General features: G+C 46.1%; 2 protein-coding genes across 2 annotated transcripts; both read left to right on the top strand.

Moving 5' to 3' along the window:
* Window positions 1-68,293: 68,293 nt before the first annotated feature.
* Window positions 68,294-86,084, top strand: LOC146353295 (vomeronasal type-2 receptor 26-like). Its single transcript, XM_084829712.1, has 11 exons — window positions 68,294-68,307; window positions 68,647-68,758; window positions 70,519-70,608; window positions 73,152-73,217; window positions 74,594-74,769; window positions 75,716-75,890; window positions 75,979-75,981; window positions 80,611-81,495; window positions 82,160-82,369; window positions 84,113-84,239; window positions 85,174-86,084. The coding sequence occupies exons 1-11, from the start codon at window positions 68,294-68,296 to the stop codon at window positions 86,082-86,084; spliced, it is 2,769 nt and encodes a 922-aa protein (XP_084685838.1).
* A 1,232-nt stretch (window positions 86,085-87,316) lies between these two features.
* LOC146353294 (extracellular calcium-sensing receptor-like) lies at window positions 87,317-130,245 on the top strand. The gene is made up of 8 exons (XM_084829711.1): window positions 87,317-87,501; window positions 102,208-102,450; window positions 104,724-105,015; window positions 106,076-106,165; window positions 106,256-106,918; window positions 125,383-125,583; window positions 128,156-128,281; window positions 130,195-130,245. The coding sequence occupies exons 1-8, from the start codon at window positions 87,317-87,319 to the stop codon at window positions 130,243-130,245; spliced, it is 1,851 nt and encodes a 616-aa protein (XP_084685837.1).
* The last annotated feature ends 13,934 nt before the right edge of the window (window positions 130,246-144,179 follow it).

The following is a 144,179-nucleotide window of genomic DNA, read 5'->3' as shown; positions in this document are numbered from 1 at the left end:
TGCGCAGTAATCTGAATAAGAAGCTTAATAATTCAATAATCTTCTTTTGATATATGAAGATTGAAGATAGAAATGCTGTCTTTGGAATTCTTAGATAAGAAACATAAATTGTAATAAAAGTAGTTTGAAGATATTTTGTAGCATCCAAAAAGTATGTAGAAGACAACAGTGGGAGCTATCCTTTCGGATCAGCGTCCCCGGACATGTTGCCTGTAGAATCAGCTAAATACGCTTCAGTCTGATCGTCACTGGGAACTGGCAAATAGACTTGGCTCTGCTTAGAAGCCCTGTTTAGAATGATGTTGCATGTTTCATGCGTTTGAGTTTATGCATGCATAAGCTCTTGGGTTTAGTACTCTTATGCTGATGTTTTTGTAGTAACAAATACAAAAACATGTATCTTGTCTGAGGGAGTGTTTCTTAAGAAATAGAATTCTGTATCACCCATATCGAGAGTGAAGTAATGAGCTTGCTCTGGGTGAGATCTGGTTTCAAGAGAAATCTGACTATCGGCACAGTGGACAGGCAATCTGTGGTTACCAACGTGCTGACAATATAGTTTGAGAGAAGCTCTGAACCACGGCACATGCCACAGCCTTGAACATGGGACCTTCTGCATGCAAAGCAGGAGCTCCGATACTGAGCTGCAGCCCAGCACCCCAATAGTTCAGAATAAGGGAGGCAGACTCCTTCTTCAGTGTCATGTTGCAGGTGTGGTGATGGCCACTGGGTCAGGTTTGCTTGAAAAAGGATCAGATTCCTGGAGGACAGGTCCACTGACAGTTATTCAGCATGACAGATAAATAGGGATTCCACATTCTGAGGCAGTCTACCAGTGAACAGGAGTTGCTGGGGGGGGGAGTGGAAAAGAAAGGAGGGCAGCTGCCCTCACTCCTTTGTTGTGGGGCTCCAAGGAAACATCTTGGATAACCACAGTTAGAAACAGGACACTGAGATGAATGGAGACGCCTTGGTCTGTTCCTGCAGGGCTCTTCTGATGTACCCTTTCTTATGTTCTTCATAGACAAATTCAAGGGGGAGGCTGGATGAATCGAAAGTGATTTGCCATTGTTAAGCCTGGTAAAGCCGAATTGTGGGAAGTTTCCTGGTGAATTGTTGTTTATTTATTTTATAATATTCTTACTGTGATTATATCATCTGAATTTCTCTGTGTATTCTTGGTTTATGGACCAAAGCTGGCATTGGTCTGGAAGCTTTTGTATTTTTCCAAAGAGAGCTGAACCAGATGGTCTTTATTATCCCCCACGTCTCAGCTGGGATCCTCACTCTCCCTCCCAATGTCACTCTCGTTGCAGGTGGATATTGAAGTACTACCAGCAAATCCCGGCCTTGGCGTTTGCCATCAATGAGCTCAACAAGGACCCGACTCTCCTACCCAACACGACGCTCGGCTTCCGCATCTATGATAACAAGGAGATGGTCAGAAGGATCTACGTGAGCACCCTCTCTCTGCTCTCCTCACAGTGGCGAATGTTTCCCAATTATAAATGTGACAGGAAGAATAAACTGCTCTCTGTTATTGGGGGTCTCGACTCTGAATCCTCAAGGCAGATGGCCTCCATCTTAGGCATTTTCAAGATGCCACAGGTAAGGAACTTCATGTGGGGATAAACATGGGGGTTCTGCAGAACTCAGGATCGTGGCGATGGGAAGGCCAATCTCTGGAAACAGTGCATTGGCTTGTGGTGCAGCTGTGTTGCTGTGATTTTGGAGGGCAGGGATAGATGTCCTTCCAAGTTCAGCGATAACTTTGGTTATAATTCGGAATGAGGAATCTCAGGAAACCAATGTGTGACCAATCCGAGGAATGGCTATGTGAGGAACGATTTTCCATTCAGGGAAATAGCAAAGCTTCTAGCAACATCTTAAAAAGTCACAAACTAACAAAAGACTCCTTGTTGTTCTTGTGCAAATGACTAAAACGGTTACTTCTTTGGGCATTGGGTGAAGTCCCTCCACACCGCTACAGTATGAGATCTGTCAGTGTTTTATGTCCAGTGCTGTGGACATAATATATTGTTTTTTACTTCAGCAAGGCATATGACAAAGTGACCCACGGTATTCTGATTAGGAAGCTAGAGAGGTGTGGCCTGGATGGCACTCCTGCCCGGTGGCTCCACAGCTGGCTGGAGAACTGCACTCAAAGGGCGTTGGTCAGCGGTTCCTCATCAAACTGGAGGGAGGTATGGAGTGGGGCGCCACAGGGCTTACTCTTGGGCCCTTTACTCTGCAACATTTTTATTAATGGCTTGGAGGAAGAAGTGCGTGTGTTTGTGTGCGTGTGGGATGCACTCCATTACAAGTAGAATATGAGTCAGCAGCGTGATGTTTCTGCAAAACAGGCAAACGTGTTAGTCTTTCAAGTGCCACAAAAGGTGATCTTGTTTTTGCTGCAACAGACTAATGGGGCTACCCCTCTGGAAATTCCTTCCTTCAGCTTGGCTATGGCTTGATCGACCCTATTCAGAGAGGGAAAAGCGTATTTCCATCTTTCTACCGTATTGATCCCAATGAAGTTCCTCAGTATGTGGGCTTAGTCCGGCTGCTCCTGCATTTCCACTGGAACTGGATTGGGCTGGTTTCCTACAATGATGAAAGTGGTGTTAATTTCATCCAGACACTGACACCAATGCTCAAAGAGAATGACATCTGCATGGCCTTCACCAAAACGCTGGAGCCCACTGACAAGATCGCAGTAACGGAAATGCAGCTTCTTGATATGTATGCTCCTAGTTCTTGGCTTACGTCCTTAGTTATTGCTCTCTTTGCGAATGGAGACGTTATAACATTGTTTATTTCTCTCCAAAAGACCAAGCCCTCGTTAAGGAAGGTTTGGATCTTGTCGTTTCATTTTGACATTGCTGTGACGGGATCCCAGTTCGGCTGGCAAGGACTAAAACCTTTCCATGGTGCTTTGCACTTCAGAGTCCACAGAAGGGATGTGCCAGAATTCAAGCCTTTTCTCCGGACTTTAGATCCATTACAACCACAAGGGGACTTCTTTCTCCGTGACTGGTGGGAAGGTGTATTTCTCTGTCAGTTTTTGAAAGCAGGCGAGACTTCTCAAAGGGGACTGAGAAACTGTACTAGAAAGGAGAAGCTAGAGGACCTGCCTGGCCAAACGTTCGAAATGAGCATGACCAGTCGCAGCTACAGCATCTACAATGCCGTCTATTCTGTGGCACACGCGTTACATGCCGTGTACGTATTGGGGTCCAAACATGAAGGGACGGGGAAAGGCAAGAGGCTTCTGAATGTCCAGCCTTGGCAGGTAATTTCCCATTAATTTTTGGCACTGTTGTAAAAAGTACCATGGAGATTTTTTAAAGTTCAGATCCTGGAAATAAAGGCTAAGTCTAACAGAAGGGCTATTTCTAAAGATCCCGAGAAAGACATTCCCCATGGAAATTCTTCCATGGCCATGATTTCCCATAAAGAGTAATAGAAAGTCAGTAAAGAGTATCAGAGATGTATTATGCTTCTGAATTAGGGCTGTGTGCTGTTTCTGTCTGAATCCTGAATTCTGAAATTAATCGAAGTCATTTGGGCCAATTTGGGCCAAATCCATAGCGGGTCTGGAGCAGTCTGAAGCAGGTCGGAGAGATCTGAAGTGCTCCGGATCAGTTCAGGTAATTCTGAAGCCCAGACAGCCTGTCTGAGCAAATGTAACAACCTGCTAGAGAAGGGAAAGGGACAGGAGGAGTTGGGAGCGGGGTACAGAGCCTTGGAAAGTGACTTCTGTAGGTGCTAATAGGGCTGAACTTTCAGCCTAGCATTTTGTTTCCTATTGCTTCGTGCTGCTTGCTCTTTGGCTCCCCCCTTTTCAATTGCTATTCTTTCCCTTGCAATTTTCTATTCTCTCTATTCTTAGAAAAAAATGCAAAGAATACCAAAAAAACCCTCCTTTTCTCATCTGTTAAGCTTTAGTGTTATTTCCCCCTCACCCCTTAGCCTGTAGATAGTCTGTCTGTCTGTCTTTCTTTCTTTCTTTCTTTCTTTCTTTCTTTCTTTCTTTCTTTCTTTCTTTCCATATCTGCTTTTCTTTTGGTCTTGTGTGTGTGACTGCACCATATGCATTATTGTGCACAAGCAAACAGTATATGGCCAAAGCAGCACACTAATACACGGTCCAGCATATACCGTGGGGCAAAGCACTACACGGTACACATAACATGAAGCATCATCACTTTTGCTGATTTTCCAAGAGACTTTGCTCATCGCTTGTTTTCCCTTGTGTACATCCAATGACCATAAGAAGAATATGATCAGGCGAGGCTATATGTATTTTTTAATGCTTGCTTCATCTTACCCTGCCTGGGGAAAGGGCCTGCCAAAATGATCAGGGGACTGGAACAACTCCTCTACAAAAGGCTTCAATGTCTGGGTTATTTAATGTAGAAGAAAGGCAAATAAGGAGGGGGGTTTATAAAATTATATGCAGTAGAGAAAGTGCAGCAGTGCAGTTAATAAATAAGCCCCACTGAGTTTGGTCAGCCTGACTCATGTATTGCAATTTGCAGCCACAGAGATGTTTCACTTTTTTTTCTTCCCTTAATGAGAGCCTCAGGTCAGTGGCAGATTCAGGATAGACAAAAGGAAAGTACTTTTGCACTTCAAAAAAAGAAAGCTACACCAGAGATTAGGGATAGTGTCCTCCTAATTGTCACTATAAACACCTTCTGATTAAGAACTATAATCCCCTCTGTGGCTGACAGTTTTTTACCTTTTGTTTTAGTTTCTGGGAAAACGAAATGTTCTGCATGGCTAGCACAAAAACTACTGGGCCAAACTCTCTGAGGTTTGGCAGGTTCAGTCACCTCCATTGCGGCTGCCAGGTGCTCAGACTTCATTCACTTCTGTGGAAGCACTGATGAACTATAGCTCTTTGCTTTGAGAGATTTGCTTGAAAAAAGCAAATTGTACCTGCACCTAGCACAAAAACTACTAGGTGAAACTGTCTGAAATTTGGCAGGTTCAGTCAACTCTACTCGAGATGCCAGGTCCCCAAATTTCTTGTATTTATTATAAAAACTGAGAAAATGGTAGTCATTTCTGTTTTCCAATTCAAGTCAATCGAGAAACGTAAAATCCAAATAATTTGGATATCCAAATCGAGATTTGGACCCAAATCCAAGGTGAGTTGGATTGGGTCTGGATCAGTCTGAAGCAAATAATGGCCGATTCAGAAGATCCGAACTGGCCTGGGAAGTGAATCTAGAGGTCTGTGCACAGCCCTGTTCTGTATTACGTATGTATTTACAACTATGACTGATAAGAAGAGAGGAATCAAGGAAGTCCCACAACACACAGTCCTAGTCTGTGAAACATTATGTGTCCCCCCCGCAACCCACAGAATCAAAGCTCCCTGCACCCCACACCATGCTTCTTCGTGCCAGCCAGCTGAAAACAGCAGATGTTGGTCTCTCTGCTAGTATGAGCCAGCCTCCTCCAGACACTACCCACTGATGTGAGAATGTCTTGTAGGAAGTACACGCCAGTTAACACTGCCCCCGCCCCCTAAAACCAGTGGGGAAGCATCTTCAAGTGGTTACTGCTGAAAGAAGAAGCACCCTTTCAACTAAACCAGGGGTGGGCACCAGACCCGCAGCAGGCTGCATGCCTCTCCACTCCGTGGGTACTGAAAAATAAAGATAAAATAAATGCATACATACAAGATGACCCCTTTAGAGTAGAAAAGGCAAACAAGTTAATTTTGACCCCTTTGGCACACCCTAGACACTGCAGACACCATTCCCCCCCAAAAAAAAGAATATCTAGTTTTACTGAATTTAGTGGGAGGGGGGGCTGCATGTCACCCATTGGCCATATTGCCCACCCCTGAACAACGGAGTCCAGATGAATACCATCTCTTTCTGTGATGGCCATCAGAGTACGTTAGAAGACCCCAGACCCCACTCAGAGTCACAACCATTCACCGTGTTGTCTCATTGTCTCTCTCATTTCAGATTCTTGCCTCTTTGGCGAACGTCCAGTTCAACAACAGTGCTGGAGATGAAGTCTCTTTCACTGAACGTGGCAAGAGATATGATATCCTGAACTGGGTCTTCTTTCCAAATGGAACTTTTGCTCCTGTGGAAGTTGGAGGGATAGACCCAGGGGCTCCCCCAGGCAAAGACTTCAGCATGAACTCAGAAGCAATCGTGTGGGCTACAGAGGTGGGGTTGAAGTGAATGTTCAGGGGTCATGAGAGAAGTGCAGAATGTTGCAGTTCTGTCCCTTGAGAACGGAAAATGTCTTTCTAGATAAGACCAAAGGCCTGCTGAGTCCAGGGAGGGACTGCTGCCTTGTGGGAAAGAACACACTTTGCATGCAAAAGGTCCCAGGTTCAATCTTTGCAACTTCCAGGTAGGGCTTGGAATTGACCTGGCTCTAGTTTCCTTTGTCCTGTGGAAAAAAGCCTTAAACTCACCCCTAATCTGTTATGTGTACCCTGCCCCCCGAGTGGCAACGCAGTTATGAGTGCCGTTGGAATATGCTGAAAGGTGTCCAACAGATGCTTTGCTAAACATGAACCAAAGTTACGCCATGTTTGTATGCTAGGCCATCCTGCCTTAGCTCCACAGTCTGTGAGAAGCAGATTACATAGGGATGTCAGAGAATTCCGCCATGGATCTCGGTGAGGCCGAATGCCAGTGCATTTGGCCCCCCGAAATCCATGGTGGAACGAAGCCCCCCGCGCCCCCCCCCGCGAAAGGCGCATGAAACGGGACACTTACCTGATGCCGTTCGCGCTGCTTTGCGAGTGGCGGCCACGTCTGTGGCTGCCATTCACTTCTCTATTTTTGCCGTGATAGGCTACGTAAATACGTACGTAGCCTATCACGGCTAACGCAGGGACGCCATTTGCATAGGCTATCACGCCATTTGCCGTAATAGGCTACGTAAATATTTACGTAGCCTATCACGGCCAAAAAACAGGAACGCAAATGGCGGCCGCCGTAGCCGCTGCCATTTGCATCTGCAGGCTCCACACGGCGCCTGCGAATGCACCTGGCCAGCGGCTCTGTGGAGTTGCCGCGGAGCGGAGCCGGCTGGGTTAGGATTTCGGGGGGAGGTGTGGAGCGCCTCCCCCCCACTGCGAATCACCCCGTCGAAGAGGTAAGTGACTTTCGTACATCCCTAAGATTGCAGCCTGTCAGCAAAATGTCCTGGGAATTACTAGGGAGTCGCAGCTCGCAGCCTATGCTGCAAGCTGATAACATTGTACTCCGTGTTCCAACACAGTCTCAGCTGTTGGCAGACTACCATCCCTGTCTAAAGAGAACATCCAGCTCCTCTCCAGATAACAGTGTGTGTGTGTGTGTGTGTGCCTTCATGTAATGTGTCTGATAGAGCATGGCTAGAGTTCTTCCCTATATGTGACGTATTTCGCTGTATAAAAGCCCGCCCCACTGAACACTCAGGGCTCTCTTCCCCTTTGCTGACAGAGTGCCTTGCTGGCCATGCAATAAAGCGCTTTTAGATCCGGAAGTCTTACCTGTGTCTAGTGTGATCCATTGTCCAGCTAGACAACGAACACATGAGTATGTACTGCTCATACAATAATTTGGCAACCCAGGACCCGTCTGGCTTGTGTTCCTCTTCTCCTCCACCCGGAATCAATGCTCAGGCACCACTAAGTGAGTTCACCTGAGGGATCTTGATTTCGGTGGAGGGTTGGGGAGACTTCGATAAGGGACGGGTCCAAGATAAAGGGTAAGACAGATTACAAGTAAACCAGGTAAATAAAAATATATGTTGTGTCTTTTCCCGGCCTGTTTTTGAAAGACTGTCAGAATCCCAGAAAGAGAGATCCCTATAAAGGGAAAAATCAAAACTGGGAGTTAGACCCCCAAAAAATCAAAACTGGGGGTTAGTCCCCCAGAAAAAAAAATCAAAACTGGGAGTTAGACTCCCAGAACAGATTCTGGCCAGAATCAGATTTCCAGGTTAGACTATGGAAATCAGAACTGGGGGTTGGAGTCCCAGAAAGAAAAATAAAACGGGGGTTGGACTCCCTGAGCTCTAAGAAGTAAAATTATGAGTTGGACTCTCTAAACCAAAATGAGGAACACGTGTTCTGCCCTGTTGGGCGGTCCTCCAGCTATGATGATGAAGACTTTCAGGAATATGTCTGGTACTGCTGGTTAGTCATAGAAACGTATGTGTATTTTGTGTTCTGAAGAAAGGCCAGTCACAGGTCATTCGTGGCCAAACATAGGATCCTTTAAGCACCAGACTTTGAGAGATTTAAGACTAGTCTTAGAGATAAAATTTCCTGGCCAGATGGATTATTGGTATCTTTGGGCAAATGAGGCTTGTCTAAGTGTGTTGCCTGCCATGACGCGGCACACTTTTTGTCTGCTTCGAGTCCCCCTGTTTCCCGGCAGGGGAAGTGCAGCTTGATCTTGTGATGTCAGCTTCTTCTGCCCTGACTCAGCCGGGCTGTCTCTGTCACAGCTTCCTTGGCAATGGTGCAGTGGGAGTAATGGATCCAGGAATCTCGACCTGCTACTTTGAGAGCGGTGTGTGAAACAAGAAGAACTTGGTCCAGGCCCTTCCATCATTCTTTGATACCACCTGCTGTTCAGGCCCTCACATCTTGTCCTAGTCCAGGGAAGGTGGGGTTTTTGGCTACCCCGTTGTTGTCTGCTTCTCGTCCTGGTACCAAAATATGATAGCTAATATACTGACTGCAACTGGGCATTATAAATGTATTACACCAGAATTGTACGATCTTCACTGGCTTCTAGTTTGTTTCTGGGCCCAATTCAAGGTGTTGATGTTAATTTATAAAGCCCTTCACAGCTTGGGACCAAAGTATCTAAAGGAACACCTTTTCACATACGCTCCTGCTCTCAACTGAGGCCCTGTTCTGAGTGCTCGCACACAGTGAGATTGGGTAGGTGGCTACTCGTGAGTGGGGCCTTTTCTGTAGTGGCCCCCAAATTGTGGAATGTCCCCTGTAGAGAGGTTCACTTGGCCCCTACTGTTAGATAAAAAGGAGAGGTCATAAGTAGCTAGTGTAGCTAGTGATTCGGTCATGTAGGCATGACACGTGACAGATGAGTCAGCTTAAACAGAGCAGGCAAAGAGACAAAGAACAATGGGTCAGTTTAAACTGAGAGCATGCGCAGAGACAAGAACTGATGGGGAAGTATTGAGCTGTTAGGGGTGGGTATAAAAAGATTGGGCGTGCCATGTTCTGGGTCCAGACTGCTCTGCACCCGTTTTGCAAAACGATCAATAAAACTTTGTTGACTCCACTGTCGCCTGCCTGGCCTCTCATTTGACCAGAAGCAAGAACTTTTTCTAATACTACCTTGTTGACTTTTCAGCATCAGGCAACCCCCTTTTTATTCTCCCAGGCTTTAAAAGATAATTTTTAAGAGCTGCTTGTTATGGTTTTATTGATAAATTTTATTCTGTGCTTCAGAATCACCCTTTCCAATGTATTAGCTGCTTGATTATCACTTAAAAATAAACTATTGTCTCTGCTTTTAAAATTTTTAAAAATTCTTTCAGTATGTTGCATCATCGGTTTAATTGCATTTGGTTTTATTATGATCCTTCAGGTTATCTGAAGGATTGCCTCCTCCCATATGTGCCTGCCCGGACCCTAAGATCATCTCAGTGGTCCTTCTCTGGGAGCCCCTGCCAAAGGAAGTGAGGCGGGTGGCTGCCAGGAAGAGGACTTTTTCTGCTGTGGCCCCTCAGCTGTGGAATGAGCTCCCTAGGGAGTTTTGCCCGGCACCTACGTTGTTCTCCTTCTGGTGCCAGGTCAAGACCCTTTTATTCTCCCAGTATTTTAGCATTTTAGCTTCCTAACCTTTTAGTTCTGCTGTTTTAAATCTGCATTTTAAATCTCTGCATTGCTGTTAGGTTTTATTCTGGTTGTACTGCTAGATTGTGGTTTTAAGCTTTTATATTTTATATTGTTTTTATGCTGCACTCTGTAGTTTTAACTTTTGTGAACTGCCCAGAGATCGTCAGCTATTGAGTAGTATAGCAAAGAAACGAAGAAACAAATAAATAATGTATGTTGCCCTGAGAGTTTTGGCTATAAGACTAAATGCCATAAACAAATAAACAAGTAAGTAAGTAAGTAAGTAAATAAACAAGAGGTCTGGAATCTTTTTCTTTTTTCCTTTTGCGGGCTATTGCTCAGTGACAGAGCACCTGGTTTCCATTCAGAAAGACTCAGGTTCAGTTCTCAGCATCTCGAGCTACAGGTTGGAAATACCCTTGTCTAATATGCCGGAAAGCAGCTGCCGGTCAAAGGACACAATCCTGAGCTAGAGGGAATTGCTATAAGGCAGCTTCCAGTGTTGCTGTATCTGCTTCAGTATTTTGTATGAGGCTGTTTTAATATATTTCTAGAATTTGAGAAGAGATTTGGCCCTCCAAATTGGTGATTCTGTTGACGGTGCAACGGGAAACACCGCTGAGTATCTCCCAGACCTGTTTAGGGCAATTTCTGTCATGCGGAAAACCTCAACTATTTCTCCCTTCCCTTTCAGAAGCCACCCCCTGCGAGGTGCGTGGAGAGTTGCTCTCCAGGGCACTGGAGAAACGTTCCAGAGGGGAAACCAGTTTGCTGCCATGAATGCGTCCGTTGTCCAGAAGGGACCTTTTCTAACCAGACAGGTAGCTGAAACTTTGAGAGCCATATTCAGGTGCAGAATGTACTGGGACATGATGAATGGGACAGGAGGGGTGCAGAAAATGGAAGAGGGCCAGAGGAGGCCATTTTCTCTATGGATAACATTCAGTTTTGGGTTTTCCCCCAGTGTTGGTGTTTTAATTGGTTGCACAGCATTAATAAATTTGTTTAGACATGTTATATTAGGTTATGATTATGATCAACAACAACAGTAACAGCAGCAATTCAGTAAATTATTAAGACTTACAGGCAAGAATTCTCTGTGTATGCTTTTCTTCCATATGCATCTTGCTCAACTTTCCTGACATTTTTTAAGGCCATGGGTTGAATCCAGATTAGTCATACCTAGAGAAGATGCACTGAAATCATTGGGACTTAAGTTAGTCATGATTTCCAAGCCCCCTTGAGGTTAATCTGATTGATTTCAATGGGTCTTTTCTAAGATGTGTTACTCAGTCTGGATCCAACACCACGATGACAAACTCAGTTGTTCTGGCATCAGGCCCAAAGGTTTTGTGGGCAGTTTTGATTAAAGGCTAAGAACAGTGGGGCTATGTGAACCACCAAGCCTTAAACTAACCCAGGTCCTCTGAATTCCACGTTGAAGCTCATTCTGACTTGAGCCCACATCAGAATGCAAGCTTTGTTTTTTTTCTCACATGAAATCTGTGCATATTTTCATGCATATTTGCCAATATATGCATCAGTTGTGTGCATCTTTGAAATGTACACATTCTTCTCCCATTGATTAAAGCATATTTGTGTGCCTTTTTAAAAAGTATGCATTTCTTCATGCACATTTTTCAAATATATGGATGCAGTCAAACATATTTTTCAGGTCTGTGATTCACACTGCAAGCTTGGAAACGTGAAGACTTTGACTGCACATTGTGTTCGTGACCATATTCAGTTTGAGAGATGAGAGCTGAGTAAATCATGATAAAAAGTGAACTGAAATGAGTTTCCCATACATCCCTAAAGAACGCTGTTCAGGCCAGTATTCAGGGTAACAACCAAGGCATGATACCCACCAGGTTGCCTTGGTTCCTATAACCTGTCCCTCAGCCTCTGCACTGACATGTCCGGGGGTGGGGTGGGTGGGAAGAGATGTGTTCATCATCTGAATAGAATTATTTATTTAATTATTTAATTATTTATTTCCTCGCTGAGAGGGAACTGGAGATCTTGGAGCAATTTCTAGTTAGCAAACTTTTAAAGTCGTTTTCACCCTTTCAGACTCTCCTCTTTCAAAATAAGTTGCTGAAGCTGAAAGAGAAAGTGATCAAAGGACAAAAGAACATGTTTGAAATACTTCCCTAGGTGGTCAGCCTTCTGTGTCACAATTGGACCATCATACCCCGCTCCAGTCCAAAACACATTGCCTTTTTTGCTATAGTGACTTTTGCAAACAGTTCCCCAGACTCTGTACCAACAAATGTTGTGGGTTCATATTCTGAAGCAACTTTTGTTTGTTCATTTGTTCATTCATTGTGGGCTGAACTGGCCACCACATAGTGAACATCTGTGTCATGTCTGAGATACTTCAATAGTTGTTGGTCATTCCAGATGCAGATTTCTGTGTCCCATGCCCAGAAGAACAACACCCAAACAAGAACCAAGACCACTGTATCTCCAAGAAGATCCACTTCCTTTCCTATCAAGAGACATTGGGGTTCATTTTAGCTTCTCTCGCCCTTTTCCTCTCTCTGATCACATCTCTAGTCCTGGCAACCTTCATTAAACTCCGTGACACACCAATTGTCAAAGCCAACAACCGAAATATCACCTATGTCCTTCTCCTCTCCCTCCTGCTCTGCTTTCTCTGCTCCTTCCTGTTCATTGGTCGACCCACGAAGGTCACCTGTCTTCTCAGACAAGCTGCATTTGGCATAATCTTCTCTGTTGCAGTTTCTTCCATTTTGGCAAAAACCATCATGGTGGTTCTGGCTTTCTTGGCCACCAAGCCAGGGAACATAGCAAGAAAACTCTTGGGGAGGCAACTGACAAACTCCATTGCCCTAGCCTGTCCACTCATCCAAGCTGTTATCTGTGCTGTCTGGCTGTTAACTTCTCCCCCGTTCCCAAATTTGGATTTTCATTCCCTGACTGAAGAGATCATAGTGGAATGTAATGAAGGTTTGGTCACCATGTTTTACACTGTCCTGGCTTACATGGGTTTCCTGGCTCTCATCAGCTTCACAGTGGCTTTCCAAGCGAGGAAATTGCCTGACAGCTTCAATGAAGCCAAGTTTATCACCTTCAGCATGCTGGTGTTTTGCAGTGTTTGGGTTTCCTTTGTGCCCACCTACCTGAGCACCAAGGGGAAATCCATGGTGGCTGTGGAGGTCTTCTCCATCTTGGCCTCTGGGGCTGGTCTCCTGGGTTGCATCTTTCTCCCCAAATGCTACATTATTATACTGAGGCCCAATCTCAATACCAGGGATCATCTCATCAGGAAAAACAATTAAGGCATCAAAAACTCTGGAGCATGGCCTGCTAGTCTAGTTTCCTTGTCTCAAAATGCAATGTGATGAGTTATTTTGTAAATAGTATGGTACCTTCCACACTGGAGCCTTTGCCCACTGCAGAGTCATTTGCTCTTTCCCAGGGAACTCAAATTGGATTTAAAATGTTTGTCTGTATGGCAGTAAATTCCACATCAAAATCCTGGAATGGCTGAAGCGTTTCAAAATGGTGACCATGCACTACCAATAATTAGTGTTAGATGTGACACATGGCACTGCAAGACAATGTTGCAGTTTATCTTTAACTCCTAAGGATTCAGGTATCCTGCCTATCAGTCATGCCTTCTATGGTGATAGTGTATTCTGTATGGTGATTGGTTCCCCTGAAAGGAGAGCATTCTTCTCTCTCCCATGACATACCAGCTTTCGTTTTTTTCTCTGCCGTCTGACACAATATTCTCTGTCTATTGAGCATTCTCTGTCCTTCCCATTGGGTCTTTTTGGATGGTAGGTTTTATTTTTAATTTTGAGGGTACTACTGCAGACCTGAAGTTTCCCCCAAGATTGTTGATACCTCCGTCTTTTATCTCAGGTGCCCCATTGTTGCTCGGTTTCTGTTGGCACTCCCCACCTGAGCTCACTATTAGAAGGAATAATACTAGCAGCAATAATATTTTATGCTAAATTATGGAAAAGGTTGGCTAAGCCCATATTTGCAAAGTGGGAATGTAAAATGTATGAGCCTGCTATGATAGAAAAATGGAACATGAGGTTGAAAAAAGGGACAACACTATAACAGTTTCCTTCAACATCAGGGACCTTTTCCTGAACATTAGGAATATAGCAATGCAATCCTAACTGTGTCTACTCAGAGGTAAATCCCTTTGAGCTCCATGTGTCTCACTGCCAGGGCAATAGGTATAGGATTGCAGCTGAAGCCTCACTCTTGAGCTGTATACTGAATAGGTTGCAATTACTGTGACTTGTATACAATAAAGTAGCTGGATAATTCTAATATTCCTTTTTTCATTATATTGTCCCTTCATTTGAATTGCCAGAAACAAAAACCAGGCACCAGTTCTTAGGTTCTAATATGGGCAAAAGAATCAGTGAGGCTCAACCTCATTCACATTTTCTGATTTCCACCTCAGAGCTCAGTTCATCTCATTCCCATTCCCAAAATGGGAATGCTTCCCCTCTCCTTTTCCCCAAGAAAAGTGTGAATTTCACTGTACATTTGTACAGTGTACACACAAAATGCACAGTTACCTCCTGTAAACTAAAATGTGAAAATTAGCATATTTGAGGCTTTGTGTGGGAGCTCCGCCCAATTATATTTTGGGTGTTTTTGGTTTACAGACACTGTCATTAACATTTTTATTCCTTGGCAGAATGGGATGAAATATTCAGGGATAGTTTCCTCCTCTGTGGGGACCTAGTCTGCCAGGGTTCAGATGAATAGGTGCCGGGATTGTTGTACAAAAGCAGACTTTAGATTTTGTCATTTTGAAGATATTCAAATATAGGACCTGGATTTCCCCCTCCGGTTCTTGTGGACCATCCTTCTGAAAATGACAGACAGCATGGACATGGTCCTGCTTAAGAAAACAGAAGAGGTGCAGTATTTAATGTGGAAGGGGAGTCCACATCTTTCTTTCAATTTTTAGGAGGGGGAAAATTCCTTCATTATCCCTTTTCTTTTTACACCATGTCTTTTCGATTGTAAGCCTGAGGCTGGGGCAGCCTGGCTATTCATCTTTGTAAGATAGTTTGGCAGTCCTTTTTGGATGAAGAACAGGGGAGGAGGGAATCTGTAAATAAATAAATGAATGAACCATCTCCACCCCCCACTGGCAGTAGGCAAGCAGGGCCTATCCCTGGGCATCTGGAAGCCCCCAGTTCACACTGGGGCAGGACCAACCTGAACAAGCTCAGAGCCTTGCACTACTCTAATCAGGTGCCGACTCCTCCCTTTCCCAGCCATCAATCTGGGATAACAAACTTTGGCACAAGCCCAGTCTCCATCCTGGAATTGTGCTCAGATTTACAAAGGGCAGAACTTGACAACTAAGACCATTAAGTCAAATTGAAGTGGCCAACAGAGAAGCAAAGGTTAACGCAATCCTGCTTTTCTCCCTCCAAAGTGCAAGGGGATATTCTGGGGCTGTGGTTATTTCTCTAACCTGGAATTATCAAAATTACAGCAACTGGATTCCAAAGGACTTTGGAAGTAGGCCAACCTAACAGGCCTTCTCCTCATGCAGGGTATTCTAACTGCAGACAGACTGGTCATTTCATCCAGCATTGCCTCATTGCCCAGCCTTCCACTCCTATAATCAACTGCCAACTCTTCCCATTCCCAGCCATTAATCTCGGCTAATTAACTTTGCATAAGCCTGGACTAGGGATGTACGAAAGTGACTTACCTTTCACGGATTATGTTGATGGGAGGGGGGAGGCGTTCCATCCCTCCCCCCAGAATCCTCGAACGGCCGGCTGTGTTCTGCGACAGCTCTGCGGAGCAGCCGGCCAGGCCCGGCCCGGCCAGGCCAGAGCCATCTGCAGCTGGACTTCCAGCCATGGAGGGCTCTGGATAAAACAAACAAACAAACAAACAAAAAAACACAACCAACCGCGTACGCAAATGGCGGCGGCTATGGCTGCCGCCATTTGCTTTCCTTCTTTTTGACCATCTTAATCTACGTAAATATTTACATAGACTATGACGGCAAAAATAAAGGGGAACGCAAATAGCATAGCGGGCGCTATTTGCATCCCTTTTTCATTCACCGTTTTAGCCTACGTAAATATTTACGTAGGCTAAAACGGCGAATCAAAAGGGGACGCAAATAGCGCCCGCTACGCTATTTGTGTTCCCCTTTCTTTTTGCTGTCATAGTCTATGTAAATATTTACGTAGATTAAGATGGTAAAAACAAGGAACGCAAATGGCGGCGGCCGTAGCCACCGCCATTTGCGTACACGGTTGTTGTTTTTTAAACCCACCCAACCATGATAGGCTACGTAAAGATTTACGTAGCCTATCATGTCTTTTTTTCTTTTTTTTTAAACCTAGCCATGATAGGTTACGTAAATCTTTACATAGCGTATCACGTCTTTTTTTTTTTTTTTACACACAAGCCTGGAAATGGTGGTGGTGGCAGCCGGTCGGAAGACCGGCCACTGCTGCCGGAGCCACCGCCGCCCAGAAGATCCGCCCCAGGTGAGTCTTGTCCCAGGGGGGAACCGCGGGGGGGGGGCAGGCCGTTCCGCCATGGAGTTCGGGGAGCGGAATGCACTGGCATTCGGCCTCACTGAGATCCGTGGCGGAATTCTCTGACATCCCTAGCCTGGACTCCATCTTCGAATTAGGTGTTCAGATTTACACCAGTCGAAGGGCAAAGTCTGACAACTAAAGTCAAGTCCATCTGTCTTATGCAGAAGCAAAGAGCAATGCAAACCTGTTTTGCTCCCTCCAAAGTGCAAAGGGAGCCCAGCGTTCTGGGGCTGTGGTTATTTCTCTAACCTGGAATTATTACAATGACAGTAATTAGTGATGAATCTCCAGTGGATTTCCATCCAGTATGTCAATAACAAACACATCCTGGAGAAAATGCTTAACATAAATATGGCCTGAGCCCTCCCATGTGGGACTGGGGTGGTGTCTGATGACTTGGGTGTCTGCTCATTTCTGGCTAGGGATGTTGGAAAAATTTGCAGCAGAGCCAAATGAGTTCATATTTTCATGAATCTGACCCACAGATTCTGCAGCAAAACCAGCTTTTCCCATGTCGGGTGGATTCTGTGGACTTGTGGACCGTTTTTCTAGGGATATCAGAGAATTCCGCTACGGATCTCGGTGAGGCCGAATACCAGTGCATTCAGCCCCCCGAAATCCATGGCGGAATGGCCTGTCACCCCCCCGCCCCTCGCGGATCCCCCCCCTGGGACAAGACTTACCTGGGGAGTATGTTCCTGAAGGTGGCAGCTCCAGTGGCGGCTTTGGTGGTGGCAGCGGAAGCTGGTCTTCCAACCGGCTGCCACCGCCGCCATTTGCAGTCTGGTTGCTTCTGGTTTTTTTTCTTTTTTTTAACATAGATGTGATAGGCTACGTAAAGACTTAACGTAGCCTATCACGTCTGGGTTTTAAAAAAAAACAAACGTGTATGCAAATGGCGGCGGCTACGGCTGCCGCCATTTGCGTTCCTTATTTTTGGCCGTCTTAGTCTATGTAAATATTTACATAGACTAAGACGGTGAAAATAAAGGGGAACGCAAATTGCACCCGCTACGCTATTTGTGTTCCCCCTTATTTTCACCATCTTAGTCTACGTAAATATTTACGTAGACTAAGACGGCCAAAAATAAGGAATGCAAATGGCGGCGGCCATAGCCGCCGCCATTTGTGTACGGGTTCTTTTTTTAAAAAAACCCAGACGTGATAGGCTACGTAAGTCTTTACAGGGATGCAAATACAGGGACGCAAATGGCGGTGGCTACAGTAGCCACCATTTGCGTCCCTGCTAGCCAGCAGCCGGATGTCCAGCTGCTGGCAGAGCCGGCCGGCGGCTCTGCGGAATCCCCGCGGAGCGTAGCCAGCCGTCGAGGATTCCTGGGGGGAGGGATGGAGTGCCTCCCCCCCATCAAGGATTCCAGGGGGAGGGACGGAGCGCCTCTCTCCCCTTCATGAAAGATTCCGCAAAACAGTAAGTGACTTTCGTACATCCCTACGTTTTTCTAACCTTCACGAATTTTGCAGAAATTTCGTCATAGAAAATTATGCAAAATTTTTTAAAAATGGCCCAATATATGCATTTCCCCCCTAGGCTAAAGCATGCAAATGTGCATTTTGGGGGAATATGGCACCTTGGGGGAATTTGTGCATTTGGGGGGAATTTGTGCATTTTTGCATGTGTGAATACATCCCTATTTCTGGCTTAGATCCAAATCCCCTTTCTGGGCCTGTAAAACCCACTCTCTTTCAGGTTTTGTTCGTCCTTGACCTAGAAGGGGAGGTCTCTGTGACACTGATGATTTGGTGGCTGCTGCTGCTGCTGTTTTGGCTCCTGCCATGGGAGATTCAGAAGATGCTGAGGATCAAGTGCCAATGTGACCAGGCTTTTTAAATCACCCCCCCCACACACACACACACACCTTATTATGGGCTGGGAGACCTCATTGTTGGTGGGAATTAACCACTTGGCAATTATTTTTATGAAAATACACAAGATTTCCATAGTTTATCCATATTAGAGCTCTCCAGTATTCCAGCATAAGGGATTTGGGTTAGATACTTCCCTGCTTTGCTTTCAGGCTAGAGGGCTCTTTCCAGGGATATGCATCAGTGATGCTGCTGATGTTCAAAATTTCATGGTTTGATCTATGAGTCTCAGAGGCTTGTCATGACTGGCTTCGACACATAACGAGAGTCACAGACTTGAGGGACCTTCTCTGGCTTAGATCTCAGGGATCTTCCACAAGGAGCAGAGGCAGAGCTGACTGAGAATTTGGTTTCTTGTTGACAGTATGGTAACAACTAAGAAATATCCCCCTGCCTCTTCCCCAAGCAGACGTCTTCTAAGACATGGGTGGGGAAGGTAGGTCTGGATCTACTGGTAAATGTCTGGGTGATCTGCGCTGGATCCGCAAGTGTTACTGATTCCCAATTGTGTAATAATAGCAGCAACAAAGGATTCCCTCGCACCCTAAATTATACAGCTGAAATAAAGTACCAGCATCTGTGGTGCTTCCTCCTTTCCTAGGTCTTTTCACCTTCCACAGGATCATATTTGGGGTGCAGTTCCAGTACTCAGCTGCCAGGAGTCACTGCCAGGAGTCGTTGAATGGCTGCCATGAGTTGCTGTTGGAGGAGGTCCCCCTGATATCTAGTGGCATCATCTACCATCATTGCACTGTAGAATCTCTAGTTCTGGAACGTAAGAGGGTTGGGCCCTGCTATAAGTCCACATCTAGTTGCCCAAAAGGTTCATCTCCCCACCCTCCAGCACAGGGGTAATCAGGGCCTTTCCCTGGACCTCTGGAAGCTTTCAGTTCACATCGGGGACAGGACTGACCTGGACAAGCTGAGTCTAGGAAGACTTCCAAATAATACACTTACCTGCCATCTCCCTCCCAAAGTGCCCGGCCTAGGACTGGCATCACTAAGATGGTTGCTTGGTATATCTTAGGTTTAGGGGTCCCTTCCTGGGACTGAGCCATGACTCCTCATGCCTACATGGGGGGCCACCACCAAAAGCCAAGCAGACTGAGGTGGAGGGTTAATTGCTGTAGGCATCTGAGAGAACGATACATGCAATGAGAATTGTCATTTGGCCCTGAAACATTCAAGATGGCAGTAATAGAAGCAGTTGCTTTAGAGTGTCTAGAGTGCAGTTTGGGCCTGTTTAGCTGTGCCTTACACTGTCGGTTCCCAGGCTGTTGACAGCTTAAGGCTTGTAGATAAACCTTTGCCAAGATGTCAAAAGGAGAAGGGGACGACAGAGGATGAGATGGCTAGATAGCATCACCGATGCAATGAATATGAACTTGAGCACGCTCCGGGAGAGAGCGCAGGACAGGAAGGCCTGGCGTGCTATGGTCCATGGGGTCACGAAGAGTCAGACACGACTGAACGACTGAACAACAACAACAACAACAACAACAACAACAACAAGGTGGGCTAAGAGCAGAGATGAGAGCTATTTGTGTTCGGCTGGCTGGCCAATTGATGAGGCTGGTTGTTTTCCAGTCTGCAAGAATCTTTGAAACTGTCCGAAGGGCTGGGCCATGGCCAGAATGGGAGGGATCAAGGGGACAGTATATAATTCCTTTGAACCCTCCCAAGGCCCTGCCCATAGGCTGAGCTGCACAGGTAGGCCAGGACACTGGAGTTTTTTCGTCACTGTTCCTATCTGACTTGCTAATCTGATAAGAATACGGGGTTCCTGGTGACTGAAGGAATGCATTCTTCATACTTTTAATGTCTTGTCTTGTCTTCCTTCTTCTTGCTTTATTACCCTATTTCAGCTAAATAAAATTCATTCCTTCACCCATTGGTGCTTTCATTGCCTCTGAATATCTAAAAAGAACCATTGCCTATTGACAAAACAATTGGCAAAACATCCCCCACTGAGCAATGGCCTTTCCCTGCTCACCTGTCCTACTAGCTCAGCTCCTTCATCCTCCACTCCTAAGTGATTTGAGATTTATAGCAGAGAAAATGTGGGGAAAGAATGGAGACACATTGGGGGTATGTGTTCAGGCAGACAATGGTTGCTTTTACATTAAAGAACCCCCCCCCCCCGCCCAGTCCTCCCGTTGTGGAGCCTTTCAGCATTTACAGTGGGCTCCCAGACAATGGCCACATGGTTGCTGAGAGGGGCAGTTTTTAATTTTCAAGGTTCCATAGAAATCAATGAAACAATGCTATCTAGTGGCTGTTTTAATAGCATAACAATCTCACTTAAATAGATAGTTCATTATTTCCGGATCTTTTTGAGATGGAATAACCAGGAAATACCTCTGGATGTGCCCTGAAGGTTGACGAGATCATGAAAATGACCCACAAACATCCGTGAGTGAGCAATCTCAATAGCAGAATAAAAACTCTGTGTGAAGAAGCCCAATGTGGGCAACTTAGAATCTCCCAGACTGTCAGGATTGATTCTGAGCGCAGGGAGATAGTTAGCAGCTCAGATTCAGAAGAGGATCAGCCAGAACTGGGGGAGGCATTTTCACAAGCCAGTTCAGATATGGGTAGGCGTGCTTCTCAGGTTACCAACTCCCAGATGGCCGGACATGAAGCTTCCTCCTTGCCCCACTCTGTGAGAAGCAGCAAGCAGGAGGAGGAGGGGATTGGGGACTGTGACCTAAGAGACGCAAGGCGGCAGCGCAGAGCTAAGAGGGAAACGTCGGGGCGGAGCTCAGATGGTCGAATTTGCGGCCGCAGCAGCCTGGCAGCAGCCTGCCGGGAGACCAGCTGGAGCCACTGCCACCGGAGCCGCTGCATCTGCTGCCAGGTAAGATCCATCCCAGGGCGATTCCGTGGGGTGGCGGGGGGGGGGAGAGGCCATTCCGCCACGGATTCCGGGGGATTCTTTAGAATCCAGCCTCACTGGAGTCCGTGGTGGAATTCCCTGACATCCCTACTTGGAAGAACAACTCCATTTGCGAAGTGGCAGAAGGGCTGGATTTTAAGGTTAGTTTTCCAGAGTGTCACCTCAAAGCTGTTTTGAAACTCCTATGTAGTGAGGAGAATTCAGGGCTGACAAGTGCCAATTTTAGTTAGAAATTTTGAATTGAAAATAACAACAACATCTGAGGACCTGCAAAATCTGTTTAAGTGTAGGGATGTACAAAAGTCACTTACCTTTCCGTGGATTATGTTGATGGGGGGGGAGGCGTTCCGTCCTTCCCACCAAAATCCTCGATGGGGGGGAGGCAATCCGTTCCTCCCCCCCGGAATCCTCCACGGCTGGCTGTGCTCCGCGGCAGCTCCGCGGAGCAGCCGGCCAGGCCCTTCCAGGCCAGAGCCGTCTGCAGCTGGATTTCCGGCTGCGGAAGGCTCTGGGGAAAAACAACAACAACAAAACCGCGTACGCAAATGGCGGCGGCTACGGCCGCCGCCATTTGCGTTCCTTAGTTTTGGCCGACTTAATCTATGTAAATATTTACGTAGACTATGACGGCGAAAATAAAGGGGAACGTAAATAGCGTAGCAGGTGCTATTTGCGTCCCTTTTTGATTCACCGTTTTAGCCTACATAAATATTTACGTAGGCTAAAACAGCAAATCAAAAAGGGACGCAAATAGTGCCTGCTACGCTATTTGCGTTCCCCTTTATTTTCACCATCATAGTCTATGTAAATATTTACGTAGACTAAGACAGCCAAAAATAAGGAACGCAAATGGCGGCAGCCGTAGCCGCCGCCATTTGCGTACACGGTTTTTGTTTGTTTTTTTAAACCCAGCCATGATAGGCTATGTAAATCTTTATGTAGCCTATCACGTCGTGTGTTTTTTTTTTAAACCCAGCCATGATAGGCTACGTAAATCTTTACGTAGCCTATCACATCGTTGTTGTTGTTGTTTTTTTACAAGACTGCAAATGGTGGTGGCGGCGGCAGCTGGTCGGAAGACCAGCCGCCGCCACTGCCAGAGCCGCCGCCGGAGCCGCCGCTGCCTGGAAGATCCGCCCGAGGTAAGTCTCATCCCGGGGGAGATCCGCGGGGGGGGCGGGGGGGGCAGGCCGTTCTGCCACGGAGTTCGGGGGGCCGAATGCACTGGCATTCGGCCTCACCAAGATCTGTGGTGGAATTCTCTGACATCCCTATTTAAGTGACTGTTTGTAACTATATCTACTTGTTTTGTCTTTGGAAGAGGGGGATGGCAGCATCAAAGGAAAGGAAGAAAGCTGTGGGACCACCACCGACCTCAACTCCCCCCTTGCCAGAAGTTGCTAAAAATGCTGCAGATCTAGGGGAGTTGCTGGCTTTGATAAAAACTTTGTCTTTTCAACTAGCAGAACAGGCTAAGAGGCTGGATACAATCCACTGCTATCCTTCAAGGGGCTGTGGATTTAATTAATAGCTCTCGGCAAAAGACGGAACTGAAGGTTAATGGCCTCCAAGAACAGATTTCTGTGCAAGGGACTACTATGCAAGCCTCTCATAATATCCTGTCTGCTAGAATTTCCCAACTGGAGGCATATTTTCGTAGAGTAAATCTGGGTATCCTTGGCATTAAAGATTTGCCTGATGGGATAAGCCTGCCTAAATTCCTGGATAAATTTCTGCGTGAGCTACTTCTTCTGCCAGCTGATTATTTACTTGATATTGAGCATGCATACTGTGTTCCGGGTGCAGTTCCTGGCACTAATGGGACTGCAACTGTCATAGTTCAATTTGCAAGAGTCTCTACAAAAAATCATATTCTGTGCTTGTCAGGAGAAATGAAAGGACTTTTTTGGGGGCCAACTCAAGATAAAGTTATGCTATTTCTGGATTACACTAAAGAAATTGCTGACAAAAGAAGGCAATTTACCAAGGCGAGAAATCAGGCAAGACAAATGAATTTACAATATCATATCAAATACCCTGCTACATTTTGTATTCTTTTTGAAGGCCAGATGAAAAAAATAAATAAATCATGAATTCGCAGAGGCTTGGTTAGCTGGTGTACAAAGTAAAACACAGGAGACATCTTTTCCAGCTTCATGAGCTGAGAATTCTTCAATCAAGATTCTCTTTGGATTTGTTTAGGCTACAAGGGCCAGGCAGTATGCCAGTGCAGAGGACTGTTTATATACATCCCTGTTTTCTTCTTACTTCTTTTTTTTTTATATTAGACATGATATACTGTATATAAAATTCCTATTTGTGTGTGTATAGATATGTACACATTCCTATCTATCTATCTATCTATCTATCTATCTATCTATCTAGAAATGATATTATCTAAAATATAGATAGTATAAAATATATTAGTGATTTGTTATTATTTTTATCCTTTTTAATTTCTTTTTTTAACTATTATTATTACTTTCATTCTTATGAGACTGTGATTAGTAATATCTTTGGCTGACTAAATTATTAAGCTCTATTATTATATATTAACTGAAGGCCAATATATGGTTAGTGGAAATGAATTGTATGCTCGCTTCCTTGCTAGAAGGTTGATGATATGATACTGAAATTTAAGGTTGATTACCTATGCTGCACTGAAGTGTAATATTGGCAATGATATAGATATAATTTTTAAATAGAATGATACTTGAGGCTTGTGTGTAATGCAATTTAAATTTAATCCTTTGAAGTAACTTTTGTATATTTTTTCTTTTACCCTTCTGCTTTCCTCTTCCTTTTCTTTCTTCTGATTTTTTTCCCTTTCTCTCTCTTCCCCCCCCCCCTCATTATTGCTGTGTCCTCTTAAGAATACTGTATTGTTGGAAACTGTAGATAATGACTGGGTTGTTGGTATTGTTTATTTCATTTATAAAGATAAAAAATAGAAAAAAAAGTATTTCCAAAAAAAAAAGTCTTCCCCAAGAGGATGACCCACAGTATGTTGGACTACATGTCCCAACATCCTCAGATAACACATCTGGAGGGCACCATGAACCAGTCAGCTATGTAACCTTACCTTCCACAACTTCATTTTCAAGGTGCAGATTTTGCAGCCTGTGTGACTATCAGTGTAAGAGAGAGTTTGTCTTGGTTTGAATCCTAATGGCTGCAGGAAGGTGCAGCACAGCGGACATATGGATTGAAATGGCCCTTGCCCCGTGAATAGTTCATGGGGGAATGTCCCCAATGCAAAACCCTGACTGAGCTCACAACTGAAGGAAGAAGGTTCAGGATGTCTAGTGGCATTATCTGTCATCATTAGTGTAAATTTATAGCTTTGGTATGTGAGAGGGACGGACCCCACTATATAGCCATAGCTGCATGTTCAACAGGTTCTGCCACCATTGGGGTTTTGGAAGGCACCAGTTCATACTGGGGGCAGAACTGACCAGAACAAGCTGAGGCTAGTCAAGTATCCTCCTCCTTGGCTTTAGTGTCTTCTGCCTTCAAAGGTGCCTGGCCTAGGAGTGGCAGCTTCTAAGATGGTTGCTTGGTATCTCTTGGGTCCAGAGGTTCTGCTCTGGCTGTTGGGCCATGATCCACACTAGCACCCTTCCTGTTCCTCAAACCAGAGTTCTCATAGCTCCAGGGGAACCAACATTAGGACACCAAACCCCAATTAGTCAGAGGTGGAGGGTGAATTGCTGTAGGCACCTGAAAAAAAAGATACACAGAAGCCACCATGTTAGAGAAAGATATTGGAAGATTCTGGAATGTGATGGCATACAGGACTAATACGATATCTGAAGGAATACAGGGCTACATTATGAGGGAAAGCTGGTAAGCACATTTCACACAAGTCTTGAACTGTACATAAGAACTGCAGCCCATAATATTTCCACATATAAATGTACCTCAACTAGATGAAACAAACTTAGGCAGTTGCTCCCTGTATAATAAAATTGTTTCAAAGATAGCTGCCTTGTGTAGAGCTCCGTACTGTTTACACCAAGAGTAGATGACATTTTCTGGCCCATGGGTACCTTTGGCCAATTGAGAAACTGTCTTGGGCACCACCACAAAATGGCCATGCTGCAGATGAAAGCATTGGCCTGAAGCCACCTGCCATTTTCTTTTCCTAATAATCAGTGGAGGCTGGTGGCCAATCTGACTAGTGGTGATATCCACACTGGCAGTGGCGGCAGGGCGGCGGGTGTATTAAAGACTATTCATTTTTAAAATGGACATCTTCCTTCTGGATAGCACTTCATGCATCTGAATTCGGCTGGTCCATGGAATGTGCTAGTCTTTAAAATGCCACAAAATTCTGCCACAACAAATTAACAGGAAATTTCCATCCTTTTACTGAATTGATCCCAAAGACATTCCTGAGTACGTGTGCTTAGTCCGGCTGCTCCTACATTTCCACTGGAACTGGATTGGGCTGGGCTGGTATCTCCTGAGGAGGACAGTGGTGAAAAGTTCATCCAGACACTGACACCAATACTGAAGCAGAATGACATCCATGTGGCCATCACAGAATTGTTGATATTACAGGACCTGCTCCATCAGCAAACTGGATCTATTCTGAGTGCTTGGTTTGAGTCACAAGTAATGATTGTCTTTGGGGTAGGAGTGTATGAAAGTCACTTACCTGGTCTCGCAGCTTGCTTCGCGGTGGGGGGGAGGCGCTTCACTGCTCCCCCCGAAGTTCAGGCCAGGGGGGGGAGGCTTCCCGCCTCGCCCGGCCGAAATTCAGGCCAGGGGGGAGGCTTCCCGCCTTGCCCGGCTGAAATTCAGGCCGGGGAGAAGCGCCCCGTCTCCCCGGCCGTGAACTTCAAAAGAAAAGGAAAAAAAAAACGCCCCTGTGATAGGCTACGTAACGATTAACGTAGCCTATCACGGCTAGATCTGCAAAGTCAGCCGTGATAGGCTACGTTAATCGTCATGTAGCCTATCACGGGTGACATTGAAAAAAAAAGAAAAAAGCGCGTACACACAGTGGCTTTCTGATACTGATAATGTATCAGGACATTATTATTAGCTTAGGGACTCAACACAAAATTAGGGATGTACGAAAGTCACCTGTTCGCGGATTATGTTGATGGTGTGGGGGAGGCGTTCCGTCCCTCCCCCCGGAATCCTGGCTGGCCGGCTCCACTCCGCAGGGATTCTGCGGAGCCGCCGGCCGGCTCCGCCAGCAGCCGGACATCCAGTCGCTGGCTAGCAGGGACGCAAATGGCGGCGGCCGTAGCCGCCGCCGTTTGCGTCCCTGCAGTCAGCCATGATAGGCTATGTAAATGTTTACATAGCCTATCACGTCTGACTTAAAAAACAACAACAACAACAACAACGTGTGTACGCAAATGGCGGCGGCCACAGCCGCCGCCATTTGCGTTCCTTATTTTGGCACGTCTTAGTCTACGTCAAGATTTACGTAGACTAAGACGGCGAAAATAAGGGGAATGCAAATAGCGTAGCAGATGCTACGCTATTTGCGTGCCCCTTCTTTTCGCCGTCTTAGTCTACGTAAATCTTGACGTAGACTAAGACGTGCCAAAATAAGGAACGCAAATGGCGGCAGCCGTAGCCGCCGCCATTTGCGTTGTTGTTCTTGTTGTTCAGTCGTTCAGTTGTGTCCGACTCTTCGTGACCCCATGGACCATAGCACGCCAGGCCTTCCTGTCCTGCGCTCTCTCCCAGAGCGTGCTCAAGTTCATATTCATTGCATCAGTGATGCTATCTAGCCATCTCATCCTCTGCCGTCCCCTTCTCCTTTTGCCTTCAGTCTTTCCCAGCATCAGGGTCTTTTCCAGGGAGTTTTCTCTTCGCATTAGGTGGCCAAAATATTGGAGCTTCAGCTTCAGTATCTGTCCTTCCAATGAGCACTCAGGGTTGATTTCCTTTAGGATGGACTGATTTGACCTCCTTGCAGTCCAGGGGACTCGTAAGAGTCTTCTCCAGCACCACAGTTCGAAAGCATCAATTCTTCGGCGCTCAGCCTTCCTTATAGTCCAGCTCTCACAGCCATACATTACTACTGGGAAAACCATAGCTTTGATTAGACGGACCTTTGTCGGCAAGGTGATGTCTCTGCTTCTTACTATGCTGTCTAGGTTTGCCATAGCTTTCCTCCCAAGGAGCAAGCGTCTTTTAATTTCATGGCTACAGTCACTGTCTGCGGTGATCTTGGAGCCCAAGAAAGTAAAATCTGTCACTGCTTCCATTTCTTCCCCTTCTATATGCCAGGAAGTGATAGGGCCAGATGCCATGATCTTCCTTTTTTTAATGTTGAGTTTCAAACCAGCTTTTGCACTCTCCTCTTTCACCCTCAACAAGAGGCTCTTGAGATCCTCTTCGCTTTCTGCCATTAGGGTGGTATCGTCTGCATATCGGAGGTTGTTGATAATTCTCCCAGCAGTCTTAATTCCGACCTCTGATTCATCCAACCCGGCGTTTCTCATGATGTACTCTGCATATAAGTTAAATAAGCAGGGTGACAATATGCAGCCTTGTCATACTCCTTTCCCAATTTGGAACCACTCGGTTGTTCCATGTCTGGTTCTTACTGTTGCTTCTTGACCCTCGTACAGGTTTCTCAGGAGACAGGTAAGGTGGTCTGGTACTCCCATCACTTTCAGAATTTGCCACAGTTTGTTGTGATCCACACAATCAAAGGCTTTAGCATAGTCAATGAAGCAGAAATAGACGTTTTTCTGGAATTCTCTTGCTTTCTCCATGATGCAGCTAATGTTGGCGATTTGATCTCTAGTTCCTCTGCCTCTTCGAAACCCAGCTTGTACTTCCGGTAGTTCTCGGTTCGCATACTGCTGAAGCCTAGCTTGTAGGATTTTGAGCATCACCTTGCTGGCATGTGAAATGAGCGCAATTGTGCGGTAGTTTGAACACTCTTTGGCGTTGCCCTTCTTTGGAATTGGAATGTAAACTGACCTTTTCCAGTCTTGTGGCCACTGTTGAGTGTTCCAGATTTGTTGGCATATTGAATGCAGCACTTTAACAGCATCATCTTTTAGGATTTTAAATAGCTCAGCTGGAATACTGTCATCTCCGCTAGCTTTGTTGTTACTAATGCTTCCTAAAGCCCACTTGACTTCACTCTCTAGGATGTCCGGCTCAAGTTCAGTGACCGCACTATCATGGCTATCAGGGACATTCAGATCTTTCCTGTATAGTTCTTCTGTGTATTCTTTCCACCTCTTCTTAATCTCATCTGCTTCTGTTAGGTCCCTGCCTTCTTGGTCCTTTATCATGCCAGTCTTTGCACAAAACGTTCCCTTGAGATCTCCAATTTTCTTGAAGAGATCTCTAGTCTTTCCCATTCTGTTGTTTTCCTCGATTTCTTTGCATTGTTCATTTAAGAAGGCCTTCTTGTCTCTCCTTGCTATTCTCTGGAACTCTGCATTCAGTTGGGTATATCTTCCCCTTTCTCCCTTGCTTTTCGCTGCCCTTCTTTCGTGAGCTACTTGTAAAGCCTCATCAGACAGCCCCTTTGCTTTCTTGCATTTCTTTTTCTTTGGGATGGATTTCGTTGCTGCCTCCTGAACAATGTTACAGACCTCCGCCCATAGTTCCTCAGGCACTCTGTCTATCAGGTCTAATCCCTGAAATCTATTCCTCACCTCCACTGTATATTCATAAGGGATATGATTTAGGTCATACCTGAACGGTTTAGTGGTTTTCCCGACGTTCTTCAATTTAAGCTGAAATTTTGCAAGAAGCAGCTCATGATCTGAGCCACAGTCAGCTCCAGGTCTTGTTTTTACTGACTGTATGGAGCTTCTCCATCTTTGGCTGCAAAGGACATAATCAATCTGATTTCGATATTGACCATCTGGTGATGTCCATGTGTAGAGTCGCCTCTTGTGCTGTTGGAAAAGAGTGTTTGCTATGATCAGCATGTACACGTGGTTTTTTTTTTTTTTTAAGTCAGACGTGATAGGCTACATAAACATTTACGTAGCCTATCACGTTTTTTTTAAAAAAAACCTAGCCGTGATAGGCTATGTAAATCTTTACGTAGCCTATCATGTCTTTTTTTTTTTTTTTAACTGGAAATGGCGGCGGTGGCAGCTGGTCAGAAGACCGGCCGCCACCTCCCCGCTGCCAGAGCCACCGCTGGAGCTGCTGCTGCCCGGAAGATCTGCCCCAGGTAAGTCTCGTCCCAGGGGGAGCGGGGGGCAGGCTGTTCCGCCACCGATTTCAGGGGGCCGAATGCACTGGCATTTGGCCTCCCCGAGATCCATGGCAGAATTCTCTGACATCCCTACACAAAATAGAACGGGTTGTCAATCATTTTGGGCCGGTGAGTATCAATGGGATATTGAGAAAGTGCTTTGGGCCAGGGCTCCTCCATGTGTTTTTTCCTCCCGCAGATGCTACCTCCCCCTCTTTTTCTTTCTCCCCCATGCCTTGGCCTCCCTTTCCCCCCTCCCTTCCTCATGCAGGTGCCTCTATGTTTGCTCCCTGCCACAGTCCCTAGTCCCCCCATATCTCCTTCTTCCTCCCCCCACCATCTAGTTCTCCTTTTTCTTTCATTCTCCTCGGTCGCTAACAGTAGAGAGAGGAGAGAAAATAATTCTAATATGTCTCTCTCCTCTTCATTCACAGTATGGTGTAGTGGGTAGAATGTTGGACTTGGGCTTGGGGGACCCGGGTTCAAGTCCCCACTTGGCCATAAAGCTCACTGGGTGACTTTTGTCCCTCCACTGATTTTCTGTTTCACCTGCCTCATAGGGTTGTTTTGAAGATTAAATGGAAAAGAGGAGGACCATTTCAGCCACCTTGTGCTCCTTGCAAGAGGAAAAAAGTCAGGCTATAAATGTATAACGAATAAATAAATAAATATACAAATAGTTAGAACTATTCTCTGTATGTGTGTGTGTTTTCCTGAGTCTGCAGGCCAGTCAGAATGGTAGGAGCCCTAGGCACAAAGGAAGAGAAATTGGGGCTCAGCACTGTTGTAGGGGTGCACGAAAGCCACTTAACTGGTCTCGCAGCTTGCTTCGCGGTGGGGGGGAGGCGCTTCGCTGCTCCCCCCGAAGTTCAGGCCGGGGGGGGGAGGCTTCCCTCCTCGCCCGGCCGAAATTCAGGCCAGGGAGGCGACTCGCCTCGCCCGGCCGCGAAATAAAAAGTAAAAAAAAAAAAACGCCCCCGTGATAGGCTACGTGACTATTTACGTAGCCTATCACGGCTAGATCTGCAAAGTCAGCCATGATAGGCTACGTTAATCGTCACGTAGCCTATCACGGGTGACTTTAAAAAAAAAACAAGCGCGTACACAAATGGCGGCCCCCATAGGGAGCTGCCATTCGCGTTCCTTATTTGGTCGCTGTAGTCTACGTAAATCTTTATGTAGACTACGGCGAAAATAAGGGCAACGTAAATAGCGTTGCCCTTATTTTCGCCGTAGTCTACATAATCTTTACGTAGACTACAGCGACCAAATAAGGAACGCGAATGGCGGCTCCCTATGGGGGCCACCATTAGCCGTACGCGCTTTTTTTTTTTTTTTAAGTCACCCGTGATAGGCTATGTGACGATTTACGTAGCCTATCACGGCTGACTTTGCAAATCTAGCCGTGATAGGCTACGTTAATTCTCACGTAGCCTATCACGGGGGCGTTGTGTTTTTTTTACTTTTATTGGAATGGTGGCGACGGCAGCCTCTGCCCCTGTCGAAGACCTGCCGAACCGCCGCCGGGACCCGCCGCCGGGAGGGACATTCGGGAAAGGTAAGTCCCATCCCAGGGGGGGTGCGGGGTGCGGTGCGGTGCGGAGAATTTCTCCCCGAAACTACTTTGGGGGGCCGAATACGTTGGCACTCGGCCCCCCAAAGTTTCGGGGAGAAATTCTCCCCCATCCCTACATTTTATCCTTTGCCTCAGGAAGCAAAATGCTTTGGGCCAGCCCTGTAGGTGCTGAGTCTCACACATTGGTATAATAGAGCTGATGCAAAGGAGTGGACCTTGCAAGGGAGCCAGATATCTCCTCCCCCATGCTTTTCAGACTTTTACCAGTGAGGACACGTTTAGATAACTCTCGTGGAGTTTTGAAGTCTGTACAGTACATTTTTTTTGCACCTTGTGTCATGTGTTTTCTCAGTGCTAGCTAGTGCAGTAGTAGCTTACATCTGCACCTTGTGTCATGTTGATTGATCACAATTCCAAGCTATGTTTCATAGATTTCTACAGCTACACAGTTTTATTCTCTTGGCTATTACTCATGTGTAAAAGGTGCATTTCTCATGAAATTCCGCTTCTATCTATTTTGAATCTTTACAGAGATGCCCACAACCGTCCTCCCTGCATCAGAGAGCGGAAGTGGGACAGGTGAACCAGGTCCACAGCTGCCTGCTGATAATCACCTCGTGGGCAGCGGCTCACAAGATTTGGGAAAAAAGGCCGGAGGACTTAGTGTCATCAGTGATCCGGACAGCGAAGATGATGAGGAGCCCTTCTATATCAATGATGTCCCTGCTGAGACTGGGTCTGACTCTGTTCTCCACTTCCAGCCTGCTGGGTTCTGTGGGAGCAATCCCAAACCTCAGGAACAAACATCCCCTGCTAAGCGCTGGTCAGTGCCATCAACAACACCACCAACAACACCATCCACAGGTGAGTGGGAACGTGCAGCTCCCGATGCCACCTCATCTGAAACCGATACCCCCATTCCCCAAAGAAGAAATGGTGGTGGCAGGGTGAGCTCCTATGTGTGGCGCTTCTTCAAATATGCAGAGAATGACTGCTATGTCATGCTTTGTGATATTTGTAGAAGCTGTATGTGGCTAGGAAAAGAAGGGGGCTGTGGACAAGTGAGCACGTCTGCCATGAGGTGACACGTGGAGTTGCATCATGCGCTTCTTGTGCCCAAAGATAGCAACGGGAAGCCACAACCATCCAAAAAGAACAGTACCGCCTTCTTTGCCTCATCTTCCAAAGACCTCATGCAAAGTGGTCCGGGTGAGAAGGGCACAGAAGGCAACTTAGCTAAGAGGCAGGCGTCAATTGAGAAATGCCTCATGCTGACACAGAAATTCCCCTCTGACAGCGTCCAGGCACGAAGGTTGAATCAGGACCTGACAGAGCTCATTGCAAAATGTATGCTTCTCTTCTCCCTGGTGGAAGACGAGGTCTTCGTGCGCTTCATGAAGAGATTGTGCCCTCGGTGGGATGTCCCCTCTCGTCACTACATTAGTGGCGTTGCCATTCTAGCCCTGGCTTCTGAAATCAGAAGGGTACTCCAACAGGATTTGAAATGTGCAGTTGGAGGAAGTGTACATTTAACGAGTGACACATGGACAAGTAATCAAACAAAGTCTTATCTGTGTGTCACCGTGCAATGGGTATCCGTCAGTGCAAGCAGCCGACTGAGTCATAGAACAGCGACATTGTCCCTCACAATGCTCTCAGGGACACACACAGCAGAAAACATCAGCAGTAGCATCAGTGGTGTTGTTCAGTCCTGGTTGGCCCCCTTAAATCTAACAGTGGGCTGTGTAGCAACAGACAATGCCTCCAACTACCTAAAAGCAGCCCGCATTGCACGGCTAAACCAAGTTCAGTGCGTTGTGCACTGTTTGAACCTTGTGGTGCATTCTGGATTGAGCAAGGCATCTCCTAAAATAGGCAAGCTACTTAAGGTGGCCCAATCCATTTGCACCCACTTCAGGCAGTCCAGCTCAGCAATGGAGGCAATCAGCGCCATCCAACGTAGCTGTGGCCTTCCAGAACACAAATACATTTTGGATGTGTGCACATGCTAGAACAGCACACTGCATATGCTTCAGAGACTCTGTGAGCAGAGATCAGCTATAAATGACTACATTACTGAGAAACAACACCACTCCAAAATTTTTGTCACACCACATCAGTGGCTCTGGATGCAAGACCTGGTGGACATTTTAAGCATATTCGATGAATGCACAATGCTACTGAGTGCAGACAATGCCACTCTGGGCCAAGTTCTACCTGTGCTGAAGATTATAGAGGGGGTGCTGAGAAAACGCCATGCTGAGCTTTGTGAGCACACCAGTGCTGTAGGCAGTCAAGTCCCCAATCCTGCAGTTAGGCTTGCTGAATTCCTTCTGCAGGAGCTGAGCACCAACAAACACATCACTTCGATGAGGGGGGACATGAAATACGTTGCTGCCGCATTCCTTGAACCACGGTTCCAGGATAGCACAACAAGGGCAGTGCTGCCAAACCAGAACCCTGACTTCCGAAGTCTAAAAACCTATTTGACAGAGAAAGTCATGGAGTGCTGCCAGAGAGATGTGCTGGATGAGAAGGAGCTGGGGAAGAGTGAGGCTAGTAGTACTACTACCTCCCCTGAAGATAATATCTGCAGCAGGAGCACCATCACCAGCAGGAGGGGCGATGATGATGACGCCATAGCAGCTGCACCACCAACACGACATATAGACACAGGGGCATCTTGTTGAAAGTTCTACCTGTACTCCTCAATGGCAGTGGAGCTCGGTGTAAGCGGGAGCGGGCAGGGGAAATGTGCCAAAGCAGCCAGGAAAGGATCAGCTTATGATGTGGCCATCCAGGAACTGGAAGCTTATGCCAGAGAGAGTTTCTTGGGAACGGAGAGCAGCCCAGAGAGTGATCCTCTCCTATACTGGGAGACAAAATGTGGCGTTTGGCCAAATCTGACCAAAGTCGCCATTTGGCATGTATCTTGCCCTCCCTCGAGTGTGTCCTCTGAAAGGCTTTTCTCCACCACTGGTAACATTGTCACCCGCGCTGAAGCAGGCTCACACCGGAACATGTCTCCACCCTCGCCTTCATACGCTCCAACAGGGGATGGATTCCCGAGCAGCACCTCCCTCCACCACCACCAGCTGTCAGCAGAGTAGAGCAGTCATCAAGTGACGAGGAGGACCCCTGGGATGGTGATACTGCTGCTAATGTGAGCCAAAGTTCTGAGGGACAATGAGGTAGAATGATATAATTGTGAGTGTGGTCACACTGAGGTGTCCCTTAGAACTTTGTCCAAACAAGCAGTCCCTGTCTGGCCTGGGCAGAGCCCAAAGCACTGGCGATATGTGGCGGAGCTTTATAATAACTCACATGCGGAGTCCAGTTGCGCTGCCCGACTGTGTGTGGCAGACTATGCAACAGCGTACATCCCTACTACACACACACAGAGTTTTCTATGCATCCCAGTGTACTTCGCTATTGACTGTATATGTATATCTTTACCCCTCTGAATGTTAGTATGATTCTGATTCCCCAAATGTATGTATAGTTCTAATTCTCTTGATGTGTGCTTTTAATTCATTTTAAATTTTTCTTTCATAAATCAAGGAATTGCTTTCAAAGACCTTGTTGTGGTCTCTCTCTGGACTCCCTCAGGTTTTGGGTGTTCCTAAGCACCGAGAGTTCTATGTGAAAAGATCCCTCTGGTATGCGTTTAGTTTACATGTATGTGATATGCACCTCCACGTAAAATAAAGCATACTTCATAACATCAGGGATACTGACTGACCATCTCCGTATGAGGGAAGCTTACAGCAGCTGGGCTTGTTTGGCTGGGAAAGCATTCTTGTTGTGGTTAACAGTAAGCAAACACAGAGATCATTGTGTAAAATGATCTAGATTTAAAAAATTATATCTGTGCACTTGAACCAAGGAATTGTTAACTTTTTTTAAGAAAGAACTTTATATACAAACCAGATCAAAACAAAACACAGAAACAATTGTAACGTTGGGCTGGGCACTGGCTGGCTGCAGGCCTCAGTTCGTAGGAGGATGCAGTTCCCGCTCTATGGCCTCCACCCTTCTTTGAAGGTCATCACCTGTGTGTAGAAAGAGGAGAATAAAGCACAATGGTAATATGCATCTTGGGACTGTGGTGGCTTAGTGGTTAAGACGCTGAACTGCAGACTGGAAGGTCGGCAGGTCAGCAGTTTGAGACCTGAGTGCTGTGTGACGGAGTGAGCTCCCGTCTTCAGTCCCAGCTACTGCCAACCTAGCAGTTCGAAAGCAAGAAATTGCAAGTAGATAAATAGGTACTGCCTCGGCGGGAAAGGTAACAGCGTTCCGTGCACCTCGGTGTTCAGTCATGCCGGCCACATGGCCACAGAAGCGTCTTCGGACAGTGCTGGCTCTTTGGCTTAGAAACGGGGATGAGCACCGCACCCTAGAGTCGGACACGACTGGTTGGGGACACCTTTACCTTTTTTTTTACTTTAATATGCATCTTGCAGGCAGAGTTGTTAGCTCAGGTGCCATTCTGTAGTACTACTTACAGGTCTTGCTGAGCCTCTGGACATCTGTCAAGAGACGCCTCAGGAGCACAAGAGGAGGGGCTTCATCTGTGGAAGAAGGGTGGCCTTCCTCCACAGATGCTGCTCCTCTTGCTGCTGGCTCTTCGATCTCCTCCTCCTCCACCTCCTCCTCCTCTTCCTCCTCCTCTTCTTCCTCTTCCTCCTCCTCCTCCTCCCTCCTTTCCCTCTCTGTGGCCCTCAGTGCCTCCTCCGCCAGCAAGGCACAATGTGCAGCTGTGGGATGTCACAGTAACAGAATGAATGCATTTATATATGCAGTGAGTGAACAAAACCACAGTCACTGATTGATCTGTCTATCACCATCCCCACTACCATAAGAACCACTGATTCTGTCCTCCCTCAACAAGGTCTAATGATGAGGGGATAATTAGGGAGGCAGATTATACAGTACTGACAGTTTTGGTGTGATGGGGACTGTTAGACTTCTGTAAACATGCACAGGATTGCACTTCTAGTCACCCCATTTCTACATTTGCAATGCCATGGTATTTATTTATTCTATTGATGCATTTCATAAATGCCACCTTTTTTCCTAGTGCAAGGAACCCAAGGCAGCTCACATTAGCCTCTTCCTCTCCATTTAATGCTCACAACAACGAGGTAGGCTGCGGCTTTCTGACTGGGCCAAAGTCACCCAGCAAGCTTCCATGGCTGAGTGGACTATACCCAGATCTCCAAGCTCTCAGATGAACACTTGCTCATGAGTTGACTTGAGTGCCAATGTCTTGGTAGAAAGGTGGGATGGGTGGGGTGCAAAAATTCAGCAATCACTACATGAAGAAAGATGACGTGCACACACCGAGAGGCTGGTCCTGTTGCTGCTGGGCTGGTGCCAGTCCCCCTGTGTGCACTGTGCAGAGACCGGCAGCAGTATTTCCCTGGAAATGGACAGCGTGTCAGTGTGTAATATGTGTTGTAGCCAGGCCCGCATAATCCTATGCATGTGGTTGTACAGGAAAAAGCAATGCAGTTCCCAGCATCCCTTCAACCAGCCAAAGTGGCCAGAAGATGATGGGAACTTTTTCTGTCCAAGTTCAACAAGCATAGGATTGCAGGCTAAATGTCAGGATTTGTTTGTTTCCACATGAGACCACAAAAAGATAGCTTCATTTTCGGTACACATCCTTGTTTTCATATTTAGTTTAGCTTGATGATGGGATGGGATAACTATAACTTACCAGGCATATGCCTCTGCGAAAATGGGGGCTGGCCTGCCTTGACCCACGCTCTGTGGATGCGCCAGTAGTAGGCGGGGGGGGGGGTTGGACAGCGGTGCCCTCCTCTCGGCAGCAGCAATCCCCTCTCTGATGAAGGACTGCTTTAGCGCCTTCCATTTGGACCGCAATTGTCCCGTTGTGTGATGGTGGCCCGCTCGCTCCATCCTCCTCTTTATCTGGGCCCAATAAATTTCATTGCGGTAGGAGCAGCTGCCAAACAGTGCTGCCACCGCCTCACTGCTCTTAATGTTGATGAGGAGGGCCTTGGTCTTCTCATGGTCCCACCTCCTGCCAAGCACTGGTGCAGCCATTTTAGAGCAGCCACACTACTACACACACAAACACACACACACCAGACAGCCACGCACAGCCACCACTTAACTACACACACACAGACCAAACCAGACAAAAACACCACAATGCACAACTACACACACAAACACACACACACCAGACAGCCACGCACAACCACCACTTAACTACACACACACAGACCAAACCAGATAAAAACACCACAATGCACAACTACACATGCACACACACACACACACACAGACCAGACAAAACCACCACAATGCACAAACAACACTGATACAAGGAAATCCACTAAGCACCACCACTAACACACAACCACCACCACACAACAGAACTCCACCCACAAATCACCACGCAGACGCAAACGCAGATGCAGACGAAATTCAGGAAGTTAGTAGGAAGTTGACAACAGATTTTGTGGAAGCGCAGCTGCAGCCCCGTTTTTTTTTTTAATTTGGGATGTGGTTAGGTTAACAAGACCAGTAAATGCGAGGAACATCAAGCACAAATACGCAGAAATTAATAAAATCACAGTCCCTGTCCCTGTCCGAGAAAACAAGACAGCAGGGGAGCACACAGAGGGTGGGAAACATTCTGGGCAGCAACGAAAAAAAAAACGTAAATAATTACGAAAATAGTGGGAAAGTTCCGGCCAAGGCAATCCCAACAATGGCGAGTGCGGCGGAAGTTACGGGGGGATTCCCCCCAAGGGAGAAAATACAAATACGTCAGCAATCACAACAAACAACGGCGAGTGCAGCGGAAGTTACGGGGGGATTCCCCCCTAGGGAGGAAATACGTAAGCAATCATAACAATGGCGAGTGCAGCAGAAGTTACATAGGGTCAATTCCGGCTGCCGGAAACTACGTAAATATTTGCGACGAATAGTCTTTCGCGGAATGGCGGAACGGGACGGGCGGTTGGTGGATGCGGAGGATTTTTCGACGTTTGCTGCGGATTTATTTACGTAACTTCCGAGGCAGAAAAAAAAACAGAGTATTTCGGGGGTTTGCGGACAGCAGAACGGAACAGAGGATGCAAACTGCGGAAGTCAAGCAGGACGGTATGAGCACAATTCGTACATCCCTAGTTCCTGCCCATGCCCTGATATATCTGAGGTCCTGCTCCAAGGACCTCCACATACTGAGACAGAGTGGGTGGCTACTCATGAGCAGGGACTTTTCTGTAGTGGCCCACCCCTAAATGCTGGAATGCCATGCCTAGAAAAGCCCACCTGGTGCCTACCTTGCTGACTTTTTGACACCAGGCAAAGTCCTTTTTATTCTCCCAGGCCTTTTCAAAGAATTTTTAACTGCTGGTTCTTCTATTTTTATTTATAGCTGTGTTTTAAAATCATCCTTTTAAAATCCTCCTGTGTTTTAAAATCAAACTTTTAGCTTGGAGATTTATCTCTTCTTTAAAAATTATTTTAAATTATTGTTCTTGCTTTTTTGTGTTTTAACGTTGGTTTCCTTTATTAGCTATGTCACCCTGAGAGCTTTGCCTGTAGGGCGACAGATAAACTCAATGAATGAATGAGAAGACTGGAATCTTATTTTGTATTTAGGGGGCTGTAGCTCAGTGACAGAGGACCTGCTCTGCATGTGAAAGCTCCTAGGTTCAGTCCCCAGCATCTCCAGCTGAGGTTGGGAAAGACCCCTGCGCACTTTTAAATCTCTGAAATGCGCACTTTCAGCTACATCTGCGCAACATTTGTATATAGTATTGCTCAATCATCCATTCTCCATTGCAGTGATTTTGGGGAGGAGGGGACATGAAGAGTGTTGAGTTGTTGCTGCAAGGTGCTAATTCCCCCCCCCCCAATCAGACGGATGACGTGAGACAGGTCCCCGTGTTTCCCAATTGAACAATGATCTTTCCGTGTAGTGAATGAATCCGTCCATTTTTCTTTCTGTAAGCATGATGAGTCATCTCTATGACTCACTCATTGATTCTGCCACCTCTCCTCTCCTTTGTTTTGCTAATTCATTGACATTCGACAAGGAGCCTGGGCACTTCAGTCTTTTGTTGTCTGAGAATATGCACAATTATATGCTGGGGGGGCAGTCAGGGGTCAGTTCAGTTCAGTACTATCACAGATTAGCAGACATGGGCATTTTTGGAATGAAGCTGACTGGGTGAGTCACAGGCTCTCAGCCCAACCGACCTCACAGGGTGGTTGTTGTGAGGACAAAATGGGGAGGAGGAGGTTCATTAGGTAGAACATGGGAAGACCCACTCGCTCAGAAATCATCAATACTGTTCATCTGCTAACTGAGGGCAATAAGCAAAATCACCTCTCCCTTGTTTTAAGAATGCATTTCCATGATAAAGGATGGGCTGGGGCAGGTGACTGAATACCTCATTCATTCTCTTTAGCTGACTACCTGGGGATATAACTGAATGTCTATCGACTATGGTTAGTCAGATATTTCTTCACATGCCTGGTTGTGGAAAGGGCAGGGGGGAGGGGGACTGATTTAGGTGCATGCTGCTGTGTCTGAATGGAAGAGGTGCCTTTCCTTCTCTATACCTAGCAAGCACTATCTCTGCTTGAGAATGTTAAACTGTACACCTTCTGACACAGGTTTCATGGGACTGGTGTACGGCGTAAGTCACACTGCAGTCATCCCAGTGCAATAAGAGCCAGGTTGGAAATGGTATTAGTACAACTGTGCTCCTTGGTTTGTCCTGGGCTCTCTTCCCATGCCTGCAATCTTTCCTGTCTACACTGGGATGTCATCACAGAGCCAGCCATACAAGGGAAACTGGTGTTCAAGTAGCACGTTCCCCCCCCCCCCATGCATACTCTCCATGGTGTAGTGTATTCTTCATGCAAATGTGGAAGAATTGCCCCTTGTAAAAATACAGGTAATTGGAAGCGCTGCCTCTCAGAGCATATTGAGAGAGAAAATGCCATAGGTCCCCTGTACTCTTCCTTCTTTCAGGAATGCACTGTATGTTTGTGAGATCCCATGGCACCCAAATACCCATTCCAGCAGCAATCTGGCTATTTGTTATTGGCGAGGAGAATACTTTTCAGAACATATAGGTAGGAGGGTTGGAGTAATTCTTGCTGTGGAGAAAAGGCACATTTCTGTCTTCTCTTATCAATATTGGGATGTGTTGTTGGTTAAATGCCTCACACAATGGTACTCCAATATGTACAGCTCCAGTTAAATCATAACGAGAAATGAGAAAAAAAGGAGAGCTTTTTAAAAATGCACTGCACATTCAGTGGGCCACAAGAAACTCCAGCCCTGCCTGGCAATTCTTCCTACTCATGAAGGTCTTCCAGCTGTTCCTATGAGACATCAGGACCCTTGGTTTTGGGGGGGGGGGTTCTGATGGCTTCCACACTGCGACAGACACACAGAAATGCGAGAAGCTTAATTGTGGAAAATGAGGTTTGTGCGCATTTCCAGTCTGCATGACTGGGAAGGAGGCACTGGCTTCTGCTGCAAAGCCTAGCCTAGCACCATGCCTGCTGCAGCTGGAAAGGGAACTTCCCATTTCTCCAGATATATATAGTATATAATTCCCACTAGTGTGACAGTGGGAATATGGTGTCATAATGGTATGACACCATTATGGGCATATTTCTTGGGCTGTCCTTTTAGTTCTCTCACAGCCCAGTGGCCAAGCCAAAACACAAACACACAAAATGCCACCACAACCAAGAGACTAAGACCACACCGCCCTATTTATTTATTTATTTATTTATTTATGTATTTATGTATTTCTGTATTTATTAGGGTATTTCATTTCTATTCCGCCCAATAGCTGAAGCTCTCTGGGCCACCCGTTCACAAACATTACAACCAAAAAGCACACAGTAAAACAATAATTTATTTCCCTATTGAAAAGCACTGCCCAAAGATATGCGCACATATATTGATTTATGAATGAAGGAACTATCTTTTTCTTTCTGTATTTTCTGCTTGTGAACATATTCTCTCAAATGTTGGAGTAAAATTCTAAATTCTAGGAGAGATTTGCCCCATAATAGCACACATCTTCTTGCTCGGTGGCTATCAACTTGCAAGTGTTAAGGAATAGTACTTTCTAATTTATGCATGAAGGAACTATCTTTTTCTTTCTGTGTTTTCTGCTTGTGAACATATTCTCTCAAATATTGGAGTAAAATTCTAAGTTCTAGGAGAGATTTGCCCCATAACAGCACAGCTTCTTGCGCGGTGGCTAGGGATGTACGAAAGTCACTTACCTTTTCGAAGGGTGACATTTGCGGTGCGGGGGAGGCACTCTGTCCCTCCCCCCGAAATTCTCTCCGGCCGGTTCCGCTCCACGGAAATTCGGCAGAGCCGCCAGCCGGGGCTGGCTGCAGCTGGACATCCGGCCACTGGGCAGCCTGCAGGGACGCAAATGGCGACTGCCGTAGCCGCCGCTATTTGCATCCCTGTATTTTGCCATGATAGGCTACGTAAATATTTACGTAGCCTATTACGGCAAAAAACCAACAACACAGTGAATGCAAATGGCAGTGGCTACAGCGGCCGCCATTTGCGTTCCCCATTTTTTTTTTTTGCCATGATAGGTTACATAAAGATTTACGTAGGCTATCACGGCAAAAAAAAAAAAAGCAACGCAAATGGTGGCTGCCGTAGCCGCCGCCATTTGCGTTCCCTTAGTTTTGCTGTGATAGGCTTCGTAAATACTTACGTAGCCTATCACAGCTTCTGCAGGGATGCAAATGGTGTCCCTGCGTTAGCCATGTTAGGCTATATGGAAGAAGCTATATGAATATTCATATATTCATATGAATATATGAATAGAAGCTATATATAACGGCTATATGGAAGAAGCAAATGGCGGCCGCAGACGCGGCTGCCATTCGCAAGTCAGCATGGACAGCAGCAGGTAGGTGCTCTGTTCTGGGCCCATTTCACGGGGTGGGGTGGGGGCTTCATTCCACCATGGATATTGGGGGGCTGAATGCACTGGCATTCGGCCTCACCGAGATCCGTGGCAGAATTCTCTGACATCCCTAGCGGTGGCTATCTCAGCTTGCAAGTGTCAAGGAATAGTACTTTGTAATTGCTATGCAGAAATTGAGGACAATGGCCCATCTCAATCTGAATGAAACAACCGTCATTCAGGTAGGAAGGGGCTTGCTTGCTCTCAGCATTTTCTTTGCCCCTCCTCAATGTCTCCCCACCCCCCACAACACCTGGATCTCTCTGTGGCTCTGGCATGTCTAGGGATGTACGAAAGTCACTTACCTGGTCTCGCAGCTTGCTTCGCGGTGGGGGGGGGAGGCGCTTCGCTTCTCTCCCCGAAGTTCAGGCCGGGGGGGGGAGGCCGTCTCCCCGGCCACGAACTTCAAAAGAAAAGTTAAAAAAAAAGCTCCGTGATAGGCTACGTAACGATTTACGTAGCCTATCACGGCTAGATCTGCAAAGTCAGCCATGATAGGCTACGTTAATCGTCACATAGCCTATCACAGGTGACTTTAAAAAAAAAAAAAGCGCGTACGCAAATGGCGGCCCCCATAGGGAGCCGCCATTCGCGTTCCTTATTTGGTCCCTGTAGTCTACGTAAAGATTTACGTAGACTACGGCGAAAATAAGGGCAACGCTATTTGCTATTTGGCGAGGGCCAGGGAAAGCATACAAACAGGATTGCTATAGCGCTCGAGACTTCAGGGGATTGCTCAGCTGCAGCTGAACAGTGCCGGGTGAGAGGGAGGGTTCACGAACTCCAGTTTGAGAGGCCGAACTGCAAGACTATTGTCAAACACGAAGTAGGAAACAAACATACGCGACATCCCTAGTTCATTCAGAGGACACTACGGATCCTGGCTCAGTTTCAAGTTATAGAATTTGGTCTTTTCTCCCCTTGCAGAATATTGAACTTGGGGCTGTCATGTTTCTTTGTTTTAAAAGTGGTATATACCTTTTCAGGCTCTGTACTTAAGAAATAAGTTGCTGAAGCTGAAAAAGAGAGCAATCAAATGACAATTGTACTCTTTGGTGTACATTAAGTTGCAGAACAGATAATTCCATCTCTTTCTTTGTGAGCTGAACTAGGCCCCACAAAAAGAACACCTGTGTCATATTTGAGTTACTTCATTCCAGATGCAGATAGCTGTGCCCCATGTCCAGAAGACCAACACCCAAACAAGAACCAAGACCAGTGTATCTCCAATACTATCCATTTCCTTTCCTATCAAGAGTCACCAGGGTTGGTTTTAGCTTCTGTGGCCATTTTCCTCTCTCTGATCACATCTCTAGTGTTGACAACCTTCATTAAACACTGTGATACACCAATTGTCAAGGCAAACAACCGGGACCTCACCTACATCCTCCTCATCTCCCTTCTGTTCTGCTTCCTCTGCTCCTTCCTGTTCACTGGAAAACCAATGAAAACCACCTGTCTTCTCCAACAAGCTGCCTTCAGCATCAATTTATCTGTTGCCATTTCTTCCTTTTTGGCAAAAACTGTCATGGTGGTTCTGGCCTTCATGGCCACCAAGCCAGGAAACAAGGCCAGATAACTCTTGGGAAGACAGCTGACAAACTCCATTGTTCTGTCCCCTCATCCAAGCTGTGATTTGTATTATCTGGCTAATGGCCTCTCCCCCATTCTCAAACTTGGACTTCCATTCCCTGGCAGGAGAGATCATAGTGGAATGTAATGAAGGCTCAGTCACCATGTTTTACACTATCTTGGGTTACATGGGTTCCCTGGCTCTCATTAGCTTCTTGGTGGCTATCCTAGCAAGGAGGTTGCCTGACAGCTTCAATGAAGCCAAGTTTATCACCTTCAGTATTCTGGTGTTTTGCAGCGTTTGGGTTTCCTTTGTGCCAACCTACCTGAGCACCTCCAACAGCACAAGAGGTGACTCTACACATGGACATCACCAGATGGTCAATATCGAAATCAGATTGATTATGTCCTTTGCAGCCAAAGATGGAGAAGCTCTATACAGTCAGTAAAAACAAGACCTGGAGCTGACTGTGGCTCAGATCATGAGCTGCTTCTTGCAAAATTCCGGCTTAAATTGAAGAACATAGGGAAAAGCACTAAACCATTCAGGTACGACCTAAATCATATCACTTATGAATATACAGTGGAGGTGAAGAATAGATTTAAGGGATTAGACCTGATAGACAGAGTGCCTGAGGAACTATGGACGGAGGTCCGTAACATTGTTCAGGAGGCAGCAACTCAATCCATCCCAAAGAAAAAGAAATGCAAGAAAGCAAAGGGGCTGTCTGATGAGGCTTTACAAGTCGCTGAGGAAAGAAGGGAAGCGAAAAGCAAGGGAGAAAGGGGAAGATATATCCAACGGAATGCAGAGTTCCAGAGAATAGCAAGGAGAGACAAGAAGGCCTTCTTAAATGAACAATGCAAAGAAATCGAGGAAAACAACAGAATGGGGAAGACTAGAGATCTCTTCAAGAAAATCGGAGGTCTCAAGGGAACGTTTTGTGCAAAGACGGGCATGATAAAGGACAAAGAAGGCAGGGACCTAACAGAAGCAGATGAGATTAAGAAGAGGTGGAAAGAATACACAGAAGAACTATACAGGAAAGATCTGAATGTCCCTGATAGCCATGATAGTGTGCTCACTGAACTTGAGCCGGACATCCTAGAGAGTGAAGTCAAGTGGGCCTTAGGAAGCATTACTAACAACAAAGCTAGCGGAGATGACAGTATTCCAGCTGAGCTATTTAAAATCCTAAAAGATGATGCTGTTAAAGTGCTGCACTCAATATGCCAACAAATTTGGAACACTCAACAGTGGCCACAAGACTGGAAAAGGTCAGTTTACATTCCAATTCCAAAGAAGGGCAACGCCAAAGAGTGTTCAAACTACTGCACAATTGCGCTCATTTCATGCCAGCAAGGTTATGCTCAAAATCCTACAAGCTAGGCTTCAGCAGTATGCAAACCAAGAACTACCAGAAGTACAAGCTGGGTTTCGAAGAGGCAGAGGAACTAAAGATCAAATGGCCAACATTCGCTGCATCATGGAGAAAGCAAGAGAATTCCAGAAAAACGTCTATTTCTGCTTCATTGACTACACTAAAGCCTTTGATTGTGTGGATCACAACAAACTCTGGCAAATTCTGAAAGAGATGGGGGTACCAGACCACCTTACCTGTCTCCTGAGAAACCTGTACGAGAAGCAACAGTAAGAACCGGACATGGAACAACCGATTGGTTCAAAATTGGGAAAGGAGTATGACAAGGCTGCATATTGTCACCCTGCTTATTTAACTTATATGCAGAGTACATCATGAGAAACGCCAGGTTGGATGAATCACAGGTCAGAATTAAGATTGCCGGGAGAATTATCAACAACCTCCGATATGCAGACGATACCACCCTACTGGCAGAAAGCGAAGAGGATCTAAAGAGCCTCTTGTTGAGGGTGAAAGAGGAGAGTGCAAAAGCTGGTTTGAAACTCAACATTAAAAAAAACTAAGATCATGGCATCTGGCCCCATCACTTCCTGGCATATGGAAGGGGAAGAAATGGAAGCAGTGACAAATTTTATTTTCTTGGGCTTCAAGATCACCACAGACGGTGACTGTAGCCATGAAATTAAAAGACGCTTGCTCCTTGGGAGGAAAGCTATGGCAAACCTAGACAGCATAGTAAGAAGCAGAGACATCACCTTGCCGACAAAGGTTCGTATAATCAAAGCTATGGTTTTCCCAGTAGCAACGTATGGCTGTGAGAGCTGGACTATAAGGAAGGCTGAGTGCCGAAGAATCGATGCTTTCGAACTGTGGTGCTGGAGAAGACTCTTACGAGTCCCCTGGACTGCAAGGAGGTCAAATCAGTCCATCCTCAAGGAAATCAACCCTGACTGCTCATTGGAAGGACAGATACTGAAGCTGAAGCTCAAATATTTTGGCCACCTAATGTGAAGAGAAAACTCTCTGGAAAAGACCCTGATGCTGGGAAAGACTGAAGGCAAAAGGAGAAGGGGATGGCAGAGGATGAGATGGCTAGATAGAATCACTGATGCAATGAATATGGACTTGAGCATGCTCCGGGAGAGAGAGCAGGACAGGAAGGCCTGGCGTGCTATGGTCCATGGGGTCACGAAGAGTCAGACGCAACTGAACAATGAACAACAACAACCTGAGCACCAAGGAGAAGTCCATGGTGGCCGTAGAGGTCTTCCCCATCTTGGCCTCTGGTCCTGGTCTTCTTGGTTGCATTTTCCTCTCCAAATGCTACATTATTGTGTTGAGGCCCAATCTCAATTGCAGAGATCATCTAATAAGAAAAAAGAATCAGGGAATATAATGCTGTGTAGAATTCTCTGCTAATTCAGTTCCCAGTCAATCACCATTTCCCATCATATTTAACTATACATGAGTTAATGTGATCCAACATTAAATAAAACTAGCCAATCAATTCTCTTATTATTATACATTTATTTATTTTTTAGATGCATTTTATTTTGGCTAAGCAGTTCTAAACATCCATCTTCTTAACTGTTTTCACGTCTGTAAGGTCATTAGGAGATAATATTTTTTTTTTTTTAAAGACTCACAAATTTTAGATGAATGCAGGAGCACAGATTTTTGATAAATTACGGTATTTGACAATATTGATCGTAAGCCTGTGGGTGATTCCATTCTTCTGTTTTATCATCTGTGAAGCATCTAAAGAAAGATTCAATAAACAAAAAACCTTTCAGTTTAGCATATGGTATTGTTCACTCAAGCTCCAAAATGCTGGGAAATTACAGCTGTTAAGTTCCATGCCCTTAACAGCCTCATTATTTAGGCAGCATGCATATGGTATGGTATCCTATGCTGTGGTTAGTTCCAGCTTAAACTTGGAGCTGGATGGCTGTCGGTGGCAGAAGGGTGGACCTAGGACCCAGAGGTGCTTCCAAATGTAACTCCACTTTCTGCACCAGCAACCCTGTGGGGTGGTGGAAACCATGGGACCTGGGTTCATAGCTACAGTAGTGAGGGAGGGAGAAAGATCCTGACCCCAGACTAGTATGTTGTGCCTCCAGCCCACCAGGACCCCCTGTTGCTTGAAAGCCAGTGATGAAAAGCCAGTGCGCAAAACAAGAAATAAGATTTATTTAACAGGGAAGGCGTGTGTGTGTGTGTGGGAGGGGAACAAAATGAATATCCAAATGAATAAATAATTTAAAGTAAGTCTCTAAGCAATAAAATAAAATGAAGGGACAGGCGTTCAGTGGTGATGTGTATCCTAAAGGGAGGTTATTTCTTAAAATAAAACCTGTCTCTAGCTGTGTAGTCTGGGACTCAGAAGTAATTGTAAGCCTCACTTACTGGCAGTTGGTTGTCAAGCATCTGCTGACTAGTAACTAGGGGAAAGGCAGAACCTTCCTTTACAGTCTCCATGTTCTTCTCTCTAGGAAGGCAGAACTTCAATATCGCTGGGTTGAATCCAACTAAAGTCCTACTTAGAGTAGACCCATTCATTTCAATGGGTCTACTCTAAGGACTTTAGTTGGATTCAACCCTCTGTGTCCTCCTCTCTTCTCACAATCCCCTCAGAAAGAATCTTCCTACAGTGGTTCATCAGGATCAAAATGGGTTGAAATGGTACCACCCCACCAGAGGTCTGCACTTATATTGCATTATATTCCCCCTCCCATCCTGCGAATAAGGGCTTATGAAATTCCATAGGATAAAATAGAGTGAAGAAACATACTTAAAAAACAACAACAACCCTACAAATACCTTATACTTCTTCTGCGGCACAGCACATACTACACGTTCTCCCTAACCTAAGATGACAAACTGTTTTCCAAGAGATGCTGTACCAAAAAAATGGAGAAAAGTTACTACAGAGTGAACCCTATGTAAATCAGTGTGGCCGGGGGGGTGGGGATTTCTGTCAAACTGCTGATGCGCACTCATCACAATTTAAACACCTATAAATAAGACATTTCTTGCCCTTTCTACCTCAAAACAGGCAGGGACCATCCTCAAAGCCACCTCTCCTAGAGCCAAGTTTCAGATCAGTCTGTTGAGCTTTTCCCTCAGTACAAGACACAGAACTTACTGCCCCCTGGTTTCCAATTATGCTGGTGAAATGCGATTCAGCCAACTCGTCCTTAACATAGCTTTGTAGATAGTGCTGGGGTGGAGTCAGTGGTCGTGGTCCATGTTGGTACCAATGACATGGGGAAATGTAGTCATTAGGTCCTGGAAGCCAAATTTAGGTTGCTAGGCAGGAGGTTGAAATCTACAACCACCACGGTGGCTTTCTCTTGAAATGTTACCTGTTCCACATGAAAGTCCAGCTAGATAGATAAAGCAGAGGAGTCTTAATACATTGATGACTCAGTGGTATGGAGAGGAGAGGATCAGATTTGTTAGGCACTAGGAAGCATTCACAAGCTGGGCCTGTACAAGAAGGATAGGCTCCACTTGAACCAGAATGGAACAAGGCTGCTGGCACTTTACATCAAAAGGTGGCATAAAAGCTTTTAAACTGAACCCTGGGGGACAGCTGACAGGAGCTGGGAAGCATCCAGTTTGGGTTGAATTATCCCTAGGGGATAAAGATAAAAAGGTTCCCAATTAACCAAATGGAGACGTGGAGGAAATAGGCCATGAGCATATATGGTGAAACATTATAGATAAAGAGGCCTAAGTACCATAGCAGAAGATACATATGCCAGAGACATCTGGGGAGGGACACCATGAATAGGTGTTTCTATGAAAATTCTATAAGCCTCCAAGCTAAGACAGGAGAATTCGAATGCCTGGTTTTTAAACTAGAATTTAGATATTGTGGGCATAACGGAAACCTGGTGGAATAGACAGAACCACTGGATGAGGTTAAATCAACATGTTGTCCTAAGTCTGAGGGTTCTCACATGTAACCTTCCACAGGAGCACATTCAGGGTGCAGTTCTAGACCTCAACCAGAACATCTGTCTGAGGCTGGGAGAGGAAGGCCCATCCTGCCTTGACTCCTGAGATGTGAACCTTGGATTTAGGAACTCTGCTTCACACAGGTCCAAAAGAAAACCTTGATGCAGGAGCGTCTGCCATGCAACTGGGAAACTCCCCACAAACATTCGGGAATCCCTCAGCTTCCATAGCTCTTTAGGGTGGACCATCATAATAGATCCTCAGCCCCCTACAGGATGTCCTGACTGCAGACAGATTGGTCTATTCATCCAGCAATACCTGTTTGCCCAGCCCTGCACTACTATAACAAGGCACCAGCTCCTCCCTTTCTGAACCATCAATCTTATTGAACGTTGGCCCAATCCTGGACTCCATCTTGGATTATGGGGCTCAGATTTATACAGGCCAAAGGGAAGAACCTGACATCTAAAGTAAAGTCCAACTGGCCCACAGATAATCAAACAGTGATGCAAACTTGTTTTTCTCCCTCCGAAGTGCAAAGGAGCCCAGCCTTCTGGGTGTGTTGTTATTTCGCTACCCTGGAATTATCAAAATTACATTATTTCTTGAGGAATCCCCCATGGATTTCCATGAGGGAAGTCAATAACAAAGAAATCCTGGAGAAGACATGCTTAATATAAATACACTCCGGGCCCTTCTGTGTGCAGCCAAGGTAATGTCTGCATATCTGGCATCTAGTCATTTCTTGCTAAGATGTAATTCCCCTGCTGGGTCCTGTAAAATCTGCTCTCTTTCAGGTTCTCTTTGCCTCTGACCTTAAAGGGAAGGTCTCTTTGAGCCGCTGATGATTTGGGTGCTGCTCTTTGTGCTCCTGCCTCAGGCCACCCAAAGGATGCTGAGGACCATGTGCGTCTTGACCAGGCCTAATGAACAGCAAGACTATTACAGGCCGGGAGATCTAATTGTTGGTGGGAATTTACCACTTGGCAGTTATTCTTATACAAAGACACGAGACTTTCGTAGTTTAGCCACAGCAGAGGTCTCTTTTCTTATGTCGTAAGTTTCCGCAAGTGGAATCTGGGATAGATGCTTGCCAGCTTTGCTTTCAGATTAGAGGGCTCCTCCCAGGGATATGCGTCAGTGATGCTGCTGAAGTCCAACATTTCCTGATTTGATATATGAAGCATGTCATGATTGGCTTCGGCCTGTATTGACAGCCAGAGAATTGAGGGTTCTTCTCTGTTTCCATTCTGTGGGCTTTTGTGCAAGGAGCAGAGGCAGAATTACCCGATAATTTGGTTTCATGTTGACACTCTGGTAATGACTAAGAAACATCCCCCACCCATGCCCCCAGCAGACTCCAACTAAGTCATGAGCGGGGAGTGTAGGTCCAGATGGTAGACCGCTGGGTGATCAGCAGTGGATCAGCAAGCATTTCTGACTCCCGAGCCACAACAAATGACTCCCTTCCACCTTAAATTATACAGCTGAAATGAAGAAAATGTGGGTAATCAAGTTGCTGCTATTTGCATCCATTGGCTAAATCTAAAGCAAGATGCCAGTCCTCATGGCTCTGAATAAAGGCTTGCTTTAAAAAGGAACACCAGGAGATGCCTCATACTGAGTCAGAACATCAATCCTCTCTAGCTCAGTATCTACGAAAGACTCTCCAGGGTGTTTAGACAGGCTCTCTCTCTCTCTCTCTCTCTCTCTCTCTCCCCCCTCTGTCTTTCTCTCTCTCTCTCCCCCCTCTCTCTTTCTCTCTCTCCCTCTCTCTCTCTCCCCCCCTCTCTCTTTCTCTCTCTCCCTCTCTCTCCCCCCCTCTCTCTTTCTCTCTCTCTCTCTCCCCCCTCTCTCTCCCCCTCTCTCTCCCTCTCCCTCTCCCTCTCCCTCTCTCTCTCTCTCTCTCTCTCTCAGGATTGTCTGTATATGCCAAAGATTGATTCTGGGACCAGTTGCATTTGAAGGAATGCTCTATCATTGAACTATGGTCCTTCCTCTAAAAATAAAACAAAAACAAAATAAGTTCCCAGTCCTGATGGTTCTGAATATAGGGCTGACTTAAGTAGGACATTCTGCAGGGGATTGAACCTGGGAGCTACAGTGTGCAAAGCCAGTGCTCTTTTGTTAATACCAAAGCAAGATGCCAGTCCTCATGGCTATGAAAAAAGGGCTGCTTTAAACAGGAACATTGAAATCTGTCTAATACATACCCAGACCATCAATTTTCTCTAGCTCAGTATCTAGCAGAGGCTGTCCAGGGTGTTAGACAGGGTCTCTCCCCCGCAGGGTTGCCTGCACATGCCAGGGATTGATCTTTGGACTAGTTTGCATTCAAAGGAAATCTCTGTTATTGAACTAAGGTTCTTCTTTTAAAAATAAAACAAGTTTCTGGTCCTGGTTTTTCTGAATGAAGTGCTCATTTGTTGGAAGTGGCTTCATGTCATGTCAGAGCTTTGATGCAATTAGATCAATATTGCTTGCACTGATTGGCAAAAGCTCTCTGCGGTTTCAAAAAGGGGTCTTTCCAAGCACTACCTGGGGAGTGAACCAGTGATTGAACCTGGGACCTCATGCATGGAAAGCAGATACTCCCCCACTGAGCTACAGCCCTTCCTCTCAATAATTCTGTATCACATGTGCAAAATCTTCCCTTATTACAGAGAGATTTTGGAGATGTGTGTAATGGCTCCTGTTTTAAGTTTGCTTCAAAAAGGATCAGACTAATTCCAGGAGGATGCTTTTATTGGCAGCTCTTAACCATGATATCTAAATAGAGATTCCATTATGAGAGGCAGTCTACCACTGAATGAGAGCTGTTATGTGGGGGAGAGGAAGAAAGGAGGGCTGTTGTCTTCATCTCCTTCTTGTGAGTCTCTCAGGAAGCATCTTGGCTGACCACAAGTGGAAACAGGATGCTGAGCTATGTGGAACCACCTTGATCTGATCCAGTAGGGCTCATCTGATGTTCTTCTTACTATGTTCTTCTTTGGCAAACTAATGGAGGAGGCTGGTTCAATCAAGATTAATTAGCCATTGTTCATCCTGATACAGCTGCCCTTTGGGAAGTATCCTAGCAAACATTTATTTTTTTAGAAATATAATGTCTTATTTTGATTTTATTACTGTATTTTGGTTTTATGTGTAAGCCAAGGTGGAAGCATTTGTATCCTGAAAGTTGGAACATAAATAATGAAAATAGTTAATGAAGAAATAAATGATAAATGTCCTGAATTAGATCTCTAATCCAGCAAGGCTCTTCAGAACTTCTTATGAAATTCACCTAGCAAACTTTGTGTTTCTGTACGTCAATAGAACAATTTGAATTTGTCTGCAAATCCTTCATGTAGATGTCTTCGGCCTAGAAAGTTTTGACTTTGTTCAAAGGCGGTTGAACCAGATGGACTTTTTACTCATCACTCCTGTTAGGATCCTCAGCCACCTACCAATGTCACTCTCATCATTGCAGGACAATAGTTAAGAACTATCAGCACTTTCTGGCCTTGGCGTTTGCCATCACTGAGATCAACAAGGATCCGACTCTCCTTCCCAACACAACACTCGGCTTCCGCATCTATGAACACAAGGACCTCGCCAGATGGATGACTATTAACAGCCTCTCTCTGCTTTCCACTCGGCGGCAAATGTTTCCCAATTATAAATGTGACAGGCGGGATAAACTGATCTCTGTTATTGGAGGTCTCGACTCCCAATCCTCAAGGGAGATTGTATCCTTAATGGGCATCTTCAAGATCCCACAGGTAAGGGGATTTATCTTTGGATAGATGTTGGCGTTGGCGATCTGCAGAGCTCATGAACACTAATTGCTATTGCATGACTAATCCCAGCCAGCAATGCATTTGTTATGTATGAAAAGGATTTGGATTGGGAGAAATAACAAGGAGTCTTGTGACACCTTAAAGACTCACAAACCGAAAAGGTGCTACAGGACTCCTTGTTGTTCTTTCTGCAACCGATTAACACAGCTATCCCTCTGGGAATTCGGGACCACCACCACCCAGACAACAATGTAACATCTGCCCATCTTTCACGTATTGGGCTTTCTGTGGCTACTAGTGCTGATGGCCATATGCCACAGGCAGTATAACTATGTACAGCAGTTGCAGGACACAACCAGAAGATTGGTATTGTACTCATGTCCTCCTTGTGGGTTTCCCATAGGCAGCTGGTTGTTCACTGTGTGAACAAAATGCCGGACTAGATGGACCTTTGGTCTGATCCAGCAGGGCTCTTCTTATGTTCTTGTCTCCTTATGTCTGTGTAAAATAACCTATGTTTCAGCTGCATGCCTTGGGCTGTAAAGAGAAAAGTGTCTGGAGTGGGGGAATTTCAGGGGAGTCGATTAAGACCCTCTAACATTGTGTCATGTTTTCTATTTTGTGTGGCCTTATGCATTTCCACACAGAATGGAACCAATGTGGCCAAACTATTGTCTTTCGGGAGGGGCCCTAAAGCCAGAAAGCCCCATACTTGCTTACAAAGACTTATATTTGAAGAATATAGAGCCAAGTACTCATTCATTATGATGGTTCGAAACGGTGTCAAGGTTACCTGCACGGCAGTCCTGTCTTCTGTGTTGATATCCACACTGTGGGTGGGAGTATTAAAGAGATCATAGAGCTTCACTTTATATTTAGATATCATTTTTTAAAATTGACATCTTCCTCCTGGATAGCGCTTCATGAATCTGAAGTCAGCTGTGGGAATCCATGGAAGCTGATGCCATAAAACACGTGCCATTTTTAAAAATGCCACAAAATTCTTGTGCAACAGACTAACAGGAAATTCCTTCCTTCAGCTCGGTTACAGCTTTTTCAACCATATTGAGGGAGAGAAAAGGGAATTTCCTTCTTTCTACAGGATCAATCCTAATGAAATTCCTCAGTATGTGGGCTTAGTCCAGCTGCTCCTGCATTTCCACTGGAATTGGGTTGGGCTGATTGTTCACAGTGATGACAGTGGTGAATATTTCATTCAGATGCTGATACCAATGCTCAAGAAGAATGATATCTGTGTGGCCTTCACTGATCTGTTCAAATCTACAGACCCGCTCCATAAGCTTCGAATAAACACTGGATCTATTCCTAGTTCTTGGTTTGAGTCCCAAGTCATGATAGTGTTTGGGGACTCCAGTATTATAATGCAATTCACATTATTGTTGGGTAACCATGAAGAAAAGACCAAGACCCCATTTAGGAAGGTTTGGATTATGACATCCCACTGGGAAATTGCTCTGACGGCATCCCCTTTGGGTGGGAAAGAAGAAAAAACCATCCATGGCGCTTTGCACTTCAGAGTCCACAGAAAGGATGTGCCAGAATTCAAGCATTTACTCCTGGCTTTAGATCCACTCCAACCAGAAGGAGATGTCTTTCTTCGTGGCTGGTGGGAAACAGTATTTCTCTGTCAGTTTCTGAAATCAGGCCAAACCTCTCCAAGGGGATGGAGAAAGTGCACTGGGGAGGAGACGCTAGAGGACCTCCTGGGTATGCCATTTCTATTCGAAATGCGCATGTCCAGGCACAGCTACAGCATCTACAATGCCATTTATTCCATGGCACATGCGTTGCATGCCATGTTCTTATCCGGATTCAAACCTGGAATGACAAGAAAAGGGAAGAGGCTTCTGAATATTCAGCCATGGCAGGTACCGTCCTCCTGCAGATTTGGCAGTCTTATAAATGGTGCCTTGGTGGTTTCTCAGTGGTCTGATCCTGGAAGCAAAGAGTGATCCTGGGAGAATATATATTAGCCCACTCTAAATGTCCAAAGGAAGAAATTACCCATGGCTATTCCTTCATAGCTTTGATTTCCCTTAAGGAATAATAAGAAGTGATTAAAGAGTAGCAGAGACTTATAGAGATGCTGTAATAATTCTGCGTTTACTACTATGGATATTGAGGAGGGAGGAAACATGGAAACCTCCACCCCAAATACATAGTTCTGGTCTATAAAGTGGTATTGGTCCTCCATCCAACCCTCAGAAGGAAAGAGCAGGAAGCTCCCCCCACCCCATGTTCCTTCTTGTCAGCCAGCTGAAGACCCTCAAGATGTTGTTGTCTTGGCTGCTATGAGCAAACTCCCTCCAGCTCCCACTCAAGAGATGAGGGTATGTTGTAGCAAAAAGACACCAGCCCCAAAAGACCACACCCTGGGAAATCATATTTGAGCAATGAAGACGAATCTTATGCATTAAACTAAACAACAGACTACAAGAAAAAAGAGTCTCCTAACTCGATGGTAGTCACAGTCTGTTAGAAGATGTTAGAATTCACTCAAAATTATTCTGTTTTATAAGTTCTTTTCCATTTCAGATTCTTGCCTCTTTGAGAAATGTCCAGTTTAACAACGGTGCTGGAGATGAAGTCTTTTTCACTGAAAACAGTGGGAGATATGATATCCTGAACTGGATCTTCTTCCCAAATGAATCTTTTGTTTCCGTGAAAATTGGAGGAGTGGATTCACGGGCTACCCCAGGCCAAGAGTTTTCAATTCACTCTGATGCAATTGTGTGGGCTACAGAGGTGGGGGTGAAGTGAAAGTTTTAGGGCAGGGCTCCGCAGTGGGGCACCTGCCAAGATCCCTGATGGGACCTGCAAGAATCCATCCTCACCCCCCAACCCCTTCCTCATCCCCCACCCCATGGAAGTGGCAGTGGCGGTGGAGGGAAAAATGAAAGAGAGAGAGGAAGGACTCCCAGCCGGGGGGTGGGGGGAGAAAAGTGGGGATCCAGACTAAGGATCAGGGGGCAAGAAAATACATAAATACCCAGGGGCTTAAATGGCTGTGGGGCAAATGCACCCTTGGTCCTGAAAAGAAAGAGAAAGAAAGAAAGAAAGAAAGAAAGAAAGAAAGAAAGAAAGAAAGAAAGAAAGTTGTGCAACTGGACCCAATAAGGTTGCCAACCCTGTTCTGGGGCAACAGGAGAACTAACAAATGTTGCAGTTCTGTCCCTTGTGAGTAAAATTTGTCTGTCTAGATGAGACCAAAGGCATATTGAGTCCAGGGAGAGGTTGTTATCCAGTAGTTAAAAAAACAAACAGACTTTGCATGCAGATGCCCCAGATTCATTCTCTGGAAAGATGGGTGAGGTCGACTCCCTGATATCATGGGAGTGGAAAGGGTTTTCTGGGGGGTGGGGCTCTTCCCTCTGACATCTTCAGGATACAGCCACTTCCAGGGTTACAGTTTTCATCTCCCCTTTGAGCCTCTTTTTTGATGATTCTAAATAACCTGCAGAAATCCAGAAGATCTTTGGCCCTCTTAATCCGGAGAGTCAATCATCTAATGGGAAACTCTGAGTCCAGCGTAGTCCAATTTCTCTCTCCTGGATATCTTCAACTATTTATCTTTTCTCTTTTAGAAGATGCCCTTTGCGAGGTGTGTGGAGAGATGCTTTCCAGGGTACCAGAGAAAAGCTCTAGAGGGGAAGCCGGTTTGCTGCTACAGATGTGATCGTTGTCCGGAAGGGATGATTTCCAAATCAACAGGTACCTCAAACTCTGAGAGCCAAATAAAAGTGCAGAACAAATTGGGGGGATAGTGGTGTGGGGCCAAGGGGAACATCATAGAAAAGGAGAAGAGTCCACCATGTCCCATAGGAAAATATTTTTTCCTGTAAATTCCATTTTGAATTACATAATTCTGTTGTTCATTTGCATGCAAGTATATACAATTTCCTGAAGACATCTTCTATTTAAAAAAAATCTCATCATCATTTTCTAAAATAGCTGATTTGGCATTAGATCTGAAGCCGTTCGGGCAGAATGCTGATAAAGGCAGGTGGTTTGCCATCCTTGTAACCATTTTTTTCTATAGTTATTTTTGTAACCTCCTCTCCTGCTTCTGCACCAACACATCTGCTCAGAGGACAGTTCATTAATTTGCTCATTCAGAAGGAGCTAGCCAGTTACAGATCATGGTTCAGTTCTTAAGCTTACCCAGTTTTCATTCCTGGATACAGAATTTGGATTTTTCCTCCTTGCAGAATATCAAATGTAAGTGTAGTACAGTGGGCAGTCATGAAAAAGAAAGAAAGGAAGTGCTTTGAATCTTTTCAGACTATGGCCCTATTAAATAAGTTACCAAAGCTTTAAACAGAGACCAATCAAACAGACGTCATATGCTTAGGTTTACCATAAGCTACAGAACTGGTATTTCCTTCTTTGCAGAGGGTTAAACTGGCACCAACAGAAAGAATGTCTATATACTTCAATATTATTTTATTATTATTTATTTCATTTCTATACTGCCCCATAGCCAAAGCTCTCTGGATGGTATACAACAACAGTAGTTGTTTCTCATTCCAGATGCAGATAGCTGTGACCCATGCACAGAATATCAACACCCAAACAAGAATCAAAACCAGTGTATCTCCAAGAAGATCCACTTCCTTTCCTGTCAAGAGACATTGGGGTTCATTCTAGCTTCTTTCACCCTTTTCCTCTCTCTGATCACATCTCTAGTCCTGGCCACCTTCATTAAACACTGTGACACACCCATCGTCAAAGCCAACAACCGAGACCTCACCTACATCCTCCTCATCTCCCTCCTGCTCTGCTTCCTCTGCTCCTTCCTGTTCATTGGTCGACCCCTGAAGGTCACCTGTCTTCTCCAACAAGCTGCTTTTGGAATCATCTTCTCTGTTGCCATTTCTTCCATTTTGGCAAAAACTGTCATGGTAGTTCTCGCCTTCATGGCCACCAAGCCAGGAAATACAGCAAGAAAACTCTTGGGGAGGCAACTGATAAACTCCATTGTCCTGGCCTGTCCCCTCATCCAAGCTGTGATCTGTGCTGTCTGGCTGGTGACCTCTCCCCCATTCCCAAACTTGGACTTCCATTCCCTGGCAGGAGAGATCATAGTGGAATGTAATGAAGGCTCAGTCACCATGTTTTACACTGTCCTGGGCTACATGGGTTCCCTGGCTCTCATTAGCTTCTTGGTGGCTTTCCTAGCAAGGAAGTTGCCTGACAGCTTCAATGAAGCCAAGTTTATCACCTTCAGCATGCTGGTGTTTTGCAGCGTTTGGGTTTCCTTTGTGCCAACCTACCTGAGCACCAAGGGGAAGTCCATGGTGGCTGTAGAGGTCTTCTCCATCTTGGCCTCTGGGGCTGGTCTCCTGGGTTGCATCTTCCTCCCCAAATGCTACATTATTGTGTTGAGGCCCAATCTCAATTGCAGAGATCATCTAATAAGAAAAAAGAATCAGGGAATATAATGCTGTGTAGAATTCTCTGCTAATTCAGTTCCCAGTCAATCACCATTTCCCATCATATTTAACTATACATGAGTTAATGTGATCCAACATTAAATAAAACTAGCAAATCAAGCCTCTTATTATTATACGTTTGTTTGTTTGTTTGTTTGTTTTCTTGATGCTTTTTATTTTGTAGTTAAAAAAGACTCACAAATTTAGAGAAATGCAGGAGCATAGATATTTGATAAATTATGCTGTTTGACAATATAGATCGTGGAGATTCCATTCTTCTGTTTTATCAACTGTGAAGCATCTAAAAAGATTCAATAAACAAAAAAACCTTCCATTTTAACATATAGTGTTGTGGGATTTCCATGTTCACTCAAGCTCCAAAATGCTAGGAAATTACAGCTGTTAATTTTATATGGAAAAAAATTAAGGAATCTATCACTTTGTAACATTTCCTACAAGTCTAGTTCCCTGTCAAGTTTATCTATTTAGAAAAGCCAATAAAATTACTCAAAAAGAAATCTCCCTATTCATTAAACAAGTTTCCAGACTGGGGCCTTTCCCTACTGCTGAGACATTTGCTCTTTCTCAGTCAACTTGAAGTGGACTTAAAACAGTTGTGTATATGGCAGTCTATTCCCTATAAAAATCTTTCAGTTATAGAATTATTTTATAATCATGCCAATTCACTGTCATTCCTATCTATCTTTCTATCTACCTACCTACCTACCTACCTACCTATCTATCTCCATCCATCCATCCATCCATCCATCCCATGGCACTTCCAATGGAATGTTATAGTATATCCTCCATCCCTAAGGGTTAGGGATTCCTGCCAGCCTGTCATGTCTCTTCTGCTATATTATAAAATCTGTGGAGTTCAATTCCAAAGCAAGGACAGCATTCCACTTTCCTCACAACAGAACAGATTTCTCATTTTCTCTTCCAACTGACATAACGTTTTGTGGCTATTGAGTATTCTCAATCCTTCTCATTGGGTTGTTTTTGGGGGGCTAGGTTTCTTTTTTTATTTTGGGGGGTTCTTTTACAAATGCCAGTGTTCCCCAGTGCATTCAGATACCTCATTTGTGTTTCTCAATAGTCCCATTTTGGGTTGATTTCTATCTGCACCCACCAGCTCAGTTCAGTATTAGAGGAAATGACAGTAGCAGCAAGAATATATTATGCTAAATTATGGAAAATTTTGGCTACCCACATATTTTCAGGGAGAGAACATTAAATGTATGAACATGCTATCACGACAAAACTGAAAATTAGGTTGTGAGAAGGGACAACAGTAGAACAGTTTCCTTCAAATTTGGGCTTCCTTTTATTGAATATTAGGGGAAGGGGAAAATGCAATCCTATATATGTCTAGGGATGGACGGATTCCCTCACACACACCCCAGTCTGGGTCCTTTGGGCACCCGCTGAGCTGCTGCCCCACTCGCACACCCCCGGATCAGCTCATGAGGCCCCATGCACTCGCTGAGCTGCCCACACCTACCCAGAGCCATCTGTGAGCACCCATCATTCCCATGGTTTCCATTTTGCAGAAAAAAATGGTGACTAGGGAACTTCCATAAATTTAATATTGCACAAATAGCAGATGTAAAGGCCCCATCTATGTAAAATTACAGGCACAAATGCCCTTTGGTCTGACAATGCTATTCACCAATGGTACGATGGTGATAACTGGGAAAGAGGGAGAGCCAAAATGAATTATTCAATGCACCTCACTTTTACATGCAGTGAGATATTACACAGGCACAGCGCTTACTAGGGCTGTGCACGGACCTCCTGATCCACTTCAGATATCGCTTTAGATCATCCAAAGTGACCCCGATCCACCTCGGACCAATTCGGATCCCCTCCGAAATTACTCAGATCCGAATCCAAAGCGAGATTCAGATATCCGGATCGCCTGGTTTTGGTGTTTTCCCATTGACTTGCATGGGAAAACACAAATGGTCATAACATTTTCAGTTTTTAGGATACAGGCATGAAATCTGGGGATCTTTTCACTCCCCTGGAGAGGAGGCCACCTGCACAATTTCAGACACTTTGGCCCAGTGGTTTTTGTGCTAGGTGGAGTTAAAATCTGAGGTCCATGGGCGCCACCATTTGCGTATGTGCTTTTCCTCCCCCCCAAAGTCAGCCATGATAGGCTACATAAAGATGTACGTAGCCTATCACGATGTTTTTTGAAAATCTAGCCATGATAGGCTACGTAAATCTTTACGTAGCCTATCACGTTTGTTGTTGTTGTTGTTTTTTTACACTTGGAAATGGCAGCGGCGGCAGCCGGTCAGGAGACTGGCCGCCACCGCCACCGCACCGCCACCGCCAGGGACATTTGACCAAGGTAAGTCCCATCCCGGGGGGCGGGGCGGGGGGGCAGACCGTTTCTCCACCAATTTTAGGGGGCCGAATGCATTGGCATTCGGCCTCCCAGAGATTCGTGGAGAAATTCTCCAACATCCCGAGATAGGCTACGTAAAGACTTACATCGCTTATCACGTCTGGGTTAAAAACAACAACAACACGTACGCAAATGGCAGTGGCTACGGCCGCCGCCATTTGCGTACGCGGTTTTTTTTTTAACCCAGACGTGATAGGCTACGTAAGTCTTTACGTAGCCTATCATGGCTGAATACAGGGACGCAAACGGCAGTGGCTACGGCCGCCGCCATTTGCGTCCCTGCTAGCCAGCGGCCAGATGTCCGGCTTCTGGCGGAGCCAGCTGGCAGCTCTGCAGAATCCCCGCGGAGCAGAGCCAGCCGGCCAGGATTCTTGGGGGAGGGACGGATCACCTCCCCCCCCCCAGCGGAACCCGGCGGAGCCAGGTAAGGGGGGTTTCGTACATCCCTAGCTGTAACTTCTCCCTGATTCCACACATGCATGTGAAACCCTGGCCTATCCCAGCCCCCCTTGAGGATGTTGCACCACCCAAAGCCCAGGCAGTTTGTCCCATTGGCTTGTGTGCAGGTGAAATTTGAGTTTTTCCAAGAAAACTCCCAAAAGCCAAGAGCCGTAACTTCTCCCTGTTTCCATGGATGTGCATGACACCTGGTCCCCTCCCAGCCCCCCTTGAGGGCATCCCACTTACCAAATTCCAGGCACTTTAGCCCACTGGCTTGTGTGCAAGGTGCAGGTGAAATTTGATTTTTTCCAGGAAAACACCCAAAGCAAAGAGCTGTAACCTCCCCACCTCTGGCCTGCCAGCACCCCGAAGATACCTCATATTGTGCGGAATTGCTTTGCCACACAGTGAGCTGTTATTGGAATAAGAAGGTAATGAATATAAATACTATGTGTCTTGTGCTTTTTCAACACTGCCTTGAAATTTGGACTTATAGTGTTGGTGGAACTACACCTTAGCACGCACCCATACATGGACACAGACACACAAGAGCTAAAGAAAAGCAGAACTACCTAAGCAAATGATGGGTGTCTTCAATTTATTGTTTTATATTCCATGTTCTTTTATAAAAGGCAGGATAACTTCAAGAAATACAGGGCGATAGCACAGGCGATTAGATAACAACCAAATCAAACCCTAATTTTAAAAAAGCCCTTCTTTAATTTCTCTTTGGGGAGGATCAATACAGAGAAGACACAGACAGTTAACTTCAACACAGGGGCCGTGGGGGCAAACACTACACAAATAGGCTGCTATAATATGCCTTTCTTTAACGATTTAGAAAGAAAGAAAAAACTAAATGCATGAATATGACTTAAAGGGGGGGAAGTCCAGAAGTCAATGTTTGTTTTTAAAATTCTAAATAAGACTGGGTTTGTAAAAATCTAACAGAGACACAGTTGACTGACAAAAATGACAAGAAAATAGAACAGAGAAAGCAGAAGTAAGGGTGGACATTACACAACAAATATAGCCTTTTCCAGAGTCCAAAATTGAGATAAACAAACAAACACAGGAATGGTGGGGGAAGGGGAGCATGGCAGCAACTTGCAAGGAAAAGCTATGTTAATTTGTAAAAATATGGAAAGGAGAGATGAATCTAATCAAATAAAAATAACAAATGAGTTATAGGTACAAAGATATAGGAGAAAGAGGCTAGAAGAGGTGCTGCAAAAGACACTGTCACAATGGGGACAGATGATCAAGGAGCAAGGGAAGGGAATGCTCCCAGTACAACCAAGCTGTTTCCTTTTAATTTAAATTCTGAGGAAAGCCTAATGGCGATCAAAATTGAATAAATTGAAGGAACAACTCCTAGGAATGCACGCACGCACACATGCACAAACGATCATCTACCCACACCAGCCCTGTCTCCCAAGAACACAGCTAGCGCAATGACCGAACACAGCCTTTTGCCAAAGTATATACCCCCTTCCTCCAACGCTCTCTCTGATTGGAGACTGCTAGCATCAGTTCTGGCTGAGGGTTCCGATTAGGGCTGTACATGGACCCCCCGATCTGCTTCGGATGCCGCTTTGGATAATCTGAAGTGACCGTGATCCTCCTGGGACCGATTCGGACCCCATCCCATCCTACTCGGATCTGGATCCGAAGCGAGATTCGGATATCCAGATCGCATGGTTTGGGCATTTTCCCATTGACTTGCATGGGAAAACACAAATGGTCATAACTTTTTCAGTTTTGGGGATACAGGCATAGAATTGGGGGACCTCTTCACACCCCTGGAGAGGAGGCCACCTGCAAAAATTCAGACACTTTGGCCCAGAGGTTTTTGTGCTAGGCGGAGTTAAAATCTGAGGTTTTCCAAAGAAACTCTCCAAGCAAGGAGCTGTAATCTGCACCTAGCAGACAAGCCAGTGGGCCAAATTGCCTGGACTTTGGCAAGTGGGATGCCCTCAAGGGGGGCTGGGAGGGGACCAGATGTCACACACATCCATGGAAACAGGGAGAAGTTATAGCTCTTTGCTTTGGGAGTTTTGGGAGAAAGCATCAAATTTCACCTGCGCCTAGCACACAAGTCAGTGGGCCAAAGTGCCTGGACTTTGGTGGGTGGGATGCCCTTGAAGGGGACTGGGAGGGGACCAGGTTACACATGTCCATGGAAACAGGGAGAAGTTACGGCTCTTCGTTTTGCGAGTTTTTGTGGAACAAGCAAATTTCACCAGTGCCTTGCTTGCACACAAGCCAGTGGCCAAGTTGCCTGGACTTTGGTGGGTGGGATGCTCTCAAGGGGGGATGGGAGGGGGCCAGGTTTCACATCCGTGCATGGAAACGGAGAAGTTACAGCTCTTTGCTTTGGGAGTTTTCCTGGGAAAACTCACATTTCAGCTGCGCCTAGCACACAAGCCAGTGGGCCAAACTGCCTGGGTTGGGGGGGGGGTGCAATGCCCTCGAGGAGGGCTGGGAGAGGCCAAGGTGTCATGTGGAAACAGGGAGAAGTTACAGCTCTTTGCTTGGAGAGTTTCTGTGGAAAACATCAGATTTTAACTCTGCCTAGCACAAAAACCACTGGATCAAACTGTGTGAAATTTTGCAGATGGCCTCCTCTCCAGGGGTGTGGAGAGGTCCCCAAAGTACATGCCTGTGTCATAAAAACTAAAAAAAAAATTAGCATTTCTGTTTTACGATGCTAGTCAATGGGAAAACACCAAAACAAGGCAATCCGGATATCCAAATCTCGCTTCAGATTCAGATCCAAGTCGAAGCAGAGGGGGTCCAAATCGATCCAAAGTGGATAGGGGTCACTTCAGAGGATCTGAAGCAGCATCCAAAAGGGGTTAGGGGGTCCATGCACAGCCCTACTTTCAAGTATGTCTATTTAGACATGCCAGTAGAAATACTCAGTAATCAATGTGCTGAGTTATTTGATAAACAAGAGGGTTCTTTCCACATTGTGGTCTTTATCCACTGCTGAGGCATTTGCTCTTTCCTAGTCATCTGGAAGCAGAATTGAAATGGTTGTCTTTATGGCACTATATTCCCTATAAACGTCTTGCAATTTTTGAATTAGTTTGAAATGGTGCCCGTTAACTATCAAGGATAAGTTTTTAAAAATATCTCTTACAAGCAGAATCTGCAACAAAGTGTTGCAATACAGTATATCTAAGGATGTCAGAGAATTCTGCCAGGGATCTCAGTGAGGCTGAATGCCAGTGCATTCGGCCCCCCAAAATCCGTGGCAGAACGAAGCCCCCCGCCCCGCGAAAGACGCGCGAAACAGAGCACCTACCTGCTGCCGTTCACGCTGCTTTGTGAATGGCGGCCGCATCTGCGGTGGCCATTCACTTCTTCATTATAGCCGTGATAGGGTACGTAAATACTTACGTAGCCTATCACAGCTAACGCAGGGACACCATTTGCATCCCTGTGGAGGCCGTGATAGGCTACGTAAATATTTACGTAGCCTATCACGGAAAAAAAAAGGGAACGCAAATGGCGGCGGCTACAGCGGCCGCCATTTGCGTCCCTGTGCAGGCTGCCCAGCGGCTGGATGTCCAGCTGCGGGCAGCCCTGGCCAGCGGCTCTGTGGAGTCGCTGCGGAGCAGAGCCAGCCGGGGAGAATTTCGGGGGGAGGGACGGAGCACCTCCCCCCCCACCGTGAATGTCACCCTTCGAAAAGGTAAGTGACTTTCGTACATTCCTAAGTATATCCTCTCCTCACAACAGGAGTATTTCTGCTCAGTGGTCTGCCAGCAAGTCATGTCCTCCTTGGGGATACTATAAGCTGCAAGGAGTTCAAGCAGGGCTCTCCAGACCCCCACATCTCTTTTTCTCTTCCAACTGAGACAACATCCCATAGGTACTGAGAATGCTCCGTTCTTCTCAGTGCTATTTTTCTGGGATGCCCGCAAAACATTTTAAATAATTTTTGAATTTCTGAAAACTTCAGGGTTCCCCTGAGTTTTCTGATGCCTCCCTCTCTTTTTTTTTTCAGTAGCCCCATTTTGGCTCAGGTTCTGTTTGCACTCACCTCCTGACTTCACTGTTAGTGGGAGTGATACTAGGGGCAAGAATATATTATGCTAAATTATGGAAAATGTCAGCTGCCATTTTTGCACACCATATTTGTGGTGTGGGAACATAATGTCAGGAATGAATCTGAGTGTGTGGAAATAGTTAGCAGCTCAGACTCAGAATGGGAACAGCCAGAACGGGGGGAGGCTCCCTCCCTAGCGAGCTCAGATATGGCAAGGCCTTCTTCCCAAGACCTTGGCACACAGATGGCTCAGCCTGAGGCCCCCTCTTTCCTCCTCCAGGAGAACCCAGGTCTTGGAGGAGGAGGAGGAGAGTGAGGGGCATGACTTGAGGGATGCTAGGGTCTGTTGCAGAGTGAAGCGGGAAAAGTTAGAGGCGGAGCTCAGACGCTCCACCAGGTTGGTGATGCGTGATAGCCTACATAGGAGGGAACCACTGTAAGGGAGGGGCTTCCCCCCTAAGCTAGTCTGGCTGGGCAGTTCTTGTTTCAAACTGCCGGCAACTTCTCTAACTTCCACTTTGGCTCCTCTATTGGTATTCGTAATTGTGTGGAGCAGCTGTTTCCTTTGTAGCTTGAGAGTTCCTAGAATTTGCATTTGTAAAGGACCAGGTCATTAACTAATAAAGTAGTGAGCCTGAAGCCTGGTATCTTGGAGTGTGTTAACTGCGAAGGGGGAGGACGAAAGAATGTGACACATAAAATGTATGAGTGTGCTGTAATGGCAAAACTGCATGATTAGGCTGAGCAAAGGCAGCAGTATAACCAATTCGTTCAAAATTGGGCTCCTTTTATTGAGTATTGGGGGGGGAAGCAATCCTATACATGTCTACTCAGAAGTAAGTCCCATTCAGTTCCATTTGGCTCACTCCTAGGGATGTGGCTATGGGATTGCAGATGAAGGCTCATTCTTCAAATATATATTTGTTGCAATTATTGTGATTAGTATAACGTAAATAAAATAGGTCAATAATTCTAAGATTCCTTTAGCATTATATTATCTTTTTAGCTATTGCATTTCTACACCACCCAATACCTGAAACTCTCTGGACAGTTCACAACGATTAAAACCATAAAACACAATATGATAAAACATAAAAGTTCAAAAGTTTAAAACTACAGTAAAAAACCAAAATGAAAAATAAACAAAATAAAACCTAGAAGCAGTGCGAAGGTTTAAAAGACAGTCACGTATTTCAACTGCAGGAACATCTTTTGTGCCTTTGCTTTTTTCAGCTCACCCGCTCTCTAGTCCTGCCCCAGTTTTTCCATTTTGACTTTGACTAGGTGGCAGTGAAAGGGAAGAAGCTAAAACATGACAATCATTATATCCTCTCTCTTGTAAGGCATGCATTTTTAAATCTTATTTTTGTAGAGCATCTTAAGCAAAAACTGGCCAACAAAAATCAAAATAACAAGAGAATTCCCAGCCCCCTGCTGCTATTTGGAAATGGCTGGTGTAGATTAAGAAGCACTTCTTCACATGGTGGGTTGGGACTGACACTGTTTGCGGGAGTGGAATGAGCTTTTTCAGAACAGGGGAAGGGGCCAGGCTGATACAAGGTCAAAGGTTTGGTCCATCTAACTCATGACTCAGTGGCTCTCCAGGGTCACAGACCACAGTCTTTCCCAACCCTACCTGGAGATGCCAGGAGTCGAACCTGGGAGGTTCTGCATGCAATGGGTGTGCTGTATGAGTGAGGTTCCAAAATTAATGTAAGCTTTCAACCCTCTTGATTCTGAATAAAGGGCTGATTTAAATAGGAACATAGGAAACAGGCTTCTACTGAGACAGAACTTGGTCGACCTAGTCTAGTGTGGTCTACACTGAATGGCAGTGGCTCTCCAGGGTTTCAGACGGGGCCCAGCAAGACCAGGCTTCACTAGGAAATAAACCTTAAATTGGTTTTCAGTTGTTACCACTCCCTAGCACAAGCACCAACCCTTCTGAGACTTGGAAGGTTTATTGCCTGGAGTCACCTCTATGGTGTGTACCATTTTCATATAAATTGCCCAAAAGAATTATAGCAGGAAAGAAGGGGAAGCAAATCACTCCCCATCTCCATCCCCACCCCCCCAAAATTGAAGACTCCATGTCTACATGAAGTGCTGCACCTCTCCGGAAGCTTTTCAGTTTTCTTACATAGGGCCACCTCTATGCTGCCTGTCATTTCCAGAAGGATGGTCCACAAGTAACATAGAGGGATAAACACATACTGATTTTGGATCACCTCGAAATGTAAAGTCTGCTCTTGCACATAAATCCCAGCACATATTCATCTGCAACCTGGCAGAGTAGATCCCCTCACAGTGGGAAACTATCCCTACAATTTTCAGCCCATTCTGCCAAGAAATAAAGATGCTATCGGCAGTTCCCTTAAACAATCTCCCCCACCAAATATCAAGGGGCAGAACACAAATACCACTGGCCCTACATTTCTGAGATTCAGCATGCAGACTCCCTTCCTAACATTTCATTCATGGCAAAAAGAAAAAAAGTTACAGCAATTATTTGCTTCCCCATCATAGTCAATTGGAGGCAGAACGCCTTGGATTCCCAAATCGCAACTCGGGTTCATTACCCAAGGTGAAGCTGATGGCCTGTGAATCAGGCCAAGCAGAATCAGGCAATTTTCTGACGTGCCGAATTGGGGTCCGAGTGAAATCTTGTGGTCAGTGTCACAATATAATATAAGTAGTTATTGAACAAGGAGAAATCCAGAGACGAGATATAGTTATGGGAAGTCTAAAGGCTTCTCCACTTGGAGCATTTATCCTGCTATTGAGATTGGTTACTCACAGAAGTTTGCAGGTCCTTTAGATGACATTGTCAACCTCCAGAGCATTTCCCACACCAAATGACCTTTATTCCATTTTTTTAAAAGATCGGAGATAATGAGCTATCAGATTACCATGCTTGAGTTCTGCTTGAGTTCCCTGGTAAAAAAGGAACAGCCACAGTAAGAGGAGCTAGACCACAGCACCATCTAGTGGCTGTGTAATGAAACATATGGAAGACTCAGATAATGGGAAAGGGGGGGAAGGAAGCGTTTGTAAAGGGAGTTCATCGTGATCCTGCAATTAATATGGAAGCAGAAAGCCCCATTTTAAATGCAGGATTTTAGGCTGGTGTAGAGATGCTCTAAGAAGCTGCAGTTTAGGAGAAAACATACAACAGGATTCCTGAATCGCTTCCCGTATAAGACTAGTATAATATCTCAAGAATTAGGGGGCAAAATGGCGATAGAAAGGTGGGAAGCTTGTTGAGAGGAACTGAGCCCAATAATATTTCCACAAATAAAATCCCCCCACTTGGACAGAACTGAGCCTTGGGCAGTTGCTCCTGGGAGGTTAGAAGACAAATAAGGAAGCTCCATCAGAATGGCCCATCTAACTCAGTATTGACCACACTGACTGGCAGAACTTCTCCAGTGCCCCTTGGGGGGGGGGGTCTTTCTTGGTCCTACCTGGAGATGCTGGGATGTAGCAGGGACCTTTGGCATACAAAGCAGGAGCCCTATGGCCCTTTCCCAAGGATTAATGTAAGATCCCAGATCTCATGGTTCTGAATGTAACCCCATGTTCCCTAGCAGCAACCCTGTAGGGTATTGGAAACCATGGGACCTGGGTTTGTATGGTAGTGGGATGGATGATGGAAAAAAGCCTGATCCCAAACTAGTGTATGGTGTTTCCAGCCCACCAGTAACCCTGAACCCAGAAAAGGAGTGGGGACAAAGGCAACTGGGATATTTAAAAAAAAACCCAAGAATGATTTATTTTAAAAGGAACAGAAAAGGGGACAGGAAGCCAAACAAAAATTCCAATGAATAAACAATTTAATGTCTCTAAACAATAAAATGGAAGGAATAGAGTCTGACAATTGTATGGTCCACGAAGTAGGGTTATTTCTTTAGACCTGTCTCTAGCTGTGTAGTCCAGGACTCTGATGCAACTGAACAGTAACCAAGAAAGGACAAAATGCTCCTGCAGCTGCTGCTAATCTCCTTCGCAGTCCTTTCTCAGCCTCCTCAGGCCCTCTGCTCCGTCTCTTCCTCTTCACTATTTCCTCAGAAAACTGGTTTCACAATATCTGTCTCCTTTTCTCTCCTCACAGTCAGAAAAAACACATCAGGGTGCAAAAGGGTTAAAAGACCTTAAATTGGAGTTTAAGTAACTACCATTAGGGATGTCGTGAGGGTCCATCCAGGGGGTGGAGTCCAGTGGACTCCCCCCACTCGGCCCAGCCCCTGGACTTGGCTCATTGAGCCCCCACCCCCGCCAGCTGACCTGCCAGGACTTACAGCCCTGCCTATGAGCGCCCACAGACAAGTCGCAAATGGCGACTCGCTATTTTTTGTAAATTAAATCTTGCGCACAATGGCCAGCACTTTCCAGCCAGCCATTGTGCTCAAGATTTAATTTTTTAAAAAAAGTTGCTGTGGGCGCACGGCTGGGGTGGGGTGGTGATCCTATCATAATTACACATGGCACCTGGATAGGGTTTGCATCCCTGGCATGATATGGACCGTGCTCTCTGTAGCCTGAGGAGACTAGTTGCCAGGCACCAATGATGGTGTTGGGGTGGGTCATCTGAGACGGGGTTAGGGGCCCAATGGAGCTGATGGCACACACTCTTTGTGGGTGAAGCAGGTTGATGTGGATGATAGTGGAGGAGCAGATTCAGCTATGGCTGGATAACCTGTAATTCACAAGGCATCCTGTGCTCAGCTTGTATGAGATAGAGCCCATGCCAGACACTTTTCAGAAATTTTGGACTGGATAATAGCGGGATGATGACCTCATGCCCCGGGGAAAAGCAATTATCTTGACTTCCCTGAATGTATTGAGCAGCCCACTGGAGCTGTCCAACCTATGTATGCTCTCAAGTCTGCACTGCAGCCAATGGATTGGTCACCAGCACCATAAGGAGTTTCTCCAGTGGGTGAGAGAGCTAAGCCTAACACTGGGCCTGCACTGCTATCATCCAGAGAGGCATCAGAAGAGCAGTTCAGAGGGTGCAAGCCACATCACAGACTGTGGGACTTCCCAAAGGGCAATCATCGGGGCAGACATGTCAAACTAGGTCAGGGGTGGGGAACCTCAGGCCCAGGGGCTAAATCCAGCCCTCCTGGGGTCCCAATCAGAGGTGAGTCATCCCCTTGCCCTGGTTTGGTGGATTCCCCTTTCCTCCCACCTGCTGATTGTTTGGTGTTTTTCTGACTTTTGTGCAGTTTCCCCCATTCTAAAAGGATGAAATGCCTCTCCTAAGGCTTACTTACTGGCAGCAAGATCTTAAGCCAAAATATGCTGGTAGTTTTTGCATTTTGTCCCCACATACCACTAGAATTCAGCTCCCAAGAGCTTCTGTGAAATTGAGTTTGGCCCTTTTGCTGCAAAACAAAATAAAAAAGGTCCCCGCCCCCACCCTAGGCCTTAGGGTCCTCTCTCATAACTTGCTGCAGAATGAAGATCAGGATGGAGTTCTAGCACTCGCCCAGACCCTTTGTCTGCAGAGGGAAAGGGGACACTTCCACCTGGAGCAGGAGGTCAGCGTAACGGTGATCTGAAAACCATCTTTGACCACCCAACCCCCCTATGGTTCCATGCTTAGAGTCCCAGGAAAGGCTAAAAACAGCAAAGGCAGGGCAAGAATTGGACCTGTGAGGCTGCTCTAAAAGCACAAACTGAACAGAAATGGAATGGTTTTTCACCCATGCACTGATCTAATTCGGCTTGCCTCTGCTGTACCAACTCCTCCCTTTCCCCTGGCATCAATCTGGGCTAAAATATGCAGGCTGAAGGCAAGAACTGATGCCATCTACTTGAGAGCGCAGTGGTAGCGTAGAGGTATGATTGGTTCACCGCTACCACTGCCACATGCTAGGCAGAACGATGTGCTCTCATCTGTGCTCAGTCGTATTTGCTCTGATCCGTGCCTCATCCAGCCTGTTTCCTAGCCAGAAGCTGTCCTAAAAACCAGAGATCCATCTGAGCTCCAAAGTGCCATAGAGCCGAGGATGCTTAGAAGAGACCATGGCCCTTTCCATCCCACTATGCTACAGTGAGACTAGGGGTTCAACTTGGGCAGTTCCTTTCTTCTGTCTTATCATCTTCGGTTACACACCTGAAAAAATGATACGTGAGTTATTAGTTTGACCCTGCAACATTCAAGATGGCTCAGGCCTCATCCATCAGCCAGAGAACCAAAGGCCACTGGGAGGCTGCACCCCCTGCCTCCCAAGAGAAAAATCTTGGCAAGGGGGTGAGTAACCTGCCCCCATAATCAGCCACAGAGGGAGTAGGTTCAGGGAGCTGGTTTTGCCCTTCTCCACAAGCAAGAAAACCTTATAGGTTTTCAAGAAAACTTTGAAACTGGGGATGTATGAGAATCTGTTTTGATTTGTTTCTTACTGGCATTTGTCCCATTCACAACCCTGATTGTGAATGGGAGCACAATGATCAGAAAAAGCTTGCACATTCCTCCATCTTCTAGTCACTGAAATGCTAGAAGACTCCAGTGACCCCCTTCTAAGGAAACTAAATACTGGGAAAGCCCTGGAACTAGGGATGGTGGAGAAATCCACTGCAGACTCAACTCAGGCTGGATACTCAAGAATACGACCTACAATGTCCGCAGTGGAATGACCCCACTCACCTCTGGATTGGTCGGACTTCCAGCAGGGCAGCTCTCCGGCGCTGTCAGTGTCATCAAGGCCCTTCCTTCCTGTGCTGGCCATCAGGAGCTTCCTTAACAGTTGGTGCAAGGAAGAAAGGTCGCGGCGTGACCAGCACTCTCATCTCCTCTTGAGGAGACCAGGGATAGAGCGCTAAGGTGCCACCAAAGCCCTTCCTTCCCTTGGAGCAAGGCAAGGCATGGTGGCCCCTCTTTAAGAAGGAACATGGGAAGCTGTCTTATGCTGAGTCCGACCACTGGGACATCTCGCTCGGTATTGTCTCCACCAGGGGTACAGAATCTCTTTCAGCCTGAGGGCCAAATCCAGGGCCTGCATTCCAGTGGTGGTTGGGGCTGAAGGCAAAAGAGGTGCACCCAAGGCAAAAGCGGTGGGGCCTGGACACAGAACAAAACAAAACAATGCCGGCATATTTTATATCTTATATTTACATATATAAATAATATATATATTATTTTATATAAATATAAAAAGATACTGGCATATCTTACTGCCAATAGCTAAGCCTTTGGAGAGGCATTGCAACCACTTAGAATTGGGGGGCGGGGGGACATGGAAGCTGGAAAGCCACCAAATGACCAGCAGTTTGGAGAAAGGGAGTGGGGCCATAGGAAGGTTGCACGGCCAAAGGCCCACTGACCTGCAGCTGCTCGCCAGGATTTCAGATGGGGATTTTTTCCCAGCCCCATCTGGAGATGCTGGGGATTGAATCTGGGATCTTATGTAGGCAAGGTGTGTGCTCTACCATGGAGCTACAGCCCTTCCCTGCACAGCCACATTGCTGTCCTACTAACTTAGCTCCTCTGGCTTTGCCCATTGAATGCACCTACCAATCCACCAGGCTTTGGCACCATCTCAAACAGACTTCTCCATTTCTTTTGGAAGGCCTGATAATCACTGTTCATCGCACATCTTGTATCTCCTCATGGACAGTACTTTCTGGGGCTGCAACTGCAGTTGTACGTAAGATATGTTTTGCATCCTTGGTATAGTTGATATAGATCTGCCTTCCCCCACCTGATGCTCTCCAGATGTGTTGAACTGCAGCTCCCATCATTCCCAGCCACAAGAGCCAATGGCCAAAGTGGTTAGGAATGTTGGGAGTTCCAGTTGAAAACATCTGGAGGGCACCAAGTTTGGCAAGGCTGGAATAGATATTTTTATCTGGAGCCTGAGGGTTGGCCAAGAAGGCTGAACACAAGGCATCAATGATGGTGTAGAGGTGAACCATCTGAGACAGGGTTAAGGCAACATGTCCTCCTAGGTCTGAGGGTTCTCCCAGGTAACTTTCTGAAGGATCAATTTCAGGCTGCAGTTCTAGGACTAAAACAGAACATCTGTCCAGTGACGGGAAAGGAAGACCCTTGCTTCCTTGGCTCCTGTGATGTGTATCTTTGATTTAGGTGCTCAGCTTCAAATGTGACCAGGAGCAGAACCATACAACTACTGTCAAATCCATCGACTTGAGTGTGCAATGGTGGTGTTGTGGGAAACTTTCTTTAGTTTCCTCTGGCCCGCACCCAGGTGGGAGTAAGATAAAAACAAGAGCGAAGAAAGACAAAGGCACCCCAGTAGGGTGATCTTTATTTTCTGCTGCAGCAGGATTCCAAGCTAATTCAAGGCAAAGATAAGAAGGCAAGGAATGTTTCTGTGTCACAGCACAGAGCTTTTATACAATCAAGCATTGCATCAGAAACATTCTCATTGATAATCTTTTCCTGCCTTATCAGGGGTAAGCTCATTGGCTATTGCATTTGAATGGAATGTGTTGTGCTGACTCATCTGCGATGTATGTGATGGGCCTGCTTTGAGATAATGGTGTTGCCTAACTCATGGACTCAATCATCGTGAGATCAAGGCAGCCATGAAAATCTTAGGTCAAGCAAGCTATTTTCTCATCAGTGGCTCAGAAGGAGGCCTTCTCTGCTGCCACCACTGCCAAATGGTAGGTGTGATAATGTGCTTGCCTGTGCTCGGTCACATTTGTTTGGATCTTTGCACCACTTGAGCTCTAGGCGTTATCTGGCCTGCTTCATAAATTGAAGCCCTCACGAAATCCAGGGAGCCATCTGAGCTCCACAGCACCAGAGAGGACGCTTGAGCACAAGAGTGAGACTTGGGTCCCAACAGGGGCAGCTGCTATGCCACCTGGAAACTCCCCCAAAGCATTCAAAAAACCATCGGGTTCCATAGGACTTTGGGCTAGACCATCCTAATAGGTCCTCTGCTCCCTGCAGGTTGATTTAATGCCAGACAGACTAGTCATTTCATCCACCAATGCCTCATTGATCAGCCCTGCACTGGTATAAACTGGTGCCAACACCTCCCTTTCCTAGCCATCAATCTAGTCCCATGAGTATTGGCACAAGCCTGGACTCCATCTTAGAACTAGGGGCTCAGTTTCACACAGGCCAAAGGCCAGAACCTGACAACAAAAGTCAAGTCTGAATAGCCCACAGAGAACCAAAGAGTGACACATACTTTTTTCTCACTCCAAAGTGCAAAGGCAGCTCAGCACTCTGGAGCTCTGGCTATTTCTCTAGCCTGGAATTATGGAAATGACAGTAATTCTTGATGAATCCCCCATGGATTTCCATCCAGCAAGTCAATAACAAAGACATCCTGGAGAAAACATGCTTATTATAGATGTGCCCTGAGCCCTTCCATGTGGTGTCTGATCACTTGGCTTCTACTCACTTCTTGCTAAGATCTAATTCCCCTGCAAGGGCCTGTATAATCTGCTCTCCTTCAGGTTCTCTTTAGTCACTGACTTAGGAGGGAAGGTGTCTTTGTGCTGCTGATGATTTTGCTGCTGCTTCTGCTCCTATTTTGCCTCCTGCCTCAGGCCACCCAGAGGATGCTGAGCACCACGTGGCCCATGATGAGGCCATATGCACTGCAAAGAGACTATTACAGGCCTGGAGATCTCATTGTCGGTGGGAATTTACCATTTGGCGATCATTCTGGTGTAAAGACAGACTTCCGTTTATTAGCCCCATCAAAGGACTTCATTCTTACTTCGTAAGTCTCCACAGGACAGATCTGAGAGAGATGTTTGCCAGCTTTGCTTTCTGATTAGAGGGCTACTTCCAGGGATATACGTCAGAGATGCTGCTGCTATTCATAATGGGGACAACGGACTTGAGGATTCTGCTCTGGCTTCATTCTGAGCTGGAAGAAAACTCCCCCTTCCACTCCTTCCCTCTTTGGCAACATCAGTGCTTGTCTGGTAGTTCTCCAGCACTCTGGGGATGATTGTTTCCAATGAATGAAGGAGCCAAGCATTGCTGTTGCTTCTACTGCTGTCAGGTGAGGACGTACATGGAAAGGGGTGTGAATGCGAGCCAGCCTGGTGTAGTGGTTAGAGCGCTGGACTGCTATTTCGGAGATCCAGGTTCTAATCCCTACTCAGTCATGAAGCTCACTGGATACCTCTGGCCAGTCACTGACTCTCAGCCTAACCTACCTCCTAGGGTTGTTGTGAGGGTAAAATGAAGAGGAGGGAGATCATGGGAACTGCCTTGGCTTCCTTGCGAGAGGAATAAAGGTGGGATATAAATGTTAATAACAACAACAACAACCACCACAAGTGTAAGCAGAGTATGGGAGCTTGGAGGCTGTGGTTAGGGAAGATTTAGATCTTTCTGTGGTCATCATGTTGTCTCTGGAGATGCAGCCGCCTATCATTTGGTGGTTTCCCTATTTTGTCATTTCTTCCCATTCTAAAGGTTTGAAACCCCTCTCCAAAAGCTTAAGTATTGACAGTAGGTGCTTTAAGCTAAAATTCTCCTAAAATTGAAATATGAAAAGAAAATGCATCCACCTTTCAATGTCACTCTCATCATTACAGGAGGATAGTTAAGAACTACCAGCATTTCCTGGCCTTGGTGTTCGCCATCACTGAGCTCAACAAGGATACGACTCTCCTTCCCAACACAACGCTTGGCTTCCACATCTATGACCACAGCAACAGTGAAAGAAGGATCTACTTGAACAGCCTCTCTCTTCTCTCCACACGCAAGCGATTGTTTCCCAATTATAAATGTGACAGGCAGGATAAGCTGCTCTCCATTATTGGTGGTCTCGATGTCAAATCCTCAAGGCAGATGGAATCCATCTTGGGCATCCTCAAGATCCCACAGGTAAAGGGATAGTTGTGGGCATTCTGGAGAACTCAGCAACACAGAGATGCAACACCTGGTTTCTGCAAACGCTCTCTTGCCCATGCAGTGGGTATGTGGTGCCACTGTGTTGCCATTCATCAAATGATCTTCCACATTTCCCAGTAACCTTGGCGGTAGTTGGGAATGGGGAATCACAGAGGCTGATACGTGACTAATCCCAGCAATGGGTCTTTTGTGCAAAGAAAGGTTTTCGGTTGGGGGAAACAGCAAAGAATCTTGTGAGACCTTAAAGAATGACAAAGGAGGAAAATATCACAAGACTCCTTGGCTGGATCTACACTTACCGCCTTTTTTCACTTCCAATGAGGTTTCACCGCCCGCCTTTCACACTACACAGTAGCAGCCTCGAATTAGAACTGGAATTTCCCACTTCCATGCTCCCGCTTTCAATACCCTAATATCCCGGTATTTCCTCTTAATGTGCTCTGATTTTCCGCCTTCGCTACTGTATCCAGTCATAGTCCCCTCCCCCGCCTGTCCATATACGGCGGTGTTTGTATTTCCCTCCTGTCCAATCACAGCTCTCGACGGCCCCATGTCTTCTTCCAGCTACTGATCACATAGGTTCCTCAGCAGCCCCCATTTCCTCAGCAACAAGCAAAGGGCTGGATGTGCGTGTGCTTGTCTGATCTCGGAAGCTAAGCGGGGTCGGCCCCGGTCAGTAGTTGGATGGGCGACCACCTGGGAATCAGGCTTCCTGCACTGAGCAGGGGGTTATTCTATCCCTTCAAATGAGATTAAGTTTTACCCCCTCCTATCCCCTGCTCCGGATGTGTTTTTTTTTAATTAAGGCGTTATCCTCGCAGAATCGGGACTTCTCCACGATGTTTTTTCCCCCCTAATTCAGGCATGATCTTCGAAGATTCGAAGTTGTGAAGCTTCACAACTTCGAATCTTTGAAGATCATGCCTGAATTAGGGGGAAAAAAACATCGCGGAGAAGCCCCGATTCTGCGAGGATAACGCCTTAATTTTAAAAAAAACACATCCGGAGCGGGGGATAGGAGGGGGTAAAACCTAGTCTCAATTGAAGGGATAGAACAACCCCCTGCTCAGTGCAGGAAGCCTGATTCCCAGGTGGTCTCCCATCCAACTACTGACCGGGGCCGACCCCGCTTAGCTTCCGAGATCAAACAAGCGCGTGCAGGAAAACAGCAGGAAAACAGCACAGTGCTCAAGTGTGAACCGAGCTCACACATTCGATGAAGCACTGCAATGGGGGAAATGGGTGAGTATGAATAATCACGTTTTAATGTGAGAGCGTTTAACCTGACAGGACACCAAATTCATTGCGATGGCGGGCACAATGTAGATCGGCCCCTTGTTCCTGCTGTAACTGACTAACTCCTGGGATGAGGGGAACTCACTCCTGCAATATAAATCTGACTGTGTTTTCTTTATTGGGACACATTTCCATATAACCTAGCTTTTGGTTTCAGCCAGTTAGGACATAAAGTGAAGGCATTTGCAACAGGGGGGTGGAGGCGTACTTCAGGGGTGCCTGATTAAGTCCCACTTACATGGTATCATATTTTTATTTTGTGTGTACAGATACCTTTCTACAAGGAATGGGAATGGTTTGAGCCATTTACCTTGTGAGGCAATTCAGGGCATCTCTACACCAGCCTAAAATCCTGCATTTAAAATGGGGCTTTCTGCTTCCGTATTAATTGCAGGATCAAAACGACACCCTTTTTCACCTACTTTGTTTTCCCCCTCCCCTTTCCCCCTCCTTCTCCCCATATCTGAGTCTTCCATTCTCTTTCATTGATCTCGCTCCTCTTCTTGTCGCTTTTACTCTTTTCACGGAGGAACTCAAGCAGAACACAATGGGGTAAATTGATAGCTCATTATCTGTGATCTATTTAAAAACAGAACAAAGGGCATTTAGTGCAGGAGACCCCCTGGAGGTGAATGGCATCATGTGAAGAGCCCGCAAACTTCCATGAGGGAGAAATCTCAATTGCAGGATAAAAGCTCCATGTGAAGAAAGCCTCAGTGGCATTTGGGGTGGTTTCTCATGACATTCTCACAAAGGCCTATTCATCGCGATGTACTGGGGTTACCCCCAGGGCAGCCCCTGACTTTTGGGGTAGTAACCACACTGTGGGGAACTCTGAAGTCATCACAGAGCTTTAGCTTCCATGTTGAAATCCATTTTAAAAATGAACGTCTTCATTCAGGATAACACTTCTGAAACTGAGATTCTGACTTTGCCCCAGTGGGCGAGAGAATGTAACCAGAGGTGTCCCAAGGCTGTTTAAAAGTTTAATATGTTTCAAAATACATTTTAAAACTTTACCAGGAAAGGAGTGAATGCCTTTCAAGTTTTTAAGCAAATGAAAACATGCCACACAGGAAATATTGAGATCTGAATGATTTATTGAGAAAAGTAAATGCAAAAGAACATCACATGCAGAAGTAAAATGTGAAACATGCAGTGATTACAAAAAAAAAAAACACATATGTACCCATGAACCACATGGGTTACATGAAAAGATTACATCACGCAAAGTAAACTACAGTTTAACTCTTGCTAAGGCCTAATAGAAAACAATATTAAGAAAATAATATTAGAGCATTAAATGAAACAGCTGTTGTAGACAAGAGTTATACTGGCTAAACTAGCAGCTATTTGAATTGCTACTTAACTCCACCTACACTTTGACCAGTCCAGACTAGTTAAATGCAATTCTTAATGCTTCTAGTTAGATAGCAGTGTAGTCCAAGCCTTTAGGGAAATGGACAGGAAAATAGAAACTCATAGCCACTTATCTTGAGCAGAGATTTAAAAAAAAACCCTGGCTCCTATGTTCCCAAAGGAAGATTGGCGAAGACCTCTCCCGGAATTCAAGGTAAAGGACTTAGCAAAGTCCAGATATGAAAGTTAACCCAGTTAGGAAGTGAAGAAAACTTTTAAAAATACAAAAATGGTGGTGAAGTAAAATAAAATAGGGTAAAATAAAACAAAGGGGGAAAACTGAACTAAACTCCTTAGAAGCTAGGTATCTAGCCTCCAAAAGCTACTCTGGAAAAGATGGCCACCAGCAGCCTCAAAAACCAGTGAAGGGACAGGATCAAAGTAATAAATCCTATTTTCTCTCAGAAAGACAGCAAACATGCAAACTATGACCCAAGAGGCCCTGAAGTAAGCAAAAACTTGTTAGCAAAACCTGGAGCTATGCAAAATAAGAAAGTCAATAAAATCAAAAGAAAGTCATGAGCGAAGGATCTTTTCCTATAGGGACGTCGGAGAATTTCTCCACGAATCTCCGGGAGGCTGAATGCCAATGCATTCGGCCCCCTGAAATTGGTGGAGAAACGGTCCGCCCCCCCGCCCCCCCCCCGGGATGGGACTTACCTTTGTCGAATGTCCCTGGCGGCTCCAGCGGCAGTTCGGCGGCGGGGGGGCGGCGGCGGCGGCCGGTCTTCCGACCGGCTGCCACCACCACCATTTCGAAGGTGAAAAACAACAACAACAACAAACATGATAGGCTACGTAAAGATTTACGTAGCCTATGACGGCTAGATTTCCAAAAAACACCGTGATAGGCTACGTAAATCCTTACGTAGCCTATCATGGCTGACTTTGGGGGGGGGAAAGCACATACGCAAATGGCGGCGCCAATGGGCGCCGCCATTTGCGTTCCTTATTTGGGCACGTGTAGTCTACGTAAACATTTACGTAGCACGTGTAGTCTATGTAAACATAAGCGTTGCCCTTATTTTCGCCATAGTCTACGTAAATGTTTATGTAGACTACACGTGCCCAAATAAGGAACGCAAATGGCGGCGCCCATGGGCGCCGCCATTTGTGTACGCGCTTTTTTTTCCCCCCCAAAGTCAGCTGTGACAGGCTACGTAAGGATTTACGTAGCCTATCACGGCTGACTGCAGGGACGCAAACGGCGGCAGCTACGGCCGCCGCCATTTGCGTCCCGGCAGGAGATGAGATTCACGGCCGGTGAGACGGGGCGCTCCCCCCCGGCCAGAATTTCGGCAGGGAGGGACGGGGCGCCTCCCCCCCAACAAGAATTTCGGGGGGAGAAACGGAGCGCCTCCCCCCCCACCGCGAAGCAAGCTGCGGGACCAGGTAAGGGACTTTCGTCCATCCCTATTTTCCTAGAGTGCAGTTGCGTTTTGATCAACTGATTCCCCTAAACTTTCCTGCCTTCTGATTGGCCTTATTCCGAGTTGCCAACTAGGAAATTGGTTGTGGATTGGGGAAAGACATGTTGGGCAAGCAGAAACTTGCAAAGACAGCCTTTTTTCATGGTTTTAGGTAGCTGATGTTACCGTAGGCCTTATCAGGGTACATGGAAACACTTCAGACTCTCAGAGTGGGTAGCTTGAGGGCCTACCTGCCTTTCTTCCAGACTGGACCTTCCACAACTTGAATACACCTTTGTCAACGTAAACTGTCTGCATCTCAAACTCCAGGCAGCAAGAATTTTCTGCCCTTCAGGAAAGACTGGCTTGCTTGTGAACCAAAGTTTTTCTCCCATTCCATTCCATAGCCCCCTTAAAAGCCCTTTGGCCCCAAAACTTGACCTCCCAAAAAGGGACTGAGTAACAATTTCATGCATCTGAAGTGACCTGTAGTTCACAAAAGTTTATGCCAAAAAAATGGGTTAGTCGTGGAAGGGCCACAAAAATCATTGTTGGTTTTGCTGCAATAGATGCGCAAGGCTTACCCTGGAATTTACTCTGGAAATTCCTTCCTTCAGCTTGGTTATGGCTTCTCTGAGTGTACTGAGAGAGAGGAAAACGTATTTCCTTCCTTCTACCGGATTGATTCCAATGAAATTTCCCAGTATGTGGGCTTAGTCCAACTGCTCCTGCATTTCCACTGGAACTGGATTGGGTTGGTTGCTCCCAATGATGACAGTGGTGAAAATTTTATCCAGACACTGACACCAATGCTCAAGCGGAAGGACATCTGTGTGGCTTTCACTGAAATGTTTGATCAAACGAACCGGCTCCATCTGCTTCAAGCACTAGCTGGTGATATTCCTAGCTCTTGGTTTGAGCCAGAAGTGATGATTGTCTTTGCAGACTCTGGTGTTATACAGCTACTAACAGGATTATTGATTGCTCATGAATTAAACACCAATACCACGTTTCTGAAGGGCTGGATCCTGACATCCCATTGGGAAATTGCTGCAATGGGATCCCACAACAGCCAGTTACTTCTAAACCATTTCCATGGTGCTTTGCACTTCAGAGTCCACACAAGGGATGTGCCAGAATTCAGGCATTTTCTCTGGGCTTTAGATCCATTCCATCCACAAGGAGACATCTTTCTCCGTGACTGGTGGGAAAAGACATTTGGCTGCAATTTTCTGAAATCAGGCCAAACCTCTCTGAGGGGATCGGGAAAGTGTACTGGGAAGGAGAAGCTAGACAACTTGCCAGATGCCATGTTTGAAATGAGCATGTCTGGTTGCAGCTACAATATCTACAACAGTATATATTCTGTGGCACATGCATTAAATGCTGTATCTGGATCCAAATTTGCAATGACAAAGGAAGGCAAGAGGCTTCTGACTATTCATCCATGGCAGGTAACATCAGATGTGGCAATTTTATAAAAGGTGCCTTGGTGATTTCTCAATAGTCTGATCCTGGAAGCAAAGGGTGAGCCTGAGGGAAGGACTGTTAGTCCATTTTAAACATCCTAAGAAGACATTTCCCATGAATATTCTTCCATAGCCATCATTTCCTTTAAAGAGGATTAGGAAGTGAATAGCAGAAACTAACAGTGCTTATATAATAATTATGTAATTACAACTGTGGATATTGAGAGGGGAGGAATCAAGCAAGCCTCTACCCAAAGTTGTGGGCTACAGAGCAATATTGCTCCCCCCATAACCCTGAGAAGCCAACATTATGCACCTCAACCTGCAGCATGTTCCTTCTTGAGAGCCAGCTGAAGACCACCAGGTTTTGGACTCTTTGCTGCTATGAGCAAACTCCCTCCAGCTTTCACTCAAAGATATGAGGGTGCATTGTAGCAAGCTGTCACCAGCTAAAAAAGCTCAAACCACTGAGCAAGCATATTTGAGCAGATAGTGCCCAATGAAGATTAATCTTAACCATTATTTAAACCAAAAGATGGAGTATGGGAAAAAGCAGTCTCGTCCTCACTCAACGGCAGTCACAGTCTGTTAGAAGATGCCAGAATTCACTCACAACTACCCTGTTTTCTAAGTGTCTGTTCTGTTTCAGATTCTTGCCTCTTTGAGAAATGTCCGGTTTAACAACAGTGCTGGAGATGAAGTCTCTTTCACTGAAAATGGCAAGAGATATGATATCCTGAACTGGGTCTTCTTCCCAAATGGATCTTCTTATCCTGTGAAAGTTGGAGGAGTGGATTTGGGGGCTCCCCCAGGCCAAGACTTTACAGTTCAATCTGATGCAATCGTGTGGCCTACAGAGGTGGGACTGAATGTTCTGAAGTTACAGAACTAAAGAATGTTGCACTTCTGTCCCTTGAGGACACAAGTTGCCTTTCTAGATGAGGCCAAAGGCCTATTAAGTCCAAGGAATGGTCGTTGTCCCATGGTAAAGAACCATCTTTGCATGCAGATGTCCCAGATTTTGTTATCAGCATCTGTAGGCAGGGCTTGAAAAACGGCCATGCCTGAAACCCTGGAGAGGTTCTGCAGTCAGTGAAGACAACATTGGGCTTTGTGCATCAAGGGATGTGTGAATCTGCAAAACCAGAGCTCAGTGAAGTTATCCAAATGCCACCTCGAAGCTCATTCTATCTCCTCTCCATATCAGATTACAAGCTTTGGGAGGGTTTTTCTTTTTGCAAGAAAATTTGCGCTTTTTTTTTGCATATTTTTCCAAATGTACACATCAACTGTGTGCATCTTTAAATGCATGCATTCTTCTCCCATTAATTAAAGTGTGCATTTTTCAAAAGTACCGATTTCCATGCCCGTTCCTCAAGTGTAGTCATGCTCCCAAATGCAATTTTTTTATTTTTTATTTTGGCCTGTGACAATGATTGCAGAATGCGCTCAAGTCCATGTTCACTCCGAAAATGAGAACTGAGAAAATCCTGATCTAAAATGAGCTGAAACTAATTATTTATTCATCCCTAGGTGGACCAAAGGTCTGACTTGGGAGAAGGCAGCCTCTAAAGTTCCTCTTTCTGCCTCAGACTACATTTTTGACCAGCCTTGCACCCCAATTGGGTCAAGAGCGTGGAGGGAAGGAGGTGGCCAACTCGAATGGGGTTGCAGGACCAGTGTCAGGAGCGCCCTAGCTGCCTCTTGCAGTCCCCACCAATAGCCACCTCAGGACACAGATGACGAGGAATTCTTTCCGAGACTTTATTCCTTTATTACTTTATGACTCTTTCAGAATACTAGTCGCTAGCGCCAAAGCAAGGAACAGCCCTGGGGAAAGATAGCTGAGTAGCCTAAGCTCCAGGTAAGGCAGTTGGTCCCCGTTTGAAGGGGAACCACAGGAAGACCCTGAACTTATAAGCTAAGGAGAGATCCTCCCTCTTTCCCTTGGGTCCTCGGGACGCGACCGTGGTTTGCGTGCCAAACAAGCGCTGCGACTCCTTTCCGCACCCTCCATCTGTTGTCGCTCCCTGCGTCTGCGCCGAGCGTCCAGCCAGCCCCCCTCCAGCGCTCTCTCACTGCCAGGGTCACTATCTATCTCAGGAATGCTGGCAGGAGGAATCTCTGCCAGCTGCTGTGCCTGTGAGAGATGAGCGAGCTCCTCTCCCACGGATTGCTGTTCCTCCTCAGAATCAGAACTGCTCTGGGGCTCTACTGGCTCAGTTTCCACCCTGACAACCAGGTTGCTTTCTCCATGCAGAGACAGTGACAGAGCTCCGTGCCTCTCTGTGCATGAAGGGTTAGGGAGTGAGAGTGGGTGGGATGGACTCCCTGATGTCATGGGAGAGGGAGGGCATTTATGATGGGGGCTGTTCCCCTTGACGTCATCAGGATACAGCAGCTTCCAGCATTACAATTCCTGTCTCCAATACAAGGCATTTTTATGATGGTTCAAAGTAACCTGCAGACATCAGAAACAGGTTTGGCCCCTCTAAGCTGCAAATCCTGTCCATCACACAATGGGAAACTCCATGGAGAAAGTCCCGTTTAGTGCAATGTCCATCTCATGGAAAACCTCAACTATTGCTCTCTTCTCTTTTAGAAGACGCCCTTTGCAAGGTGTGTAGAGAGGTGCTTTCCAGGGTACTGGAGAAAAGTTCCAGAGGGGAAGCAGGTTTGCTGCTACATGTGTGATCATTGTCCAGAAGGGACCATTTCTAACTCAACAGGTACTTGAGACTTTGAGAGCCATATAAAAGTGCAGAACGTACTGGAGTTGGACTGGTGTGGTGAGAAGGGGAAGATCATAGACAAGGAGGAGTGTGTCCACCATTTCCCGTAGGAATGTTTTCTCTATGCATACCATTTTAGATTGCATACCTCTGCAGTTTAGTTGTTTATACATGAGTTCCTGAAATCTTGTATTTAATTAATACAATAATGACACCCAGTAAATTACTCTTATTCACAAGTACACAGTCTGTTCCATTTCCTTCCTTATTCTCATTGGCTCAATGTTTAAGGCATAATTTTGTAAAGACCATGTTTTCAACCTCGGTTCTTTAGCATGAGACCTGAAGCTGTTTGGGATGAACGCTTATCAGGGCTAGTGGCTGGTCATCCTTTTAACAACTGGAGACTGTTACCCCAATGTCAAACTGATTGCCATTTATATCTATTCTGATTTCTGTAACCTGTTCCCCAGCCTCGGCACTATAACATCTCCTCAGAGGACAGTCCATAATCTGAAGAAAGCCATTAATTTATTTGCTCATTCAGAAAGAGCTGCAGGTTTACTGATAGTGGTTCAGTTCTTACACTGATCCAGGTTTCATTTCTAGTTGCAGAGTTTGGATTTTTCCACCTTGTGTGATATCGACCATAAATCTGGTACAGGAGGCCATTGTGTTAAAAGAAAAAAAGAAGAAAGTGTTCTGTACATTTTTACAGTGGTCTTATTAAATATGTTGCAAAAGCTTTAACAGAGAGCAATTAAATGGACGTTATACCCCTAGGTGTACAATCAGCTACAGAACTGAAATTTCCAGCTCCTTCTTTGTGGACTGAACTGTCGTTCCCCCCCCCCCCGCACACACACAGACAGACATAGAAAGAACATCTGTGTCATGTTTGAGATACTTCAGTAGCTGTTGCTCATTCCAGATGCAGATCGCTGTGCTGCCTGCCCAGAAGATCAACACCCTAATGGGAATCAAGACCAGTGTATGCCCAAGAAGATTCACGTCCTTTCCTTTCAAGAGACTTTAGGCTTTGTTTTAGCTTCTCTAGCTCTTTTCCTCTCTCTGATCACATGTTTAGTGCTGGCAGTCTTTATTAAACACCGTGACACACCCATCGTCAAAGCCAACAACCGAGACCTTACCTACGTCCTCCTCATTTCCCTCCTACTCTGCTTCCTCTGCTCCTTCCTGTTCATCGGTCAGCCCATAAAGATCACCTGCCTTCTCCGACAAACTGCTTTTGTAATCATCTTTTCTGTTGCCATTTCTTCCATCTTGGCAAAAACTGTCACAGTGGTTCTGGCCTTCATGGCCACCAAACCAGGAAACCTGGCAAGAAAACTTGTGGGGAGACAACTGACAAACTCCATTATCCTGGCCTGTCCCCTCATCCAAGCTATTATCTGTGCTGTCTGGCTGGTGACCTCTCCCCCATTCCCAAACTTGGACTTCCATTCCCTGGTGGGAGAGATCATAGTGGAGTGTAATGAAGGCTCAGTCACAATGTTTTACATTGTCTTGGCTTACATGGGTTTCCTGTCTATTATCAGCTTCACAGTGGCTTTCCTAGCAAGAAAATTGCCTGACAGCTTTAACGAAGCCAAGTTTATCACCTTCAGCATGCTGGTGTTTTGCAGTGTTTGGATCTCTTTTGTGCCCACCTATCTGAGCACCAAGGGGAAGTCCATGGTAGCCATAGAAAACTTCTCTATCTTGGCCTCTGGGGCTGGTCTCCTGAGTTGCATCTTTCTCCCCAAATGCTACATTATTGTGCTGAGACCCAATCTCAACTGCAGAGATTATCTAATAAGGAAAAGGAATGAGGGGATCTAACACTGTGGAGTCTTCTCTGATAATTCAGTTGCCAATCTAACGGTCAATCCCGATTCCCTATCAAATTGGTCCATAGAGGGGAGCTAGATTAATTTATTTGTTCTATGATTGTCTGAATTATGTTTTTATTCTAAATATTGTCTTTCATTGTTGTAAGCCACCTTGAATACTATTTCTGGGTAGAAAGGTGGGGTAGAAATTAACCCAATGAATGCTATGTATCCGAACCCCTCAAACCAAATCAAAGGCATCTTTTCGAACTCCTTTCCCTTAACCTGCTTTGCACTTACGGTCACTCTCCCCACATTCCAGGTGTCTGGCAATGGTGCTGCCAGGTAATTTTAACCCTGGAACTAATGGCCTTACAGGGGTCTCTCTTTACATGGCCACAGGCAGAACTTCACCTCTGAAGCAGGCAACTCACATTACTTTCCTCCCCAACTGCCATTCCTTACATTCCAACTCTTTCTATATTCCTCATATGTAGAGGAGGGATGGGGACCTCTTTCAGTGCAAGGACCAAATTAAATTTCAGAGAAGCCCTTGGGGGAGGGCGCATTCCAGCCAAAGGCAAAAGGGATGGGGGCAAAAAATACCAAAAAGCAAAAACCCAGCAGCATTTTTATTTATTTATTATTCATTTATTACATTTCTATACCGCCCAATAGCCAAAGCTATTTAGCTTAAATCTCTTCCTGCCAGGAACTCAGCCTTAGGAGAGGCATTTCAACATTTTAGAATGGGGACAAAACTGAGTAAACATCTGGAAACCACCAAACCATTCATGGTAGGGGAAAAGGGGGCCGGGCCAGGGGAGGGGGCACGGTGACCTGGGAAGCCCCAGATTGGGACTCCAGGAGGGCCAGATTGGGACCCAATCCTGGTGTTCCCCAGCCCTGTGTTAGAGCAAAAGAAAATGGGGGAAATTGTGTGCCACCTCCGAAAAAAGAGAAATACTCTGAGCACGTGCACTTTGGCATTTTTAAGGTACTTAAATTGTAGCACCATCATGACTAGAGAAGTAAAACGGAATCTGCTTCCACTGCCCTGATGCGAAATGCACTTTCCTTGGGAACAGGCACCATTTTGCAGTAGAATGGTCAAAATAATGAAATGGGCATCTGCTTCCACGTGCAGGCCCAGCCATCCACCTCCGGACATCAAAACCTTTTTTAAAAATAAGAAGAAAACAGATGCTGCGGTGAGCACAGTCGGCCGCAGCCAACCCCAGCATGCCTACGCTGGCCCAGGCGTTGGAACTCTTTGACACTGCCCACCTGCTGTGCTCTGGGTGGTCATTTTGGGGAGCCCAGAGTTACAGGGCCCAGGACATTGGCCCTGGGGTCCAGCCCTCGTGGCACCACTGTCTCCAAGCCGGACGAGGTGGGGTGGTGGAAGCAGAGACGCTTGCCTGGCAGTAGGTCAAGGGCCAGTTAGGTGGCAGTGGTAGTGCTGCTCCTTGCAGTTCCGTGGCTGGGAGGGGGGATTCTAGGAACTTTCATCACAGGGGGTGGCCGTACCTCCTGCCCCAACTCCCGGTGTCACGCATTGTCCTGCCCAACCTCTGCACCATCAGTGCAGACATCCAAAATGGGACACCTATGCACAAGTAGTTGCTCGCATGGAGGGACTTCCCCACTGCTTTTCCCATCTTTTTTCTTTCCACAAAAATAAGTCTGTTAAGGAAGAAAAGACAGAATACTGCATGATGCCTTTTGACCGGTAGTGCTAGGCTTTCTTCACACGGAGCTTTGATCCTACGATTGAGATGGCTCCATCCCGGAAGTTTGCGGGCTCTTTACATGACGCCGTGAACCTCCAGGGGGTCTCCTGCACTAAATGCCCTTTGTTCCGTTTTTAAATAGATCTCAGATAATGAGCTGTCAAATTACCCCGTTGTGTTCCACCGGAGTTCCCTCTGCGAAAAGAGGAAAAGCGGCAAGAAGATGAGTGAGATCAATGAAAGAGAATGGAAGACTCAGATAAGTTGTGATCTTGCATTTAAAATGGAAGCAGAAAGCTGTTTTAAATGCAGGATTTTAGGCTGGTGTAGAGATGCTCCTAGAATCCTCCATTTGGCACCATTCTGTATGTGCACGTGTGTGTGTGTGTGCGTGTGCGTGTGCGTGCGTGCACATGTTGAGCCCATCTCCCTGGAGCCAGGCTCTAAGCCTTAACTCATGTGTCCTCCTTTCCACTGCAAGTTTGGGTGACTGAGCTTGATGCTTTGAGGGCGCAATCTAGACTGCAGTACCATCCCGCCTGAGCATTCCATCAGCTGACCCTCACAAGGGCCAATCCCTGCCCACCAGGCTCTATAAAGCCTCCCCTTCAGAGCTGGCACCTCTCAGTCCAAGCAACTCATCTCCAGAGCACCATCAGGCAGTTGCTGTGGCCAGTGAGAAAACATGTGAAAGGGAACAGCAGGGGCTTCTCTGTATGAGAATTTTTTGAAGAATCATCATGGCTCATTCACTCACATTTCATGGGTGATCCAGATAATGTTGTTGTCCTTTTGTAATCCACCCGTGTTTTCCCAGCAGTTCTCCAGACCTTTTGCTCAACGTGGAAACTCCGTTAAGGAGGGGAAAAGCAGAACAGCAGCACCTTTTCTTTGATGCAGTGGACAGGGAAATGCAGAATGGAAGCAAGCTGGGAGGAGTTGTGCCTGGGGAAGATGGATGACATGTTGGAGATTCCCATCCTCTCCTGGTCACCTGGCTTAGAATATTTCCTGTTGCAGTGGCATGTCCTGACCTGCAGGTCCTTCCAGCTTTTCAAAATGGCATTGGCAGCCCCTTGTTTCTTTTGCCACTTTACTCCCCAAATGCCCTGTGTTTAGCACCCATACTGAAATCCCCTGCTTAACTTCAGTTGTTCCGTTGTAGTTGTTTGCTTGTCCAATAAATTTAAGTTTATGTTAGTGGTATTCCAGAAGAACAGACTTGCGCAAGGATAATAAATTAGGGGGGAAAGGAGGCGGTGGCTTTCTTTTTACAAAGCAAGGAGGGGGGAACCTGCTCTGTCTGCTCTCAGCAGGCCCCCTTTCTAGCAGCCATGTTTGCTGGGAAACTGGGAAGGAAGTTACCAGATATAGTAGAGTTCTGTGCTCCTGATTTCTAAATTAAGGAATTCCAAAATACTGCACTCCTGGATAGAAAGACTAACAACAGAGTATTTTTTAAAAAAATTAAGCTAAATGTTTTGGCTTCTGGCATCATCAGTAGCTGTGCTGTTAAATGGGTATCAGGAGTGCCAGTTTATCTATCTATCTATCTATCTATCTATCTATCTATCTATCTATCCATACACACACACACACACACACACACACGAAAATTGGCATGTGCAGGCTAGTCACACTCACCCATGCTCATGCGCAGAATGGAGAAAACGTACTGTGGGAGGGGAAAGGAAATGATACCTGGATACATTCTGTCCTGGCCCACCTCCCTCATCTTGATGCCAAAAACTGCTATGCCCACCAAGAAAAAGGGGCTTGGAGTGGATCATGGGTTACAAACCACAGGCAACAAAACCCAGTACAGATACTGGCTGACTGCAAAATAAGGGCTCCATGTGGGAAAACCCCAGGGGGAAGCATTGTGTGTGTGTGTGTGTGTGTGTGTGTTCAGGGAGACCGTGTTAGCCACTTAGGTGTGCTGGAGGGGGCCACAGTCACTCTCTCCCCTTTCTCTATCTTGCCCATCGATCGCACAAATCTGCCAGCCTTTGGCACCATCACAGTCAGACTCCTCCGTTTTCTTCTGAAGGGCTCGATGATCCCTGATAGTCACATATCGTGAACCACCCCTTGGGCAGGGTCCTGTACTTTCTGGTGCTGCAAGTTTAGTTGTACCTGGGCACGTTTTGCATCCCTCATATAATTGGTATAGAGCTCCCACCATTCCTAGCCACCGCAGCCAATGGCTATATTGCTTAGGAATGATAGGAATTACAGTCCAAAACATCTGGAGGGTATCCTAGGTCTTCAAGGGTTCTCCTAGGGTTCTCCAAGGATTAAATTCAGAGTGCAGTAGAGGGAAAGGTCCATGTTGCCTTGACTCCTGAGATGTGACCCTTAGGTTTAAGTGCTCAGCTTCACACAGGGCCAAGGGTAGACTCTGAGATCTAAAGTCAAATCCATTGGCTTGAGGGTGCAATGGTGGCCAAGAAAGAGGTCTTCTTTGCTGCCACCACCACATGGTAGTCATGGTAATGGGCTCTCACCTCTACTCAGTTGCATTTGTTCTGATATTTGTTCCACTTGCGCTCTGGCCATTTCCCAGCCTGCTTCATAGCCTGCAGCTCCCCTGAATGCCAGGGAGCCATCTGAGCTCCACAGCTCCATGGAGGATGCTAAGGCACAACAGTGAGAGTAGGGCCTCAGCAGGGACACCTGCCATGCCAAACAAAAAGTCCCCCAAAGCATTCGGGAATCCCTTGGATTCAGTTCTTTGGAGGTGGCCCAACCTAAGAGAACTAATGCCTAAACAAAAAGTCCCCCAAAGCATTCGGGAATCCCTTGGATTCAGTTCTTTGGAGGTGGCCCAACCTAAGAGAACTAATGCCCAAACAAAAAGTCCCCCAAAGCATTCAGGAATCCCTTGGATTCAGTTCTTTGGAGGTGGCCCAACCTAAGAGAACTAATGCCCAAACAAAAAGTCCCCCAAAGCATTCGGGAATCCCTTGGATTCAGTTCTTTGGAGGTGGCCCAACCTAAGAGAACTAATGCCCAAACAAAAAGTCCCCCAAAGCATTCGGGAATCCCTTGGATTCAGTTCTTTGGAGGTGGCCCAACCTAAGAGAACTAATGCCCAAACAAAAAGTCCCCCAAAGCATTCGGGAATCCCTTGGATTCAGTTCTTTGGAGGTGGCCCAACCTAAGAGAACTAATGCCCAAACAAAAAGTCCCCCAAAGCATTCGGGAATCCCTTGGATTCAGTTCTTTGGAGGTGGCCCAACCTAAGAGAACTAATGCCCATACAGGTTATTCTAACTGCAGACAGACTGGTCAATTCATCCAGCAATGCCTTATTGCCCAGCCATGCACTGCTATAATTAGGTGCCAACTCCTCCCATTCCCAGCCATTAATCTGGGCTAATTAACTTTGCATAAGCCTGGACTCCATCTTCGAATTAGGTGTTCAGATTTACACCAGTCAAAGGGCAAAGTCTGACAACTAAAGTCAACTTCATCTGTCCTATGCAGAAGCAAACCTGTTTTGCTCCTTCCAATGTACAAAGGGAGCCCAGCATTCTGGGGCTGTGCTTATTTCTCTAACCTGGAATTATCACAATGACAGTGTTGCAGAACTCAGAGTCAGAGAGACCACGGAGTGAAGGAAAAAGAGTTTTTTCTTTATTTAACACGCGGGCTTAAGGCTGGAATCACTTCCAAAGAGCCAAAAGCCCCGATTTACATCAGCACATTGTTTTTATAGATATTGTGACACATAGGAAATGGCTCCTCCTCTCCCTCCCGTGTGGGGTTGCATTTTTTCAACATTTTTTCTCCTAGCACCATTGTTTATAATACAAGAAATGGGTTACAGGGTAGCCATGATAAGCAGAGAACAGCAGAGAACATGATATACAATTCTATGACCTTAGCCTTTGTTGACAAGATAAGACATTCCTGTGTCTCGTCAGCTTACAAACATATATTTCAGAGATCAAGAGCTCAGCAAGAACATGAAGCAGGAGACTACTTAGTCTGACCCCTGATATGGCTGCTACATTAGTAATTACTGATGAATCCCCAATGGATTTCCATCCAGCATGTCAATAACAAAGACATCCTGGAGAAAACGTGCTTGCATAAATACACCCTGAGCCCTCCTATGTGGGACTTGGTGTCTGCTAATTTCTGGCTAAGCTCCAATTCCCCTGCCAGGGCCTGTAAAATCCACTCTCTTTCAGGGTGTGGTGTTTGTTTGGTGGGGTGGGGTGGGGTGGGGTGGGGTTGGTCTTTGACCTAGGAGGGAAGATCTTTCTGTACCACTGATGATTTGGGTGCTGCTGTTTTGGATCCTTCCTGAGGCCACCCAGAGGATGCTGAGGACCAAGTGCCCATGTGACAGTCCTTTTAAATCACAAAAAATTATGACAGGCCAGGAGACCTCATTGTTGGTGAGAATTTACCACTTGGCAGTTATTTTTATGAAAATACACAAGACTCCCATAGTTTAGCCACATCAGAGCTCTCACACTATTCCAGCATAAATTTCCACCAGAGGGATCTGGGATAGATATTTGCCTGCTTTGCTTTCAGATCAGAGGGCTCCTTCCAGGAAAATGCATCAGTGATGCTGCTAACATTCAACATCTCCTGGTTTAATATGTGAGTCTCAGAGGCTTATCATGATTGGCTTTGACCCATATTGAGAATCATAGACTTGAGGGACTTCCCCTGGTTTTGTTCTCAGGGATTTTCTGGAAGGAGCAGAGGCAGAGCAGACCAACAATGTGGTTTCATGTTGATAATCTAGTCATGACTAAGAAATGTCCCCCTGCCTCTGCACCAAGCAGACTTCTTCTAAGACATAGGTGGGGAAGGTAGGTCTGGATCTGCTGGTAATAGATAGGTAATCTGTAGAAAACCAACAAGCATTTCTTATGCCCAATTGTGTAATAAAAGCAGCAACAAAGGACTCTGTTCTGCCCTAAATTATACAGCTGCAATGAAGCACCAGCATTTCTGGTGCTTCTTCCTTTTCTAGGTCTTAGGGTTTTCTCTTTCCACCTTGCACAGGATCATATTCAAGGTGCAGTTCCAGCACTTAACCAGACTCAAGGTCTGGGAATGAAAAGGGGAAATCTGTAAACAGAGAAGGAGGTTGGTTCAGCTGTGATGTGAAGGCCATTCCTTGGTCTGTGAGCATTTCATTGGGAAACACCCCACCCCCACCACACACACACACACAGGTAAAGACCTGTGTGAGCTCACACAGAATGTCTACCATGACTTGCTGAAGGAGGAGGGCCTCCTGATATCTAGTGGCATCATGTACCCTCATTACACTGTAAATTCTATAGTACTTGAATGTAAGAGGGATGGGCCGTATTAGAAGTCCATACCTAGTTGCCCAAAAGGTTCATCTCCCCACCCCCCACCCCCCAGCATATGGGCAAGCACGGTTTTTCCTGGCTTTCTGGAAGCTCCCAGTTCACTCTGTGGACAGGACCAACCTGAACAAGTTGAGGCTAGGAAGACATCCAAATAATCAACTTAGCTGTCATCCCCTTCCCAAGGAACCCAACCTAGGAGTGGCACCACTAAGACAGTTGCTTGGTGTCTCTTAGGTTTAGGGGGTCCCTTCCTGGGGCTGAGCCATGATTCCTCATGGCTGCATGATGGGGGACCACCATTAAGACACCAAGAGCCAATCAGACTGAGGTGGAGGGTTAATCGCTGTAGACGCCTGAGGGAAAGATACATGCAACGAAAGTTGCAGTTTGGCCCTGCAACATTCAAGATGGCAGCATTAAAAACAGTTGCTTTAGAGTCTCTACAGTGTCATTTTGGCCTGTTCAGCTGTGCCTTACACTGTTGGTTCCCAGGAGGTTGAGAGCTGTAAACGTTGTTGAATGAATTGGAAACAGTGATCACAGTGCTATCAGATTTAACATATATTTAAGTGGAAAATTGCCCAAGAAGTCCAACACAGTCACATTTGGCTTCAAAAGAGGTACTTCTCTAAAATGAGGGAACTAGTGAAAAGGAAGTTAAAAGGGGGAGTCAAGAGTATTAACTCCCTTCAAAATGCTTGGAGATTACTCAAAACCACAATAATAGAAGCCCAGCTGAAATGTATACTGCAGGTTAGGAAAGGTAGCACCAAGTCCAAGAGGTCACCGGCACGGTTAACGAGCAGTGTTAAGGGAGCTATTAGAGAAAAGAGAGCTTCCTTCAGAAAATGGCAGTCTTGCCCAAGTGAGGAAAACAAAAGGGAACACAAGCTTGCACAAAGGTGATGCAAGCAGACAATAAGAGATGCAAAAAAACATTTTGAAGAGCATGTCGCTAACAACATCAAGGCCAACATTAAAGCATTATTTAAATATATCAGAAGCAGAAAACCAGCTAGGGAGGCAGTTGGACCATTGGATGACAATGGAGTGAAAGGGGTACTGAAGGAGGGCAACGAGACTGCAGAGAAGCTGAATGATTTTTTTTTCACCCATCTTCACTGCTGAAGATATAGGACAGATACCTGTGCCTGAACTGAGGTTTTCAGGAAGGGAGTCTGTGGAACTGACGCAAATAGTGGTGACAAGAGATGAAGTTCTCAACCTTATTGATACATTGAAAGCAAATAAATCACTGGGCCCGGATGGTATATATCCTAGAGTTCTCAAAGAACTCAAATATGAAATTGCTGATCTTCTAACCAAAATATGTAACATGTCCCTAAAGATCACCCTCTATACCAGAGGACTGGAAGATGGCCAATATAACACCAATTTTCAAAAATGATTGGTTGGTTAAGGCATTATTAAATTGGTTGGTTAAGGCATTATTAAAGATAAAATTAGTAAGCATATAGAAGGACAAGCCCTGCTAAAAAAGAAGCAACATGGCTTCCGCAAAGGTAAGTCCTGTCTCACTAACCTTTTACAGTTCTTTGAGAGTATCAATAAACATGTAGACAGGGGTGATCTGGTAGACATTCTTTACTTGGACCAAAAGGCTTTTGACAGAGGCCCTCACCAAAGACTCCTAAGCAAACTTAGCAGTCATGGAATAAGAAGACAGGTCCTCTTATGGATCAGTAACTGGTTAAAGAGCAGAAAGCAGAGAGTCGGAATAAATGGTAAATTCTCCCAATGGAGGGACGTAAATATCCTGCTTCCTAGCCCAATGTTCTTCTAAAACCAAAGATCTATCAGAGCTCCACAGGCATGACTATGTCAATGGCCCTTTCCATGTCACTATACCACAGTGAGACTTGGGCCTAAGCTTGGGCAGTTCCCTCCTTCTGCTTTATCATATATTGCACTCGTGAAAAAAGATACATGTGTCAGGGAAGAGGTTCTCTTAGGCTGGAGGCCCAGACAACCGAAGAAAATGCAAGTCTGTCACTCTTTCAGGCAGCTTTATTAAGTGTATATGCATGCATGGTTAGAGCTCTGAGAGAGGTCTATCAAAAGATAGCTTTGACTTAGCTCTTTCTATAGCTTTGACAATTTACAACTACATGGCTACACGTAAGCACAGCTATACATTATGCTGTATAAACAATAGCTAAGGTGAAAAGCTTCCACAGTTTTCACAGGATGTTTGCGGTTACATCTGGTCCTTCATCTAGTTCTACTTCCTTGCAAGTTAGTCTTATCTTGAATGTACACATTCTTGGGAAGAATTTCTCTTTTCAGTCATTTTACTTAAAGGATTTTAAACTCTTTCTTCTCTTACACATGCAGTGTGAGTTTTCCTTTGGCCCTGCAACAAAAGGACTCTGGCTCATCGATGGCCAGAAAACCCAGGGCAACTTGGAGGCTGCACCCCAGCTCTGCCTCCCAGGAATGTCATCCTGGCAAGGGAGAGACCAACCTGGCCCCATCCAGCAGCCAGAGAAGAAACAGCTCCAGATAGCTTTTTCACACTTCCCTGCCAGAAGGAGCAGCTATGAGAACTTCGAAACTAGAGATGTACGAGAATTTCATTTTGATTTGTTTTCCACTGGAATGTGTCCCATTAGCAACCCCAAATGTGGATGGGAATGCAGTTATCAAAACCGCTTGCATATTTCTCAAGCTTGTGAATGCATTTAAATTTTTTTTTAGCAAGAATGTGGTCTTTAAAATGCACATTTTTAAAAAAATTATATTTTCAGACTTTAATTTACTGGAGAAACTGTTCATTTCTGGTGTGCACTTTAAATAATGTGCAGCAAAATGCACACTTTCCTTGTACAAATTGGGGGTGGGGGAGTGCTCCCATTTGGGGAATGGGAATGAGATGAACTAAGCTCTGAGGTGGAAATCAGAGAACCTCACTGATTCTTCCATCTCTATTTGAACCTAAGAACTGCTGCCTGAGTTTTGCTTTTTTCCTCCTTCTTCCCTATCACTTTTCCTTTTATGTTATGTGTTTTAGATTGTAAGCCTTGTGTGGCGCAGAGTGATAGGCAGCAGTATTGCAGCTGAAACTCTCCCCACGACCTGAGTTTGATCCCAGCGGAAGCCGGGTCTCAGGTAGCCGGCTCAGGTCGACTCAGCCTTCCATCCTTCCGAGGTCAGTAAAATGAGTACCCAGCTTGCTGGGGGAAAGGTAATCATGACTGGGGAAGGCAATGGCAAACCACCCAGCTATAGTCTGCCATGAAAACGCCAGCACAGCGCCGGCTTCCCTCTAGGGATCAGTAATGACCCAGTGCTTGCACAGGAGGAACCTTTCCTTTTCCTTTAGACTGTAAGACTGAGGGCAGGGGCTGTCTCATTATTAATCTTTGTATGCCACTCTTGGAGCCCTATTTGGCTGAAGAGTCAAGTCAACATATATAATACATAATATAAAAAGTTGCTGTACAAAAGGAAAGACGGATATCAGATAACGCTAGTGGGCAGAGATAGAAGCTGCCATGTTAGAAAAAGATGTTACAAGATTCCGGAATCCGTTGGCATACCTAACTAATAAGATATCTGAAGGAGGCCCAAATTATAACAGAAAGGTGGGAAGCACATTTCACAGAATTCTTTAACTCTAGAGACAAACTGAAGCCCATAATATTTCCACAGTTAAAGTCTATTGGTCCAGCGAATTCAGTATTGTCTACACCAAGAGAAAGCAACATTTTTGGTCCCGTGGGCACATTTGGCTGTTTGAGAAGCTGTCCTGGGCACCACCACAAAATGGGCACTCAGCATCAGCCTGCAGCTGCCCACCATCTCCATTTCCAAAGATTGTCTCTGAGCCCCATGTGTAGCCCAGGGGCATTCATGGGGAAAGAAGAGCAGCTGGAGGCCCTCACTTGGCTTTGAAGGCATCCCAGCCGCCACTAAAAAAAATGGTTGTTAAAAAAAGTGTAGAAGGGGTAAAGCACCTCAGCAGGGACCAGGAAAGCTGTCCGAGGGTGCACGGGTGCCCACGGGTGCCACGTTTACTGCCTAAATCTGGTCTATACTGATGGGAAGTCGTTCTCCAGCCTTTCCCACCCCTATCTGGAGATGCTGGAGATTGAACCTGGGACTTTCTGCATGCAAAGTGTGTGCTCCACCGCTGAACTACAGCCCTTTCCTGCCTGCCTGTCCTACTGGCTCAGCTCCTCCAGCCTCCCCTCCCATGTGGCTGCGGGTTCATATCAGAGTAAATGGGGAGGGTGAATGGAGACATGTTGGAGGTGCGTGTTCAGACCATGTGAGCCACTTAGGTTGCTGGAAGGCCGTTGGGGGCCACAGTCCTTCTCTCTTCTCTCCCTGTCTTGTCCACCAGGCTTTTCCATCATCACAATCTGACTTCACCATTTGCTTCTGAAGGCCTCGATAACTCCTGATCATCACATATCATGCATCTCCTCTTAGAGGAGGTCTTCACCAGACCCCCTCTCCGGGAGACCAAGGTTGCTGAGTGCATGTACTGGAGGTTGGGCCCGAAGGGCAGTCTGGGGATTCTGCTCATGTACCGTCCACCCCGCTGCACGACTGACTCCCTGGCCGAGGTGCTTGAGGTGGTCTCTAATGTGCGTGTACAGTCCCCTAACTTACTGGTGTTGGGGGACTTCAACGTACATTCGGAGGCCATCCTCACAGGAGCACCTCGGGACTTCATGGAGACCATGGCCTCCTGGGAGCTGCACCATATTCTAACTGGGCCCACCCATGTAGCCGGTCATGCACTAGACCTTGTGTTTGTTTCTGGAGAAGTGGGGAGTGATCTGGAAGTCGGGGGTATATCCACCACCCCCTTGTCATGGTCAGATCACTATCTGGTGATGTTGGACTTCTCGGTTCCACAACCCCTCCGCAGGGGTGGAGGACCCATTAAAATTGTCCGCCCCAGGCGTCTTATGGATCCAAATGGATTCCTGAACGCGCTTGGGGATTCTCTGGGGCATGCCAACGGCCACTCGGTCGAGACCCTGGTGGGTGGCTGGAATGCCGCAATCACCGGGGCATTAGATCGGGTGGCTCCGAAACGCCCTCTCCCCCTGAACAGGGCTCGGACTGCACCATGGTTCAATCCGCAGTTACGAGCTCTGAAACAGGAGGTGAGACGGCTAGAGCGCCGGTGGAGGAAGTCTCGCTCCAAAGACTATCAGACACGGGCTAGAGCTATATCTTCAGCCTATCACGTGGCGGTGAAGGCAGCAAAAAAGGAATATTATGCTGCCTCCATCGCATCTGCAGAGTGCTGCCCCAGGAGGCTGTTACAAGTGGTCCGGAGCCTGGTCGGTCCTGTGGCTCCAGAACCACTGGAGCATTCTAAGGCCTCCTGTGAGGCTTTGGCAAGGCACTTTGCAGATAAAATTGATCAGATTAGGTGTGTTACTCTGCACACTGTGGATACAGTTAGTGAGCAAGAGGCGGCCTGTGGCAAACCGGTTTTGTGGGATCGGTTCCAGCTTCTTCCTCCTGATGAAGTGGACAAGGTGCTTTCATCTGTAAGGCCGACCACCTGCTTACTTGATCCTTGCCCATCTTGGCTCATTATGAGCTGCAGAGAGAGACTGGGTGAAGGGATCAGGGCGGTGGTGAACGCCTCCCTTGAGGAGGGAGTGATGCCATCAGCCCTCAAGGAGGCAGTGATAAGACCGCTCTTAAAGAAGCCCTCCTTGGATCCTCAAGTTCTGAACAACTTTCGCCCAGTCTCAAATCTGCCATTTTTGGGCAAGGTGATTGAGCGGGTGGTGGCGGTGCAGTTGAAGGCACACTCGGAAGAAACTGATTATCTAGACCCATTTCAGTCGGGCTTCAGGCCTGGGCATGGGACAGAAACGGCCTTGGTCGCCTTGGTGTATGATATGAGGAGGGCTCTGGATAGGGGTGAATGCTCCTTCCTTGTTCTCCTCGACCTCTCAGTGGCTTTTGATACCGTTGACCACGGTATCCTCCTGGACCGCCTGGAGGGGTTGGGCATTGGAGACACTGTATTGCGGTGGTTCCAGTCCTTCCTCTCCGGCAGGTACCAGAGGGTAGCACTGGGAGAGGAGGTTTCGGACCCATGGCCACTTACTTGTGGGGTGCCACAGGGTTCCATCCTCTCCCCGATGCTATTTAACATCGATGTGAAGCCACTGGGGGCTATCATCAGGAGGTTTGGGGTGCAGTGTCATCAATATGCGGATGACACGCAGCTCTACCTCTCATTCAAATCTTCACCAAGGTTGGCCGTAGAATCCCTGTCCAAATGTCTGGAGACGGTGAGTGGCTGGATGGGGAGGAATAAGCTGAAGCTCAACCCTGACAAGACCGAGGTACTTTTAGTGAGAGACAAGAGGAGGCTGGGGGATATTGACCTGGTGTTGAATGGGGTACGGCTACCCTTGAAAGACCAGGTCCGCAGCCTGGGGGTCATTTTGGACTCCCAGCTGTCCATGGAGGCTCAGGTGTCAGCTGTGAGCCGGACAGCGCTGTATCAACTCCATCTGATACGGCGGCTGCGCCCCTTCCTTCCCGACCATCTGCTCCCATCGGTAGTACATGCCCTGGTCTCCTCTCGTTTAGACTACTGTAATGCGCTCTACGTGGGGTTACCCTTGAAGACGGTTTGGAAGCTGCAGCTGGTACAGAACGCGGCGGCTCGCCTGATTAAAGGCAGCCGCCGGCGAGATCACATCACTCCAGTGCTGAAGGAGTTGCACTGGTTACCAGTTGTTTTCCGGGCCAAATTCAAGGTGTTGGTTTTGACCTTTAAAACCCTATATGGTTCCGGCCCAGCCTATCTTAAGGAGCGCCTCCAGCAACACCAGACAGGCCGCTTAACAAGATCAGCCTCAGATGGCCTTCTCTCTGTCCCATCAGCCAGGACAGCTAGACTGGTGGGGACGGGGGAGAGGGCCTTCTCTGTGGTGGCCCCCACTCTGTGGAACTCCCTCCCTAGGGAACTCCGTCATGCCCCCTCTTTAATGAGCTTCCATCGTGCATTAAAAACGTGGTTGTTCAGGCAGGCATTTGGGGTGGGTTAGGGTATTTAAAAAAAAAATTATGGTAAAATTTTATTGTTTTAAATTGTTTTATGGGGGTTGTACATTGCCCAGAGTGGCTGGGTGACCAGTCAGATGGGCAATTAATAAATTTAATAAATAAATAAATAAATAAATAGAGAGGGCCCTGTATTTTCTGGTACAACAGTACTTTACCTGGACTGGTTTGGGATATCTGGTATAATTGATATAAACCTGCCTTCCCCCTCCTAAAGCTCTCAAGATGTGTTGGACTGCAGCTCACATCGTTCCGAGCCACCACGGCCAACAGTTATACAGGTTAGGAATGGTGGGAGTTCCAGTCCAAAACATCTGGTGGTCATGCTAGGTCTTAGGGTCTTAGGGATCAATTTCGGGGTGCAGTTCTAGCACTCAACCAGAACATCTCTCCAGTGAGGGCAGGGGAAAATCCATGCTGCCTTGACTCCTGAGATGAGGATCTTGGATTTAGGTGCTCAGCTTCACACAGGCTCAAGGGCAGATCCTGACAACTAAAGTCAAATCAATCCAATTGAGGGTGTGATGGTGGACAAGGAGTAGTCCTTATTCACTGCCACAACTGCCACATGGTACGAGTGATAAACCTGTGGTCTGCCGGATTTGTTCCAATGCTCACACCACTTGCACTCCAGCCATTCCCCAGCACGCTTCATAGCTGGAAGCTCTCCTGAAATCCAGGGAGCCGTTTGAGTTCCACAGCTCCAGAGAGGATGCCTAGGCATGACAGGCAGACTACGGCCTCAGCAGGGGCACCTACCATGCCAAGCAAAAACTCCCCCTAAGTATTCAGGAATCCCCCGGATTCTATAGGTCTTCAAGGGCAGACCGTCCTAATAGTAGGGATGTACGAAAGTCACTTACCTTGAATGAACTTTGATTTGCGGTGGGAGGGAGGCACTCCGTCCCTCCCCCCGAAATTCTGGCCAGGGGGGGAGGCGCCCCGTCCCTCCCTCCCGAAATTCTGGCTGGGGGGTAGGCACCCCATCCCTCCCGCTGCGAATCCTGGCCGGCCGGGACTGCAAATGGCGGTGGCCGTAGCCGCCGCCGTTTGCTTCCCTGCAGTCAGCCGTGATAGGCTACGTAAACGTTTACGTAGCCTATCACGGTATTTTTTAAAAATCTAGCCGTGATAGGCTACGTAAATCTTTACGTAGCCTATCATTTTTTTTTGTTTTTTTGTTTTTAACTTGGAAATGGCGGCGGCAGCAGCCGGTCGGAAGACCAGCAGCTGCCGCTGCCGAACCGCCGCCGAACTGCCGCCGGAGCTGCCGCCGCCAGGGAGATTCGCCCAAGGTAAGTCCCGTCCCGGGGGGGGGGGCGGGGGGCAGACCGTTTCGCCATCAATTTTGGGGGGGCCGAATGCGCTGGCATTCGGCCTCCCCAAGATTCGTGGCGAAATTCTCTGACATCCCTACCTAATAGCCCCCCGCAGGATGTCCTAAGTGCAGACAGGCCAGTCAGTTCATCCAGCAATGCCTTATTGCCTAGCCCTGCACTGCTATTATTAGGTGCTATCTCCTCCCTTTCCCAGACATCAATCTGGGTGAACAAACTTTGGCACAAGCCTGGACTCCGCCTTCGATTTTGGTGTTCAGATTTACACAGGTCAAAGGTCAGAACTTGACAACTCCAGTCAAGGCCAACTGGGCCAGGGGGAAAAGATACACAAACCTGTTCTTCTCCCTCCCAAGGGCAAAGTCAGCCAAGCACTTCTGGGGCTATGCTCACTTCTCTAACCCAGAATTATCAAAATGACAGTAATCCTAGAGGAGTCCCCTGTGGAGTTCCATTCAGCAAAATCACAAAGAAATCCTGGAGAAAACATGCTTAATATAAGTACGCCTGGAGCCCTTCCATGCGCGGCTGGGGTGCTGTCTGATCACTTGGTGCCTGGTTGTTTCTGGCTAAGATCGAATTCCCCTGCTGGGGCCTGTAAAATCGGCTCTCTTCCAGGTTTTGTTTGGTTGCTGGCCTAGGAGGGAAGGTCCCTTTGAGACACTGATGATTTTACTAGCCCTGCTGCTCTTTTGGATCCTGCCTGAAGCCACCCAGGGGATGCTGAGGACCAAGTGCCTCTTGACCCGGCCTTTTGAAGGGCAAGCCTATTACAGACCTGGAGACCTCATTGTGGGTGGGAATTTACCACTTGGCAGTTATCACTATACAAAGGGAGAAGACTTCCGTAGCTTTGCCACATCAGAGACCTCTGGACATCTAGGGTAAATTTCTACAAGAGGGATGTGGGCTAGATGCCTGCTTGCTTTGCTTTCAGGCTAGAGGCCTCCTTCCAGGGTTACTCATCAGTGGTGCTGCTGCTGACGTTCAAAATTCCCTGAATTGATATATGAGCCTCAGAGGCTTGTCATGATCGGCTTTGACCTGTAATGAGAAAGAAACGTGTGGGTTTTCTGGCTTCGTTCTGAGGGAATATGTGAAGGCAGCCAAGGCAGAGCAAACTGACAATTTGTTTTCATGTTAACAACCTGGTAATGGATAAGAAATGCCTCCCCCCATCTGTGCCCTCAGCTGATTTCATCTAAGACAGGGTGGGGAAGGTATGTCCAGATCTGGTAGATCTCTGGGTAACTGGCAGTAGATAAGCAAGCATTTCTGACTCCCAGCTGTGTAATGAGAGCAGCCACAACCGACTCCCTCCTGCCCTGAATTATACCCCTGAAATTAAGAAAACTTGTGGGAAACCAGGAGAGGGGGTTGTGTGTCCAAGGCCTGCGGGCTCCATTCAGTTTTGGTTCTCAAAACAGACTCCTGAGCTCAGAACAGTTTAATTCTAAGTGTATGTGTCTTTTTTGTACCACGATCCCATTGGGGTATCCCAGCATGCTCATAAAAAATGGTGTCGATCCTGCAAGTTTGAAGTCTGCCTGCTCCCGATCTGGTTCCCAAACTTGAATTCCCAGATGTTGTCTGGACCACAATTCCCGTCATCCATAGCCAAGTCCTGGTGACAACAACTTCTGGGGACCAAAGGTTGGGAAACACTGAACGCATCCCTACAGCTGGGTGCCTCAGGCATTTTGCAAGGTGTGGATGAGATTCTGTAGTATGCTATAATTGTGTGGTTTTTCTAGCCACAGAAAAAGGGCCCTGATGATAAAATTGTGAAATGATTAACGGTTAGTCAGTACTGTATTTAGTGGAAGGAATAAGATTTGGGTAAAAATGACGCACGATGCCAGTCCTCATGGCTCTGAATAAAGGGCTGCTTTCAACAGGAACATGGGGAGCTGCCTCATACGGAGTCAGAGCACCAACCCACTCCAGCTCCATATCTAGCAGCAGCTGTCCAGGATGTTAGAGAGAACCTTTCTCCCAGGGTCTTATATGCAGGCCATGGATTGATCCTGGGACCAGTTGTTGTCGAAAGAGGTGCCCAATCATTGAACAATGGTTCTTCCTCTAAATGTAAAACAAGTTTCCAGTCCTCATGGTTCTGCATAAAGGGCTGTTTTAAGCCAGAAGCGGCTTTACACAATGTCAGAGCTTTAGTACAATTAGGTAAATATTCCCTGCACTGACTGGCAGCAGCTATCCAGGGTTTCAGAGAGGGGTCTTTCCCCAACCTGGGGACACTGGGGATTGAAACTGGGCCCTTCTGTGTGCAAAGCAGAGGCTCTGTCACTGACCTTTGGTCCTTCCCTTAATAGTTCTGAACCCTGTGTACAAATCTCACTACAGAGAGATTTTTGGAGATGTGGTGATGGCTTCTGGGTTACGTTTGCTTTAAAAAGGATCAGAACAATTCCTGGAGGACAAGTCCATTGGCACCTCTTAGCCATCATAACTAAGTAGAAATTCCATTATGAGTGGCAGTCTACCACTGAACAGGAGTTGTTATATGGAGGAGAAGAAGAAAGGAGGGCTGTTGCCTTCATTTCCTTCTTGTGGGGCTTGTAACAACAGGTGGAAACAGGATACTGAGCTAGGTGGAGCCACCTTGGTCTGATCCAGAAGGGTGCCGCTGCTGTTCTTGTTACTACATTCTTCTTCGACAGATCAATGGAGGAGGCTGGTTCAATCAAGAGTGATTAGCTAATGTGACGCTTGATCAAGCTGCCTTGTGGGAAGGATCCTGGCAAATGTTTACTTTTTTAAAAGTACCGTCTTATTTTAATTTCATTATGGCTTTTTTGTTTTACATGTCAGCTGCCTTGGCAGTTTTTATATCCTGAAAGACGAGGCTGATATCATGAAAATATTTAATTAATAAATTATAAATGTGCTGAATTTGATCACTCACTCAGCAGGCCTCTTCAGATATGCTTATGAAATGCAGCTAGCAAAACTTTGTGTATCTGTGTGTCAACAGAGCGTTCTGAATTTGTCTGTCAGTGCTTTGTATAGATTTATTTGGTCTGGAAGGTTTTGTGTTTCTTCAAAGAGGGTTGAAACAGATGGATGTTTTAACCCTCCACTTCTCGTCAGTTCCGTTGTGATCCTCACCCACCTCCCAATGTCACTCTCATCATTTCAGGTCAATAGTCCAGAATTACCAGCCCTTCCTGGCCTTGGCATTTGCCATCACTGAGCTCAACAAGGATCCAACTCTCCCTCCCAACACAACGCTCGGCTTCCGCATCTTTGAACATATGGATCTTGTCAGAGTGTTGCATTTGAACAGCCTGTCTCTGCTTTCCACTTGGGGGCAAATGTTTCCCAATTATGAATGTGACAGGCAAGATAAACTCATCTGCGTTATTGGGGGTCTTGACTCCAAATCCTCAAGGGGGATCGCATCCATAATGGGTATGTACAAGATCCCACATGTAAGGGGATAAATCTGTGGATGGATGTGGGGGACCTACAGAGCTCAGGAACTCTTGGATGGACAGGCCAGTCTCTGAAAGCAGAGATGTAGTGGGTGTGTTGCCTTCAGTCTGGATAGGAGGGGTAGGAGGCCTCTTGGCTCTGACTAAGCTGCGACATGGTAATCTTAGTTTTACTCAGGAACTTCAGGTGTCTGTCTATTGCATCTCAGCCGCGATAGTTCTGTTGTATAAGGAAAGGTTTCAGATTGCGAGAAATAACAAGGGGTCTTATTATACCATAAAGACTCACAAAAGAAAAAAGTGCTACAAAACTCCTTGATTTTCTTCCTGCAGTCTACTAACACATCTACCTCTCCAGCAGTTGCAGGGGAAGATGGGTGGGAGAGTGCTGTTGCACTCATGTCCTGCTTGTGAGTTTGACACAGGCAGCCAGTTGGCCACTGTGTGAACAGAATGCTAGACTAGATGGACCTTTGGTCTTATCCAGCAGGACCCTTCCTATGATCTTATTTCCATACAAAATAGTCTATGTTTCAGCCACGTGCCTTAGGATGTTAACATAAATGGTTTGGACTGGGGGCACTTCGCGGGTATCTCATTAAGCCCCATTAACATTGTGTCATGTTTTCTATCTGGTGTTTCCTGATCCATTTCCACACAGAAAGCAACTGGTTTGACCAAACTATTGTCTTTGGGGAGGGGCTTTAAAGCCAGAAAGGCCCCAACAGGCATACGAAGACTCACATTCCTTTAATATAGACACACAAAGGCTTATTCATTGCAATGGTTAAAAATGATGTCAGCATTCTCTGCATGGTAGCCCTGACTTTCAGGGTCATATTCACACTAGAGTGAGGAGGGGACCTTAAAGACATCACAGAATATCGCTTTATCCATTTTTAAAATTGACATCTTCTCTCTGGATAGCACTACATACGTTTGGTGTCGCCTATAGCAGTCCAGGAAAGCTCATCCCATAAAAAATAAAATATGTGCTAGTCTGTAAAGTGCCACAAAATTCTGCTGCAACAGTCTAACCAGAAATCCCTTCCTTCAGCTTGGTTACAGCTTTTTCAATGATGATGAAGGAGAGAAAAGAGAATTTCCTTCCTTCTACCGGATTGATCCCAATGAAATTCCTCAATATGTGGGCTTAGTCCGGCTGCTCCTGCATTTCCACTGGAACTGGATTGGGCCGATTGCTCTCAGTGATGACTGTGGCGAAAATTTCATCCAGACGCTGACACCGATGCTCAAACAGAATGACATCTGTGTTGCCATCACTGAAATGTTTAACCCAACGAACCCGGTCCATCTGCTTCGAGTTCGAACTGGGTCTATTCCTAGTTCTTGGTTTGAGCCTGAAGTGATGATCGCATTTGGGGATTCTATTGTTACAGTACAGTTAGTTGAGCTGTTGACTGTTCATGAAGAGAAGACCAGGATCCTATTTAGGAAGGTTTGGATTCTTACATCACACTGGAAACTTCCTGCGATACCATCACCCTTGGCCTCGGAGTATTTTAAAACCATCCATGGTGCTTTGCACTTCCGAGCAAACAGAAGGGATGTGCCAGAATTAAAGCATTTTCTCCAGACTTTAGATCCACTCCAACCACGAGGAGACGTCTTTCTCCGTTTCTATTGGGAATTGATATTTCACTGTAAGTTCTTGAAATCAGGCCAAACCTCTCCAGGAGGAGACAAAAACTGTACTGGGAAAGAGAAGCTAGTGGAATTGCCATACTTCAGGACGGAAATCAGCATGTCCACTCCCAGCTACAGGGTCTACAACGCTATCTATTCTGTGGCACATGCACTGCATGTCCTGTCCTCATCTGGATCCAAATACGCAATGGCTGGGGAAGGCAAGAGGCTTCCGAATATCCAGCCATGGCAGGTAACATCCTCCTTCAGATTTGGCAATCTTATAAAATGTGCCTTGGTGATTTTTCAGTGGTCTGATACTGGAAGCAAAGGGTGAGCCTGAGAGAAGGGCTATGAGTCCAGTCTAAAGATCTTAAGGAAGACATTCCCCTATGGATATTCTTCCATGCCATCATTTCCCTTGAAGAGCCTTAAGAAGAGAGTAAGGAGTAGAGGAGACTTGCACAGCTTCCGTAGTAATTACGCATTTACAACTCCGGATGTTCTGGAGGGAGGAATCAGGCAAGTCTCTACCCCAAACACAAAGTTCTACTCTATAAAGCAGTATAAAAAGGTAAAGGTAAAGGTGTCCCCAACCAGTCGTGTCCGACTCTAGGGTGCGTTGCTCATCCCCGTTTCTAAGCCGAAGAGCCAGCGCTGTCTGAAGACGCTTCCGTGGTCATGTGGCCGGCATGACTGAACACCGAGGTTCATGGAACGCTGTTACCTTTCCCGCCGAGGCGGTACCTATTTATCTACTTGCAATGTCTTGCTTTCGAACTGCTAGGTTGGCAGGAGCTGGGACTGAAGACGGGAGCTCACTCCGTCACGCGGCACTCGGGTCTCGAACTGCTGACCTGCCGACCTTCCAGTCTGCAGTTCAGCGTCTTAACCACTAAGCCACCGCGGCCCTATAAAGCAGTATGGGTACCCCCTAACCTACAGAAGAAAACAGCAGGCAGCTCCCTCAGCCCATGTTCCTTCTTGACAGTCAGCTGAAGACTCCCCTCCTCCCCAGTGTTGGTATCTCTGCTGCTATGAGCAAAACCCTCCAGCTCCCAGAGAGATCAAGTGGACGCTAGCCAACCCCCCCCCCCAACAACTGGGCAGTCATATTTGAGCTGACAGTGCCCAAAGAAGATGAATCTTAAGCATCGAACTAAACAAGAGAGTTGACCTGCACTAAATTTAGATTAGACTTGGATTAGATTTTCCGCCTTGGTCAGCTTTGGAATCTTCCTGTCCGGATCGTCTCTCCAAATGAATGGCATTTGGTTCTTGGCTCATTAAAATGGATAGGGTTCCTCCCACCTTTATGGCTGTTAGAGATGTGTGTAATATAACATCACATCCAGGGCCATCGTTATGATATTGCCCACCTGGGCACAGGTCCTGGATCTTTTGAGCTGTGCCCTGGATCTTTTGAGCTGTCCTAATTGCCATTTTTTTTTACATTTTCCCATTGACTTGCATTGGAAAACAGAAAATGGCCAAAACTTTTTAGTTTGCATGATAAATAAATGACATTTGGAGACTTGGTAGCCCCCATAGAGCTGATTGAATGTGCCCAATTTCAGGCAGTTAGGTCCAGTGACTTTTGTGCTAGTAACAGGTAAAATTTGCTATTTTCAAGAAAATCTGTCAAAGCAAAAAGCTGTGTGTGTGTGTGTGTGTGTGTGTGTGCGCATGCGCGTGCACACACTTGTGCTTCCACATACATGCATGAAATTTGGGGACCTGGAAGCCCCTATGGAGCTGACTGAGCCTGCCAAATTTCAAACAGTTAGGTCCAGTGGCTTTTGTACTAGTTACAGGTAAAATTTGCTTTTTTCAAGAAAATCTGTCAAAGTAAGGAGCTATAATTTTTTTGTGCTTCCACATAAATTCATGGAATTTGGGGACCTGGCTGACTGAACCTGCAGGCAGTGAGGTCCAGTGGCTTTTGTGCTAGTGATGCGTGAAGTTTCCTTTTCTCAAAGACTAAAACAAAAAGTAAAAACTGCCAAACCACACAGGGGATTAGAGATCCTAATCAGAAGGTGTAGAAGGTGACCATTAGAAGATCCCTAGCCCTAATCTCTGGTGTAGGGTTTTGGTTTAGTTTGGTTTTTGAGGTGGAAAAAACCTCTCTCCTCCCACTTTTCTGCTCTTACATGCCCGCTGTTGCGAGCTTGTTTGCAATGAAATTTTGAAGAGGGAGAAGGGAGAAAGAGCTTCATGTGAAATACTGGTATGTCATGTGGTATCTGATTTCACTGCCCCAAACTGGAACCTTTGGATTCTGCAGAAGTTTAGTAGCTTCAGGACAGCAAAGAATCCAATCAGCCTCCACAAACATCTTTCTCCCCTTCCACTTTAATTTCTCCTAAATAGCTGTAGGACTCAAATTATTCCAAAGGGAGGGTTAAGACTATGTGGCGTCATGATTGAAGAACTGCTGAGGCATTTAAATAGGTTCTAGAGTTTTAAAAGAAGCTAGAAAAAGCTCTCAGCCACCTCACCTCTAGGAATGTACGAAACCTCCCTTACCTGGCTCCACCGGGTTCTGCTGGGGGGGAGGTGCTCCGTCCCTCCCCCTGTAATCCCCCCCGGAATCCTGGCCAGCTGGCTCCATTCCACTCTGCAGGGATTCCATGGAGCCGCCAGCCAGCTCCGCCAGCAGCCGGACATCCGGCAGTTGGCTAGCAGGGACACAAATGGCGGCGGCCATAGCCGCCGCCGTTTGCTTCCCTGCAGTCAGCCGTGATAGGCTACGTAAACGTTTACGTAGCCTATCACAGTATTTTTTAAAAATCTAGCCGTGATAGGCTACGTAAATCTTTACGTAGCCTATCATTTTTTTTGTTTTTTTGTTTTTAACTTGGAAATGGCGGCGGCAGCAGCCAGTCGGAATTTGCGTTCCTGTATTCAGCCATGATTGGCTACGTAAAGACTTACATAGCCTATCATGTCTGGGTTAAAAAAAACACGTATGCAAATGGCGGCGGCTACGGCCGCCGCCATTTGTGTTCCCTATTTTTGGTTGTCTTAGTCTACGTAAATATTTACATAGACTAAGACGGCGAAACTAAGGGGGAACGCAAATAGCATAGCGGACGCTATTTGCGTTCCCCTTTATTTTCACCGTCTTAGTCTACGTAAATATTTACGTAGACTAAGACGGCGAAAATAAGGGGGAACACAAATAGCGTCCGCTACGCTATCTGCGTTCCCCCTTCGTTTCACTGTCTTAGTCTACATAAATATTTACGTAGACTAAGACAACCAAAACTAGAGAATGCAAATGGCAGCGGTCGTAGCCGCCGCCATTTGCATACGTGTTTTGTTTTTTAACCCAGACATGATAAAGACTTACATAGCCTATCACAAATGCGGGGGGGGGGGGGGAAGACTGCAAATGGCGGCGGCAGCGGCCGGTCAGAACATCCGCCCCAGGTAAGTCTTGTCCTGGGGGGGATCCGCGGGGGGCGGGGGGCAGGCCGTTCCGCCACAGAGTTCGGGGGGCTGAATGCACTGGCATTCGGCCTCACTGAGATCCGTGGCAGAATTCTCTGACATCCCTACTCACCTCATAAAGTTAATGTAAGTATGTGCAAACCTTTCAAACCCTCCACAGCCTCCTAAATTCCACTGAAATACAACCTCTCTGAAAGGAGCCAGTTGGCTTAGGGAATTTGCTTTACCCCACCCCACCCCCACGCACATTTCCAATCACCATTCTTCTTTTCTTCTTCCCTCCCCTATCTTGTTCTTTCTTTCTCTTCTTTATTCCACCCAGAACATATCTTGGGGAATTCTTAAAGAGAATTCTCTTCGGTGGCAAGAGAAGTTCTGAACTGTATTTGACTTTATACCATCAGACAAGAGGGGTGGTTTTGCTCCTTCTTACTCAAGCGTTTGAGAAAAGTGGGTTCACATGGTCGCAGAGAAACAAATCTGGGGCTGTTTTGTTTGTCGGTTGCCATTATCCAGCAATAGGAAGGGCTGTAGCTCAGTGGCAGAGCACACGCTTGGCATGCAGAAGGTCCCAGGTTCAATCCCCAGCATGTCCAGTAGGCCTAGGAAAGCCTCAAACCCTGGAAAGCTGCTGCTGCCAGTCAGTGTTGACATTGCTGGGCTAGATGGTCCCAGGTCTGACTCAGTATAAGGCAGCTTCCTATGTTCCTATGAACAGAAAGCATTAATAAATATAGGGGTTTGGGGCTGGTTTTTTAAGTGGAGGGGAGATAAATATTGCTAATTTATTCAATCCTATGTATGCCTACTCAGAAGCCCCATTATGTTTAATGCTAAAATTGTGAGACAAACCTCCTTTTTTCCCCTTTCGATGATTACATCATATCCCCAAGCCTGCTATCCTGCCTGTAGACCCTGCGTTCTGCTTAGAGCCCTCTTTAATTTGCCTTGCTGAACAAAATTGACTAACAGCAGGATCATGGAGAAAGCAAGAGAATTCCAGAAAAACATCTATTTCTGCTTCATTGACTACGCTAAAGCCTTTGATTGTGTGGATCACAACAAACTGTGGCAAATTCTTAGAGAGATAAGAATCTGGTACTCCCACCAGACCACCTTACCTGTCTCCTGAGAAACCTGTACGAGGGTCAAGAAGCAACAGTAAGAACCGGACATGGAACAAACAATTGGTTCAAAATTGGGAAAGGAGTATGACAAGGATGCATATTGTCACCCTGCTTATTTAATTTATATGCAGAGTACATCATGAGAAACGCCAGGTTGGATGAATCACAGGTCGGAATTAAGATTGCCGGGAGAATTATCAACAACCTCAGATACGCAGATGATACCACCCTACTGGCAGAAAGCGAAGAGGATCTAAAGAGCATCTTGTTCAGGGTGAAAGTGGAGAGTGCAAAAGCTGTTTTGAAATTCAACATTAAAAAACCTAAGATCATGGAATCTGGCCCCATCACGTCCTGGCATATAGAAGGGGAAGAAATGGAAGCAGTGACAGATTTTATTTTCTTGGGCTCCAAGATCACCGCAGACGGTGACTGTAGCCATGAAATTAAAAGACGCTTGCTCCTTGGGAGGAAAGCTATGGCAAACCTAGACAGCATAGTAAGAAGCAGAGACATCACCTTGCCGACAAAGGTCCGTCTAATCAAAGCTATGGTTTTCCCAGTAGCAACGTATGGCTGTGAGAGCTGGACTATAAGGAAGGCTGAGCGCCGAAGAATCAATGCTTTCGAACTGTGGTGCTGGAGAAGACTCTTACGAGTCCCCTGGACTGCAAGGAGGTCAAATCAGTCCATCCTCAAGGAAATCAACCCTGACTGCTCATTGGAAGGACAGATACTGAAGCTGAAGCTCAAATATTTTGGCCACCTAATGCGAAGAAAAAACTCCCTGGAAAAGACCCTGATGCTGGGAAAGATTGAAGGCAAAAGGAGAAGGGGACGGCAGAGGATGAGATGGCTAGATAGCATCACTGATGCAATGAATATGGACTTGAGCACACTCCAGGAGAGAGCGCAGGACAGGAAGGCCTGGCGTGCTATGGTCCATGGGGTCACAAAGAGTTGGACACGACTTAACAACTGAACAACAACAACAAGGATTTGGGACAGATGAAAGGAAGTACTGCTACACAAAAGGCCTGAAAATTTACTGCAGTAAGATATGTTGATATTCTACTGAGGACTGTGGAGCCACTATACAGGGACTATACATTAAACCTATTTTGATATATGTTGATAACATATTTTATTCATATTTTACTTATTTGATTCAAATTATATGTTAGTGTTTTATCTCCAGTGTTCACAGAAACAATCTCAAATTAGAAAGCTCATTTTAATTATTTTAATTAGTGCGATTTATTTTAGCCTGTTGCACCTATCTTAAATTATCTTCTAATGTTTTATTCTATTCATTTTAGTTGTTTTAGATGTTTTAATTTTTAAGTTTGGAAGTTATTGTTGCTGCTGCTGAGTTTGCCCAAGTGGGTTATGGTGCCAAATGTTATAAGATACTAATAGGTAGTGTATAGTTTTAAATAGCTTAGAAATGGTATATACAAGGAGGAATCATAAAGAGCTGGGCCTTTCGCCTGCATTCTTGCAGGCCCCAGTTAAACGCCAAGTAAAAGCACAGGCTAAAATTACACATTTTTTCTCTAAACTGGAGCCTTCAACAGCTCAACAGGCAAATATGCCACAGAGCTCAGAATCCCATCACCAAACCCTGATTGGTTCGATACCTCCCCCTGAACTTAGGACTACAGAACAGGAGAATTGTTTAGAATAATCCGACCCGGACTCAGATGTGCCGCAAGAGGAAGGGGCCACTTTTGCTCCTGCCTATGAGGAATATTTAAGCCCTCAGGCATTTTTAAAACCTTCCCTGGACTCAGTTTGCCTTGATGTCATGGGGACACAAAATATGCTATTTGCAAATACGTTGCAGTTCCTCCTATGAGATATTTCAGATATTAAACAATCAAATATAGAATCTAAGCAAATTCTGAGAGACCTAATGGGTCTGGTTTTAGATCCTTCTCTTAAGTTACTCTGGGCTATGGGTTCTGCCCACAAAAGTGTGATATTGGTAGGAAAAGTTGTGTTCAAGCCAGCACACAAACTGTTCCCCTAGAAACTCCAACAGGGACCCAAGCAAGGGCTGATATAGCAAGGAAGCCCACAGTACTGGGAGCTAAAGAAACAATTCCTAGACCTTCTAGCAATGCCAAGAGAAAAATTGGGAGAAGACCCAAGACAGAAGCCCTGACTCAGAAAAATTCCCGCAGGGGCGGTAAACCTAACAAGGGAAAAAAGAAGCTAGCATCCTTCTACAGTACTTCTAATAGTCATTTTAATTTTAAGAGATTGTTTAGACTCAAGGACAACGAAGTTCAGGGAAAAAATGATAGCCCTAACAAGGTAAAGATGGCTCAGAGCTCTTGGAGGAAGAAAAACTCTTTGTTGCATCTTCCTGCTCTACCCCCAGTAGTTGAGGACCCTGACCCACAGGCAGCAATTACCGACCTTTTGTCACTCAACCCAGCTGATGTAAAATTACTACCTAATGATTCTCCCCTGCCTGGAGGCATAGGTATAGATGGAATTATCTGCACAACTAACCAGGTGGATCCTGAGCCTGAGCCTGCTTCTGCCCCCGCCCACATGTACTTAAGGCGGGGCTGCCAGAGGCAGCGCCTCGGCGTGCACCTCGGCGTCGCACCAAGTGCGACGCGAAGTGCGCACATAGCGTCATACTTGGAGTCGCGTAGGACCTGAAGACCCACCCACCTGCCTCTCCAGAGACACCAGCAGCCACAACACCAGCAGCAAATAGCAGCAGCAGCAGAGGGCAGCAGCTTTAAAGACCAGGGGAAGGGGCAAACGTGGACTATCTGCTCCTTCTTAGCTGCTGTTCTCTTTTATCTCTTTTATATTCTTTTAAACTGTTGTGTATTTTATATCTTAATATTTTAATATGTGCCTGGGAGGACTATTGGGCAACTCAGGGGGTGGGGGAGGTGCCACCATAACTGTGGTCACGGGCAGGGGGAGGTATGGCGTTGGGGGATTAACAGGCCAGCTGAGGAGAAGAGGGGCTAGACACCTTACAGCTGTCCCCTCTTCTGGTTCTTCCCCCAACCTGATGGTTCCTGGCAGCCTTACCAGTCTGCCCTCGGGTCTGGTGGTGCTGCTGCTGAATGCCAGGTCGGCCCAAAATAAGACCTCCCTCATCCATGATTTGATTGTGGATGAGGGGGCTGACCTGGCATGTATTACTGAGACCTGGGTGGGGGAACTGGGAGGGGTCACTCTCTCCCAGCTGTGCCCTCCTGGGTACTCGGTGCAGCACCAACACCCACTTGAGGGTCGGGGAGGGGGGGTTGCCGTGGTCTATAGGAATTCAATCTCCCTCTCCAGGCTTCCTGCTCATTCGAGTGCAGATCTTGAGTGTCTGTACCTTGTGTTGGGTACCCGGGACAGATTAGGGATTCTGTTGGTGTACCGCCCACCCTGCTGCCCATCGGACTCCCTGCCTGAGCTGACGGAGGTGGACTTGGACTTGGTGTTGAGGACCCCCAGGATGATGGTCCTGGGGGATCTCAACTTCCATGCCGAGGCCGCTGTATCCGGGGCAGCTCAGGACTTCATGGCCGCCATGACAACCATGGGGCTGTCCCAACATGTCATCGGCCCAACGCATATAAAAGGACACACGCTTGATCTGGTTTTCTCGACTGGGCAGGAGGATGGTGATCTGAAAGTGGAGGAATTAATATCTGTCCCTTTGTCATGGTCAGATCACTTCCTGCTGAGGTTTAGACTTCTGGCGGCCTTTCCCCTCTGCAAGGGTGGGGGACCTATTAAAATGGTCCGCCCCCGGAGATTAATGGATTCCGATGGATTCCAGAGGGCTCTGGGGGATTTTCCTGCTGGTATGGCTGGTGCTCCTGTCGAAGCCCAGGTCGCTCTGTGGAATGCAGAGATGACTCGGGCGGTTGACACGATCGCACCCAAGCGCCCTCTCCCTCTGAGCAGAGCCCGGCCACCTCCTTGGTATACACCTGAGCTGAGGGCAATGAAGCAAGAGGGGAGACGGTTAGAACGCAGGTGGAGGAAAACTTGTGCTGAGTCTGACCGAACACAGGTAAGAGCCCACTATCAAGCCTACTCTGTGGCGGTGAGGGTGGCAAAGAGGCAGTTCTTTTCCACCAGCATTGCATCTTCTCAGTGTCGTCCGGCGGAGCTTTTCTGAGTGGTTCGCAGCCTGTTACATTCTGGGCCAGGGAGAGAGACGGTGGAACCCTCGGTAGCACGCTGTGACGAGTTTGCGCGGCACTTTGAGGATAAAGTCGCTCAGATTCGTCATGAATTGGACACCACCATTAATGCAGTTCCATTGGTAGAGGCGTTCAGAGCACCGTCTGGTCCAGTTTTATTGGATGAGTTTCAGTTAATGAGGCCTGAGGATGCGGACAAGGTGCTTGGCCAAGTCCGATCGACCACTTGTGTGCTTGACCCTTGCCCTTCATGGCTTATTAAATCAAACAAGGAGGGGTTGTCCAGCTGGGTCCAGGAGGTTGTAAATTCCTCCTTGAGAGAGGGAGTGGTGCCTGCTGCTTTAAAAGAGGCAGTAATTAGACCACTCCTGAAAAAGCCTAACCTGGACCCAGAGGATGTTAACAATTATAGGCCAGTGGCCAACATCCCCTTCCTGGGCAAGGTGCTTGAGCGGGTGGTTGTAGGACAGCTCCAGGCACTCTTGAATGAAACGGATTATCTAGATCCATTTCAATCGGGCTTCAGGCCTGGTTTTGGAACGGAAACTGCCTTGATCGCCCTGTGGGATGACCTCTGCCGGGAGAGGGACAGGGGGAGTGCGACCCTGTTGATTCTCCTGGACCTCTCAGCGGCTTTCGATACCATCGACCATGGTATCCTTCTGGATAGGTTGTCTGGGTTGGGAGTTGGAGGCACTGCACTACAGTGGTTCCGCTCCTACTTGGATGGCCGATTCCAGAAGGTGGTGCTGGGGGATTATTGCTCTGTGCCATGGCAATTGTGCCATGGGGTTCCACAGGGCTCTATTTTATCCCCCATGCTGTTTAACATCTACATGAAACCGCTGGGGGAGGTTATCCGGAGGTGTGGGCTGAGGTACCATCAATATGCGGATGACACCCAGCTCTACCTCTCTTTCTCATCAAAACCAGGTGAGGCAGTGGCTGTTCTGAACCAGTGCCTGGGCACGGTAATGGACTGGATGAGGGCTAATAAACTGAAACTCAATCCAGACAAGATGGAGGTACTGTTAGTGGGTGGTTCGTCTGCCCGGCTAGGTGATATTCAACCTGGAGGGGGCTGCACTCTCCCTAAAGGATAAGGTTCGTAGTTTGGGGGTGCTCTTGGATCCAGAACTGTCACTTGAGGCACAGGTGAACTCAGTGGCACGGAGCACTTTTTATCAGCTTAGGCTGGTATACCAACTACGCCCTTATCTGGACAGAGATAGCCTAGCTACAGTTATCCATGCTCTGATAACTTCTCGTCTGGATTACTGCAATGTGTTATACGTGGGGCTGCCTTTGAAAACGGTCCGGAAACTTCAGCTGGTCCAAAACAGGGCAGCAAGATTGTTAACAGGGACTGGCCAGCAAGCTCATATTACGCCAGTACTTTTCCAGCTGCACTGGCTGCCAGTCCATTTCCGGGCCCAATTCAAAGTGCTGGTGTTAACATTCAAAACCCTTAACGGCTTGGGGCCAGGTTACCTGAAGGATCGCCTCCTCCCATATGTGCCTGCCCGGACCTTAAGATCATCAGCAGCAGCCCTTCTCCGTGAGCCCCTGCCAAAGGAAGTGAGGCGGGTGGCTACTAGGAGGAGGGCTTTTTCTGCTGTGGCACCCCGGCTCTGGAATGAGCTCCCTGGTGAGGTTTGCCTGGCACCTACATTGTACTCCTTTCGGCGCCAGGTGAAGACCTGTTTATTTTCCCAGGCATTTTAGCTTTCTAAATTTTTATCTCTGCTGTTTTAAATCTGTATTTTAAACTCCTGTACTGCTGCTAGGTTTTATTGTGGTTGTATTGTTATATTGTGGTTTTAATGTTCTATATCTTTTAAATTGTTTTATTGTGTGTTGTTTGGTTTTAGTTTTTGTGAACCACCCAGAGAGCTTCGGCTATTGGGCGGTATAGAAATGAAATAAATAAATAAATAAATAAATAAACTAAATTGCCTTTGGCAGCAAACCCATTTATAACACTTCTAAAATACCAGCTGGTCTTCCGTAATTTTCCAAGGCCAAGCAGCGAATTGTCTCAAACTGAAAAGAAGTATTATTTTTTACAAATCCTTAGTGACATAGGGCTATGTTTTCTGTCAATTTTTGACATAGAGGATGTTGAAGATCTGTCCATTGACTATGCTAATTTTGGGATAAAAACAACCTTCTGCACACTCTATCCTCACATATAGGGGGGCTTTTGCCAATGTTGGGATACAGGTGAAAAGACATTTTTTAAACACCTGGACCCAACCTTTGATTGAAGGATTGTCTGTGGAATGTCAGGATACTGACACCTATAGACAAGAGACCCTCTTGACTCTGACCCGCTTTGTCAAAAAACAGTCAACTCTGATAAACTTTGACTCTAACAATTTAATAAATCTAGATCATGATGATAATGAGATTAGAGTCAAAGAGTTAGATTTTACCAGGCATACGAATACGAACCCTCTCTGTATGGCCCACTGGACTGGGAGCCAATATGATATAGACTCTGGTGAAGAATTCTCTCCAATTGAACAACCATTTACTTCTGTGATACCTGAAGAAGCTTTAATTGATACATTCTATGACCTGCCAGTAATGGAACAACAGTCAAATACTACCAGGTTCCATGCACTGTTGAAAAGATTAGCCGAAGGCCACCCTGCTTTGGACCCTTCTCAAAAGCCTCTTCAGGTTCCAGCTCTACAATCAGATGATATCAGCTACACAAGATTACTGAAACCATCTAATTTAAACTCCTTGGAGAAAAAGGCTGCAGATGAGCAAATTGCAATACAGCCACAGCACTGCCTGACACCATCCTCCTTGCCACTTTCTGCTCTTGAGCCTTTCAAGTTCACCTCTTTAGGAAAATCAAATTTAACTGAGCTGGGATTCTTTCAAGACAAACTTCAAAAAGTTACAGCAGAAATAAATTTACCACCCCGCCTTCCTGCACAGCCTCTGAAAAAAAGGGCCACTGTCCCGCCCCACCTTCAAACACCTTCAAACCATGCAGCACAGAACTGTATAGCTGATGGACACTTCATAGGGCTAGAATTTGCATGCGAACAGCAGTCAGTTCCACCCTCTCAGACCCCAGCAATAGACAAGCCATGTGGAGATAGGGATAGCGGAATTATATCTGAAGCAACAGGACTCCACAAACAAGCCGCTGTCAGCATTAAGAGGGCTGGTCCATGCTGACTATCTTCCTCTCCACAGGTTGGCACTGCTATTTCTATTAGATTACTCTCTTGGAATGTTGCAGGATGGGCCTCCAAGCTGGTAGATGAGAATTTTAAAAACATTTGCACTCAGTTTGAAGTTCTTTTTATTCAAGAAACCTGGGCTACCACTACAACTGTTCCCACTTTTCCAGGATACCTTGTATATACCCAACCAGCTAGCAAATCAGATAGTAGAGGCCATGCCCGGGGTGGTCTAGCAACTATGGTTTCAGTGGATAATAACCCAAATATTTTACAGCTTGATGTAAGCGATAGTAGTAACATCTTAATTCTTCAGGTAGATTGGCCTTCAGGTCTGACCTTTTTTTTTTAGTAAATGTATATTCTCCCCTGCAGAATTCAAAGTATGAAGACACCTCCATATGGAATGAACTTGATTGGGCCCTCTCCACCCTATTTGAAATACAGGCTGACCCCAAAATCTTGATAGCAGGTTATATGAATGCTAAAATAGGACAAAACAACTGTAAAATCGGTGAGACAATGGGACTTACTCCAGATGATCTAGCTTCTCTCCCTACTAGGGATGGCGGAGAATTTCTCCCCGAATCTTTGGGAGGCCGAATGCGTTGGTGCATTCGAATGCATCCGAAATTGGTGGGGAAATTCTCCGCCAGCCCCCCGCCCCCCCCGGATGGGACTTACCGTGGCCGAATGTCCCTCTCAGCGGCGGGTCCCGGCAGCGGTTTGGCGGCGGTTCAGTGGGGGCGGGGGCGGCGGCCGGTCTCCCGACCGGCTGCCGCCGCCACCATTGCAAAAAAAAAAAGGAAAGGGAAAACACACACACACACACCCGTGATAGGCTACGTAACGATTTACGTAGCCTATCATGGCTAGATTTCCAAAGTCAGCCGTGATAGGCTATGTAAATCGTCACGTAGCCTATCACAGGTGACTTTGAAAAAAAAAGCGCGTATGCAAATGGCGGCGGCCCATGGGCGCTGCCATTTGCGTTCCTTATTTTGGCACGTCTAGTCTACGTAAACATTTACGTAGACTACGGCGAAAATAAGGGAACGCTATTTGCATTGCCCTTATTTTCGCCGTAGTCTACGTAAATCTTTACGTGGACTAGACGTGTCAAAATAAGGAACGCAAATGGCGGTCCCCATGGGAGCCGCCATTTGCGTACGTGCTTTTTTTTTCAAAGTCACCTGTGATAGGCTACGTGATGATTTACGTAGCCTATCATGGCTGACTTTGGAAATCTAGCCGTGATAGGCTACGTAAATCGTTACGTAGCCTATCACGGGTGTGTGTGTTTTTTTTACTTTTTTTTCGTGGCTGGGTAGACGGGACGCTTCTACCCGGCCTGAATTTCGCCGGCGAGGGATGGGGCGCCTCCCCCCGGCCTGAATTTCAGCTGGGTGAGGTGGGGCGCCTCCCCCCCCCTTGCCTGAACTTTGGGGGGAAAACCGAAGTGCCTCCCCCCCACCGCGAAGCAAGCTTCGAGAACAGGTAAAGGACTTTCGTCCATCCCTACTCCCTACTAGAAATTCTAAGGATTTGGGGCTTAATAAAGCTGGTCAATTCCTCTTTGCTCTTGTTGTTAAGTTTCACTTATATATATGTAATAGGACAGATATAGACCCAGATTCGAACGTATGTACATATATTGGCCCAAGGGGCAGGAGTGTGATAGATTTTATGATCCTCTCACAATCAGCTCTATTCTTTTTCAACAATTTTAAAGTCCTTACTAGACCAGAGAGTGATCACATGCCAATTCAGATGTGTCTTTCGTTACTAACTGGAAAAGTTCCCCTCATTTTCGCTTCTGCAAATAATTGAATAACCCAGGGAGAAAAAAGACTGTGTTGGAATGGGAAGCTGCAAGAAGAAATAAATTTATTTCTAGCAACCCCCAAGATGTTATCTTTGAGAGAGGAATTTTTTTACCTCCCTGGACCCCCTGGAAACTTATGGGAAAATAGTGAAAGAACTTAGACCATTTGTGGTCACTGCTAAAGCTCCTTTTCCAGGCCTGCACACTAGTCAAGGCTGGTTTGATAAACGGTGCACTGCCCAGAAACGTAGGCTGGCAGGAGGAATCAGGATATTGAGGCAAGAAGATTTCTTAGAAAATTTTACTGTGTACATCAGCTTGCACAAAGAGTATAAAAATCTCCTGTGCCAGAAAAAGAACGAGTATGTACAACAATCCTGGATGGAGCAGGGTTGGCAATTCTAGAAAGACATTCAACTAGATTCTGGATATTAGTGACAAAAGGGACAAGGAGACATCATGGCTCTATTGATAATCAAATTACTTCCTCACAGTGGCAAGCTCACTTTTCAGCCTTGTTTAGACAATCTTTTGTTGGGACCCCATCTGATCCCCTTCACGGCAGGGATTTTTTGTCTTTCTCTTCCTGCCCTGTTTGGGAACCAGTAACCTGGGATGAAGTGCATGATTTGATTGCCTCCCTGCCTCCTAAAAAGGCCCCTGGAGAGGATATGCTTCCTGGTGAATTGTTTAGATCTAATTCTACTTGGTGGTGCCCAATTCTTGCTAAAATGTTTACTTATATAAACCAGCATGGAAAAATCCCCCAGGGCTAGGAAGTGAGCATTGTTGTTCCTATTCACAAGAGAGGCTCTAAAGCAGATCCAAATAATTTTAGACCAATCAGTCTGCTTAATGTTGTTTCAAAATTATATACTAAATATCTTTTACACAAATTAGAGTCATGGGCAGCTGAAAACTTGATTTTAGCTGAAGAACAGGCCGGGTTTGCAAAGGGGAAATCTACAATAGACCAGTGTTTTGTTCTCCATCACCTAATACAGAAATATTCTCAGCATGATAAAAAAGAGTTATTTGTTACTTTTGTGGATTTTAGTTCAGCCTTTGACCTTGTAGATAGAGATTGTTTGTGGCAAAAGCTATCTGCCACAAACATTGATAGAAGGCTGTTTCTTTTAATCCAAATGCTTCACTCTGACACTACTCTTAGAGTTAGTCTGGGGGCGAATGGATTGTTATCAGAAAGCATCCCAACTGATAAAGAAGTGTGTCAGGGATGTTTATTGGCCCCTTTTCTTTTTAATTTTTATATTAATAGCATTGTACAAGAACTGAGTGATTTGGAATGCTTCCCAGCTTCTATTCAAGATGTTAAACTCTCAGTCCTCCTATATGCGGATGATATCGCAATGATTTCCACTACATTAATTGGTATGCGAAGGCTTTTGAGAAAGTTGAGTACATTTTGCACAAGAGAGCATTTGTCTATTAACTATGCTAAGACTAAAATTGTAGTATTTGGGAAGAAAAGGAAAACACATATGTGGAAGTTGGACAATGAATCATTGAACAAATGAACAACTTTAGATATTTGCGCCTTAATTTCAACGCCCGACTTTCATGGAGACAACATCTAGACATAATTAAGCTGAAATCATCCCAGTCTACTCAATCTCTCCTTCTGTTCTCTCGATCACAAGGGGGAAGTTTGGTTGCCCCTGCAGTTGAGATATTTCAGAAGAAGGTAGTTTCACAACTGACGTATGGGGCTGAGATATGGGGATACATGAATGCCACTATTTTTGAGGTGGTTCAGAACTCTTTTATGAGATCTCTCTTAACTGTCCCCCGGAGTACACCTGGGGCCCTTCTAAGGGCAGAAGTGGGATTGATTTCAGTTAAAACATCTATTCATGCTGCTCTTGCTTTGTATTGGCTCAAGTTGACCCATATGAGCGATTCCCGCCTTCCAAAAAAATGCTTTCAAGAGCAACTTCAGACCCCATCCCAAAAGTCTTAGGTAAACCTGACCAAACCTATGTTGCAAGCTTATGGAATTGATACTGAGTCCTTTCCTTCTTCCCCTTCTAATAGAGTAAAGCAGAGGCTTAAAGAAAAAAATTATCTTTATTCTAAGTGGATGGATTTGGTTACAATCTCACAAATGCCTTATTCTTGCTGGTACCCATTATATAAGATGTCATTTGGTCTGGAGAGTTACTTTACAACTCTGACTGTGCCTCACGGAAATCATTTACAGCACTGCGTCTACAATGCATTGCCTTCTGCCTGTCAAGGGCTCCTTGGAGGGCTCTCAGTCTAATCCAGTAGCCAAGTCCAGACACAGACAGAGGGATTCTTTTCAAAGCTTTATTCTTCTTTTACAACTTAACAGCTCTACAGGTAGCAACTAGATCTGAGCAGCAGCTTCCCTATGCCCTAAGTTAGAACAGTTGGTCCCCGTTTGAAAAGCAATTACTGGCAGACCCCTGAATATAAGGACTAGGGAGAATCCCTCCCCTTTTCCCTTGGATCCTCTGGGCGCAACCGTTCTTTGAGCGCCAACCGGGCGCTACGCCTCCTTTCCGCGCTCTCCATTTGGCGCCGCTCTCTGCGTCTGCGCCGCGCATCCAACCAGTCCGCTATCGGTGCTGGGTCACTCCCTGGACTGCTTTCTAATCTAGGAATGTGGGTGGGAGGAAACTGTCAGCTGCGGGCCCTGGGAAAAAGGGGCGCACTCCTCTCCCAGGAGCAACTGCTCTTCCTCCGAATCAGAACTACTCTGGGATTCTATGGGCTCAGTGTCCACCCTGACACTGCCTTCTTGGAGGGAAGATTTGACAATACTCCAGTCCATCAGAGACTCTGTATCTGTGGGTCTGGGGAGGTTGAGGATGTCTCTCATTACTTACTAAGATGCCCTCTCCATGGCCATCCTAGGCATAAATTTCTTGCCATTATTTCCCAGAGCCTCCTAAATAGAACACCTTTAGAACAGATATGTGTCCTTCCTTCTGGCACTAATGCTTTCACCATTGCCCAGGTAGCAAAATTTGCCTTGGCAGCAAGGAAAATACGTGCCAAAGCCCAAACAGCCTACTAGGGATGATTCTGTTGGATGTATGAATTTATGTATATACAAATATGTGACTGTACTGTTTTCTGTCTCTCTCTGTCTCTGTCTCTGTCTCTGTCTCTCTCTCTTTAATGTACATTGTGGTGGCCTATGGCTTTAAGCAATAAAGTATCGTATCGTTTAATGAGGCTTACCCTCAGGAAAGTGTGCATAGGATTCCAGCACAAGTCACTTTTGCAGGGAGGTTTGCACCTTGATATTCTGCATGTTTACTCAGAAATAAGTCCTGAGTTGTGAGCATGGTACTGCAGGCTTAATACAGTGCCTACCCAGTTCTGGCTAATGAATTGACTACCCTTTCAGCTCAGTCCTATGCATGTTTTGTCATGTGTGTGTGTGTGTGTGTGTTCGCATGAACTCTAGCTTCAGTGGTGAGGGAAAGGCACTTAGTACATGTTCAGAGTTTCTCCATAATTTAGCCCTAGTTTTGAAAACAGACTCATTGGCTGAATCCTGGTGAAGTCTTGGCACACATGAAGTTATGGGAAGGAAGATACAATGAGAGTTTGTGCATAACAAGGAGAGTTGCACAAAACAAGACATCTTGTTTTTTTTAACCCACCCAGCCGTGATATGCTACATAAAGATTTACGTAGCCTATCACCTCGTGTGTGTTTTTTTAAACCTAGGCATGATAGGCTACATAAATCTTTACATAGCCTATCATGTCTTTTTTTTTTTACAAGAACAAGAGTGGAAATGGCAGCGGCAGCAGCCGGTCGGAAGACCAGCCGCCGCAGCCGCCGCCGCCCGGAAGATCCGCCCCAGGTGAGTCTCGTCCCAGGGGGGATCCGCGGGGGGGTGGGGGGCAGGCTGTTCTGCCACAGATTTCGTGAGGCCAAATGCACTGGCATTCGGCCTCACCAAGATCCGTGGCAGAATTCTCTGCCATCCCTAGAATGGAATCACAGCCCCTCTGGAACAGGAGTCACCAGCCACCACTGAATACTTACTATTGGTAAATAAATGTGAGACACAGGGTGTTAAGCAGAAATGGAATATGGAACTGGACTGTCCCATTTTGCCTAATTAATGGATCGCCACATTAGTCTATGGAATTCAGGTTACGTTCTATTCAGCAAAAACTCTTGTTATGTGTCTATTGGATGCAACAATGTCTCTTTAATAAGGGTCTGTCTAAGTGGGCTAATTACTCGCGGTGTAAATCAGCTAATGCTTCTTTTAACTATATGTTCTGGTGATGTCCAACAGTTGCCTCTTTTGGGGAAGTGGTTATAATATGGAAAAAGTTGGTATTGGAACACTCTTAATATTTACTGACATACATGTCCTCTTCAATTATCTACCTGCTCCCTAGAAGTTAATGCATGGACAGCATAAATGGATCCCTGGCACCCTTTTGACGGCTAAAAGACTGATATTACAGCATTGGAAGAATTAACACTCACCTCCTTATAATGCAATGGATTAAGGACCTAACAATGCTTTCAACATTTGAATGGGTGGTATAGAGATGCCACTTGTGAATGGATATGGTTATGGATATTTGCTCTGCTTTTGTTGAAGTTTATGTATAATTTCTTTTTATAGAAAGCTATATTTTCATACACACACACACACACACACACAGATTTCATATGTATCAGTTGGAACTGATATATTTAAATCATGTAGCTATATTTCATTTTTTTCTCTTTTCTTTTCATGGTTTTGTTTTGCAGAAATTTACAATAAAACATTATTAAAATAGAAGAAGAAAAAGAGGAGAGTACAGAAAAAGTCTCCTAAATTAATGGCAGTCTAAGTATGTTAGGAGACACCAGAACTCACGCACAATTACATAGTTTTCTGAGTGTTTCTTCCTTTTCAGACACTTGCTTTGTTGAGAAGCATCCAATTTAATAACAGTGAAGTGTCTTTCAGTGAAAATGGCAAGAGATATGATATCCTCAACTGCATCTACTTCCCAAATCGATCCTTTTATCCTGTGAAAGTTGGAGGAGTAGATTCAGGGGCTCCTCCAGGCCAAGACTTCACCATTCACTCAGATGCAATGGTGTGGGCTACAGAGGTGGGTTGTAGTGAATGTCCTGAGGTCATTGGAGAACTAAAGCATACTGCGGTTTAGTCCTTTGAAAACAGAAACTGACTTCCTAGATGTGATCAAAGGCAAACTGAGACCGGAAAGGGCTGCATAATGTTCAGTTGTAAAGCACAATCTTTGTATGAAAAAAATCCCAGGTTCAGCCCTTGGCATTTCCAGGTAGGGCTGGAAAAAAGTCCATGACTGAAACCCTTAAGAGGCACTGTCAGTCAATGCAAACAATCCTGAACTGAGTGGATGAAGGGTTTGACTCAATAGAAGGCAGCTTCCGATGTTCCTGTTTCTGTCTCAGAATATATTTTCAGGGATATCTGTGGATTCCATTTGTGGGGTGAATGTCGACAGATGTTTTTCTGGCTCTGCCCTGCAGATTTCATTTTGGTTTCCCCTGCTGGCACCAACTCGTTCAGTAGAGAGTCAAGCCAATATGCGGATTCTGTTTTTATTTATTTATGGTGGCAATTTGTGCATTCTCTCCCCTCCCCCCCCCCGGTTCCATCATTCGCAGAAAATGTAATTTGAGCACAGTGTACTTTGCAAAATTGTGATTTGAGCAAATTGTGATTTGTGCAAACTGTGATTTATCCAAATTGTAATTTGAGGGGGCGGGGGTGACAGGTCAGGAAAAGGGGACCAGATTGTGCACTTAGCAAGCTGATCCTCAGGGTCTGAAATGTTGAACAGGCATTTGTGGCTCCCCTGCTTCTAGTCCACACTTTCCAAAGTCTCAAGAAAGTGCTTTTCTAGGGATGTTAGAGAATTCCGCCACAGACTCCAGTGAGTCCGTGACTCCGGCCACCCCCAGAATCCATGGCAGAACGGAGCAATCCCCTCTGCCACCCCACGAAGCTCGACCGGGACAGATCTTACCTGGCGTCGGCCGTCCGGTCCATCCGCTGCCCCTGGTTTGCGGCCACGGATGGCTGCCCCAGTCTGTGGCCGCCATTTCCCTCCCTGCATTAGTTGTGATAGGCTATGTAAGTATTTATGTAGCCTATTACAGCAAAGAGCAGGGATGCAAATGGCAGCCGCTACGCCATTTGCATTGCTGCTGTTTCTGTGATAAGCTACGTAAATATATACGTAGCCTATCACGGCTAACACAGGGATGCAAAAGACGGCCGCTACGGCAGCTGCCATTTGCGGCCGCAGACCGGCAACGGACGGGGGTCTGGCTGCAGGTGGCCCTGGCTGGTGGCTCCACGGACTTGCCATGGAGCGGAGCTGGCCAGGGAGGATTCTGGAGGGAGGGATGGATTGCTTCCCCCCCACCACGGAAGACCCGGACCGGAACCAGGTAAGGGATTCATACATCCCTACTTTTAACACAGATCTATCCCCCCACCCCCTTTTGCAGCTCCCATTTCACACCTCTCAAAAGGGGGTGGAGTCTAGGCCTGTGTTTAAAGCACTTTCACTATCTATTTATTTATTTATTTATTTATTTATTACATTTCTATATTGCCCAATAGCCAAAGCTCACTCTCCTGCTTGAGACTCAGGAATATATGAAGTGGAATCAGGGGACCCACAAGTAGGGGTGTACGAAATCCCGCTTACCTGGCTCCACTGGGTTCCGCTGGGGATTCCGCCACCGTTTGCATCCCTGAATTCAGCCGTGATAGGCTACGTAAAGATTTATGTAGCCTATCATGTCTGGGTTTTTAAAAAAAACAAAAAAAAGCGTACATTTTTACATAAATATTTACGTAGACTAAATCAGCAAAAATAAGGAACGCAAATGGCGGCGGCCATAGCTGCCACCATTTGCGTACGCTTTTTTTAAAAAACCCAGACGTGAAAGGCTATGTAAGTCTTTACGTAGCCTATTGCGAATGGGGGGGGGGAACAGACTGCAAATGGCGGTGGCGGTGGCAGCCAGTCGGAAGACCAGCCGCCGCTGGAGCCGCTGCCATCCGGAACATCCGCCCCAGGTAAGTCTCGTCCCGGGGGGGATCTGCGGGGGGGATCCGCGGGGAGGGCAGGCTGTTCCGCCACGGAGTTCGGGGGGCCAAATGCACTGGCATTCGGCCTCGCCGAGATCTGTGGTGGAATTCTCTGACATCCCTACCCACAAGTGTCAGTTCAACACGTCAAACCCTGATGATGAATTTGCTGAGCGTGTGATCTGGTCCCCTTTTCCTGCCCTGTCACCAAAAAAAGCTCAAATTACGATTACCACAAATTATAATTTGCACAAGTCACAATTAGCACAAATGACAGAACTGGGGTGGGGGAGATGCACAAAACTTTCCCAGGAACCAAGGAAAAAAAATCAGATTCAGTCTGCCCCTGCTTACCAGAATGGAGATGGTGCAAAAATCTGTCAGACTTGAACAGAATGGATTTCCCAGTGATGGACCTCCCTATTTTATACGAACGACTTTTATGATGGGTCTAGGTAACCTGCAGTCATCCAGAAGATATTGGCCCTCCTAAATTGGTGATCCATCATGTACAGGGAAAGTCTGTGGAGTAGCTCCATTTAGTGCAACTGTTGTCACTGGATATCCTCAACTGTTTATTTTTTCCCTTTTAGAAGATGCCCTTTGCGAGGTGTGTGGCGCGGTGCTCTCCAGGCCACCTGAGAAAAGTTCCAGAGGGGAAGCAGGTTTGCTGCTACAGATGTATCGCTGTCCAGAAGGGACGATTTCTAGCTGGACAGGTACCTCAAACACTGAGAGCCACATAAAAGTGCAGAACGTACTGGAGTCAGAATGGAGCGGGGTCAAGGCACGGACCATTAGGGATGTACGAAAGTCCCTTACCTGAACCCGAAAGTTGATTCACGGTGGGGGGGAGGCGCTCCGTCCCTCCCCCCGAAATTCTGGCCGGGGGGGAGGCACCCCATCCCTCCTGCCGTGAATCCTGTCCTGCCGGGACACAAATGGCGGCGGCCGTAGCTGCCGCCGTTTGCGTCCCTGCAGTCAGCCGCGATAGGCTACGTAAATGTTTATGTAGCCTATCACGGCTGAGTGAGAAAAAAACAACAACCGTGCGTAGGCAATTGGCGGCGCCCATGGGTGCCGCCATTTGCGTTCCTTATTTTGGCATGTGTAGTCTACGTAAACATTTACGTAGACTACAGTGAAAATAAGGGGAATGCAAATAGTGTTCCCCTTATTTTCGCCATAGTCTACGTAAATGTTTACGTAGACTACACGTGCCAAAATAAGGAACGCAAATGGCGGCACCCATGGGCGCTGCCAATTGCGTACGCGCATTTTGTTTTTGTTTTTCACTCAGCCATGATAGGCTACGTAAATCTTTTCGTAGCCTATCACTTTTTTTTTTTTTTTAACTTGGAAATGGCGGTGGCGGCAGCCGGTCGAAAGCCCGGCCGCCGCAGCCGCCGCTGCCGAACCGCCGCCAGAGCCGCCGCTGCCAGAGCCGCCGCCGCCAGGGACATTCGCACAAGGTAAGTCCCATCCGGGGGGGGGGCAGGGGGGCAGACCGTTTATCCACCAATTTCGGGGGGCCAAATGCGCTGGCATTCGGCCTCCCCAAGATTCGTGGAGAAATTCTCTGACATCCCTAATTTAGATCATAGACAAAGAGAACAGTCAGCCATATCCTCAAGGAATATTTTTTCTGTAAATTCCATTTTTGATTGCATACATCTGTGGTGTCCTGGTTTGCAAAGTATTCACCATTTCCTAAATAAATGTTCTGCTTTAATGATGAAATAATATCTCCCATGCATTATTTTCTAAAATGGTAGTTTTAGCTTGAAGCAGTTTGGGCAGAACACCGATGAGGGCAGGTGGTTGGTCATCCTTGTAATGACTGGAGCATGTTACCTAACATGGAGCAAGTCAAACAGATCACCCTTCCTTATGTAGTGATTTCTTTAACCTGTTCTCCAGCCTCTGCACCAACACATCTCCTCAAAGAAGAGATCATAGTCTGAAGAAAATGGCAGATAATAATCTCTTCATTTGATTTGTTCATTCAGAAGGATCTACAGGTTACAGGTTGTTGTTTGGTTCTTACCTGGTTTTCATTTTTAGTTACAGAGTTTGCTTCTGTCAGGGTTCCACCCTTCACCTGGACCCCCTGCGCTACTCCTTAAGAATCTCTTGCCTCCTTAAGAGTCCCACCTTCCTTCTTTTACCTTCCCCTTTCCAATAATGTGGGGTTTAGGCTGTAGGCGTGGGGTGATTGACGCTCAAGTCACAGGGTTTAACCACAACAGTTTACTGGTATATTAAAGCAAGCAAATCACAACTAAAGGTATTTGCACAATAGACCTGACTGATACAAAAGACATTAAGAGAAAATAAAAGTTGCAAAATGAAAGTTCCTTTACCCTAGCTGTACTTAGACTTTTCCAGGCTACTTCTTCCTGCTCCCTCTTCAAGCTCTGGTCTCCTTGATTCTGCTCTTGCTGCTGTCTTGCTCTCTTTTAATACCCTCCTCCCTCAAAACCACAAGTACTGTTTCAACCCTGAAGAAAAGAAACTCAGCTGGGGAAATGAAACTGAAACGTAACCAGGGAAATGAAACTACTCCTCCAAGTGATACCCCCACCCAACTCCTGGCCTCTAAGCCTGACCTGTTTTCCCGTTGCCTCTGTAGGCCTTAAACCATCTCCTCTTCATTGCGCAATATCAAACAAAAATCTGGTAGAGGGGGTAAAAAAAGTTTTTGTACTTTTCTGACTCTGGTCATATAACTGCTGCAGCAAATCAAAGGTGTAAAATAAGTTAGAGAATGGATATTTCCATATCATTCTTCATGGGCTGAACTGGCCTCCATGGAAAGAACATCTGTGTCATGGTTGAGATACTTAAATACTGTTGCTCATTCCAGATGCAGATCGCTGTGTCCCGTGCCCAGAAGATCAACACCCCAACAAGAACCAAGACCAGTGTATCCCCAAGAAGATCCACTTCCTTTCCTATCAAGAGACAATGGGCTTTGTTTTAGCTTCTCTAGCCCTTTTCCTCTGTCTAATCAAAGTTCTAGTGTTGGCAACCTTCATTAAACACCATCACACACCAATTGTCAAAGCCAAAAACCAAGACCTCACCTACATCCTCCTCATCTCCCTCCTGCTCTGCTTCCTCTGCTCGTTCCTGTTTATTGGTCGACCCAGGAAGGTCACCTGTCTTCTCCGACAAGCTGCTTTTGGCATCATCTTTTCTGTTGCTGTTTCTTCCATTTTGGCAAAAACTGTCACAGTGGTTCTGGCCTTCATGGTCACCAAGCCAGGAAACACGGCAAGAAAACTAGTGGGGAGACAAGTGACAAACTTCATTGTCCTGGCCTTTCCCCTCATTCAAGTTGTGATTTGTGCTGCCTGGCTGGTAACTTCTCCCCCATTCCCAAACTTGGATTTCCATTCCTTGGCTGGACAGGTCATAGTGGAATGTCATGAAGGATCGGTCACCATGTTTTTCACTGTCCTGGTTTACGTGGGCTTCTTGGCTCTCCTCAGCTTCACGGTGGCTTTCCTTGCAAGGAAATTGCCTGACAGTTTCAATGAAGCCAGGTTAATCACCTTCAGCATGCTGGTGTTTTGCAGTGTTTGGGTCTCCTTTGTGCCAACCTACTTGAGCACCAAGGGGAAGTCCATGGTGACTGTGGAGATCTTCTCCATCTTGGCCTCTGGTGCTGGTCTCCTGGGTTGCATCTTTTTCCCCAAATGCTACATTATTGTGCTGAGACCCAATCTCAATTGCAGAGATAATCTCATAAGGAAAAAATAATCTGTGAATGTTATGCTTTGGAGAATTCCCTGATACTTAATTCGGCAGCCAATCAATCATAATTCCCCATCATATTTCTCAATATAGGGGTTAACGTGATCCTCTCTGTTTAATTTTTAAATAAAACTAGCCAATCAAATCCATTATTTCTCTGTGTTTCTTTATTCCTGGTGTATTTACTTTAGGCTAAGGAGTTCTAAAAATCCAGAGTGGGGCATCTTGTGAATAGCTGTCATGTTTGTATTGGAAGTCATTAGAAGGTAATAACTAGTCACAAATTATAGATTAAAGGAGCAGTATAACCATTAGACAAATTGTACAACTTGACAATGTTCCTTGGAAGTCTATGGATAGTTCCCTTCTTCCATTTTATCCTAAGTGCCGACATATACTACGTTGATAAATACTTTGGCATTAATTGGATGGGCACTTTGCTGAACCTTTGCTCCTCTTACTATCACCCACCTACTCAGCTAATGGAGAATTCTAAGGCAAAACAACCATTAGTTTAAATGTCAAACTAGATGGGACAACCACACAGATAGTTGTGTCCTTATTGCATGGGGAAAGCGTGTGACTAACAGTTGTGGCCTTATATTGTTGCAGATAAATAGTAGGGATGTCAGAGAATTCTGCATGAATTTTAAATGGGATCAAATTATGACAAATCCGGTTTGAGGAATCCTCCTCGGAATGGAGCGGCCCGGTCTACCCAGACCAGAGCTCACGCGGACCCTTTTTTTTTTGTCCGCTGAACAGCGGATTTTATGAAAATAATTACGAAAAGAAATCCATAAATCAGAAATGGAGGAAGAACATGAATGGCTTTACCCTTTTTACGAGGCATTTTCCCTGTGACCCGAGGCTTTCTTTCACTGGGGCTGAGTCTTGAAGTCCACTGAAATCCTCCATCTTTTCTCTTTATTGTCTGTGGAGGTGAGGTGAGGTCAGGTCTGGTGAGGTCAGGTCTGGTGAGGTCAGGTCTGGTGAGGTCAGGTCAGACAGCCATCTTGCCTTCTTGGTTTTCTTTTTCTTTGGGACGTTTTTTGTTGCCGCCTCCTGAACAATGTTGTGAACTTCTGTCCATAGTTCTTCTGGGACCCTATCTACTAAATCTAGTCCCTTAAATCTATTCTTCACCTCCACTGCATATTCATTAGGAATATTAGTGAGCTCATATCTAACTGATCTGTGGGTCTTCCCTATTCTCTTTACTCTGATTCTAAATTGTGCAATAAGAAGTTCGTGATCTGAACTACAATCAGCTCCAGGTCTTGTTTTTACCAACTGCATAGATGTCCGCCACCTATGGCTACAAAGGATGTAGTCAGTCTGATTTCGGTGTCAACCGTCTGGTGAAGTCCATGTATAAAGTTGTCTCTTAGGTTGTTGGAAGAGAGTGTTTGTTATGCACAGTGAGTTGTCTTGGCAAAATTCTATCAGGAGATAGAAGGCAGCAGGAGATGATGGTATCCCAGCTGAACTGTTTAAAATCTTGCAAGATGATGCTGTCAAGGTGATGCATGCCATATGCCAGCAAATTTGGAAAACACAAGAATGGCCAACAGATTGGAAAAAATCAACTTATATCCCCATACCAAAAAAGGGAAGCACCAAAGAATGTTCAAACTATCGAACAGTGGCACTTATTTCACATGCCAGTAAGGTAATGCTCAAGATCTTGCAAGGTAGACTCCAGCAATTCATGGAACGAGAATTGCCACATGTACAAGCTGGGTTTAGAAAAGGCAGAGGAACTAGAGACCAAATTGCCAATGTCTGCTGGATAATGGAGAAAGCCAGGGAGTTTCAGAAAAACATCTACTTCTGTTTTATTGACTATTCTAAAGCCTTTGACTGTGTGGATCATAACAAATTGTGGCAAGTTCTTGGTGGGATGGGGATACCAAGTCATCTTGTCTGCCTCCTGAGGAATCTGTATAACGACCAAGTAGCAATGGTAAGAACAGACCACGGTACAACGGACTGTTTTAAGATTGGGAAAGGAGTATGGCAGGGCTGTATATTCTCACCCTACCTATTCAACCTGTATGCAGAACACATCATGCGATGTGCTGGGCTTGATGAAGCCAAGGTTGGAGTTAAAATCGCTGGAAGAAACATTAACAATCTCCGATATGCAGATGATACCACTTTGATGGCTGAAAGCGAGGAGGAGCTGAGGAACCTTATGACGAAGGTGAAAGAAGAAAGTGCAAAGGCTGGGTTGCAGTTAAACCTCAAAAAAACCAAGATTATGGCAACCAGCTTGATTGATAACTGGCAAATAGAGGGAGAAAACGTGGAGGCAGTGACAGACTTTGTCTTTCTAGGCGCAAAGATTACTGCAGATGCTGACTGCAGCCAGGAAATCAGAAGACATTTACTTCTTGGGAGGACAGCAATGACAAATCTTGATAAAATAGTTAACAGCAGAGACATCACACTGACAACAAAGGTCCACGTAGTTAAAGCAATGGTATTCCCCATAGTAACCTATGGCTGCGAGAGCTGGACCATAAGGAAGGCTGAGCGAAGGAAGATAGATGCTTTTGAACTGTGGTGCTGGAGGAAAATTCTGAGAGTGACTTGGACTGCAAGAAGATCAAACCAGTCCATACTCCAGGAAATAAAGCCAGACTGCTCACTTGAGGGAAGGATATTAAAGGCAAAACTGAAGTACTTTGGCCACATAATGAGAAGACAGGATACCCTGGAGAAGATGCTGATGCTGGGGAAAGTGGAAGGCAAAAGGAAGAGGGGCCGACCAAGGGCAAGATGGATGGATGATATTCTGGAGGTGACAGACTTGACCTTGGGGGAGCTGGGGGTGGCAATGGCTGACAGGAAGCTCTGGAGTGGGCTGGTCCATGAAGTCACGAAGAGTCGGAAGCGACTGACTGAATAAACAACAATGGGCAGATTTAGAGGCTGCCATGTTAGTGAAAGATATTACAAGAATCTAGAATCTGCTGGCATATAGGAATAATACAGTATCTGAAAGATTGCAGGCCCTCATTGTGACTGGACAGTGAGAAGCTCCTTTCATACAAGCCTTTAACTATAGAGAAGTCCATAATATTTCCACAGATAAAGGTCACTTAAGTAGATGAAATGAAACTGAAACTTAGGCAGTTGCTCGGCCTAAGATAAAAAGATTTTCAAGGAAGCTGCCTTGTACCAAATTAGACCATTGATTCATCAAGCTCAGTATTGTCTTCACAAGGAATAGGCAACCATTTTGGGCCAATGGGCACATCTGGCACTTTGAGAAACTGTCCTGGGCACCAAAATGGGTGTTCTGCACATGAAAGCCTGCAGACCTTTGCCATCTTGATTTCGTAAGGTGTTCTAATTTTTTTATTTTGCCCCTTTCCTCCCCAAATAACATGTGTCTAGCACTGGTATTGAAATTGCCTGCCTCACTTTGTAGTAGTTGTTTGTTTGTTTTTCCAATAAATTTAAATGTATGTTAGTGGTATTCCAGAAGAACAGACTTGCACAAGGAAAATACATTAGAAAAAAATGAGGGTGAGGCTTTCTTTTTACAAAGCAGGGAGAGGGGAACCTGCTCTGTCTGCTCTCAGTAGGCTTCTGTCTAGAACTAAAGCCATCAACTTGAGGATGCCCAGATAGCGAAGAAGTATGGTTGGTTTGCTACTGTCACATGGTAGGCAGAATTACGTGCTCTCATCTGTGCTCGGTCACATTTGCTCTGATCCTTGCATCATCCAGCCTGTTTCCTAGCCAGAAGCTCTCTTAAAACCCAGAGATCCATCTGAGCTCCAAAGTGTGAGAGAGGATGCTTAGGCGAGACCATGCTGATGGCCCTTTCCATGCCACTATTCCACAGTGGGACTCTGTACTCAGTTTTCTTCTGACTTATCATCTGTTATGCCCCTGAAAAAATATGTGCAATGAGAGTTGTAGTTTTACCCTGCAGCATTCAAGATGGCTCAGGCCCCATCCATCAGCCAAAGAACCAAAGGCCACCGGGAGGCTGAACCCCTTGCCTCCCAAGAGAACAGTCACAGCAAGGGGGTGAGTAACCTGGCCCCACAATCAGCCACAGCGGGAGTACATGCAGGGAAGTAGTTTTCCCCTTCTCATAAGCAAAAAAACTTATAAGAGCTTTGAAATTCCAGGGCATAGTCTGAAGGCACATGAGGCAGCCACTGTGCTGAAGTTAAGCAGGTCTGGTTCTGGTCAGTGCTTGGAGGGGAGACCACCTGGGAAACACATGTAGCTACCTTGAGTTCCACAATGGAAGAAAGGTGGGATATAAATGTAATAAACAAATTAATAAACAAATAAATAAAACTGGCGATGTATGAAAATTTGTTTTGATACATTTTCTGCTCGAATTTGTCCCATTCACAACCCTGAATGTGAACAGGAGCACAGTTATCAAAAAAAGCTCACACATTCCTCAGTCTAGCAGTCACTGAAAACCAGAAAGCCCCAGTGACCTCCGTGAGCCCCTGCCAAAGGAAGTGAGGTGGGTGGCTACTGGAAGGAGGGCTTTTTCTGCTGTGGCACCCCGGCTGTGGAATGAGCTCTCTAGTGAGGTTCGCCTGGCACCTACATTATATTCTTTCCAGCGCCAGGTGACGTCCTTTTTATTTTCCCAGGCATTTTAGCTCTTTAGACCTTTAGCTTGCTGTTTTAAATCTGTATTTTAAATCCCTGCGCTGCTGCTAGTTTTTATTCTGGTTTTATTCTGGTTGTATTGTTTACTGTGGTTTTAATGTTTTATATATATTGTATTGCTTTATTGTGTGCTCTTTGGTTTTAATTTTTATGAACCACCCAGAGAGCTTCGGTTATTGGGTGGTATAGAAAATAAACAAACAAATAAACAAATAAATAAATACATCTATGCAGAGAATCCTGGGAAAGCACTGGAACCCATAAAACCTCCCAAAGCTCAGCTGTGGGGTGCACAGGCATAGCAATCTGGATCAGGCCAGAATGCAGAATTTAACCGGAGGCAAGGCAAGGTGTGGTGGCCCCTCTTTAAAGAGAACATGGGAAGCCATCTTATACTGAGTCTGACCTCTCGGACATCTCGCTCAGTATTGTCTACACCAGTGGCGCAGAATCTCTTTCAGCCCAATAGCCAAATCTCATTTTGGAGAAGCTCTCAGAGACCGCATTCCAGTGGTGGATGGGGCTGAAGGTGAAAGCGGTTGGGCCAGGAAACAAAACAAAACAAAACAATACCAGCTTATTTTAGGTGAAAGCTTTTACTGCCAATAGCTAAGCTTTTGGAGAGACACTACAACCTTTTAGAATGCTAGGCGGGGGGGATCAAAGCTGGAAAGCCATAAAACCATCAGCAGTTGGGGGGAAAGGGGGTGGGGCTGCAGGTGCATGGCCATCTGTGGAAACCCAGAGAGCAGGATTTGGCCCCTGGGCCTGAAGGTTCTGCACCCCTCACTCTTCCACTTCACATGATCAAAACAAGCTACTGTGGCTTCTTAAACCACAGTGACTTGTTTAAATCGGCAGCATGTGCCAGTGCAACTAGCCTAGTTACTCACCCAGGCACAGCTTGTTGTGTCATCTGAACCCAGGCAGGGAACAACCCTCGAATAACCCAGGCACCACCAATTTAAACAAGCCGACGTGCCTTCTTTGATGGTGCAGAAAGGCCCACTGACTTGCAGCCCTACCTGGAGATGCTGGGAAACAAATCTAGGGACTTAGGTATGTAAAGTGGACACTCTGCCTCTGAGCTACAGCCCTTCCCTCCTGCACACCTGCATCACTGTCCTTCTAACTCAGCTCCTTTGGCCTTGCTCATTGAATGCACAGACCAATCTACCAGGTTTTGGCACCATGTCAATCAGACTTCCTTATTTATTCATTCATTCATTCATTCATTCATTTAGGAAGGCTCACCAAACATCTTGTATCTCCTCTTGGACAGGACCCAGTACTTTTTGGGGCCACAACTGTAGTTGTACATATTTTGCATCCTTGGTATAATTGGTATAGGCCTTCCTTCCCCCACCCGTTGTTCTCCAAATATGTTGAACTACAACTCCCATCATTCCCATTTGCAACAGCTAATGGCCATACTGGTTAGGAATGGGAGTTCCAGTCAAAATAATCTGGAGTGCACCGGTTTTGGAAGGCTGGAATAGAAATTGCTATCTGCAGCCTGAGGGATGGCCAAGAAGACTCAGCGCCAGGCACCCACGGCAGTGCAGAGGTGGACCATCTGAGACAAGACTAAGGCAACATATCCTCCTAGTTCTGAGGGTTCTCCCAGGTATATTTTCCACAGGATCAAACTCCAGTTGCACTTCTAGCATTGTTACAGAACATCTGTCTTGGGAAGGCATGGGAACGTCTGTCCTGCCTTGACAACTGAGACGTGAACCCTGGATTTAGGTGCTCAGCTTCACACAGGTCAAAGGGGAGACCCAGACAACTAAAGTCAAATCCATCTTGAGGGTGCAATTGAGGCCAAAAAGTTTGCCTTCTTCACTGCCACCACCACCACATGGTAGGCGTAATAATGTGCTCTCACCTGTGTTTAGTTACGTTTGTTTTTATCCTTTCACCACTTGGGCTCTAGCCATTATCTAGCCTGCTTCATGGACCAAAGCGCTCCTGAACTCCAGGGAGCCATCTGAGCTCCATAGCACCAGATCGGATGCTTAGACACAAGAATGGGCCCCAACAAGGGCAGCTGCTATGCCACCTGGAAACTCCTTCAGAGCATACGGGAAACCATCAGATTCAATAGGTCTTTGGGCTAGACTATCCTAATAGGTCCTCTGCTCCCTGCAGGGTGATTTAACTCCAGACAGACCAGTCATTTCATCCACCAATGCCTCATTGCCCAGCCCTGCAATGAGGCATTGGTATAACCAGGCACCAGCTTCTACCTTTCCCAGCCATCAATCTGGGCTAATTAACTTTGGTACATGCCTGAACTCCATATTGGATTTAGGAGTTCAGATTTACACAGTTCAAAGGTCAGAACCTGACAACTAAAGTCAAGTTCAATTGCCCCATGGAGAAGCAGAAAGTAACGCAAAGTGCAAAGGGAGCTCAGCACTCTGGAGTTCTGGCTATTTCTCTAGCCTGGAATTATGGAAATGACCATAATTCTTGAGGAATCCCCCAAGGATTTCCATCCAGTAAGTCAATAAAAAAGAAATTCTGGAGAAAATGTTTATTATAGAAGTGCCCTGAGCCCTTCCATGTCGGGCTAGGGTGGTGTCTTATCACTCAGCTTTTAATCACTTCTTGCTAAGAGCTAATTCCCCTACAATAGTGCCTCCTGTCCAAGCCAAACCTGACATTTGCAATGGCTCAAGAAAAGGCATTAGCCCATGAGATTGTATCACTATATGTCACAGAACTCAAGAGAGATGCAGATTATGTAAATGCCATCTGGAGCAAGCAGGCTGAGAATTCCAGGCAGCAAGGTCAACAGAACACAAGAAAGGCACCCTCCATAACATCTGCAGATAGACCCTGGCTTACCTGTTCCTCCTCAGGCTGTGGAGGGCAACATCAGTGCTCTCTGTACAGATTCAAGGATGCTGGGTGCAGGTTTTGCAATAAGAAGGGTCACCTTGAGCAAATCTGCCATTCAAAATCTGTCAGCACAAGGCCAAGGAACTATAGCAGAGAGTCACTCCACCTAGCATGTCATAGCATGTAATGATTATTCACAAGGTGATAAAACTCAACAGCTATATCGTGTTCAGAAGGTCTGTGGCAAGGAACCTCATGATTCTGTGTTCTATGCAACAGTATTAATCAATGCCTAAAAGTGCAAACTGGAACTGGATTCAGGGTCTGGGGTACCTGTAATTAACAGAGACACCTTTAAGCACATATTTTCTGGGACTCTTGCTCCAAAGTGGCCAAGTCCATCATGCATTATGCATGATTACAATGCAAAGAAGGTCAATATTGTTGGATGCCGCACTGTAGATGTACAGTATGGCTCTTTCCAAAGGGAAATCCCACTTATAATTGTGGAGGGGCAGAGGCAAAACCTCTTCAGGAGCAACTGGTTCTCATCAATAGGAATCAGCATTCAAGGAATTCACGCCCTTACTACAGGTCGGCTTGCAGCAACTGTTAATAAATTTCCAAGGGTATTTTCTGAAGAATTGGGAGAATATGCCGGGAAGCCAGTGTCACTCCATCTGGATCCATCTATTACACCAATTTGCATGAAAGCCAGGAATGTGCCCTTTGCTTTGAGGGGAAAAATTGAAGAAGAGCTTGAGCATCTCATCAAGCAAGATGTGCTAGAATCAGTTACACAGACCCAGTGGGCTATGCCTATTGTGCTGGTATTAAAGCCTAATGGGTAGGTGAGACTGTGTGGGGATCACAATACACTTAAGCAGCATCCATACCCAGTGCCTGCTATCAATCAACTCCTCGCTGTTCTTGGTGGAGGGAAGGTCTTTGCAAAACTTGATCTGGCCCAAGCATATCAACAGTTGGTTGTTGATTATGCTACAGCAGATGCCCAAACAATAATCACTCATCAAGAGGCATTCCGAGTAAAGTGTCTGCAATTCGGAATTTCTGTGGCCTCTGGACTGTTCCAACAGTTCATGGAAACCCTACTTTCTGGAATTCCAGGTGTTGTACTATATTTTGATGATGTCCTTCAAGAAGTCCTACATCATTTTGACACATCCAGCATTCATGCAAAAAAGGAGAAATGTGAAATTGGAACCTCCAGCATAACATTTTTGGGCTATCATATTGATGTTTCTAGCATTCATCCCACTGACAAAAAAATGTGTGCAATTCATGATGCACCTGCTCCAAAAACAAAGCAGGTACTTCATGCCTTCTTGGGACTTCTCAATTTCAACTATGTCAATGGATTGAGTCGGGTACCACTTCAAATTCCAGATTTTGTTGTACCTCCTCCACTGGAAGTCTTGATGCTAGAAGCCCTTCCTGACCCACCTATTCAGGTTAATAAAATTGCAAGGCTGACTGCTCGAGATCCTATACTAGCTTGTGTTTTAAGCTGGGTATGGAGGGGATGGCCAGATGAGGAACTGCCAGAGGAATTTAAGCCATTCAAATGCTTTCAGCATGAGATGTCTGCCCATAAGGGATGTGTGCTATGGGGAAACTGTGTTGGTATTCCAGATAAGACTTCTCAAACCATCTTGACCACACTGCATGCAGCTCATCCAGGGATCAATTGTATGAAAGCACTGGCCAGAAGCTATGTCTGGTGGCCTGGTATCAATTCAGATATTGAAAAAACTGTAAATGAGTGCAGGTATTGGCCTTCTTTATCCAAGTGAAACCAGGAAACAAACACAAGCTAAGCAGGGTCAGCCCTGGTTAGTATTTGGATGGGAGACCGCCTGGGAATCAGGCTTCCCTCATTGAGCATGGGGTTGGACTCGATGGTCTTGTAGGCCCCTTCCAACCCTATGATTCTGTGACTATGACTACTTGTCAAGCAACTAGGCACAATCCATGAAGAGCACCTACCTTTCCATGGGAAGTGACCAACAAGCCTTGGTCAAGAATCCATATTGATTTTGCAGGACCAAAATCCAAAATATGCATTTTGCAGAATCCATATTGATTTTCAAGGAAGAAACTTCTTGGTTGTGGTAGATTCTTACTCAAAGTGGCTTGAAGTACATCACAAACAGTCACTGAAACAATCACAGCACTGTGCCACTTATTTGCAACCCATGGGTTGCCTCATACTATAGTCTCAGACAATGGGGCTGCTTTTACATCTGCTGAATTTAAATCATTTGTGGACAAGAACCTTATTTGGGCTGTCACCATTGCACCTCGTCATCCCCAAGCAAATGGCCAAGCTGAAAGGATGGTGCAGACAACAAAAGATGCCCTGAAGTGCATTGCGGGAGGAGACTGGCCAACACGTTTTGCCAGGTTTCTCACTGCTCAACATGTTACTCCTTGTGCAACAAGAGTCAGTCCTGCAGCTTGTAGGTGGCTTGTAAAAACTTGCCTTGACCGTCTCTGCCCAGACTTAGCTGAAGACTCACAAAGCAAATGGGAGCAAGCTCTGAATGCTGCCTTCTCAGCTCCTACTCTCCATTCATTTGCCCCACAAGATCAGGTGTTTGCTAGGAACTATGGTGCTGGACCAAGGTGGGTTCCTTCCTCTATCATTGAGGTCACTGGACCTGTGTCATACAAGGTCCAGTGTGCAGATGTGTCCGTGTGGCATTGCCATGTTGACCAGTTGGGAAGGCGTTCTGGCCAGAATGGGTTGTCATCAGCAGAGGTAGCTGCTGGAACTGATGAGTTTCTCTCACCACTGGTTGAAGTGCCAGAACCACTAAGTGATGGGAGCAATACTCCTTCCTTACCTAGAGCAGTTATTGAAAGAAAGTCATCTGAGCAATCTACATCTACTAGTCAAGTGCAAAGACCATGCCATGAGAGGGTACCTCTTCGTTGGTTGAAAGACTATGATAGCTAATGGGGGAGGAATGTTATGTATTGGGGGGGGGGTGTTACTATGGGTTAGTTATTGTTTTGAACCTTGGCTGTTCCTGTAGAGTTGGAAGTAGCGGGTGGAGCTTCTGCTAAGTTCTTCACTTCTGTGTGGGCAAATTGCTGAATAAAGGACAGTTGTGTTTGAGGCCTGCTGAGTCTTGCAGTCATTCCCCTACCTATATAGCACCCACTTTCCCAGAAAGACAGGGAGCACATTTTACACAAGTCTTTAACTAGAGAGAAGAGCTGGAGCCTGTCATATTACTGGTTCCATGAAGTCCTAGCCAGAACTTGACATTCACTTACACCTGAGGAAGAATGTGGTCTGAAATGCCACTTCGGGCATTTCAAGGAGGCAGTTTGAGATGTGTTTCCCTTCTTTTTGTGTTTCATGCGATGCCCTCCATCTCCCGTGCTTCAAAATCTGAAGTGACAGACCCCATGAAACATACAACCTGGAGTTCCATTCACTTAGAGATGATTTGATAATCTATGCAGAACTCTTTCATTCTGCTCCACTGTGCAATAGATGTTAATGGTGCAAAATTAGCATTTTAGATAAGAAAATATCATTTTGGATGCCTCTTCTTTGTTTTGTTTTTAATATAAATTACAAAAATGACCAATTTGAGCTGAGTAAATATAATTTTTGAATTTAGCACATTCAAGTTGGGTAGAAAAGGGGGTTTACTAACCTTTTCCCCAAAATGCCTTCTAATTTGCTGTTTTGGGGAATTTAGTCTTGTCTACTCCCTCTGATTGCCTCAGCAGTGAAAATCCAAATTTAAGGAGTTGTTACAAAGTACCCACAAATTCTGCTGTGCTGGGAAGATGTGTTTCTGGATGGGGACTAGGGTTTTTTGAACTTGGAGAAGGGCAGAAAAGCAGGTCCCATAGGATATTGAGGCCTTGCACAACCAGTTCTAGGAGTTTTCATCTCCATCAGGAGCACATCTTTGGTAAAGTGAATAGGTCTTAATTGCCCATCCCAGACCAAGTCATCCCAAATACTTTGCATTCCAACATGAAACAATATACTGTTGCTTGGAAAATTCATTCCCCCCACAGCTACAGTGAGGATCGCAGCTAAGCTCAGAGGGAACAGGGAATCCTGAGGGGGGTGGCAGATGACATCAGAGTCCCTGCTAATGAAAAAGTGCCGGGGCTGCATCCCTGTGAGCCCTGCCTCCACTACACCACTGAGCTCAACAGAACTTCCCATCACTTCACAGTCAGCTGATAAGGAGAGGCAAATCTTTGCGTTATCTTCTATTTTCCTTTAAAGTGTCCCATGCTCCAATTACTCCCTTTTCCTCCCTTTTTCCTAATATTCCATCCCATTCCAAACTCCAAAACCCATTGGCTTTAAAGCTCCCTGTGGCTCTTTATTCCTCTCCATCCCCTTTCTTCCTAAACCCTGCGTTTGCTCTAAAGCTCTCTCACAATCCCCCCAAACAGTCCATGCCACCCCATTTAAAAATCTCAAGCTGAAAGTTCCTTCTCCCCCCCGACTTCCTCTCCCTTCCTCCATGATCAGCTATGCACGCACGGGTGCTGCACTTTTATCAAACCTCTTTTAAACACACGCACATGCATGATTTTGTGTGCATCCAAATGTACCTCACTTCACTATTGACTTTAAATGCTTATCTTTAACCTTCTGAGTGTTAGGGCACAATCCTATGGCCACTAGACAGTGGCTAGACAGCCATAGGATTGTTTGGTTATTGAGAACCTACCTTGCAGCCCATGCTCTGAGGTCGGTTCCCAGAAAACCGCCTCTCCGCCCCCTCCCCACCGCCTCATAAGTGGCGTGGATCGTCCCCGGGCACCGCGCTCAGAAGAGCAGCACAGAGCAGGCAAAAAGGGGCTTTCCTGGGGGCAGGGAGGGGTGGGGAGTGCAGAAGGGCTGGTACAACGCTTCTTATGTGTCACCTGGCCTCCCACCCCCTGCTCCAAAGTCCTGCAGCTAGACAGCCAAAATCGTCCATCTAGCTGTGAACGCAGGGCACCTGGAGCACGGGGAAGATCCCTGCCATGCTTCACCCACCCTGCATTGGATAGGCAGTCACCTCCGAGTTCAGAGGCGGCCCCTTATCCCAATAGGATCCCTCCCTCAATGTATTATTCTAATTCCCCAGATATACATATACTTCTAATTGCCCTGATGTGTGATTTTAATTCATTGTAAATTCTTCTTTAATAAATCAGAGAATTGCTTTCAAAGACCTTGTTGTGCTCTCTGACTCTTTCAGCTTCTGGGAGGTATCAGATTTTCCTAAGCGCCCAGAGTTCAATGCTGAAAGATCACACAGGTATGTGTCTGGTTTACATGTATGTGATACGCACATCCATGTA

The sequence above is a fragment of the Heloderma suspectum genome, chromosome 2, assembly GCF_057233095.1.
Source record: "Heloderma suspectum isolate Gila_16-S chromosome 2, 16-S_ref, whole genome shotgun sequence".
In the NCBI taxonomy this organism is placed as follows: domain Eukaryota; kingdom Metazoa; phylum Chordata; class Lepidosauria; order Squamata; family Helodermatidae; genus Heloderma; species Heloderma suspectum.
The sequence above is the reverse complement of the archived record's forward strand: the minus strand, read 5'-3'. Positions and strand labels throughout refer to the sequence as shown.

Coding starts and splice junctions, on each gene's coding strand:
- LOC146353295 (XM_084829712.1), top strand. Junction 73,218..74,593: donor TCAAATCCATCGACTTGAGT/GTGCAATGGTGG, acceptor CTCCTGCCTCAG/GCCACCCAGAGGATGCTGAG. Junction 84,240..85,173: donor GACCATTTCTAACTCAACAG/GTACTTGAGACT, acceptor TGCTCATTCCAG/ATGCAGATCGCTGTGCTGCC.
- LOC146353294 (XM_084829711.1), top strand. CDS start 87,317: ATGCCTACGCTGGCCCAGGCGTTGGAACTCTTTGACACTGCCCACCTG. Junction 105,016..106,075: donor GTATGTACAAGATCCCACAT/GTAAGGGGATAA, acceptor CCCTTCCTTCAG/CTTGGTTACAGCTTTTTCAA. Junction 128,282..130,194: donor GACGATTTCTAGCTGGACAG/GTACCTCAAACA, acceptor TTGCCTCTGTAG/GCCTTAAACCATCTCCTCTT.